Raw genomic sequence first — 144,179 nt, 5'->3', positions numbered from 1 at the left:
CTCTGGGGCAGGTTGTGTTCCATCAGGTGCCTCCACTGTTCATGTGTTATGATGATTTGCTGTTTGTTTTTCAGTTTTGTGGGGCAGTTAAGTTTTGGATGCTGCTCACTGGCTCAGGAAATGAGCTCTGTGATCCCCTACCTGCCCTGCTTCAGGGAGTGGCTTATCACGCACCGGCTCTTGGCCTTCCTGCTTTTCCTGTGTTTGTTTACTGATAGTTTGGCACTGAAATTAGCTCCTTGCTCCTCCCCCTTTCTCCAGTGCACTTTCAGCATTCCTGCCCCTTCTACTGTTGTGCTAGATTACAGTTTGCTGTTTGTTATTCAGTTTTGTTGGGGGGCGGGGCGTCAGTCTGCCCAGGGGCTATACTCATTTATCCTGGGGGTGGCTGGGGGAGTTCTGCATGGTGCACAGTGCTCATCTGTTTGTTCTGTCAAATGACCCACAGGCAGGTTTGGAGCTGGCAGGGCGCGGGCGGCAGTAGTGAGAAATGGCTCTAAATTTTCTCAGTATAATGTGGCATGGGGAAGATTTCCCTGAGCTAGGGGGTTCAGGTTGTTGAAGGTTTGATTCTGGTTGATGCTTTATTTCTACTTGATGGATGAAGGAGAAGAGAAGGAAAGAAAAAAGAAAAAAAAAAAAATCGCCGTGGGCGAGGAAGGTCTCTCCGGGGCTGGACCCGCCTTGCTGGCTGTGCAGTGGGTTGCAGCTGTTAGGTGCAATTAAAGGCTGATTTGTGGGTCTGTCTTTCAATTATTTCCTGCACCTGGTGTGACAGCAGTTATTATTTTGGCTAGAAGCAGTCAGAGTTGCCCAGTTGTGGCTCCGACTTCTCAGGGAGGTTTTGGAGTTACAGAGGTTAGGCTTCCTGCTTCTGTACCCTAGTTGCCATCTTGGATCCCTCTCGTTGTTTCTTATGGCTGAGTAAAACTCCATTCTCTTTATGTATACCACAATTCCTTGATACATTTGTCAGTTGTAGGTCATCTAAGTTGTTTCCATAGCTTGGCTGTTGTGAATAGTGCTGCAATGAACATGGGTGTACAGGTGTCTCTACTATGTTCTGTCTTACATTCTTTTGCGTAGATTCCCAGTGCAGTATCACTGGATCATATGACAGTTCTTATCTTCAGCTTTTTGAGGAATCTCCATACTTCTTTCCATAATGGTTATACTAATTTGCATTTCACCAACAGTGTATTAGGGTTCCTGTTTTGCCACATTCTCACCAGCATTTGTTGTTGTTATTGCCTGTGAATATGGCCATTCTAATTGGGGTGAGATGAAACCTAAATGTTGTTTTGATGTGCATCTGTTTTATAACCAGGGAAATTGAACATTTCTTCATGTATTTACTGGCCATTTGTACCTCTTCCTTTGAGAATTCTCTATTTAATTCATGTGTCCATTTCTTCATTGGAATGTTGATTCTTTGGGGTTGAGTTTTTTGAGCTCCCTGTGGAGTCTGAATATTAGTCTCTTATCAGATGAGTAGCTGGCAAAGATATTTTCCCACTCTTTGGGCTGTCTCTTGAGTCTAGTGACTGTTTCCTTTGCTGTCAGAAGCTCTTTAGTTTGATGCAGTCCTATTTGTTTATTCTTTTTCTTAGATACTAAGCCTTTTGAATTCTATTTAGGAAGTCAATTTCCTATATCTTTTTGTTCCAGTGTATTTTCTACAACTTTTTGGAGTTGTTTCAAAGTTTCAGGCCTTATATTAAGATCTTTGATCCACTTTGAGTTGATTTTGGTACAGGGTGAAAGATGGGGATCTAGTTTCAGCCTTCTATACATGAATATCCAGTTTTCCCAGCAACATTTGTTAAAGAGGCTTTCTTTTCTCCATTGTGTGTTTTGGGCTCCTTTGTTGAAGATCAGTTGGCTATACACATGTGGGTTTATGTCTGAGTCTTCTATTCTGATCTGTTGAGCTTCCTGTTTTTGTGCCTATACCATGTTGTTTTTATTGTTATGGCTCTGTAGTATAGTTTGAAGTTAGGTTTTGTGATTCCTTCAGAATTGAACTTTTGCTCAGAATAGCTTTGGCTATTCAAGGTCTTTTGTGTTTCCATATGTATTGCAGGATTGATTTTTCTATTTCTGTGTAGAATGTCATTGGAATTTTGATAGTGATTGCATTGAACATGTAGTTTGCTTTTGGTAGTGTGGCCATTTTCACAATGTTGATTCTATCAATCTATGAACATGAAAGATCTTTCTACCTTCTGATGTCTTTTTTGATTTCTTTCTCCAGTGGTTTATAGTTTTCAGCAAAAATGTTTTTGGTTTCCTTTATTAAATTTATTCCAAGGCACGTTATTGTTTTTGAGGCTATTGTAAATGGGATTGTTTCCCTGATTTCTTTCTAGCCTGTTCATTTTTGGCATATAAGAAAGCTTCTGATTTCTGTATGCTAATTTTGTATCCTGTTACTTTGCCAAAAGAGTTTATAATTTCTAATAGTTTTTTTTTGGTAGAGTTTTTAGGGTCTTTTAGGTATATGATCATGTCCTCTGCAAACAGGGAGAGTTTGACTTCTTCTTTCCCTATTGGAATCCATTTTATTTCTTGCTCTTGTCTTACTGCTCTGGCTAGGATTTCCAAAACTATATTGAATAGGAAAGGGGAAAATGGGAATTCCTGTCTTGTTTCTGACTTTGGAGGAAATAGTTTCAGTTGCTGTCCATTTAGTATAATGTTGGCTATTTGTTTGTATATATAGCCTTTACTATGTTGAAGAACATTCCTTTTATTCTTATTATCTTCAGAGCTTTTATCATGAAAAGGCATTGAATTTTGTCAAAGGCTTTTTCTGCATCTATTGAGAGGATCATGTGGTTTTTGTCCTTGCTTATATCTATATTACATTTATAGATTTACATATGTTGAACCATCCTTGCATCCCTGGAATGAAACTGACTTGGTCATGTTGTATAATCTTGTTGATGTGTTTTTGAATTCTTTTTTTTTTAATATTAAAAACTACCCATTCATTTACATATTTTATTTGGAAATGTTTATACAGGTATGGTGAAACTGAACTTCAGAAACAATGGATGTCATCAGTTTAGGTATCATTGGTTTATTATAAAAGGGAGACACATGGAAATTATTTTTACATGATGAAAGATTTTAGGAAGTGAGTGGAATGGGCAGCTTCATGTGATGCCATCTCAGTGATTTATTTCAGTCCACGTACTTTCCAAGAATGTCACCATCTCCAAATAAGAAATAATCCTTGTCATCTAGAACTACTTTGGTGCTTCCATATTCTGGAAGGAGAACTCTATCTCCAACTTGTACACTAACAGGTTGGATCTCTCCATCCTTTCCTTTGGAGCCTGATCCCATGGCCCCTACTGTTGTTTGCATCACTTTTCCTTGAGATTTTTCTGGAAGCATAATGCCACTTTTAGTTACCATTTCAGCTTCATTCTTTTCTACCAATTTTTGGTCAAACAACAGAAGAAACTTTCTAAATGCTTTTCCTTTCATGACTCATGCTGCTGCAGCTTGGACTCTGCTCTTGTGCCGCCACCAAAAGGAGAGACCTGCAGTTGGGCCTCAGGACATGTGAAGAGCTGTTGAATTTTATTTGCCAGTACTTTGTTGAGAATCTTGGTGTCTATGTTCATTAAACATATTGGTCTATAATTCTCTTTTATGATTGCATCTTTATTGGGTTTTGGAATAAGTATAATGCTGGCTTCATAGAATGAATTTGGTAGTGTTCCTTCTCTTTCTATTCTCTAGAAAAAATTGAGGAGTATTGGTATCAATTCTTTAAAAATTTGGTAAATTCAGCCATGATCCCATCAGGTCCTGAGCTCTTCTTTGTAGGGAGGATCTTTATTATTGCTTCAATTTCATTGCTTGTAATAAGTCTATAGGTGGTTAATATCTTCTTGGTTCAATTTTGTTTGGCTACATGCATCTAGAAATTTACCCATTTCGTCTAGATTTTCCAGTTTACTCAAATATAAGTTTTCAGAGTACTCTCTAATGACCTATGGATTTTGTTGGCAATTGTGGTTATGTCCTCTTTTTCATCTCTGATTTTATTAATTTGGGTCTTTTCCCTCCTCCATTTTGGTATGTTGGCTAAGTGTTTGTTGATCTTGTTAATCTTTTCAAAGAACCAACTTTTTGTTTCATTGATTCTTTGTATAGTTATTTTGGTCTTGATCTCAGTCTTTATTCTTATTATTTTTCTCCATCTTCTTGTTTTGGGTTTGGTATATTCTTGTTTTTCCATGAGCTTGAAGTGCATGATTAAGTTATTTACTTGAGAAGTCTCTATTATTATTATTATTTTTAATGTAGGGACTTATATCTATAAACTTTCCCCTTGGCATGGCTTTTGTTGGTTCCCACAGATTCTGGTAGGTTGTGTTTTCATTTTCATTAGGTTATAGGAACTTTTTGATTTTTTTCCTTATTCCTTCACTCATCCATTGGTCTTTCAGCAGTGTGTTGTCCAGTGTCCATGTGTTTGAATATTTTCTGGGGTTTCTTTTTTTGTTGAGGTCTACTTTTATTCTGTTGTGAACTGATATGATACAGGGGGTTAATTCAATTTTCTTGAATTTGTTGAGAATTGCTCTCTGTCCTAAAATATGCTCTATTTTGGAGAAAATTGCATGAGGTGCAGAAAAGAATATATATTGCCTTGTTGTTGGGTGAAATACTCTGGAGATATCTATTATGTCCATTTGGTCTGTGTGCAGTAGCTCTGAAATTTCTTTGTTGATCTTTTGACTGGATGACCTATCTGTTGGTGATAGTGGGGTATTCGAGTCTCCTACTTTCACTGTGTTAGGGTCTATCTATGCTTTTAGGTCTATTAGAGTTTTTTTAAATGTAGAGTGCACTTATGTTTGGTGCATATATGTTAATTGATATTTCCTCTTGATGACCCTTTGTTAATATAAGGGACCTTCATTGTCCCTTCTGACTGATTTTAGTCTGAAGTCTACTTTGTTAGATGTAAGTATTGTTACTCCTGCCTGTTTATGGGTTCCATTTGCTTGCAATAGTTTTTTCCACCCTTTGACTCCAAGCCAGTGTTTATTTTTTTTCAGTGAGATGAATCTGTTGTAAGCAACATATGGTTCGGTTATGTTTTGTAACCCAGTTTGCTATTCTATGTCTTTTGATTAGGGCATTGAGGCTGTTTACATTCAGAGTGTTAATATTGAGAAGTGTGTGTTGTTTCCAGTCAGTTTATTCCCCTGTTGTTTACTTTTACTTATTCATTGTTTCCTGGTCTACTTGGACAAAAGTGTTTATTATTTCTTGAATCTTCCTGTCTCATGGTAGTTTCTCCTTCTGTGTGAAAAAGTCCTTTAAGAATATTCTGCAGTGCTGGCCTGGTAGTCATGAATTCCTTTAGTTTTTCCTTGTGGAAGGTTTGAATTTCTCCTGAAATTAGGAAGGATAGTTTTGCTGGATAGACTACTCTGGGTTGACTGTTTTTCAGATAAATAATGTCTTTCCTTGACTTTCTTGCATTTAGAGTTTGTGATGAGAAATATGCTGTTATTCTAATGGGTTTGCCTTAATATGTGACTTGCCTTTTCTCTTTTGCAGCTTTCAATATTCTTTCTTTGTTCTGTATGCTGAGTGTTTTGATTATGGTGTGTCTGGTGGTGTTTCTTTTTTGGTCCTGATGGCTTGGTGTTCTGTAAGCTTCCTGTACCTGGATGACTCTCTCTTTCTCAAGGTTAGGGAAGTTTTCAGCTATTAGTCTATCAAACAAGTTGTTTATGCCTTTAGTTTGTATCTCTTCTCCTTCTATACCCACAGTTAGTATGTTTGGTCTTTTCATGGTCTCCCAGATATCTCATGTGTTCCATTCATATTTTCTTAGCATTTTTTCATGATCTTTTATTGTTTGGTCTAATTCTTCTACTTTGTCTTCTGTTCCTGATACCATATTTTCAACTTGCTCCACTCTGTTTGCCAAGCTTTTGATTGAAATTTTTATTTGAGGTATTGAGTTGTTTATTTCACAGTGATTATTTTTCAGGGTTTCCATACCTTTAGTGATTTCCTCTTTCATATCCTGCACAATCTTCTTAATTTCATTCGTCTGTTTGTATTCTCCTTGAGCTAATTTAATTGTTTATTCACATCCTCTTTGAGATCAGACACTAACTTTTGTGTCTCTTCTTTGAGCTCATTAATCAGCATTTGTATTTTTTCCTTTATGCAGTTGTTTAAATCCTTAGTGGTGGAATTGGCTTTTTAGAGGGAGCAGTTGTTTTGCTAATTCATTCTGCATTGAGAATTACACACCAGGAGTTGTTTTTGGTTTGGGGTTTCAATCCCTTGTACCCCTGTGGTTGGGGTTTTGAACTTTTTCTTCTGGAATTCCAGCATTTTTCCTCAGAGAGAGGCACACTGTAGACCTTACACTGTGCTCTGGGGGCAAGATTCTAGTTGCGGTGTGTGAAACTGCTTTCCTCGGTGGGGGAGCTGGTGTTCCTGCTATCTCATGGTGTTTCTGCAAGAGCTCTCCTGTGGCTGAGGACAGTTGGGGATGCTGGGCTCTGTGCATGTGGGAAATAGGCCTCCTGGTGTTACTCACCACCACTCAGTGGAAGATCTGCGTTCCTGCTCTTTGATGGAGGAGTGGGAGCTCTCCCATGGGCTGACTTGGTGGGGAGTGCTGGGCTTCAGTGCTTTGTGGGGAGCTAGGCCTTTTGGAGATGGCAGAGTGGCCAAGCATGGAGCCTAGGATCCAATTGTGCATATGGCAGCAGGTTCTCAGTGCTGAGTAGCAAGTTGATGGTGCCATGGGGTAGGAAAACTGGTGGGCTTGTGCTTTAATGCACCCACAGGGCAGTGGGGGCCCTGGAGCCTGCTTGTGCCAGGGTGTAGGTTTCTAAGAGTCAAGCAGAGCAGCTGCTGCAGGCACAGGATAACAAATCTAGCTGGTTTGTGCCTTATGGCACCCACAGAGCAGTGGGTCCTGCTTGTGAAGTGGCATGGATTTTCCTGCTGTTTCAGGGCATGGGTTGTGAAGCAGGGGGGAGTATGGAGCTCAGAGTCCCTTTGTGTGGCCAGGAAGTGGAGGAGTGGAACTTCAGGGAGCTTTCAGGGGTGGAGGGATTGGGAGTGCAGCCCTGCAAACTGTTTTTCCCCTGTGGTTGGTTGGTTCCCTGTGGATTCAAAGAGGGCTTTATTTCTCACTGGTTATGAGATCTTGTGAGTGTCTTTTGGGGTGCCCAGTGTTTTCTTTCTTCAGGGTAGTTAGTCACTGCCAGGATTTAGGAATGTCAACAATCTGCCATTTTCTGTTGTGATGATATGTTAGGGGATTCTTATTTGAAAACAGATGATCTCACTCCTCTTGGTAAGCCATGTTCTTTGGCAAAAAGTTGGAATAAACTGATACCTGGCAAAGGATTGCTTTTTTTTTTGTTTTTTTCCTCATGGAATTTTTTCTTAGCAAACATAACCTGATTCCCAAGTTGAAAGTTGGGCTGTCATCAAGGACATATCTCTCAGTTTAGGAAGACAGATTTGAAGACAATATATTTATATATGTATCTCTTCTAACTTTCCCTTTATTGCAGACTTGTAAAGGGGTAAGTTACCAAAGTGCAGGCTTTTTGAATTCTTATACCTTGCCCATTGTTTGATGTCAGTGGGAACCCTAAAAACCCTCCTCCCTTTCTGACTGCTACCTGAGGCTCTTAAAGTAGGAGAGAGTGGGCTGGTTCTATTGTCTGTGCTCAACTAACTCTAAATGACATATAACTGATAAATACTGATTATGAAGTTTGTTTAACTGTCCTTTTTGGTGTTGTCAGTAGTTATTGATTTTTTTATTTCACATTTTTTGTATCTTTGGTTCTTTTATTGGACATTAGGGAATGTTTTAAATGAATGTGTTTGCTCCAACAACCTTCTTGTGAAGAATCTATGATACATTTGAAAGTATGTCAATTAATACTTGTTAAAATTATAAAAAGGTTAAATTAAACATTTTTACTAGAGGAAGATCTTTTTTAGTTCATTTTGCCACACCATAATTTCCTCATTAACAGAGGTGCTGTTTAGCAGTTTTATCTCTAAATAAATTCATTGCTATTCTTGTAAATATCATTTGCAATTCCTATCACACTCAAAGATTTCAAAAATTCTTAAAATTACTATAAATAATTTTCTGATGGTATAAATTAAATGAGTTCAAATAGGGTAAGAACTTGTCCTTATTTCTTATATTTTTATATGAAATTGAATTTTTCCCCTAACTGTTACCCTTAAGTAGGTATGAGTTATGGGAATTACTGGGATCATAATAATTCTTTCCCAACTGTTTTAATTTTCCTATGATTTTGTTTTCATTACTTAGCTATTTTGATTCTATTCTAATTTGTAGCGATTATTTTTATAATTAAGTTTAATTTATTACAAGACTAATGATAATATAAGATACTCAGTATTTGTCATAAGTACCAACTTAAAATATTTTGGAAGGTCATTCTAGTGGTCTATGAAAATTTGAGGAGACCTGAGTTATACATCTACAGGAATTAGTGTTAAAAATGGAAGGAATGTCTGATATAAAATGAACTTTTAATCTATAAATCAACATAAACTGGTATGGACACTTGGTAATTATTTGGGTGGTTTGATTAAGGTGGAGATCCAAGTTGGATAGCTTAGATAAAAAGGGTTCACATTGGGTTGAATCACATTACACATGAAATATCAGGTCAGGAAGACTGAATTCATCTTGTAATTAGGGTAAGGCTGTTATTCATGTATTCCTTTTTCAGATGCTCTTTTCAGATGAAGGAACAAGGATTAAATCATTTGAAAAAGGCCACATGGTGCTATCCCCTGAGCTGGGAGAAGCTCTCATCATTGCATATTGTTTAGCTTACTTTGCTATTCTCTATTCTTTAAAGTTCACTGCCTGGGTATTTCACGAGACAGCAGTTTGACTTTAATGGATCATCCAACAATGGACTAAAATATCCCACCCAGAAAATGTGACTTTTGTGTGTGTAATCAGCTATGTAGCAGAGTTGTCCTTGCTCTAGAAAATGAGTTATCCTTTCTTTTGTTATGAAGATTATATTTTCAAATGGTGTGATACTCAGTTCCATAAGTCCAGTCATTCTTCCCATGTTCTCTCCTTGAGTGACACTGTTGTGCAATCAAGATAAGAAACACAAACTCCTCCAAGACATTTGCCATCTCTCCATTCCATTTATTTACTGCATTATCAATTCTGTTTATTTTCCTTTTGAAATATTTAAAAAATCCATTCACTTTGTTATTATTACTATTAATATTTTTATCTTTACTTCCAACACCTTGGCCACATTTTTTGTCATTTCTTGTGAACAATTGCAATAGCCTTTTTGTTTTTGTTTTGTTTTTCAATAGTGGGGTTTGAACTCAGGGCCTGTACATGCTAAACAAGTGCTCTACCACTTGAGCCATGCTTAATAGCCTCTTACAATAGTCTTCCTACATCTCATGTGGTCTACCTTTGATGTATTTCCTCCATTCTTCATTCAGCAGCTATGGTGATCTTTTCACAATGTGGAGACAATGACCAGCTGCATCATGTTTCCAATTGGCTTTAGGTCAGGCACCAACTGCCATGGTTAGTTCTCATCATTCTTCATTCTCTGTCTCCACACACACTAAACTTCTTGAGAAACATAAATGTACCTGGCTTCTCCAGACAGACAGTCTTCCTAAATATTTTTCCATTTATCTGGAGAGTCATGTATCTTTGGTGACAAATATCTAATTTATTAGTTTATTACAGTGGTCTTCAGAAAGGAGATGCTACCTGAGCAGGAAAATTAAGGATGCATATTGGAAGACCAATAGAATGAGGGGGGTATTGGAAGCATCTCATAACTAGGTAGGGTTTAGTCATGAAGGGCTTAAATTGACATAAACATTGTACATCTTTGTGGGGCACAGTGTGCTTCTTGGTTAATATATACATTGTGTATTGATTAACTTAGGATGTTAAGGTTATCCATCACCTCAAATTTTTATCATTTCTTTGTGATGAGAGCGTTCAAAATCTTCTCTTCTAGCTACTTTGAAATGTATGACAAAATATTGTTAACTATTATTCCCCTTATGTATAATACAATACAAGAACTTATTCCTCCTATCTGGTGTGGTTCTACCATTAATCAATCTCTCTCTCTTCCCTCCCCTCCTTGGCTTTTGGTAACCAGTGTTCTTTGTCCTGAAGATATTGTAGGATCATTTTAGGCATAGCTTATGTACAAGAGTTTGGAAGAGTGAATTCATTTGTGCTAAAACATATTTTTTCAAAAGGTAAAATCATGTACAAATATAAAAATGAATATGCCAAATGTATGACTTAACTTCCTTAACTCAGGGAACCAGTAAGATATCACAGCTAACTCAAAAGAGAATAAAAAAACACAATGCAGATATAAGCAATTAGGAATGGTGAGATGAATTTACAAAGAGATGAAAAACTATTCAATATCCAAAGGACAAAAATGACTACATCTCCCTAGAACACAATTCATTTGCATTGATGTGGGCAAGGAACATTTGCATTCCAATCAATTTTACGTAATTTATAGAGTTGTAAAATAATTCAAGAACAGTGAAAGTTGAAGATAATCTGGAAAACATGTTAGTCAGGATACCCAGTATTCTTTTTCCCTACATCTTTAAAGTTTTCACAATTGTTGCTGACCCATCTTACATACAAAAAGTATAAATAATTTATCCTTGTGAACTATAGCCCATTAGGGGAGGAGTGGAGGTTTTTGGGAGAGCTAGGCCATGAAGGACCTTTTGTGTTATGCTAAATCTTGGATTTCCTTCTGAAGGTAGTGGAGAAGCCATTGAAGGACCTAAGTATAGGGCTTTCTCATGCTTCACTTGAATATTACTATTAATACAGCAATCTATGTTTAGAGAGATACTTCTAGAGGGTATGTTGTGAAGTTCTCTTAGGCAGGTATTTCTATAGAGTGAATGGAGATTAGGTAGCCATCTGCAAGGGTACTGTGTGGAGAGTACATCAATACTAAGGTTTAAGTAGTACCTCCCCTTAAAAGCGAAAAAACTAACAAACAGTCAAACATCTACTTTCTATTAGTTGTCTGTTACTGTGGAACAAATTACCCCAAAATTTACTGGCTTAAAATAGCAATAAATATTTGTTCCCTTGCTTTTTCTGTGGATCAGATATTCAGGAGAGACATAGTTAGGCTCTTGTGGCTTGGTATCTTTGAGGAGATTGTAGAAAGATGTTAATTGGGTCTGCAGTTATCTAAAGTTTGACTGAGGCTGGAGGACATACTTATAAGTAAGGTGCCTGACTCATAATTCTGGCATCTTGATTGGTGGTTGGAGGCTTCAGTTCCCCTACATTGGCTTTTTGCAGAGCTGCTTGGATGTCCTCATGGCATGGCAGCTGACTTCCCTCTGAGTGAGCAATCCAAGATAGAAAGATCCAGGTGGAAGTCATCATTTTTATGACGGAACCTCAGAAGTAACATAGCTTCATATCTACCACATTCTATTTATTAGAAACAAATCAGTTAAGTGTGGCCCATATGCAAGTGATGAAGAATTAGACTCCAACTTTTAAAGGAAGGTATTTCAATGAAATTACTAACATTTTAAGTCTTATGTGCTTTACTTTAACTTACCCTTACCAGTTATTTACATATATATATATATATGTATACCATCTATACATCCCTTAAAAGTTAATTTGCATTTCAGCAGACTACAGGCTGCTATTTTAAAATGACTCCCCTGTGCATGGCCACTATAAGTTGACACAATCACAGGTTCCCTTTGTTCACCATCCCCAGATACAGCAATACCCGTACTGTGTTTATATAGCCCAGTGTCTACAGGATAAACATGCATAAGGACAGGCTACCATCCTAACTTCAAAAGTAATGTGTTTATTCACATCCAACTCAAAATCAGGGTGAATTGTAGGTTTTCAACTGCATTTATTCCAAGAGAATCTATTAAGGCCACAGATTTGTCTTTTTTAATCTCATGCTAAAACTGCCATATAACTTGGGGTATGTATTCATGTAAACAAAAGGAATGTGTTGGATTTAGATATTCAGCTCTAGATTTTGCCTAAGTGGCTCCCATTTTGCTTAAATGTCAGTGTAATTAATACAGTTTCACTTTTGATGTCTTCATGTTTGGATATGAAAGAATTTGGGAAGAAGTTGCATCTGTTTAATAAGCAAGGCTAATAAAGGAAATGCAAATCAAAATTACACAAAGATTCTACCTCACCCATGTTAGAATAGCCATCATTAGCAATACCACCAACAACAGGTGTTGGCGAGGATGTGGGGGAAAAGGAACCCTTGTACACTTCTGGTGGGAATGCAAATTAGTACAACCACTCTGGAAAAAAATTTGGAGGCTTCTTAAAAATTTAAACATAGATCTGCCATATGATCCAGCAATTCCACTCCTGGGGATATATGCAAAGGAATGCGACACAGGTTACTCCAGAGGCACTTGCACACCCATGTTTATTGCAGCACTATTCACAATAGCCAAGTTATGGAAACAGCCAAGATGCCCCACTACTGATGAATGGATTAAGAGAATGTGGTATTTATACACAGTGGAATTCTACTTAGCCATGAAGAATTAAATCTTATCATCCACAAGTAAATGAATGAAAATGGAGAACATCATTCTGAGCAAGGTTAGCCAGGCTCAGAAGACCAAAAATCATATGTTCTCTCTCATATGCAGACTTTAGATGTAGGGTGAATACAGCAATGTGATTGGACTTTGGTCACATGATAAGGTGAGAGCACACATGGGAGGTACTAGGATAGGTAAGAAATCCAAAAAGCATGATAGCATTTGATGTCCTCAATGCAAAGGAAATAATGCAGAAACTTTAAAGTGATAGAGGTCAATAGGAGAAGGGGATCAGGAACCAGTATAAAAATCAGAGATGAATCAACATGAGTTGTAACACATTTGTACATGGAAGTAATGCTAGGAATCTTCCTATATAGCTATCCTTATCTCAACTAGCAAAAATGCTTTGTCTTTCTTATTATTGTTTATCCTCTCTCTTCAACAAAATTAGAGATAAGGGCAGAACAGTTTCTGCCTGTAAGTGAGGGGGTGGGGCAGGTGGAGATGGAGGGGGCAGAGGTAGGGGAGAGAAATGACCCAAACATTGTTGCACATATGAATAAACAAATAAACAGGAACATCATGAGAAGGATGTTATAAGAAAAGAAAAGAAAAAAATACAGGATATGAACTTTAAAAAAAATAAGCAAGGCTATTACAAGAGGGGAGAGGAGATACCATATACTTGCTCTTGGGAGAGTATTGCCAGCCAATATTATCCATTGTCTCATGCCTGTATTGGGGTCCTGATGACAGGTCCCTATGATCTTGTTTACAACAGCTTCCTGCTAAGAAACAACCCCCTGACCATATGTTTATTGTTGGCTGAGAGCATCCCTCCAGCAGTGAGTTCTGCTATGCAAGGGTGTTTCAATTATCTAAAGGGATATGGCAGAATTCTCAAGCTAGTCACTAAAAAATCTATCTTAATTCATCTTTATTAAACTATGTGGACCTTAGTAATTTATTCAGGGGAGAAAGATGATAGATAGGGAGTGGTTGTTCAGAAACTGGTAAAGAGTAGTTCAGTCAACTCTTAAACTTGGCAATTGACCTGAGAGTGAGAGGGACAGAAGTACTCTTAGAAAGTGTTTAGATCTCTGTCCTTGATCGTCTTATCTCTAACCTCCCTTTGTGGAATTTTTGGGAGGTGCTAACTTCCCTAACATGACAAGGAAGGCAGAAGTAGTTCTGCATGGCTCCTTTTAAAAATTGAGCAAGAAAAAAGTTTGCTTAATCTTGGTATGGATCAGGTATAATGTTGATTGATTAAATTCTGCAACACAATGGAAATAACCCTGAAATGTCTTTGAGTTTCTATGTTTAGAAAACAAGAAATTACATGATGGAAGTCAAATCGAACTTCTTGCCTTTGTACTTACAAGCAAACCTGGTTATTGAGACAAAGGCATAATATTAAATGATATTAAATGTTTGATACATAAGTAGTGATGTAGGAATTTGATTTAAAAAGCCAAATTTTGATTTAAAAATATATTTATTACACTTATTTATGACCTCATTTAGTATTAATCTAAGAAGATATAGCCCTGACAATTGATTTTTGTATCTTTCTGTTGTCATTGTTGATGGTATTTAGAGAGAAGGTAATCCCTAACAATATGCTGAATGGAAAATTATTTTCAAGGAGGATTGTGTATTAATGTGTTTGATGCTACTTTCTATTTCATGAGAGGTCCCGAGAACTCCCATGCTCATAATAAAACATGTCTCACTTAATTCTCTCTGAAATCCCCCTAAATAACTTCTCTTTACGGGTCTTCTGTTTTGTCACTGATTAAGGCATTTTGGTAGTCTCATAATGCACTAGAGCTTTTCAATTTATTTGATTAATCCAGGATTGTCAAGGGATTTAAGGAATCAGGATTTGAAACAGATCAACTTGCAGTGTAAAAGAAGAGATTATGAATAGACATCATTGACTTTTTACCTTTAAATGTAGGATGTTAAAATGTGCCAGCCCCACTTTTCCACCCCTCAGTGAGTGAAATACTTTTGGACTTTGTGTTAAGTAGATTAAGAATTATTTCTTTGAGCCAGCATTCTGCCTGGAATCTTCACATTTCAATCTTTGAATTGAGGCACATGGATGGTGCTATTCTAGGTGGTTCAACCCATATAGATTAGGCCACAATAGGCATGAGAATATACCCCATTTTGTTTATCTACTCACCTGTTGTTGGACTTTCCTCTCCCAGTTTTAGGCTCTTATCAATAATGCAATTATGGACATTTGCATAAAAATCCTTCTTGCCTTTTATTTCATTATAAAACTTTATCATAGGAAATTTCAAACATGTACAAAAGTAGGGCTGGCAAAGTGGCTCAAGTGGTAAAGTGCCTACCTAGCAAGCATGAAGCCCTGAGTTCAAACCCAGTACAGCAAAAAAAAAAAAAAAATAAAGTGAAAAGTGACATAACAGCATAGAAAATTCTCATACGCTCATTGTCTAGGTTTAACTAGGTTAACAGTAAGGCAAGTTATGGATTCAGCATTAATCACATTCAATTTAACTCCATTTAACATTATACATGAGATCTAAAATGGTGGCTAAGGTAGGGAATCAGACCTCCTAAGCTCCATGACTCCAGAAACCTACTTGAGACACTGGAGCCACACTTGGGTAATTCTAACTGCTCCTAGCCAAAATAATAACTGCCATCATATTAGGAGCAGACAAAATTCAAAGCAGTCTTTGATCTTTAAATCAGCATTTAATTGCACCTAACAGCCACAAAAATCCCTCCCAGCACAGCCAGCAAGGTGTGTCTGGCCTTTGGCCCTGTAAAAAATGTCCTCTGTTGCTTCTCTCTCTCTCTCTTTTTCTTTCTTCTCCCAACAAGCAGAAGACAGAACATCAATCAGAATCAAACCCTGCAACATCCTGGAACCCTAGCCCGTGGAAAGCCTCCCTATGCCAGGTCGCACTGAAAACAACACACCATTTCTACCCACCAGGTGGCTACAAAGCTGCCTGCATGAGATCGCAGAAGAAACAAGTGAGCATCACCCGCTATACACAGCTCCACTACCCAAAACCCATCCTATCCCACCCTGGAAAATAATCCAGCCCAGCCCCTGGGTAGACTAAGCCCCCCCCCCCAACAAAACTGAAAACCATAAACAGCAAACTTAGAGGTGGGAGTGGAATGCTGATCCTGCCCTGGAGAATGGGTGAGGGGTTGCGTTAGGGGAGCTGATCTCTCACTACTGAACTGTCAGAGTTGGGGCAAGGAACTGAGCTCTCAGTGCATCATAAAGCAGCAAAGGCTGAGAGCAGGGGCAGGTCAACAAGCCAACCACCTAGAGGAGCCAGTAGCACCCAGCAGAGATCAGGAGAGGCATAAAGGCTGAGAGAGGGAGCAGAGCAAAAAACTAACCTCCCAGAAGAGCTGCCAGCACTCAGCAGACATCAGGAGAAGCACAAAGATTGAGAGGGGGTGGGACAACAGGCCAACCCAAAGCAGGGAAGGAGGTGGATCACAGAGTTGACCTCTAGGACAGAGGGCAACATTCAAAACTGATTTGCCCCACCTTGCTGGGGGAGGACCTGACCAAACAGAGATGCAGCTGAAGAACAACACAGCTGCCACCTGCTAAAAACAGCTCTGACCACCCTGCATGAGCTGGCAGTCTGACCTCATGTCAAACTTCAACTATCTTGTGGACAGAAGGTCCAAATATCACTCATAAGCCAGAGACAACATCAGAGTTTCTGCTTGAACACTAATACTAGGAATAGACACCTAAGAAATAACTCCAGAACTTTTATTAATAGACTAACTTTCTGTGGTTCCTGAACCTGGTATTTTTTTATTGTGCCTTTTCCCCCCTCTTTTATTCCTGTATTATTAACTCCATCATCACTATTCTCTTATCCCTATTCTCATCCTCTTCACTCTCCCTCCTTCTTTCATACTACAATCCATTCTTTTCCTTTCCAATTACTCTTTCTGTCCCTTTTCAGCCACACTTTCTCCTGTCTTCACCTCCCCTCCCATCCTCCCCCAACCTGTCACCACACTACCCCTCCCTCCTACAAACTTACCACCTGCTGACTAGCCTACTGTACCAACTGCACACAACCCCAGTCCCCTGCAATCCCTGACACAAACACCCTCCACTACTACAACAGAAATACACCCAAACACACACAAAGACCACAAAGCCCAGCAGCCCCCATACTTCTTAACCCATCCACCACCCTTCCCCGCCTTTTTTAGTGCCACCTTTACCAATTCCCCAAAATCTATAACTAGGCTAATAACCATTATCCACACCCCCAACTTCTACTGTTTATAGATATTATCATCAAGGGGTTTTCTATAGAATATGTTAACAACTGGTCTGGTATTGAACCTGTGAACTTGTTAATGCTAAATTACACCTCAAGACCAGGATCAGACAGAGCACATCAAACTAGCTAACAACCAAGTCAGCCACAACACAAAAATTAAATCAGGGAAAGAATTCAGGCAATCAAATCAAACAACTAGCCAACCAAAAATAGAGTTGCACAGCACCAAATGGAGCAATGGGAAGAAGAAGAAGAGATGGAAACTACTCTCCTCAAAAAAATAATTCAATACAGGATTCATTGGGAAATGAAGAAAATGGATACCCAGTTCCTGACCTCAACAAAACAATGACAAATGTAACTAAGGAACTCAGTGAAGCCCACACACAAAACAAAACAAGACAAAACAAAACCCTCAAAGAAGAAATCTCTGAGAAATTCATGGAGACTTTATTAAACATGGTTAACCAGAATGTACAAGATGCACTCAAGAAATTTCAAGATGCCAAAAATAAAGAACATGAGATGACACAGAAACAAATAAAGGAACTAGAGAGGACCTCAACAAACATCAAAGTGAAGCAGAGGATACTTAAACAGAGAGATTCATGAATTAAAGAGGATAACACAAGTTTTAAAAGAGGAGTTGAACAAACATATGGAATACCTCAGAAGAAAGAATCAAACAGAAATCCTGGAAATAAAAAGTCCCTTTAGTAAACAGAAAACACAGTGGAGGGCCACTCCAACAGACCAGAACAAGTGGAAGACAGAATTTCAGTGCTAAAAGATAAAATAGTAATTAAAGAAAACACAGAAGAAATCTTAGTCAAACAACTCAAGAGCTATGAAAGGAATATGTAAGAACTCAGCAACTCCGTCAAAAGACCAAAACCTGAGAATCACGGGCATTGAAGAAGGAGAAGAGGTGCAAACCAAAGGGATACATAGCATATTCAACAAGATAATAACAGAAAATTTTGCCCATTCAGGTACGAGAAGCCTCCAGGACACTAAACAGATTTGACCAAAACAGAACCTCCCCATGGCATATTATCATTAAAACGACAAGCATACAGAATAGAGAAAGAATATTGAAGGTTGTAAGAGAGAAAAACCAAATAATATAAAAAGGTAAACCAATCAAAATCACAGCAGATTTCTCAACTGAAACCTTAAAAGCAAGAAGGGCATGGAGTGAGGTATTTCGGGCACTGAATGAAAATAACTTCAACCCTAGGATATTCTACCCAGCAAAACTATCATTCAAAATTGATAGGGCAATAAAAATCTTCCATGATAAACAGAAACTAAAACATTATGACCACTGAGGCACCACTACAGAGGATTCTCCAAGGAATTCTGCACACAGAACACGAAAGCAAACAAAATCATGAGAGCACAGGAAACATAAAATCACAGAAGAAGACAAGCAATCAGAGAGTAGCATTGATTTGACTGCATGCAATCAGGCCCTTAAACAACAAAAACAATAAATGGCAGGAATCACCACATACCTATTAATATTAACACAATGTTAATGGACTCAACTCCTCATGAAAAGACACTGTTTAGCAAACTGGATTAAAAAGGAAGATCCAACATTTTGTTGTTTACAAGAAGCCCATCTTATTGACAGAAATAAACACTGGGCTAGGTTGAAAGGCTGGAAGAAGATTTACCAAGCCAATGGCCCCCCAAAACAGGCAGGAGTAGCAATACTTATCTCAGACAAAGTAGACGTCAAACTTACATTGGTCAAACAAGATAAAGAATGACACTTCATACGAATAAAAGGGGCAATACATCAAAAGGATAACAATTATCAACAATATACACACAATTTCATCAAACATACACTAAAGGACATAAAAGCACATATAGACTATCACACAGTGGTAGTGGGAGACTTTAATACCTTCCATCACCAATAGATAGGTCATCCAAACAAAGAAATCCTAGAACTAATTGACATCAAAGATCAAATGGACCTACCTGATTTCTACAGAATATTTCATCCAACTTCTGTACAACATACATTCTTCTCAGCAGCCCATGGAACTTTCTCTAAAATAGATTACATCTTAGGGCAAAAAGCAAGTCTCAGCAAATATAAGAAAATAGAAATAACCCCCTGCATTCTCTCTGATCACAATGCATTAAAACTAGAACTCAACAACAAAAACAACAGCAGAAAATATGCAAATAATTGGAAGCTGAATAACACATTTCTCAACAACCAATGGGTTATAGATGAAAAAAGAGAGGAGATTAAAAGTTTCCTGGAAGCTAATGAAAATGAAAACACAACCTACCAGAACCTCTGGGACACAGTAAAGGCAGTCCTAAGAGGAAACTTTATAACCATAAGTGCATATACTAAAAGGACAGAAAGTCTCAAATGAATGAACTAATGCTACATCTGAAACTCCTAGAAAAACAAGAGCAAGCAAAATCCAAAACAAGCAGAAGGAGAGAAATAATAAAAATAAGGGCCAAAGTTAATGAAATAGAGACTAATAAAACCATACAAAGAATCAATAAGCTGGTTCTTTGAAAAAATAAACAATATTGACAAGCTCCTGGCAAATATGACTAAAATGAGAAGGGAAAAGACTAAATTAGCAAAATCAGAAATGAAAAAGGAGAGCTAACATCAAATACCATGGAAATTTGGGGGATTATCAGAGACTACTTTGAGAACCTATGTTCCAATAAATTGGAAAACCTTGAAGAAATTGAAAAATTTCTAGATACTTATGACCATCCAAAACTGAACCAAGAAGATATTAATCACCTAAACAGATCTATGACACACAATGAAATTGAAGCAGCAACAAAGAGTCTCCCAAAAAATAAAAGTCCAGGACCTGATGGATTCTCAGCTGAATTCTAGCAGACCTTCAACGAAGAATTAACACCAACTCTCCTTAAATTTTTCCATGAAATAGAAAGGAAAGGAACACTGCTTAGCTCATTCTGTGAAGTCAGTATTACACTCCTCCCAAAAGGAGGAAATCCAAGTGGCCAAAAAACATATGAAAAAAGTGTTCACTATCCCTGGCCATAAAGGAAATGCAAATCAAAACCACAGTAAGATTCCACCTCAGTCCTGTTAGAATGGCTAACTTCAAGAACACCACCAACAACAAATGCTGGTGAGGATGTGGGGAAAAGGAACCCTCATACACTGTTGGTGGGAATGTAAGCTAGTACAACCACTTTGGAAAACAATAGGAGGTTCCTTAATAAATGAAACATAGATCTGCTATATGATCCAGAAATGCCACTACTAGGGACATACCCGAAGGAATGCAACTCAACTTATTGCAAAAGCACCTGCACATCCATGTTTATTGCAGCACTATTTACAATTGCCAAGCTATGGAAACAGCCAAGATGCCCCACTACTTATGAATGAATCAAGAAAATGTGGTATTTATACACAACGGATTTTACTCAGCCACAAAGAAGAATGAAATTTTGTCATTCAGAAGAAAATGGATGGAACTGGAGAACATCATCTTTTTTTTAATGTTTTATCTCCTTTATAATACACAAAGAGTACAGAGGGGAGAAAAAGGGAACACGTCTTTACCTATAAGAGCTGACAATTTTGTTTTCACATTTCACAATACAAATGAAAACTGTTGCTTTTTTTGTACCACGTCTCCTCTCCAAAACTATTCTTTTGATAAGAAAGTGGAGAAAGTCTTCCTTGTCATGCTGTTGGAAGACACCCAGAGTCACAGCACCAGGATCTCCTGGTGAAGTAGAACAAGTAATCTAAACTGATAGAAGGAGGCCTCCCCTCAATCCTTATCTGTCTGGTCAAGTCATTCCTGGTCGAGTGGGCACCATCATGGGATAAGCTGGAGGTATCATCATTGGAGGCCCAGGTGTCATTGGCATGTGGCCTCCATGGGCAGTCTCATTCTAGGAGCAGGTCTCACTGGCATCACCCCAGGAGGAGGACCCATCATTGGCACCATGGGAGGGCCTCCTGTGTAGGCTGCTGGCATCATACCTGGGCAAGGAAGACCCAGGAGACTGGGGGGTTGACATCATTGCCCCTGCAGGAGGAGGAGCAGAGAATGAAGTTGGAGGTATCTTCCTTATTGAAATGCAGCTGTTGTTTTGCCAGTCAGGCTCTGAGCCTCCTCTTCCATCCATTTCTGATAGTAGTCTTTCACATTCTCTTTGCATTTCCTACCAATGCAGTGTATCTTTCTCGCAGATGAGGAGTCGTGGGTGAGGTATGTGTCACAGTAGTCACAATAAAACTTGGGCATGTTGCTCTGCAGAGAATATCATCGTAAGTGAATTTAGCCAGGCTCAGAAAGCCAAAAATCGCATGTTCTCCCCCATATGTGGTAATTTATTGGACATGGTCACACACTAAGGGGAGAACATGCACCAGAGAAATAGGGAAAGGCAAGGAAACATAAAACTTGAATGTGATTGATGTGCACCCTGTTGAGGAGTGAATAAAGTTATCTTAAGTTGACAGAGGCCACGATGGGAAGGCGACCAGGCAATAGCAAAGAGTTGTGGTAGAGATGAACCAATGTGGGTTGCAATACACAAGTGCATGGGAGCAGTGCTAGGAATCTCTCTGTATAGCTATCTTTATCTCAAACTGGCAAAAATGATATGTCTTTCTTATTATCTCTTATGTTTTCTCTTCAACAATATCAGAGAAGAAGAATGTGAAACAGGTTCTTCCTGGAAGCAGGAGGGAGGGGAGGCATAGGCGATGGAGGAGGTGGCACCAACAATGTATACATATGTAAGTAAATGTAAAAATGATAAAAGGCAAAAAGAAAAAAAATGAGGACTGTCTCAATTAAAAAAATTAGATACATATATAATCATTTATATTATGAGTCAAATCTTTGACCTTGTCCTTGGCTGAGCTTGCCAAGTGCAACTTAGATGGGTAACATCCCTCCCCTCTAAGGAGTGATGGACCTCTTCTATATCTTGATTGTGGTGGTGGCTGCATTTGTCAAAACTTCCAAGAGTGTACACTGTAAAAAGTAAAATTTCAATATATAAAGTATACCCAAAAGAAAACTATAATTCTATCATCCAAAATAATGCATACTTTTCTTCTCTATTTTGAAATTACTTGCAATGGCTTAATAAAAAATTAAATATTTGAATTTAGAGAAAAATGCCTCAATAACTTTTGGTAGCCTCATGGCTTATAAGCCAAATGCATTTTAAATACACATAATGTGAAAAATTTGAATTAGGTAAAGTTCAGTGATTTCCAAACTATTCTACACATCAGAATAACCTAGGAACTTTTAAAATCCTGAGGCTGTAATTTCTGAGAGTGAGATCCAGGTATCAGTATTTAAAAATTTTCTCTGGCGATTCCAATTGTATAGTCAAAGTTGAGAACCATTGCTATAGGTTCTTTTCTGGTTTCAGCCTTGAGTGCACATTGGACTCACTGGTCTATGTAGTATACCTTTTAAAGCTATGCAGAGCTTGTTCCCCTACCATTTTTATTGTTCTCTAGGCCAATAGCATCAGTGTCTCCTGGAAATGTTTTCTCAAGTCCCAGCCCAGGCTTACTGAATGAGAAACTCAGAGGTGAGGCCCAAAAATCTGTGTGTTTGACACCTTGCAGGTGCTTCTGATACACAGTGCAGTTTGAGAAGCACTGCTCAGGGTGTTTAGGGGGTTATCTCTCAATTATCAGTAGTAGAGTTGGATTCTCTCCCTGAAAACCTGAAGGCAGCTACTCCATGAATGTGACCCTTTTAGCATCGGAAACCTAGGTTAGAGAAACTGGAAAATTATTTTAATATTGTTTTGACAGATATGGCTGCTCTTATGCCCAAGTGGCATTATGAATGGTGTGGGGCTATAAGAATATCTACCCCTTTCAGAGAGTTATTTTAACAACTATAGGAAATGTGAACAATGGTATCTTTCAGATGCACCCAATTACTCTGTATTGCTATTAACATGGCCTAGTTCTTTGAGATTCTGTTTCAGAATCTGAAGATCTTCTTTTGTTGAACCTGCTTTGATTAAAAAAATAAAAAAGGTAAAAACTTGTCTTGAAAGAGAACCACATTTATAATACTAATTCCAGAGACTTCAGTGATTCTTTATCACGATGTCCTCTATTTTAACATTGCTCCAATTTTAGATTTTATTGTGGAAGACTTTAAAATGTTTAAAAAGGCAATTTGCCTCTGTATTTTATCCTGAATTTGAAACATGTGCATCTTAGAAAATAGTACTGTATAAAGAAGTTCTGTTGCGTATGTGGGCAGAATAGGGCATGAATCCAGTCATTTTAAGTTTATGTTCTAGGGTGGTGGTGGAAACAAATAACTGAAATGGAGCTATCTTATGGTTTCTCAAGATATACTCAAAAGAAAAATTGACTGAAGACCCCTATTTAAAAATTTTAAAATTTAACACAAAATTGCACATATTTATGTGGTATCATGTGATGTTTCAATATCTGTATACCTTGTATAAAGTTTAAAGCTGGATAAACATCTATTAATAAGTGAAACCAATTGAAGGTCAAAAATTTGGGTATCTCAAAAAATATGTGATACTTCAATTCTTTCTCCAACAAAAGGAGACCTGCATATTCTAAAACAGACTCATAGTTTAGCTCTTCTCTCCAATGAAAAATTTCAGCATTTCAAATATATAATTAGCAGTATGAAGCAGTAAAATATTTATGAAATGTAGCCTCAGTTACTTTGCTAACTATGTATGTTGATGTTTGAAATGCCCTAAGGTAATCTAATGTATTTTTTGTTTTTGCATTTCATCTCAATTCAATCTGCTAATTGTAGGTCACTAACAATAATTTGGGAATGAAGGATTTGAATAAAAATGAACTGATGATTGCAACAACATTAAGACCAAGTCCTCAGTGGACCTTTCAGGGATATTGACATTTAAGATGGAAACTATGATACAATTAGAATACTTTTGTGAATAATTTTTAGATAGTAACTGAGATTAAGCAATAGAATTGAATATTTTGAAAATCTTTGATGGTAGAATTGAATTTAGTACAGTGCCTATGGATCAGAATGAAAAGTTTGTTGGTACACATTTCTGTTCTATTGTTTCTTAAGTACAGAAAGGAATTTTTCTAAACTAAATTCTGGGCTGTAATTTTACAGAAAGAATAAGCATTTTGTAACAACTTTAGAATATCTTCTCTATAAGTGATGGATTTGCTATGCCAGCTTCAACTCTAGGGTGGCTCAGCATTCTTGTGGGATAGAGATGCGTTTGTGACTGTGTAAATAGCAGGTGCAGGATTAGCTAATCCTACTGGGAGGCGCAGAACTAAGCAGCCATTTCTGTAAACATGGGAACCAGTTTAAAAAGAGCCAAAAGGATGTAGATTCTTTTGAGAGCTAAAATATAGTCTTTGCATTTGGGCATGCAGATTTTTTGCTTAAATTTAACTATATACTGAATTTAGCATGCTGTGACCAAAAATTTGGCATTTCACCCTTCTTTTGTTGAGCTATGGAAATTTATAGTTATTGCAAGCAAGAAAGAGGTTTATGTGTATAAGGGGAAGGTGGAGTGGATATGAATGTGTACCTGCGGAATATGCAGGGTAGGTTTAAGAGTAAAGTATGGAAAATTAAGAGAATAATAGAAGAATTTGAGAATTATAACTTTAATCTCTTAGAACTTAATGTATGTTAAATTTGGCTAAAGAAATACATTTTTATGAAAATTTTTTTCACTTATTTCATGCTACCATATTCCATCCCAGTCCTCAAGTTCTTTAATTTCAACTTTTAATCTCCACCTGTCATAAAGATAATCTCAGTGCTTTGTTTAATTTTTGTCCCTTAAATTTGTGAGATAACATGATGGCATTTGAAACAACTCAGCTACCAAATGCATAGCTCTGCCTGCAGGAAGACAGGAATGTTTGTTGGTTTTCATTCATATCTGTGCTTCAAAAAGCCTTTAGATTGTATCTTTTGAACTCCCTGAAACTAAAAACTGCATTTCTGCCCTGTTTCCTGGTGGGAAAATAAATTATATTTACAAGGTTGGAGTTAGTTCCTTTGAAACACTTCTAACATTTTTAGGTCCTAGTTTTTCATGATCAGTTTGTCTGCTTTTTATTATGCTAGTACTTTTGTTTCAGCAACACATAAACCAAAGCTGAAAATAAAAAAATAATAATGAAAACTATCTGCAAAATAAACTGCTGAAGTGTGTTGGAAAACAAAGGAGACATGTCTTTGCATCATGTTTGAGCCTCTGAAAAACACCTGGTCATCTGATTGTGGCTTTTCAAAAGTGGACTGTTGCATATGTATTAGTTATCTATTGCTACATGGCAAATTGCTCTGAAACTTATCAGTTTAACTCAGTGAACATTTTTTGTCTTACATAGAGAGTGGCTTAGTCAGGTGGTTCTGGCTCAGAGTCTCTGGTGAGGTTGTAAACTGAGCTGCTGAATGCCATTCTGGGACTGAGGGATCTGTTTCCATGTGGAAAATAAATTTGTGCTGTTTTTTAGCAAGACCTCAGTCTTTGTTCTGGGGACTATCCTTAGGGTGAGTAGAGTGCTCCCCACCCCCAATATGAAAGCTCCTTCTTCTAGAGTGGGTGATCCAAGGGAGAGTAAGGTAGAACTCACAGCACTGATGACCTAACTTTGGAAATCATACTCTGTGACTTTCATAATATCCTCTGGTAATAAGGACCACCCCTATTCTATGTGGCAAAGTGTGAATACTATTGGAATTAAAGACCCTCCAGTGCTGAAAACAGACATGCAAGAGACAGAAAATCTTGACAAGGCAATTTCTTTTGATCAAAAGGGTGCAAGCGTGTACTTACTCCTGCTGAGCAGACATGCGAGCACAAAATGGCCAACTGTGGCTCCTCCTTATATCCCTGACGCAATTGTACCTGCCCCAACCCAGGATTTATCCATGCCAAAGTTTCACAATCTCCCTTGATTGGCTAAAAGGCTTGGAGGATGGGTTAGGGCATACAGTTTGGCAGGCAATGGAGTTGTACAAGAATCCAAAGAAGAAGCAAGGACCCTTTAAACATGCAAGTCACCTAAGATGGCGACCTAAGGAATTTTTAAGTATTTTAAGAGGGTAACAAATACTTTGATAGAAAATATTATTTTTCTAACAATTTTCCCCCTCTTTTAATTTAAATTATTTTCTTCAATCTCATTTAGGAGCCATTGGCTCTCATTTTCCTGCATTTCTAATAGAAACAAGTTATTTTGGTAGGGCGGGGTGATTGTTTGGTGAAGGCTGTTTCAGTTAACCACTGTATTAGTCCTCAGACACAAGGAATTATGCAACATCCTAGTAAAATTAAAACTCCAGCCACCATGATCAAGGAGGTTAAGATTGAGGTCACCCAGCCCTTCCATCTCCCAACCCAATTTCCATTAAGTCAGTGAAGGGATCATTTATACCTGAGTTTTTAGCTAGCTTGTTAGATAGGGCAGTTAATCCCTGTAGGGTCTTAGTAATAGTTCCATCAGGGGTTGTATTATTTGGTATATACATACAACACAAAACTCTAATCATTATGCAAGCTCCTCCCTTTTCAGCCAACATCATGTCTAATGCTAGCCTGTTCTCCCAAGCCATCTGGCTAGTTGGTCCCAATTGCTCTGCAATTCTTTTGATGGTATCCCTGGTATAGTTAACAAACCTTTGTTGGTTGTAATAATATAATTAATTCAATTGACATTTTTATTTATAGTGGACCACCAGAAGAGTACTGATTCAAATCCTGCTTCAATTTGATTTCTGGCTTTAAATTCGTTTGGTACCCTCTAGGAACCCCAGTGGCATCAATGTAAGCATGGGGATCAAAGGAGCCTCTGCGGTTGGCTGCAGTGTCTATGTCTGTTTCTCTCCTTTTTCTAGATATGGCCCGGGCTGCGGATCTAAATGCTAGGGTGAAAGGCATTGCTAACTGCACCAAAGCATAGGTGCCTCCCTGGGAGAGTCTCAAATAAAAGTCCTCCACAGTACCACAGACATCACCTCTGCCCATGGAGAGTGTGGACTGGTTTGTGAGGCTGTTGAAGGACTGGGTTTCACTGCATCCCATTAGGTTTCCCACATTTGCCAATAGTTCCCCCTGTCTGGTGAGACATGAGGTATAATTGGCATCTAGGGTGGGTGGCCTAATAGTCCTTGGGGGCTGACCCTCAGGACCTCTGACCTCTGGGAACAGTAGTGGTAGCATCCAGCAGGATTCATTGCCCCAAGCCTTGGCATCCTGAAACACAGCCAACATGCAATGCATTCCATCTGGATCTTAAGACCATCCTAATGAAAATGGGACCACCTGAGACTCTGGTCTCCTAGTAGTACAAACATAGCAATCCCTCTTACTTAATGTCTATCCCTGTACCTGAATTCAATAGCCAGAGTTTGTCTTAGGTCCTTGACTTCTACTATGGTTACTTAAGTTCAACTGTTGTACAAATGTGGAGGTAACACTGGAGCAGAGGTAGATCTGGGTGTCACCTGGGAGGGGTTGGGAGCTAGATGGAGCTAAAAGGCACCTAATGCATCTGTCTCTGAGCCATCTGCCCCAACCCATATCTACGAAATATAGATGGTTCTCATGTCATACTCCAAGGGCTTTCTATTACTAATCTAAGTGGGTTACATTGTTTATCTTTACAAGTAGGAGAGAGATGTGTCTGAAACATCTGTAATTTTGACTGTAGTCTGTTGAAAGACTGTCAATTGTTCTGAATGGTGGAAATTGGAGTCTTACCAGCATCTCGGGGTCTGGTCCAGTTCTTAGGATTGTCATTAAAGGAAGAAGTGTATCCTTTATACCCAGTGTTTTACCCCACATCTGTCCACTCTGGACAGATATCAGGCTTCTCTCTGGGTCCCAGGATGGGGCACATATAAAAGGAATATCCTTGGAGCTGCAGTTGGGACATAAGACCTCCACAAAGAAGGATCTGGCATGCATTGAATTCAACAGTTAAGGAAAAGTACTCTGAGTTACACTAATAATAAGCATACCATTTCCCAGATGAAAGAGAAAGAATAATTTCACTATAGTCTTTTTAAGGTTACTCTGGTGTCTCCTGGATGTGAGAGCATGGTTCATTGTTCCTTCTGGTCAGGTGGGGGCGCCTTGTTAACCCATGTGTGATGAGTCCACTCCTGCTCTGCAGTCTGGATGGCTGTCTCCATGATCAGCAGGACCAGGAAGGATCCTTCCCAATCTGGCCCAAGCTTATTTTCTTTCCAGGTCTTGATCAGCACATGATCACCAGGCTGGTATAGGTGAACAGGAAAGTCAAGTGGAGGAGCCTGTGCTAACAACCACTTTTTCCTAAGAGAAAGTAAGATAGAGGAAAATCCAAGCATATAATTTTTGAGGAAATAATCTTTGGTTTCAAAGGAAGGTATATCAGTAACAGAGCTAAGGTAAGGATGTCCATAAAGCATTTCATAAGGGGAGAGACCAATGTCCTTCTGAGGGGCTGTCTTTATCCTGAGGGGCATCCTTCTCCTGAGTAGTGCTATGGGAAGGCATTTAATCCAAGGCAATTTGGTCTCTAAGGCTAATTTAGTGGACTGATTTTTAAGAGTCTGATTTAGGGTGAACAATTCACAAGTCTGTGTTGACCAATTGTTAGGGAGTCAGCCTGATTCTATTATAGTCAAGGCCTACCCATTATGTCTTTTTCCCTCAATTACCCGAGAGGACCACCCATATAGAAGTGGAACCCAGTCTGGAAAGGAGTTTCCCTGAGGTCTGGCCTTACTTTCTTTTGGTATCCAATAATATCCAAACATTTGTGTGTGTGAGCTCCTCCTTCCTGCTTCCTCTTCCAAGAAAGTGACTGGATTTAGGGCCTTATCAGCAGTTAAAGTCAGGTCATCCTTTTCTAGCAAGATAGCCTTATACTTTAGGATCCTGGAATCTGTCAGCCCTCTACTCACCTTTTGGTTTAAGATAGTTCTAACTTGATGGGGAGTGCTATTAACTAGACTTCCCCAAAGGTGATTTTTCTACCTTCTTTGGTTAGAAGTGCTATAGCCACTATTGCCTGAATGCACTTAGGCCAACCTCAGGTGACAGGATCTAGGAATTAGATAAAAAGGCCATAGGTTGATGTTGACCCCCATGTTTTTGGGTTAGCACCCCAAGGGCAACTCCCTTGTTTACATTTACAAAGAGGTGAAACAGCTGTTCAAGAGAAGGCAAGGCTAGCATTGGGGCTGTGGTAAGGGCTTATTTTAGCTCATCTACTTGTTTTATCTCCTTGTTGGGGGTCCAAAGAAGGGGGTCTGGTCCCTCTTCGGTCAATTTGAGATGTAAAGACTTAGTTTTAAGGGCATATGAGTTTATCCACAACTGGTAGTATCCCACTAAGCCAAGGAACTTTCTTAATTCTTGTTTTGCTCCTGGGAGTGGGAGACCAGTGGTTCCTTCTATTCTTTCTGGACCAATTCTTTGTTGGCCCTTACTGATCAAATGTCCCAGATATCTTACTTCAATCTCAGCAAATTGTTTATTCTTTGAAATACAAAGTCCCTAGCTTTCAAGGAAATTTATAAAGCTAATGGTTGTGTTAATCACCTTCCCCTGATTATCCCCTTATTATTAAATCTGTCCAGTCTCTTATATTTTCTCAGTGCCCTGGGGTGTTGTTATCCTATTGGGGATCTTGATCAGGAGACTTAACATCAGCTGCCAGGACACTTTGTCCCTGGGGATGTTTGCGCTTTCAGATAGCCATTGCCACTCTATAGATCATGGCTCTTTTTTCCCCTAAGAAGAGGATTCCCAAAATAGACATTAACTCAGGCAAAGTATATATCTGTTGTCTCAGAAATTGATCAACCTGTTCTGAGACCCTGAAGGGATCCTCAAGAAGGGGTTATAAATCCTTTTTAAAAATTTGGACCTCAGAGCTGGTAAGAGGGGCATTTACAAACCCAATTTCACCTCCTGTTAGGGGAACCTCCTGAGAGAAAAGAGGGAGAGGGGTTTTTCTTCTTCAGATTAAGGAAAAGGTAGATTCTCAATGTCTTGATGACATTGTTCTAACTACCTTTGAAGTCATGGTAGGGAAGGGTTTCGGGTAGGGAGGGAAGGGGGGTGGAGGTGGAAGGGTTAGGAGGGGGAGGTGGAGAAGTGGAAGCCTAGGGTGGTGGCATGGGGGCCAGCTCTGGCACCTGAGATGGAGAAACAGCAGGGTTATAAGGAGGGGGAAAAGGGAGGAGAGTAAATCCCAGTTAAAAGGGGTTTTGAATTTTTTCTCTTTTTCTTTTTTCTTTTTCTTTAAGTGGAAATAGGACTACAGGACTGTGTCTCCAACAGAGGGCATATTCCATCTCCTCTTGAGTGACTGGGGTCTTGTCGTTTACATACTCAATTAATAGCTGACAGACCTAGTCCTCGTCAGACCCAAATTTTGGAGAAAAAAACCAAAGGCTTTAAGATTGTTTCTTGGGTCCAGATAAAACAACAGTATTTAACCATTCTTTGTTTCTTTTTTCCTTTAGTACGAGGGCTATCATTGCAATATTTTGACATCTTCCCTAGGGGGTTTTCAGAGGGTATTTTATCCTGGGCCTTTGTTTTCTGTCCCTCCTCTTTGCTGCCTTTATTTCCCATTTCTCTCTTCTGGTCGACTGTGCTCTATCAGGGATCAACTCCCCCTTTTTGCCTTGGAGGGTTCTTGCACTCTGATTCTTTTTTGCTTTGTCTGTCTCTGGCCTCATCCCTTTTGGTACCGGTGGGTCAGTATAAACTGCTGACCTGGATTAGATTCAAGAATCTAATTCTGCCTTAAACAGTGTGAGGTTGCCTCAGAACTTTGGATCAGTACTCCACTTTCCCTTCATGTCACCTGACATGTCTCATTCACACATCACACAGCCTCCAGTATCCTGACCACCAAGAAATTACTTCATCACGCCTGTGATGTTTCTTGTCTTGATTTGTGCGCAAAACTTACATGGCCACCACGGACCCTGTCTTCAGAGCCTTTTACCTGCATTGTTAAGAAATTCTGGAGTCTGAGTTCATTTGCAGATCTGGAAAGTTGTCACCATTGGCTGAACCTTGGGGCTGCAGCAACCAGGCAGCAAGATGTGTCTCCCGGGGGAAGGGCTGGGGGCCCCTCTTCCCAGACAGAATGTAAAATCCCAGATCAAACCACCAAATTGTTGGAATTAAAGACCCTCCAGTGCCAAAAACAGACACACAAGGGACAGAAAATCTTGACAAGGCAATTTCTTTTGATCAAAAGGGTGCAAGCACGTACTTACTCCCACTGAGCAGATATGTGAGCACAAAATGGCCAACTGTGGCTTCTCCTTATATTCCTGACACTGTTGTATCCAGGATATGTCCATGCCAAAGGTTCACAATCTCTCTCGTGACTAAAAGGCTTGGGGGATGGGTTAGGGCATACAGTTTGGCAGGCAATGGAGTTGTACAGGAATCCAAAGAAGAAGCAAGGACCCTTTAAACATGCAAGTCACCTAAGATGGTGACCTGAGGAATTTTTAAGTAATTTAAGAGGGTAACAAATACTTTGATAGAAAAGATCATTTTTCTTACAATACTAGGCAGTATAGATCATTGGGGGCCAACATAGGGACTGGTGACCACAACATGGACTTCTACGAGTCATGAAGAAAAATGAGACTAGCACTGTGGTTTTGAAATTTCCTGATAGACCATAAAAATAGACTTTCTCTATTTTAGGAAACTAAAATATGACTTAAAATTTCATATTTACAGTTTTGCCTGCTATCTTGCTTTATAAAAGAAAAGGGACAGGAGGATAGGCCTGTAGCTTATAGGTATAATCACTAAGATCCCAAGGGAATTAACAATCCACTACAGATCAGGCATGTTACTTGAATTCTCTTATTTATGCCTCATAACAACTTTTTTTAAAAAAATTCATATTTGTATACAATGTTTGGGTCATTTGTCTTCCCCCCCATTGTCCCCTCCCTCTCCCCCCACCCTGCTACCCAGCAGAAACTATTTTGCCCTTATCTTTAATTTTGTTGAAGAGAGAGTATAAGCAATAATAGGAAGGACCAAGGGTTTTTGCTAGTTGAGATAAGGATAGCTATACAGGGAGTTGACTCGTGTTGATTTCCTGTGTTCACAACAACTCTTAAAGGTGAGTACTATTGGTCCCATTTGTCAGACTTAAAAATTGTGTTCCAGTTAAGTTTAGTAATTTGCTCATAGCCACAAAGTAGTTGCATCTTTATTCTAATCCAGGTATGTTTTGTGCTAAAGTTATGAGTTTTTTATCATCTCATATAGCAGAGGCCAGTGCACTCTAAAGTGGGCAGATGCCAGTGCCTGCCATCACAGTGGTGAATACAGAGCACCTTGCAGACAACTGACAAATGTTAGACTGAAAAGAGACATGGAAGGATAGGCAGGAAGTGGTTCAATATCAGTACACACTTTATTTGGGAAAGAGAGCCTGCGGAAGTGGGTCTCTAGCAGAAGCTAGAAGAGGCCCACTGCTACTTACAGACTGGGGGTAAATATATGGGGAGCTGGTGGAAAAGTACCAGGAAGGTTGCTGGGTGGAACAATTTTTCTGTGGATTACTAAGGAATGCCATTGCTGGACAACTAAGGAAGATAAGTTGTGGATGGGTTACTCATCTGCTCAACTGTCCTTTGTCTCTGGTGATAATGGCTAAAGGCAAATGTACTTCTTGGGGTGGAGTAGGGGTTTCCAGTAAGCCACCTGCGAGGGGAAAGGGGTCTGGTCCTGACATGGCTGTGCCCTTAGTTAAACCTAACAACAAATACTGGTTGAATAAGTTAATTTATTAATATATATACATATGTATGTATATAGATTGAAGTTAGCACTTAAGAAATGCATTTTGATCTTCAGAGATAGTTCTTTAGATGAATTCAGAACTTCAGGCCTAAGTGAATTATATCTTAGCACATTTAAAAGAAATTCAGTTTATATCTAGATTAAATAGCATATAAACATGTCTGACTTATTTTAGATGCTTCAAAATTGTTTTACTTTCCAATTTATAAATATAGAAATTTTATTCAAATCATTGCATGATGAAGAAAACATGTAAATTAAAAAAAGAGAAAAGAAAACATCCTACTTTTTCAAAAAAGAGAAGAAAAATATGGATTATGAAGTTAACTTTATGAGTTCTGGCAAGATTTTAGAGTAGTTTGAAATATGAGTGGTTCAGGTACTCACAGAAAACTGATCATTTGGTGTACTAGCAAGTCAACCTGGTTCTGGGTTACCTGTTTTTTTCACCATCCCAATTTTCCTGTATTAGTCTTCTCCATCCTTGCCTCTTTGTTTAGCTAGTAATGTGATTTATGGTGGGAGTTTAGGGCCATCTGGTATTAGTTCAGCTTGTAGAAGGGCTGGAGATCAGTGAGGTGGACAGTCAATCCCATCTATATAAACAAGACCTAATAATCTGGACACCGAATCTCAGGGGGAGATTCCCTCATTGGCAATTCTCCATGCACAGTGTCACACATAGTTGCCAAGAGAATTTAGACCTGTTCATGACTCCGCTGTAGAATAGCAACTGAATAGTTCAGGAGCGAAACTCTTCTATAATCTTCCCCATGCCTCTTCTCTTGGCTGAGTTTAATCCTTATCCTTTTACTGTAATAAGCTATAACCTAAGTATAATAGCTTTTAGTAAGCTTAGTAGGTCTTTTTAGTGAATTATTGAATCTGAGGGTAGTCTTGTAGTTGACATAGGACATGAAGCTAGTGTTGGGGACTTCTCTAACTCCTACGATTGACAACCAGTTGTACTTTGAGCAATTCTGAACATCTTACAGATGTCCGAAGCTGAAGCATGTATCTACTTGTCTATACTTATTTTGTACTATTCTGTGCCTCACTCATTCTCTATACCCATAATATTTCTTTTTTGTTTTAAAACATGGCTATAGGGTCTTTGCAAGTTTCATGTTTTTCTGTTGCAGCTCTGGCTCTAGGTATTCATAAGATTGGTGATTTTATTAAGGCCTCAATTTTTAATAAAATATTTTTAACCAAATTTTTTCAATATGCTTATATCCAATCATAGTTGGTAGAGAGTTGAATAAATCTGCTTTCACCTGATGGCATATTAAGATTTTTCTTTTAGCATTTTAACCAATGAATTAATGAAAGATATGTTTATTAATTTTTCAGATAGCACAAAACTTGAGATTAAGACAATTAGAAATTGAAAAAGTCAGAACAGGTAGGAAAAATGAACAGAGACTGTTAAACAAAAAATTGAATTAGGATAAATTTAAACTAATTTATTCAGTTTAAAAAAACAGAGTTAAGATCTTATAAGTCTCCATTCTGTGAGAAATGGCTAAGGAAATTAGTGATATTAAATTTGGAAAACAGAAGATTTAGGGAGATATAATTTTTCTAGTACTTAAAAGCTATCAGGTGGAACAGGAATTAGATTTGTTTTGTGTAATCTTATAGCTATATTTGAAACCAAGATTTGGAACTTTCAAGGAAAGGTAGACTTTGATAAGGAAGAATATTTCAAAAGAATTGTTCACAGTAGGAGGGGCAGCTTGAGAAATGCTGACCTAAGTTAGCATTTAAGTCTGATCTAGGTTGACCATTTGCCAGGTAGATTGATGGGAAGGTGATATTGCATACTTTTAAAAGACCTTCCCAAATCTTTGAGTTTTTATAGTTTAGGAGATGTAGGGACTAGTTTTCAGGACTTAGGGATCCAAGAATCAGATCCTTCCTTAAGGTAAGACAATATGACAAGGTCAATGATAGGTGGTTTCTCAAAGGTTTATCTGTCTATAAATTTGGATGACATTCTCCTCATCAAAACAGAGTCCAGCCTTAGTGGCTTACTTCTAATGGGCAAAAGGCAGCATGCTGCATGGTTGTAAGGTCAGGTTGGAAAAGGTATACAACTTCTACCTAACTCTGTCTTGGGACATTTGCCCTTGGAATCCAGCCTGTGATTAAGTAAATTACTTTGCCGAAGGCATTGTACTGCCTCAAACTGAAGTCACATGGGCTTGTGTTAGGTATACCAGCAACATCTCTAGCTAAGGTCTCAGCTAAAAGCCAATGTCAACTGGAAGACATGTGAGTGAGTAAACAGCTGGTGCTATAGGGAGCAGAGATGAGATGGCTCCATCAAGCCCTGCCAAAGTCACAGGATGGTACAGTGTTTTGAACATTTTGTTTTGGGCAAAGCATGGTGAGGCTAGACACAGACCAAGAGCAGAACCAGAAAGAGTTTAGTAGTTTTGCTAAACTCACAGTATTTCACACATGGCCACTCAGGGGAGGCACTAGAGTCAGCCATAATGCAGACAGACAAAGGGAAACTGTGGACAAATGCTTCAACTGTGGTTTCTGTGGGAAGAAAAGGGTGAGACAGGGCAAGCAGGTTTAAGATTGGCTAATTTGAATAATATTGTGGGTTCTGGGACATAAGGGCTGATCTTGGTTATCTGTTATCAGGCTCTGAGGTGATGAAGATGGGTGTATAGTAGTCCATTGTGTGAGTCAAATGGAGGTGCTTGGGAGTGTTCACAAGTGTTCTTGAGGCTGCTCAAGAAGACGGACTGAGCAGACGCTAACCTGGTCCTCCACACTGGCTCAAGACAGCATTTATAAAACTGTAATTCAATTGTCATTGTTTTAAGACAATGAGTTTTGGTAGCTTATTAGGTAGCAATAGATAATTGATCCAGTCTATTGGTAGTTGCAGAAACCCACAAAATGGAGTCTGTGTGTTCTGAATTCAGAGAATGTAACGCCTATTGACTTTTAGGACCCAGAGGGTCTCTATGTTTTAGAGTTTCATCTGGATCTGGTTTATTTTGTAGGACATGGGCCATAACGCCTGCACCTAAACCATTTGTGTGGCTCTGGTGAAACATGAGGATTTGTTTTCCATAGAACAGCAGTGAAATGGGTCATACTTTCTGGGTTTCAGGGAGAAATATTTATCTTGGTTTTCTCTCAGAATAAAGATATCTGTTTTAGATTGGGTTCCTTTCAATGTAAAGCATGAGAAAAGAATTTGGGTGCTTATAGTTTTTTGGGAATGATCCTTAGAAGCAGGAGTGAGAGTGTGGGGAATGTTAAACAGAGCTGGAGGAACGTGCAATATAAAGGAGTGTTTTCAAGATGGTTGTAAATACAGGGACTCCTGTGATTCTCCTGTGACCTTCTGAGATGTATACCTCTTACAAGTAACTTTCTGAGGGACAAGAGTCAGACATTTATGTACCTCTCTCACTTCCCCTTGGTTGGAGGGCTATTCCTTAGAGCAATCTTCAGACCGTATTTCTACATGGGCTGAGCAGTCTTCTATGGCATCAAAAAAGGCCTTTTTGCAAAAAACAGAAAGATTAGAGATGTGCCCTTGCCATGGGATACTATCAACCTGATGATAGTTTGAGCTTATGTGGGTTTTAGCTCAGGCTAATATTCAATATATCCAAGGTGATATGTTTTGCTACAAAGTCAAGACTGGTAATGCCACTGGAATTAGAGTCAAAGGCTGGGTTCCACTCTGTAATTATACTAACTGTGTAACCGTGGCCAAGGCATTTTACCCTCAGATTTAGTTTTCTTATATGAAAAATGAGAATGATATCAGCAGATAACATTTGTGTAAAAGATACAGAGCTGAGGGCAGTGAGTCCTTCATAGAAGTGAGATGGCTGATTGTCCAGGAGTCCCGGGAAGAAGCAAAGCATTTGCCATGGTAAGTTCTCCCAATCCATGGAAACTAGGGTTTTTTTATGTCCTGTAAGTGGTATCTTCTTTCAAGACATGAATTATAAGCCAAATTCATGAATACTGATCTATAAACCAGCATGAAAATTTATTAATTTGGCATGACAAATATGAAGGTCACTGTGAATGAATAGTAGTATTATTTGGTTAAGGCACATTGTCTTTGAAAAAGCTATTTTGGAAGTTCAACCAAAGTCAGAATGTTGTTAAGTGGGAATAGGATCCAAGTAAAGATAGCTGGTTACACAGGTGAATTTTGGAGCACCAGAGTAAGGGTATCTTGTTTTATTCTTTTCTACTATAGGGATATTCTTTTCTCCTAAAGAGGTAAATGGTACTGTCAGCTTCTCTGACTTGTCCGGTGACCTTTGTTATGAATGACCTAATCATTGACAAATATCTTCAAACCTGCCTTATGCATGTCTGAGAGTCTATTAGCTTTTAAATATCAACTTTGCATATTTTTAATACTATGCATTATATTAATTTTTGAAGAGCAGCTTTCTCTCAAAAGGAAACTTTCTTCTTCTTTTTAAACCAAACTCTTCAGGGCACAACTCATCCATTATGCTGTCTTGAAGTGTTATTGAAGTGTAAGTGACATTGTTAAACTGACAAATACAGTCTGAACGACTCTTGATGTTTCTAGATCAGGGAACCCTGTAGGCAGTCATGGACTCTGACAAGTAGAGAAAAAAGTTTGACAACCAGCAACATAGAGAAGTACTTTAAAAAATTCTGTTCTCATTGAAGAGTTTAAGATCTTTTGTAATCATGAATAGAAGAGCTTGTGTGTGCTATTTTAGTTTTTCATTAGCCCAATGCTGTGTTTAAACAACTGTTGCTCAAATTACCAATTTGTTGCAAGATTATTTGAGGGATTTTAATTAGGAATTATGAAATCTAGTAAAAGTAACAAAACATTTATGTTTGGGCTTACTGAAAAAAAATTTAATTTTAACTTATTGAACATCAAAAGTAATTTTTCGTAACTAAATCTAAAATATATTGATTAAGCTTAGAAATTGAGAGACTAGAGAATTTGCCTTGTTCTGTTGACTAAAAACCTGTCTGAGCTTGGTTAACTATGATTCTGGGATTCATATTTCCTTTCCTCTTTATAAAAAAGAGGACTAGTTTGGTTAATTCTACACTTTAGCTCTAAAACTTTTGATTAAAGTAAGTTGGGATCCTGGAGGGTGGGAGCAATAGGAGTCAGATAACTATTCAAAGTATGAGTATTTTAGAGGCAAGTAGGAAATGGGAAGAGCTTTAGTTGTTGTAAAAGGAAAATTGCTAACCTGTATTACAGAAATTTACAATGTCATTAAAAAAACCAGCAATGTCACATTAAAACCTATAAAACCCACTATTCCCAGGCAGTCTCCCATCCAAAGTATTAACCAGGCCAGACCCTGTAATCAGATGCCATGTTCAGGGTGGTGTGACTGTAGATAGCAGTGCAACATTTTTAGTTCTCAAATATATAGGTTAAAATACTTGAGGGAAAGCCCTTAGGAACTCACCAGTTATTGTCATCAGCCATCCAAGTTTGCCTGGAACTAAGAAGTTTCTTTGAAAGCAGAACTTTCACTGTTAAATTGGGGAAAGTCCTAGAAAAGAAATTTCACAAGTTGGCTTCCTTACTCCCAATATGCAGTTGCATTATTTCAGAATTGGCTCCAAACATCCCCCTTGCTGATGGCAGCCAGGCTGTAGGACTAGTTGCTTCTAAAAATTCTGAGCCCTGCAATTGGGCTTCTAAAAGGCACATAAGGGTTGGAGATGTAGTTTAGTGCTTGCTTAGCATGCACAAGGCCTTGGTTCATTTACAATTAAAAAAAATTGAAAACAAAAAAGACACATGGTATTTAATCAATAAATAGAGTCTTAAGAGTCTAGCTGGGGAATGTGCAGAAAGCAAGGTAGACGAAGAGATAAGAGGTCAGAAATAAGCCTGTCCCAGTGTTTGTATCTAGTTATTTGTTCATTCATGTCATCACTATTCCTGAGTACATCTGTGTGAAGCACAATGCTAGTTTTTGGGAATTAAACATGATTGTTTAATCATGTCTCTCATGAAATTTATTTTAATCTACCTTGTTGTTATTAAACTTTTCTTCCCATCCCTCCTCTAGAACACTGTCTTGTAAGTGCTTTACATATCTTGGTACTGGGTCCAGGGTTTAGTGTTTGATAGGAACTCAATAAATATTTATTGAATTGAATTTCTGTTATCTCTGTTGCTCTTTCTGCCTTTAAACCCCCCCCCCTCTTTTCCTTTCTTTGTTTCAAAGGATTCCAGTAATATTTTTTTCTGTAGGACTCAAAGCACTTGGCAAACATTTTCTTTACAGCCTGTCTCTGAAATGGATAAGAAGTATGATAGAAATTGTACCCATCGCTGGCTATGGTCTCTCTAGGTTCTCTTATATCCTATTACTGATGGTCCATTTGAGCTTCCACAGGAGGTCAAGACACAGTTTAATATTCTCATGGCTCATTTTTGGGCATTTGCAGGGCAGTAATCTCAGGAAATATGTGACTTCAAAGGTGCTTATCAGAGACAAATTCAGATCAAAGCAAATGGCACAGTAAATATGCCAAGTGCATGTCTCATGTTCCATAGCACAGTGCCTATAAAGGTCACCCGAGGACCTGAGCCAGAAAGAACCACCTGGAGTTGTAATTTTCCAGTCCTTGTGGAGATTTAGGCGAGGTCATTGCTGTTGATTCCATTTTGAAGTCTGGCAGAAAGAAGGGATCTTGGGATTTAACTCTGTTCCAGTGTCATGACGCTGAAAATAGGACAAAATAGTAAGACATTTATGACAAGGCTATTTGCTTTTTGCATAATGTCTAGAACTGAAAAGCTAAAAATATTACTGTTAAAAAATCCCTAATTAATTCTTATCACATTCCAGAGAGATACATGAGGGCTATTTTATTATTAGTTTTCTATAGAAAGGACAAATGAATACTTTAGCAATTATTGAGGGTCACACTTCCTTGAATTAACAACAGCAGTATATTCACATAGATGTCTAGTACAACTGACATAAAATACTTCTCGATTTCAGCAGATAGTACACATTTGAAACTACCTAAATCGTGTTTTGTTCAGATTACAGGGCTACAAAACATATAGTAGGTGCACTGTTTTACTTAATATACTTACCATCCATCAGTATAATTTGCTATTTGCTTTGTGAATGGGCCCTTACATTTAGGTCTATCTAAATGATTGCCCCAATTTAAGCTGGCAGTTTATAGATAAATGTGCTTTTCTGCAATTGGGCAAACTCCTGCATATGGGCAGGAAATGTCCTTAAACTTTCAAGTAGCAATTGAACTATCAATTATCTTCTTGTTAACAAAGCAGCTAGTGTGTGTGTGTGTGTGTGTGTGTGTGTGTGTGTGTGTGTGGTGTTACTTACCAGATTTTATCATGGGTCATTAACAACTCTTTAAAAAAACCCAACTGAATTGTTTATAATTCTACAGGGTCTTGATAAAGATGCAAGAAGTAGCAATAATCCTCTCTAGCCACTATTTTGGAGATTTACATGTTTAAGGAAAGAGTCTGTTTATCTATCTATCTATCTATCATTTATCTTTATCAATCATCTATCTGTCTATCATAGAGTTAATCATATAGTCAGATGTTTCAAAAATCAGAAATTATGAAAAAATGTTCATAATTGCAAGTCTCCCTCCTATTCCTTGCTTCCCATCTACCAAAATACTTCAGCTTAATTTTTTTACATATCTAGATTTTTAGAGCTTTAATAAATTTATATCAAAGCTGATTAAAATATGATTTCTTTCCTTCTCCCCTTTACACAAGAGAAGATACATTATGGGTACTCTTCTGTAGCTTATTTTCTTCACTCATCAAAATATCTTTGTGATCTGCTTAACAGCCCAGAGAGAGCACTCTCATTTTCTCCCCAGCTGTATCGTACTTCATTGGTTAGGTTAGCGTTTTTCAAATTTTTGTAGATAGCATAATTACCTAGAGGCCTTATTAAAATTCAGATTGCTGAGCTCTATCCTCAAGTCTTTGATTTTAGAAGTTGGGGGTGGGTCTGAGAATTTGCATTTTTAGTAGGGTTCCAGGAGATGCTGATGCTGTTGTCTGCGGACCATACTTTGGGAGTTGCTAATATGACCATAATATGTTTAGCCTACAGATAGACAGCAGAGATTTTTCCACCCATTGCTATTATAACTATGTAGCAATGACTATACTTATCCACATGGTAGTTCAAACAGGTATAATTATTTCTGAAGTGTGAGTTTCTAAAAGTGAATCTTCTAGTCGAAAAGTATATGTCTTCATAACCTTTATATAGAGTATCAAATTGGTGGTAGTTCCAATTTACCCTTCTACTAACAATCTATGAAATTGCCTCTAACATCATTGCAAGAAAAAGGCTATTATAAAATGCTTTTGTAAGTTTTCTAAGTGAAAAATTTTTTTAATTTGCACTTATCTTTTCAAATGATCAAGGGCCATTTGTATTTCTTGTTTGAAATTTACTTTCTAGAGTAAGTTCCTTAATCATTTCAAACCTGTTTTTATTTGTAAAAGGGTAATTTAGTAATTCTTAGAAATTAGACATCCAAAATGGTTATGGCTTCAAAACTTTATTTTTTAACTTTTTTTTATTGTTATACTGGGGGTACATTGTGGCAATTACAAAAGGTCTTATAAAATATCAAATATATCATGGTTGAATTCACCCCCTCTATCATTCTCCTTTATCTTCTCTCCCCCCATTCCTGGAATAGTTTCAACAGGTCTTATTTTTCCATTTACATACATGTGTACACAGTATTTGTGCCATATTCCCCCTCCTACATTCTTTCCCCACATTCTCCCCTCTCAGACAGGACTTGTTCTACCCTCTTGTTCTCTGATTTTGTGAAAGGAAAAAAATGACATTTTTGTTTGTTTAAAATAGATATACAGGAATTTACTTGTGACATTTCCATGTATATATGTATTACAACCTGAATTGGTTCAACTCCTATATTGTTCTCCTTTCTACCTTAGTCCCCTTGTTATGGTGATTCAATAGAATTAAAAATTCTGTATTCATTCTTATATAGGAAGTACATCAACCATATTCATCTTTTTAAATTCTTTCTTTCCCATATATGACCTCCCCTTAGTGTGATCTGTTTTTCATAATATTGCTTGTAATTATATTTGGTCTATATTACACATATGAGAGAAAACATGTGCCTTTTGGCCTTCTGAATCTGACTAACTTCACTTAAGATGATGTTCTCCAGTTCCATCCATGTACCTGTAAATTACAAAATTTCATTCTTTTTTCTGGTTGAATACAACTCCATTATATGTAAATACTATATTTTCTTAATCCATTCATCAATAGTGGGTCATCTTGGCTGTTTCCATAGCTTAGCTATTGTGAATAGTGCTGCAATAAATGTGGGTATACAGGTGCCTTTCTTGTAGCTTGATTTACATTCCTTCTGATATATCTCTAATTGCTGGATCATATATTTTTAGTTTTTTGAGGCGCCTCCATACTGTTTTCCATAGTGGTTGTACTAATTTATATTCCCATCAACAGTATATGAGTGTTCTTTTTTCTCCTCATCCTCACCAACATTTGTTGTTATTTGTGTTCTTAAATAGTTAAATTCCACCTTATCCCATCACATCATTTAATTATTTTGTTCATTATTTCTTCATGAAATAATTATTCAGCACCTAAAATATGCTAAGTATTGGGAATAAAGAGGGAAAAACCTTACCTTTCAGTAATTTACTATCTGCTAGGGGAGACCAACATGCAAATAGTCATAAGCCAATGAAATGATTACTTTAGTGATGGTCCCTACAAATCCAGGGAAAGGAAAATCCAACTATCCTTTGGGACATCAGAGAAAGTTTCATACAGAAGATAGCTTTGAACTGACAATGAGAGGAGAACTTTGCTAGATGGACAAGTGGAGGCAGGTGACCCAGACACAAGAAAAGACATGGAAAATACTCAGGGAACCATCATCATGTTGATACAGTGTGGGAGGGGAGGAAGGGCCACTCTGTTTTCCAGTTCATGTTTGGGAGAGGGGCAAGGACCTCAATCGTCCCAAATCCTAGACTACACTGTGAATGTTTTCCTCATTTTTTCACTAGCCATTTTTCTATCAGTTCTCTCATCTACTTCTTTTTTGACCATGTCATTTGTGGTTCTGACTTGTCCTTGCATCAAATGAAGGTTTATTTGGGGCCATGCTACATGAGCTTGCCAATTTAATGTTCCATTCTTTACCACATAATTCTTAATGAGAGAGTCATAGGTTAATAGAAAAATAACATAGAGGAAATGTGTCTGGTGCTCTATCTTAAAAGTGTACATTCTCAATGATTATTTTGTAGAAGTGTGGAGATGCTGAGAACATATTTCTGAGGAAAGAAAAGCTGCAGAGTGGCTAATGATATAGCAAGTATTGTTTCTGTCATTTTTCATATATAAGCCTACCATCTGTCAATCCTACTTAATTTGTACCTTTTTAAAGTTATTATATTTTGATATATTTCTATGATTAAAACTCTTCATAGACACTGTCTGTGCCTGTGTTGGCTACCACCTATAGGACCATTGAGTGTATGGACCACAATGTGGTCTCCTATATTTATACATTTTGGTTTGAGAATTTTTTATTCATATAAGCAGTGATAAAAACAATTGAAATTATTCATTATTCATTAAAGGGCAGTAATGAACTGTGTAGCATAGCAAAAAGTTTTTTTTAAAAGGTAAGTAAAAGAAAGTTTTTTTGGCTACAAGTGACAATGATAAATAATATAGTGGTAGTTCTCATCTACTTAGTACTGTGCCTACATTATGGTAAGAGTCTGACTTGTTTTACATTTAGGGCTGCTTAATTTTCAAAAGGTAAGACTATGAAGTCTATGCTATTATCAATCCTTTTTAAGACATATAGATGTTTCAGTAAAAAACTATAGTACACCCTTGTCAGTTAATGGATTCTGACTCTGTTTCTTGTCTTTGAAATATTTCGTGACTCTTTGAAAATTGCAGGAAACTTATAGATGCAAACTCTGTCTTGTCTGTAGAAATTTAATTGAGTTCTCTCACTGTTACATAACTGAGTGTACCTGATCCTGTCATCCTGTATTCATTTTCAACCCTTGAAAATTTTCATTTCTTCTCATTTCCTTTAACATGTTATGGAAACATCCTGACTTGGTACTACCAAGAACTGAGCCCTGACTGCCCAGATCCTTACTGGTTTTGTTAGTGGTGTGGCATTTTCCCCAAGGATCTGGAGAAGTTATGTGAACTAAAGCCTGATGACTTGATATGTTCTGCAAAGGCTCATCACTACAGTAGACCACACATAGACTGGATTTCTTTCTGAAAAACCACTGTCTTGGAAACTTAAGCAAGTCTGCCAAAATGCTCATGTTATATGTGTGCTTATATGAGACTGTGGACAACATAACCCAGAATGTTGAAATTTTAGTGTCAAGAAACTCAAACACAGCTACAAAATCAAAAGATTTTTCCCTTACCAACTGGGCTAGATGCCTTTAGGGTTCAGTTCTTTGTTACAATACATCATTTTATACTAATATTTTTCTTTTTAAGATGCCTACTTTTAAGAAACCTAAAACAACCTCTGCCACCACTTCTCAATAGGTGGTTCACCTGTTTTTGCAGGAACAATTGTAAGAGTTCTCAGGAGTCAATTGCTGAGACATGGCTTCACTCCACTCAGGAGGTTTTTGATTGCCTGAGTTATTCCGTCATGAATGGCATTCATTCATCTCAAACAAAAAGTGGACTGACCTGGCTGAACTTTACTTGAGGCTTGTGCTCCTGGAAAATAGTAAGGGCTAAGAAAATCCCTTGATCTTTTCCTGTATTTTCTACCTGAAATACAGGAAAAGCAAAGTTAGTTGCTTCTACTCTATTCTCACAACATAGAACACCTCTGTGACTCCACATATTTCCCTACCCAAGCAATCAGTTCTACAGGAAGTTTCCAGCAGATACCAGCTGTAATTCAACTCAACTCTGGCACTGTTTACCTGGAGATAGCATCAGATCCTACAGGCTGAGAGCCCAGTCCCATAGTCTGCACTCCACTTCAAACAGTAGTCAAAAGTAGTAGAATATCACCTGTACTTCTGGCCAACTGGGTAAAAATCAGTAGCTCCCATGACTTCCTTTTCTGCTTTCATTAGTTTGCTCACAGATCCTAGGAAAACCCTTTGCTTGTGTTATTACTTACTATAAAGGATATTATAAATGAGGCAGATTAACCTCAGTGTCGAAGCGATATGCAGGGCAAGGTATGTGGGAAATGGTGTGAAGCGTCCATGCCCTTTTGAGATTTGTTGTCCTTCAGGAACCTCCGTGTGCTCAGCTACCAAGAAACTCATCCAAATCCTATATTTTGGGGGGTTTTAGGGAGACTATTTTGTGGGCATGTTTGATTAAATCATCAGTCACCTGTGACTAACTTAATCTCTAAGGCTTTCTCCCCTCTCTGGAGGTTGGAGGTGGGATAAATCCTGCTTCTCCCAACCCCAAGTTTGCATTTTACTGCTCCCATGCTGTCCCTTGCTTTTGTATTGTTAGTGCCAGTCTCCATTTTGAAGTTATGAAGGGAGCCCTAGCCTTGGTTATCTCATTAATCCACAAAACATACTCTTGTCATTCCAGAGATTTCAAGGTTTTAGATGTTGTAAGGAAGCTGCGATAAAGACCAAATACGTATCTCACAGTTATACCTGATATTCTGCATATGACTTAGATTCCAGGATGAAGCCCTGGTTTACCAAGGATAAGGCATACACAAACTCTCTAAACACCCATTTTTTAAAATCACAGCAATATTTTTTTCTTTTTTCCTCCCAGTGCTGGAGATAGAATCAGGGACCTCATGCATTCTAGGCAAGCACTCTACCAATGACTACATTCCTATTCTCCATTCTTTAAGTAATAAACAATTAGCTGAAATATTTGTTACATTGACCAAACTAAAGAAAATGTCCATGAACTTGACTCAATCAAATGTTAGGCAGGATTTTCTCCTTCCGGCAGACCCTGAATTTTGGCCCACATTGGAACAAGGAACAACAGCTTTAATGGATCCTCCTGAGAATCAGCTGAACTCAGGGAAAACTATTCTCTGCTCAACTGTCCAAACAGGCTCTCTACTTGTCCCATGTCTCCACACTCAGTTCTTTCTAACATTACTTACTCCTTTCACAAGAAGTCTTTTTTCTGCCAGACCTTTGAAATGCTTCCAGACTTCATAATCAGACCATTCTCAATATTGCAATATATTCAATAGTCCTCTCAAAATGAATCCTCTCCTTGTTGCAAAATCTTTTGAAATGAAAGTCCCACCTTAACTTGGTCTGGATTTAATTTTTTTTTAAGACACTATTTTTCTAGAACAGGTGTTGGTTTTTGGTGAGATTGAGCAGAAGGTACAGAAATTTCCCATACCTTCTCCTCAAACCCACAGTCTTCCTCTTAACATCTTACACCCAATTGCAACATTTGTTACAACCTATGAGTTTATCATCCAAGTTCATAGTTTAAATTAGGGTTCACCCTTGGTGTTGTACATTCTGTAGATTTGGATGAATGTATAGCAGGCATGTTTTCACAATTATAGTATCATACAGAGTAGTTTCGCTGCTTTAAAAATGATTTGTGCTCTGCTTAGCCATCCCTCCCCTCTCCAACCTCTGGCAATCACTGATCCTTTAACTGTCTCCATAGATTTTCCTTTTCAGAATGTCATAGAGTTGGAATAATACAGAATGTTAATGATATTTATGGCTTCTTTCACTTAGCATTATGTTTTTAAGGTTCTGCTGTGTGTTCTATGACTTGATACCTCATTTCTCTTTAGGTCTGAATAGAATGAAGGACATCTTAATTTTTCACAGGTTTGGGCAAATGTGAATAAAACTGATATAAACACCCATGTGCAGGTTTTTGTATGGGTGTACATTTTCAATTCTTTGGATAAATACTGAGGTGCATGATTGCTGGATCATATCCTAAGAGCATGTTTTAGATTTGTAAGAAACTGCCCAACTCTTCCAAAGTGGATGTGTCATTTTATGTCACTACCACTCATGAATGAGAGTTCCTGTTGCTTCACATTCTTTTCAGCATTTTGTGATGTTTGGGTTTTGACTATTCCTGTAGGTATATAGTGCTATCTTATTGTTTTAATTTATATTTTCCTGATGACATGTGACATGGAGTGTATTTTCATATACTTATTTTCCATCTGCAAATATTTTTTGATGAGGTATCTGTCAAAGTATTTGATCCATTTTTAAATTGAGCTGTTCGTTTTCTTTGTTGAGTTTTAAGAGTTCTTCGTGTATTTTGGACAGAAGTCAATCCTCTATCAGATGTATCTTTTGTAAATATTTTATCTCTGCCTGTGGCTTGTCTTTTAATTTTCTCAATGGATATTTTTACTTGACAGATATTTTCAGCAAAGTATTGTGACTGTGAAATGGTAAAAAAAGAAAAAAATATTCTGTTAGTGTACTTTTCAGGTATCTATATCTGTCTTTGAGTTAGGTTGCAACTCTTTAAGCTTTCAAAAATGAAGTTATGGTTTTCCTACTGAGAAATGTAAGTAGATTGCATATAAAATGTAATTGACTATTGCTATGAGGATAGATAAACTTGTTTATGAAATTCAATTCAGCATTCCCTGTTGCTTAGGTATGTGTGATTCTTTGAATTATTCTTTGAATTAATAGTAATATCTTACTGGCTTCTTCATTAATTAATAAATCAAATAAAAAATTTAATATACATTCATTACATATTCATTTTCATGAGAGTCATGATTTTACCTTACTTAAAAAATATTCTTTAACAAACAGAAAAGTTGGTATAATTTACACTACACAGGCAGTGAAGACTTGTCTCATGCACAGGACTCTCAAACCACAAATTATATGCCCTTATTCATTATGTCCTACGTGGAGGCAAAAAGATAAAATAGAGAAGCAAAAGCATGTTGCTTATTATGATCACTATGCTAATGTTTAAAGCCACTGTTTCATATAAGGCATTTAAATTGAAAAGAAGAACAGAGAAATTCATTTACAAAATGTTGGGTAATCTACATTTCACCTCGAATGGATCTTGCCAAAAAAACCATTATTAGCAATTGGGAATCAGAGCAATTACCAGAGAAATCAGGCTGCTCTGCTGGGCTCAAGGACATTTAAGGACATTTCTCAATCAAAGCTTATTCTGAATATGGAATTCTTAATTAACATTCTGAAAAGGTGGTCATGTGGGGCTCTGTGCCCAGGGTGCTGTAGAAGTTGTTTTGTTTGAGTGAAATCCCTTAGTGTTAACAGCTGGATGTCTGCAGATTAAGTGCAGACAATACTTGGACAGACTATTGAAAAAGTAATTTTTTGATGCTTTCTCCAGCTGCTGCTGACAGATTAGCTGGGATGTTATCCAGGTTTCTCCACTGTAGCTGATAAAACTTTATGAGAGGAGCACATGAGTTTCTACATTATAGTTGATTTAGCTGGGGAAAGACTTTGGAAACCCTATTGTAATTTTATGGGCTATGATCAACTAGTCTAGGTTTTACATGCTGGACATTGTTCTTGTTGGGAAGAGAAACATATTAGTATAGATGGATAATAAACTAAAAGAAAGCTATACAAAGAGGTTATTCTAGTTATGTTCCTGTATTCTATTCTACTTTGTCACACTTTTGAGGCTGCTATAGTCTATGGCTCCTGCATTGGAATGGGAATAGGTAAAGCCCCTCTGGTTGTCCAATTTCCCTTGCCACACAGAGTGGGGATTCCTGACCTGGGCAGGAGGCAATGTGTGATATTCCCTTTGGTAACAGTGATTGTTTAGGGTTGTTCCAATCAGAGTAAAGCTTGGAGTTTGTTCAATTGTGGAAAACTACCATTTTGTTCCTTGAATGTGTTTGAGTAAGAACTGTAGACCCAATTAATTCAAACACTGTTCTTATCCATCAGAAAACTCATCTAGAAAAGAGTACCTAAAGAATCACAGAGAAAGGAAAGTAAAGCCCTAATGAAATTGTATTTAAAGCCCTTTCCATCTCTGGACTACTGAGTAAATTGAACCTGTGAACTCCCCCTTACTGTTTGAGTCAAATTGATTTTGGTTTTGTGTCACTTGCAATGGAGGAAGGGTTCCTACTACCAAATATTGGATCTGTATGTGGTCACAACTGCTTTCTGTTGTTTATATGGTATTAGAGTAAGCATGCAGAGGGGATTTTAAAATGACTCTGGCTTGAGTCTCATCCTTAGGAGAAGAACTGAGATTATGTTCACTAATTCTGTCTGTGAGTCTTAGAATTTATTCGGTCTTGGAAGTTCTTTACCTTTCCCAGCCCTAGCAGTTAGAGATTATGTTAGTCAGATTTCTGTAAGTATAATAAAATAGCCATTATACTTAACTTTAAAAGAGGAAAGGTTTATTTTGGCTTAAAGTTTTGGAGGTTTCAGTACATGCTTGTTTGGTCCCATTGCAGTTGGTCCTGTAGCAAGGCAGTAAGTACATCATCATGAGAGTGTGTAGCAGAGGAAGCTGCTCACCTCAAGATGGTCAAGTTGTGAAAATAGTTACTCACCAGTGATAGACAGGAAGTGAAGAGTGAGAGGGCCTGGAAGCAATGGGGGGAGGGGGGTTAGGGGGGCGGGGAGCAGGGAAGAGAAATGGCCCAAACAATGTATGCACATGTGAATAAATGAATAATAAAAAATTAAAAAAAAAAAGAGTGAGGGGAAGACACAAGAATTCTACAATCCCTCTTGAGGGCATATCCCCAATGGCCCAAAATCTCCTCTTCCATTTCCCTGCCTCCTAAAAGTTTCAACCATATTCCAACAGTGCCAAGCCAAGGATCAAGCCTTTAACACATGGGCCTTTGGGGGACATTCCAATCCAAACTACAGCAGAGGTACAATTGTTGGTTGGCTTTCTGTGATCTTCCAAAGAGTGAAACTTCTGAGGAAAGGATGAGATAGACTTCAATACGAGAAAGCTGAAGAACTCTGGAACTTTCTCTGGGAAACAATTCTACTGATTCATAGAGGATTGGATTCTTATTTATGAGTCTTTAAGCCTAGGGGAGTCTTAAACCCTATCTCTTCTACTAGCACTGTCAATTTCCTAAAGATCAAAAGACATGTTTGTTTTATTTAGAACCACATCCACAGTGCCTAACATAGTGACCCCCAGGTAGTAACATTTAATTATATATTAAATTAGGACAAACAAATGACCAGTATTCAAATATTGTAGAGTTTTGGGTGGGTTTCTTTATATATTTTACCAGTAAGGTTTTCCTTTCAGAACCCATGATTATAATTATAGGGCTCAGAATTTTTCTAATTAAGCTTACTGGAAATATTACCCCTTGTTCCAATTCTTGTTTAACCATTTCATTCCTCTAACTTCAAAAGATAACCCATCACCTAAATTTCTCTAAGAAGGAAGTTGTTAAATTTGTTAACTATTGAATGAGCATTGGGATGATAAGAGCTCTATGTGCCATGGTTAAAGAAATAATATATAGATACCCAAAGAATGAATTCACACGAATTTTGTTTTGTTTTGAGATAGGGTCTCACTATGTAGCCCAGGCTGCCTCCAAACTTGCCATCCTCCCACCTCAGTCTCCCAAGTGACAGCACTACAGGGATATGCCACCATGCCTGGCCTGAGTTTTTAAAACCATGAAAGAACTCCTAGACTCAAGGACCATATTTTTGAGCGGTCTACAGGCTTTCACTATTACTGGTTCAATTGCAAAGAGCTGGAAATAGTAAATACAGAAGAAAGAAAAATTCCACTCTTAACTCCCTTTCTCTGTTATATTGGTTAAAATATTAACTTTTTCCATAGCTAAAGGCACAGAAACCATGAATCCAATTCCATTAACTTCCAAGGAAGACTAGATAAGAACCATTCAATTATAGGTTGCTTATTTATCTAATTCTCTTGGCTGGGTTTGCTTATGGAGAAACGAATCACCTGTTGAAGAAAAAAAAAGCTATTTAAATGATTACAATCTACTTCAACTAATTTCCTCTTTAACCTATTTGTAAGCCAGCAATGGCTGATAATTGTAATGAATAGTTCTTATGGGAAGTTTTAGTTGACACTTGGATCTCATTAGACTTTGAAAAACTTCCACTGTTTTATTATTTTTGGGTTCTTTTGCTGGGATTACAGCTTCAGGGTTTGGAATCCATCTCTGCTATTGTGAGCCCTGTGAACCAGGAAAGTTGTTATTTTTTAAAAATTAAGTTTTTGCAGTCATGAAATGATTGCTATGATGATTAAGTGAGCTAATAAAGGGTGGCTCAGTTTATAGGTTTACAGTGTTCAGAATATGGTGAACATACAATGACAGATAAGGCTCACTATTAAAAATAAACTATGATGTGGATAAGATGACTGGATAAAAGGGATACTACAAAAACAAATATCACCTTCCTTTTTTCGTGGTACTGGGGTTTGAACTCAGGGCCTCATATGTGCTAGCAGTCGATTGCCTTTTTATAGTGAACTTATCAAGTGTCAGAAAATCTAGCATATGTTAAATAGATATCTCCTCTATTATCAATACTAGAAACAGACATCCTTTAAAATATTGTGCCAAACTACTTCTGTGTTAACAGTTTTATACATGCAAAATTTTCTTTAAAATTTTTTATTAGGATGTATTAGTTGTATAAAGCAAGGGTTTCACTGTGATATTTCCACATATGCATATAATGTAGTTTTGATCATACTCATCCCTCCATTACTGTTTATCCTGCTTACCCCCACCTCAACTTTTTTTTTTAAATTTTATTATTCATATGTGCACACAAAGCTTGGGTCATTTCTCCCCCCTGCCCCCACCCCCTCCCTTACCACCCACTCCGCCCCCTCCCTCTCACCCCCACCCCCTCAATACCCAGCAGAAACTATTTTGCCCTTATTTCTAATTTTGTTGTAGAGACAGTATAAGCAATAATAGGAACAAGGGTTTTTTGCTGGTTGAGATAAGGATAGCTATACAGGGCATTGACTCTCATTGATTTCCTGTGCATGGGTGTTACCTTCTAGGTTAATTCTTTTTGATTTCACCTTTTCTCTAGTTCCTGTTCCCCTTTTCCTATTGGCCTCAGTTGCTTTTAAGGTATCTGCTTTAGTTTCTCTGTGTTAAGGGCAACAAATGCTAGCTAATTTTTTAGGTGTCTTACCTATCCTCACCCCTCCCTTGTGTGCTCTCGCTTTTGTCGTGTGCTCATAGTCCAATCCCATTGTTGTGTTTGCCCTTGATCTAATGTCCACATATGAGGGAGAACATACGATTTTTGGTCTTTTGAGCCAGGCTAACCTCACTCAGAATGATGTTCTCCAATTCCATCCATTTACCAGCGAATGATAACATTTCGTTCTTCTTCATGGCTGCATAAAATTCCATTGTGTATAGATACCACATTTTCTTAATCCATTCGTCAGTGGTGGGGCATCTTGGCTCTTTCCATAACTTGGCTATTGTGAATAGTGCTGCAACAAACATGGATGTGCAGGTGCCTCTGGAGTAACCTGTGTCACAGTCTTTTGGGTATATCCCCAAGAGTGGTATTGCTGGATCAAATGGTAGATCAATGTCTAGCTTTTTAAGTAGCCTCCAAATTTTTTTCCAGAGTGGTTGTACTAGTTTACATTCCCACCAACAGTGTAAGAGGGTTCCTTTTTCCCCGCATCCTCGCCAACACCTGTTGTTGGTGGTGTTGCTGATGATGGCTATTCTAACAGGGGTGAGGTGGAATCTTAGTGTGGTTTTAATTTGCGTTTCCTTTATTGCTAGAGATGGTGAGCATTTTTTCATGTACTTTTTGGCCATTTGAATTTCTTCTTTTGAGAAAGTTCTGTTTAGTTCACATGCCCATTTCTTTATTGGTTCATTAGTTTTGGGAGAATTTAGTTTTTTAAGTTCCCTGTATATTCTGGTTATCAGTCCTTTGTCTGATGTATAGCTGGCAAATATTTTCTCCTACTCTGTGGATGTTCTCTTCGTTTAGAGACCATTTCTTTTGATGAACAGAAGCTTTTTAGTTTTATGATGTCCCATTTATCTATGCTATCTCTTAGTTGGTGTGCTGCTGGGGTTTCGTTGAGAAAGTTCTTACCTATACCTACTAATTCCAGAGTATTTCCTACTCTTTCCTGTATCAACTTTAGAGTTTCCCACCTCAACTTTTTAAACTTTCTTCTAGAACTTTTATTTTTGGTTTTTAATACTTTGGTTAGAATATATATTAGTTGTATGGGGGGATTAATTGTGAAATCCACATATGTGTTTACAATGTATCTTTTTTCCTTTTTTTATTATTAGTATATTATAGTTGTACAGGAGGTACATTGTGATACTTACATAAGTGCTTACAATATATCTTAATTAGATTCACCTCATCCATCATTCGCTCTCATCTGCCCTCCCCACCTTCTTAGAACAATTACAACAGGTTTTATTCTATTTTTATACACAGATACAAAGTACATTGACCATATTAACCGTCCTTCATCCTCTCTGTTTAACCTACACCCTCCCACCGGTATCCTCCTACAGACAAGACCTGTTTTCTTCCAAAATTTTTAATGGGTTCTATTATGACCTTTTCATTATGTACTTTGATTATATTTTCTTACTCCTTTCTCCATTAGTTCACACATCAAATAGTCCAATCCCCTTTTTTTTGATCATGTCATTTTGTTTAGATCTAGATTCTGCATTTGAGAGAAAACATGTGGTATTTGTCTTTCTGAGTCTGGTTTATATCACTTAAAATGATGATCTCCAGTTCTATTCAGTTTTCTACAACTAACAAAATTTCATTCTTCTTGACTGAATAAAACTCAATTGTGTACATATACCCCATTTCTTTTATCTGTGCATCATAGGATGGGCATCTAGGCTGTTTCTATAGCTTGGCCGTTGTGAATAGTGCTGCTATAAACACAGGTGTGCAGGTATCTCTATTGTGCGCAGATTAGATATCTGCCCAAATTCATACTGTAGTTCTACTTCTAATTTTTAAAAATTTCCTTTATTCATATGTGCATATAATGATAGGGTCATTACTCCCCCCTTCCCCCAATCTGTTTACCTTCCCCCTACCCCCTCCCTCTTGCAACCACCCCCTCACTTCCAAGCAGATACTGTTTTGCCCTTATCTCTAATTTTCTTGAAGAGAGAGTATAAACAATAATAAGGAGGACCAGGGGTTTTTGCTAGTTGAGGTAAGGATAGCTATATAGGGAGATTCCTAGCATTGCTTCCATATGCATGTGTTACTTTCTAAATTGATTCTTCTCGAACTAACCTTTTCTCTAGTTCCTAGTCCCCTTCTCCTATTGGCCTCTATTGCTTCAAAGTTTCTGCATTAGTTTCTTTGCATTGAAGACATCAAATGCTATCTTTTTTTGGTGATGGGGGGGTTACCTACCTATCCTCATACCTCCTTTGTGTGCACTTGCCTTATCATGTAATCAAAGTCCTGTCCCCTTGTTGCATTTGTCCTTGATCTAAAGTCTGCATATGAGGGAGAACATATGATTTTTGGTCTTCTGGACCTGGCTAATCTTGCTCAGGATGATGTTCTCCAATTCCATCCATTTACCAGTGAATGATAACATTTCGTTCCTATTCATGATTGCATAAAATTCCATTGTGTATAGATACCACATTTTCTTAATCCATTCGTCAGTAGTGGGGCATCTTGGTTGTTTCCATAACTTGGCTATTGTGAATAGTGCTGCAATAAACATGGTGTACAAGTACATCTGGAGTAATCTGTGTCCCATTCCTTTGGGTATATCCCCAAGAGTGGTATTGCTGAATCAAATGGCAGGTCTAAGTTTAGATTTTTAAGAAGCCTTCAAATTTTTTTCCAGAGTGGTTGTAGTAGTTTATATTCCCACCAGCAGTGAATAAGTTTTCCTTTTCTCCACATCTTCACCAACACCTGTTGTTGGTGGTGTTTCTAATGATGGCTATTCTAACAAGGGTGAGGTGGAATCTTAGTGTGGTTTTGATTTGCATTTCCTTTATGGCTAGAGATCGTGAACATTTTTTCATGTGTTTTTTTGCCATTTGAATTTCTTCTTTTGAGAAAGTTCTGTTTAGTTCAGGTGCCCATTTCTTTATTGGCTCATTAATTTTGGGAGAGTTTAGTTTTTTGAGTTCCCTGTATATTCTGGTTATCAGTCCTTTGTCTGATGTGTAGCTGGCAAATATTTTCTCCCACTCTGTGGGTGTTCTCTTCAGTTTAGATACCATTTTTTTTTGGTGAGCAGAAGCTTTTTAGTTTTACAAGGTCCCATTTGTTTATGCTTTCTCTTAGTTGCCGAGCTGCTGGGGTTCCATTGAGAAAGTTCTTGCCTATACTTATTATTTCCAAAGTATTTCCTACTCTTTCCTGTACCAACTTTAGAGTTTGGGGTCTGATATTAAGGTCCTTGATCCATTTTGAGTTAATACTAGTTCAGGGTGATAAACCTGGATCTAGTTTCAGTTTTTTGCTGACTGCTAACCAGTTTTCCCAACAGTTTTTATTGAAGAGGCTGTCTTTCTTCATTGGATATTTTTAGCACCTTTGTCAAAAATAAGTTGGGTATAGTTGTGTGAATTCATATCTGGATCTTCTATTTTGTTCCACTGGTCTTCATGTCTGTTTTTGTGCCAGTACCATGCTGTTTTTATTGCTATTGCTTTGTAATATAGTTTGAAGTCAGGTATTGTGATACCTCCAGCATTGCTCTTTTTGCTAAGTATTGCCTTGTCTATTCACAGTCTCTTGTGTTTCCAAATGAATTTTAGGGTAGATTTTTCAATCTCTTTGATGAATGTCATTGGGATTTTGATGGGAATTGCATTAAACATGTAGATTACTTTTGGTAGCATAGCCATTTTTACTATGCTGATTCTATCAATCCATGAGCATAGGAGATCTCTCCACTTTCTATAGTCTTCCTCAATCTCTTTCTTCAGAAGTTTATAGTTTTCCTTGTAGAGGTCATTCACATCCTTTGTTAAGTTTACACCTAGGTATTTGAGTTTTTTTGAGGCTATTGTAAATGGAATTGTTTTCATATATTCTTTCTCAGTTTGTTCATTATTAGTGTATAGAAATGCTAATGATTTTTCTATGTTGATTTTCATATCCTCTACCTTGCTATAGCTGTTGATGGTGTCTAGGAGCTTTTGAGTAGAGTTTTTTGGGTCTTTAAGGTATAGGATCATATCGTCTGCAAATAGGGATATTTTGACAGTTTCTTTACCTATTTGTATTCCTTTTATTCCTTCTTCTTGCCTAATTGCTCTGGCTAGGAATTCCAAAACTATGTTGAATAGGAGTGGAGATAGTGGGCATCCTTGTCTCATTCCTGATTATAGAGGGAAGGAATTCAGTTTTTCACCATTAAGTATAATGCTGGCTGTAGGTTGCCATATATAGCTTTTATAATGTTGAGGTACTTTCCTTCTATTCCTAGTTATCTTAGAGCTTTTATCATGAAATGGTGTTGGATCTTATCAAAGGCCTTTTCTGCATCTATTGAGATGATCAAGTGGTTTTTGTCTTTGCTTCTGGTAATGTGGTCTATTACATTTATTGATTTTTGTATGTTGAACCACCCCTGTGATGAAGCTTACTTCGTTGTGGTGAATGATCTTTTTGATGTGTTGTTAAATTCAGTTTGCCATTATTTTATTGAGGATTTTTGCATCAATGTTCATTAAGGTGATTGGTCTATAGTTCTCCTTTTTGGAAGTGTCTTTGCCTGGTTTTGGGATAAGTGTAATAGTGGTTTCATAAAATATGTGAGGCAGTTTTCCTTCCCTTTCTATTTCATGGAACAGTTTAAGGAGGGTTAGTATTAGTTCTTCTTTAAATGTCTGATAGAATTCAGCAGAGAATCCATCAGGTCCTGGACTTTTCTTTTTAGGGAGACTCTTGATTGCTGCTTCAATTTCATTTTGTGTTATAGATCTATTCAGGTGATTAATGTCCTCTTGGTTCAGTTTTGGATGGTTGTACGTATCTAGAAATCTATCAATTTCTTCAAGATTTTCACATTTATTAGAATATAGGTTCTGGAAGTAGTCTGACGATTTCCTGGACTTCCATGGTGTTTGTTGTTATCTCCCCTTTTGCATTCCTATTTTACTGATTTGAGTTTTTTCTCTCCTCATTTTAGTCAGGTTTGCCAGGGGTCTGTTGATCCTGTTTATTTTTTCAAAGAACCAACTTTTTGTTTCATTAATTCTTTGTATTTTTTTTGTTTCTATTTCATTGATTTTAGCTCTTGTTTTTATTATTTCTTGCCTTCTGTTTGTTTTGGGATTTGCTTGTTTTTCTAGGAATTTGAGATGTAACATTAGGTCATTGATTTGAGATCTTTCTGTCTTTTTAATATATGCACTCATGGCTATAAACTTTCCTCTCAGGACTGCCTTTGCTGTGTCCCATAGGTTCCAGTAGGTTGTGTTTTCATTTTCATTGACTTCTAGGAACCTTTTAATTTCCTCTTTTATTTCATCAATGACCCATTGGTCACTGAGCAATGTGTTGTTCAGTTTCCAGCTGCTTGCTTGTTTTTTGTTATTATTTTTGTTGTTGAGTTCTAGTTTTAATGCATTATGATCAGATAGAATGCACGGTATTATTTCTATTTTCTTATTTTTGCTGAGGCTTGCTTTGTGCCCTAGGATATGATCAGTTTTGGAGAAGATTCCTTGGCCTGCTGAGAAAAATGTATATTGTGTAGAAGTTGGATGAAATGTTCTGAAGACATCAACTCTACTTCTAATTTTTAATGGCACCTCCATACTTATTTCCATAATGGCTGCTCTAATTTATATTCCCAGTACAATATGTGAAGACTGCTCCTCCCAACCTCAGCCCTGTACCCTTGCCAGTATTTTTTGTTTGTTTTCTTGATGATAGCCATTCTGACTGGAATCAGACAGACTCTCAGTGTCATTTTGATTTGCATTTCCTTTAAGCTAAGGATGTTGAACACTTCTTAGTGTATTTATTGGCCATTTGTATTTCTTCTTTTGAAAACTATTTGCTCATTCATACACTGGATTATTTATCCTTTTGTTTAATTTTTTAGCTCCTTATATATTCTGGGGATTAATCCTTTGTCAGATGGATAGCTGGAAAAGATTTTCTCTCATTCTGTTAGCTTTCTTTTTGTTCTGATAATTGTTTCCTTTACTGTGTAGAAGTTTTTTTTTTAATCCAATGCAATTCTGTTTGTCAATTTTTATTCTTATTTCCTAAGCTATTGGAGTCCTATTCAAAAAGTTATGCATACTTATGTCTTGAAGTGTTTTCCCCTTATAGTTTCAAAGTTTCAGATCTTACATTAAGGTCTTTGATCTATTTTGAATTGATTTTTTTGGTGCAGGATAAGAGATACGGATCTATTTTCAGTCTTTACATAAGGATATCCACTTTTCCCAATAACATTTGTTAAAGAGACTGCGTTTACTCAATGTATGCTTTTGGCATCATTGTTAAGAATCGGATGACTATATGGGCTAATTTCTTGGGTATCTATTTTATTCTACTGGTCTATGGGTCTGTTTTTGTGCCAGTTTCTTTTCTGATCATCTCTATTTGGGTTCTATATGCCTCCTGTGTTTGTATGTCCATATCTTTCCCCACATTTGGGAAATGTTCTATCATTTTCTTGAATAGTTTTATGGATTTAGTTTTATCTCATGAATTCTTATGCTTGGTCTCTGATCATGCCCTAGAGTTTTTGAAATTTGACATCATACTTTTAAAAAATTTTTACTTTATGGCTATATGATACTGTATTTCCTTGATTTTTGTTTTTGATCTTTCTTCTGTTTTAGTCTATTCATGATGCTTTTTACTGTGTTTTAAAATTGGATTTATTGGGTTTTTCATTTCCAACATTTGTTTGGTTTTCTTTCAGAACCAGAATCTCATTATTCTTGCTGAATTTTTCATCCAGATCTTGAATGGACTTCCTTACTTCAGTTTGTTTGAATCCTCTTTGAGATCATTGATCATTTTAAAATGTAGGCTTTTGAATTCTTTGGCAGTCTAGTCTCTGGATTCAGTTATTTGGGATTTGTGAGATTTTGGAGGAGCCATATTGGCTTAATTTTAACACTTCTTGTGCTTCTAGGTTGTGATTTGCTCATTTGCTGGAATGGATAGATCTTCCAGTTTTATTGGGTTATCTTCTTACAGAACAGTCTTCTCTTAAAGGATCAATTTTCAGTACCATCCATAGAGGAATAAAGCAAAACCACCATAACAGCAACAACTATGTCAAGCTTGGTGCTATATGTGAGCTGAGAGCCAAGTTAGTGAATGGTCACTTGTCAGCATCCAGGCTGCATTTACTTTGGAAGCTTCCCTTCTTTGCTGCTGGCCTCCAGTCTTGGTAGCCTGTGGATTGGGCAGCTTCCCTGTCACTCTAAGCAGACTCCTCTCCCAAGTTTGTACACCCTTGAAGATGTAAGAGATTGGGGGAGCAAACAGAGCCTCAAGATCTGACTAAAAGGGGAGAATTAAGGGAACCTAGCATTCTGCCTGTTAGTCTCAGAACTTTCAGATCCTGCCCAGCTAAGTCAATCATCCTGTGGGAGGGAGGAAGCAAAGAAATACAGTGGTCCACTGAACCTCAGATCAGAGCTTTCCTTCCTTCCCAGTAGCAACCACACTCAATAGTGAGCAGATTCAGAAGCTGAGCAGTCTTTTGGCTATGGGCTCAGGCTCAGATCTCTCAATCTTTGTTGTGAAACACAGGTAACAGTGTTCACTGTTTTCCACAGAAGGCAGATCTTCAGCTCCTTGCTCCCCAGTCTTCTCAGCAGGTCTGTCTGACCCTCTTCCTTCCCATGACCACCTCTATTGGTTGTGTACCAACCAAACAGTGCAGGGATGTCTCTAGGCTCCCTGATTTGCAATTCTTTCTTGTTTTTAGCTCATTTGAGTAGCTCAATCTCAGGCCTCCTCTTAGACCTTCTCTCTCTTTTTATTTCTTTTATTCATATGTGCATACAATGTTTGGGTCTTTTCTCCCCCCTTTCCCCTGCCCTCTCTCTTTCTCCCCACCCATTCCATCTCCCTCCACCCCCTCTAGTCCAGGCAGAAACTGTTTTGCCCTTATCTCTAATTTTGTTGAAAAGAGAGTATAAATGTTAATAAGGAGGACCAAGGGGTTTTGCTAGTTGAGATAAGGATAGCTATACAGGGAGATTCCTCACATTGCTTTCCTGCACATATGTGTTACATTCTAAGTTGATTCTTCTCAAACTAACCTTTTCTCTAGTTCCTGGTCCCCTTCTCCTATTGGCCTCTGATGCTTTAAAGTTTCTGCATTAGTTCCTTTGCATTGAAGACATCAAATGCTATCTTGTTTTTTTGGGTTTCTTACCTATCCTCATACCTCCCTTGTGTGCTCTTGCCTTATCATGTGACCAAAGACCAGTCCTCTTGCTGTGTTTGCCCTTGATCTAAAGTCTGCATATGAGGGAGAACATATGATTTTTGGTCTTCTGGGCCTGGCTAACCTTGCTCAGTATTATGTTCTCCACTTCCATCCATTTACTTGTGAATGATAAGATTTCATTCTTCTTCATGGCTGAGTAGAATTTCATTGTATATACATACCACATTTTCTTAATCCATTTGTCAGTAGTGGGGCATCTTGGCTGTTTCCATAACTTGGCTATTGTGAATAGTGTTGCAATAAACATGGGTGTGCAAGTGCCTCTGGAGTAACCTGTGTCACATTCCTTTGGGTATATCCCCAAGAGTGGTATTGCTGGATCATATGGCAGATCTATATTTAGATTTTAAGAAGCCTCCAAATTTTTTCTAGAGTAGTAGTTGTACTAATTTGCATTCCCACCAGCAGTGTATAAAAGTTCCTTTTCATCCACATCCTCACCAACAACTATTGTTGGTGGTGTTTCTAATCATGGCTATTCTAACAGGAGTGAGGTGGAATCTTAGTGTAGTTTTGATTTGCATTTCCTTTATGGCTAGAGATGGTGTGCATTTTTTCATGTGTTTTTGGCCATTTGAATTTCTTCTTTTGAGAAAGTTCTGTTTAGTTCAGGTGCCCATTTCTTTATTGGCTCATTAATTTTGGGAGAGTTTAGTTTTTTGAGTTCCCTGCATATTCTGATTATCAGTCCTTTGTCTGATGTGTAGCTGGCAAATATTTTCTCCCACTCTGTGGGTGTTCTGTTCAGTTTAGAGACCATTTCTTTTGTTGAGCAGAAGCTTTTTAGTTTGATGAAGTCCCATTTGACTATAGTTTCTCTTAGTTGCTGAGTTTCTGGGGTTCTATTGAGGAAGTCCTTGCCTATACCTATTATTTCCAAAGTATTTCCTACTCTTTCCTGTACCATCTTCAGAGTTTGGGGTCTGATATTAAGGTCCTTGATCCATTTTGAGTTAATACTAGTACAGGGTTATAAACCTGGATCTAGTTTCAGTTTTTTGCTGACTGCTAATCAGTTTTCCCAACAGTTTTTATTGAAGAGGCTGTCTTTTCTCCATTGTATATTTTTAGTGCCTTTGTAAAAAATAATTTGGGTATAGTTGTGTGAATTCATATCTGGGTCCTCTATTCTTTTTTTTTTTATTTTATTTTATTTATTTATTTATTTTTTTTCATTTTTCTTTTATTATTCATATGTGCATACAAGGCTTGGTTCATTTCTCCCCCCTGCCCCCACCCCCTCCATTACCACCCACTCCACCCCCTCCCGCTTCCCCCCTCAATACCCAGCAGAAACTATTTTGCCCTTATCTCTAATTTTGTTGTAGAGAGAGTATAAGCAATAATAGGAAGGAACAAGGGGTTTTGCTGGTTGAGATAAGGATAGCTATACAGGGCATTGACTCACATTGATTTCCTGTGCGTGGGTGTTACCTTCTAGGTTAATTGTTTTTGATCTAACCTTTTCTCAAGTTCCTGGTCCCCTTTTCCTATTGGCCTCAGTTGCTTTAAGGTATCTGCTTTAGTTTCTCTGCATTAAGGGCAACAAATGCTAGCTAGTTTTTTAGGTGTCTTACCTATCCTCACCCCTCCCTTGTGTGCTCTCGCTTTTATCATGTGCTCATAGTCCAATCCCCTTGTTGTGTTTGCCCTTGATCTAATGTCCACATATGAGGGAGAACATACGATTTTTGGTCTTTTGAGCCAGGCTAACCTCACTCAGAATGATGTTCTCCAATTCCATCCATTTACCAGCGAATGATAACATTTCGTTCTTCTTCATGGCTGCATAAAATTCCATTGTGTATAGATACCACATTTTCTTAATCCATTCGTCAGTGGTGGGGCATCTTGGCTCTTTCCATAACTTGGCTATTGTGAATAGTGCCGCAATAAACATGGATGTGCAGGTGCCTCTGGAGTAACAGTCTTTTGGGTATATCCCCAAGAGTGGTATTGCTGGATCAAATGGTAGATCGATGTCCATCTTTTTAAGTAGCCTCCAAATTTTTTTCCAGAGTGGTTGTACTAGTCTACATTCCCACCAACAGTGTAAAAGGGTTCCTTTTTCCCCGCATCCTCGCCAACACCTGTTGTTGGTGGTGTGCTGATGATGGCTATTCTAACAGGGGTGAGGTGGAATCTTAGTGTGGTTTTAATTTGCATTTCCTTTATTGCTAGAGATGGTGAGCATTTTTTCATGTGTTTTCTGGCCATTTGAATTTCTTCTTTTGAGAAAGTTCTGTTTAGTTCATGTGCCCATTTCTTTATTGGTTCATTAGTTTTGGGAGAATTTAGTTTTTTAAGTTCCCTGTATATTCTGGTTATCAGTCCTTTGTCTGATGTATAATTGGCAAATATTTTCTCCCACTCTGTGGGTGTTCTCTTCAGTTTAGAGACCATTTCTTTTGATGAACAGAAGCTTTTTAGTTTTATGAGGTCCCATTTATCTATGCTATCTCTTAGTTGCTGTGCTGCTGGGGTTTCATTGAGAAAGTTCTTACCTATTGGGTCCTCTATTCTTTTCCACTGGTTAGATCTTCTCTTAAGATGGCTATAACTCTCTGAGAAATGAGGTATGACCAAATGGATTTTTTTGCCCAATTCTGGCCTGTCACTCAAGAATAGTCATTGCCTCACCAAATCCCTGTACTGGACTTAAGACCTGTAATGACTGTTGTCTTTTCCTGTGGCTAGGACTTCCAGTTTGTTGCTGGGACCTCCTGGGTTACCTTGTGACTGTGGCTTTGGGTCTCTACCTCCTGGATGTTGTGGGCTGTTTCCTACTTCTCTCTGGGTGGCCTTTCTTCTGTTTCTCTGTGGGTTTTCAGTTGTCTCATTGCTTCTTTCATGATTCCTAATGCTCTTCCTCTCTTTGGAATATAGCCTGTCTTTTGTTACACTGACTCTTCTCATTCAGAGTCACAAAAGGAAGATTCTATTCTGCTACTTTCCAGAATTTTTCTAAAGGATATCTCATCTTGGAGGCAAAAATATATAGTACTTCTTGAATAAGAGTGCCTTGGTCTCAGAGAGGAATTAAAATCTGTTAATATGAATGTCAGCTCAACTACTCCTCTTTCTGTTTGTCAAGCCTGCAAAATATAGATGATATTAAGACAAGTGTGAGAGTGAGAAAAGAGAGACATAAAGATTAATAGCTTCTCAATATGTAGGACCCACTGGGTGAAATTAAGTATATCCTTGCTACTTTGTAGGCATGTCATTAACTTTAATTTGTATCTTTTTAGTGGGAGTTGGAGAGTTTAAATACTCTTCTAAGACAAATAACTTCTGATTTTTCTGTACAGAGGAAATGTGGGGGTTGTTAAAACAGTGATTTAGGAATGCAGTAGAAAATTTTAGTGTTGTATATATGTGAAGGGAACTGTTTGGTTTACCACCTCAAGATAGTTTGTTCAATCTTAATATTAGTTCACATTTAAAAAAAACTATTTTAGTCAACTGTTTCTGCCACTGTGGAGATTAAGTTTAATTTAGATAGATTTAAGGTTATGAAAAAATTGATACTTGAATAATCTAATATGCAATAGAGGACATCCATTTTTATTTATTCAACATTTTCCTTTAAGTTGAGGTTTAATCTTGTGTTTATTGTGGAAGCTTAAGGATTTTTTCCCTCGTCTAGAAATGGTTTAGCCTAGAGATAAAAATAGTGTCATGTTGAATAGTTTGGTACCTCTACTCTTACTTTAAAAACATTCCCTAATTTCCTAAAAATGTGCTAATTAGACATAACAGAAGCCTGTGCTAGAAAACGAGGACATATCTGACCAGAAATAAAACTTGAAGCAGTCAAGAGAGCAGTTGACAGCTCAGAAGCTGACCTATTTGTATTTCTCTTACTTTATGATTTCTTATAATACATCAACATGCATTTTAAGCTATTATTTCTGTCTTGATGACTAATCTTGTCTTTATCAACTTTTCTTTATTCTAATTCCATCAGGACTACTTCCTGGAATGGCTTCCTGAATACCATCTTTCTCTTCTGAAGGGAATGTTGGAATAAGAACAAGAGAAATATAAAGACTTTATTGACCTTTGTTAAGCTAAAATTACAATAGGCTTTTAAAAACTTCTGGGACACTATTTATCCACAAAATCTGAATTTCTGGATCTCTGATCTATTTAAATAGATGCGCTTCTGCTTGAGGAAGTGTTCCTTCAGAATATCCTCCTTCTAGGATAGAAAGTCCTTTAGGTCCTGCTAAGTCTATATTATAAAGGAACTTACAAAGTGGGAGTTATTTTTATCTTTGTGTTTGTGCTAAATGTATTCCATTGCAAGGTCTTAGGAAGGCTGGGGAGAAAGTGAGATGCAAAGGATTAGTTGGTGTCTGCAATTTTCGTAAATATCTGGGGCTTTGGGTACAAACTCTTTGAATTGTACATCTGAAAGTAGCATCTGGCTTAATGGGAACAACAGAGCTCCAGACACCATTGAGAAGGTAAAGTAGGAGAATCTGTCAGATTTCTTGTAGTTGTGATGCCAGACCTTACGAGCAGAATTATCAAGATGAGAGTTGCTCTAGGATCTCAGGAAACAGTCAACAGTACTTTAGCCTGAGAGAAGAGCAGATAGATTGTTATCAAAGAGGTAAGAGTTCAGAGATTACCCTAAATTAGCTCAACTGCAATGTTTGCCAAGGTGTGGTCCCTGGACCACTAGCATCACATCATCTGGGAAATTGTGAGAACTGCAATTTTTTGATCTTTACCTCAGAATTAGAAAATTTGGCTATAGAGCCCAGGAATGTGTGTTTTAAGTACTTCAGGTAGTTCTGATGCATATTTAAAATTGAGAAAAACCATTTTAGGGCATGGGGTCTACTTTTCTATATTGAGCTACCTTGATGAAGAGGTGACCTCATTTTCTGTCCACTGCTGTTCCAGGTCTGTGAATGTGTGTAGATGTGGCAAGGAGATTTAAAAAGTCATAAAGAACATAGAAAGGCTTTGTTTTTAGGTTTCATTATTCTAAGACATGAAGTTATCCCTTTCTTGGGTACTCCTTTCTTCTCTGCCTCTGTCCCCTGACTCTTGGAAGATGAAACTATTTGTTATATCACAGTAGACTGTGCTATCCAAAATGGTAGTCACTACTCACATCTATCTATTGTCTATGGCTATCTATTAAAATTAATATTAAATAAAATTTGAATTTTATTTCTTCAGTCACACTAGCCACATCTCCACTGTTCATGTAGCTTCATTTATAGGTAGTGTCTACTATATTGGATAGTGCAGATATAAAACTTCTACCATTGCAGAAAGTTCTATTGACAGAACTGCTGTAGAATTCCTCTCTTCCTTCTGATGCTAATCTTGTAAAACTAATTTGTAGTGTTTTCCAATGTTTGTGGTGTAAATACTCCTCACCATGACAAATTTCAGGTGACTGATTTGATGCCACTGAACATGGATTTGGAAAAAGGTGAATACAATCCAACTCTTGAGAGCAAATGCAAACTGATTTTATGGGAGAAACTCTTCCTTAATGGCAGAAAGTGCCCTGTTCTTTACATTCTAATTTCATTTTATAATGGGACTGGCTTTCCAAAAATGATATTAACAGCCTATTAAAAGTGACCAATAATTCAATCAACTTAATTTTATTTGGGGGTAACACAATATACAATTTAACTTAAAAAGCCTTTCCTATGTCAATGGAAAAACTGCTCAAGTGAATTTGGGCTAGCATCTTACACTGCCTACATACAGGAAACTAAACCATGAAAGATGCTAAGATGCATGTGTTCCAGTCTAAAATCCTATATTGAGTCAACAGTGGTGCTGCAGTGATTATTTCTGTAAGTAGAGGTGGTTATAATCTGTACATGGTTGTAGATAGTAAGCTGGTATATGTCTTGGCCACTAGCTGAAAATGGAAAAGTTGGCTTTTTTTTTCTGGAATCATAAATGACTTGCAAATATGCTGTCAAAATGGGAAATGTGCTTTGTGTTGAAAATATTTGCCATTTTAAAAGTGCTTTGAAATCCTTTTTGAAAGATAGAAAATCTTCTTTTGATTGTAAGCTAAATAAAACTCAATTTATATTCAGCCAGAACTAGCTTTTTAGAATCACAATCAGACTTGGCAGACTTTGTTTCACTTTCAACAGGGCATTATGGGTTTTTTTTTTTGTGGTTATGGTGGTATTTTATGGTCATGAATAAAAATCCATTCATCACTAAGCTAACACCTCATCTATTTGACAAAAATAGTTCATGGATTTTATAATTAAAACACTTGGAAATAAGAAAGTTAAATGATTTTTATTTCTTTTGTTGAAAAGGAAAACCCTAACTCTGAATGCTTCTATTGCTAAGACCGTTTGTTAATTGTGGTAATCATAACTGATGCAATAGACCAATGACCTAGTTGAGCCTATCTCTTTCTGCAGAATGATTATACATATTTGGGTCAAACTGGATCATTTTCAGGACCTTGGGAGTCTGTCATTTCAATGTCAGTCCAGTTAAAACTGGGTGTCCTTTAATGACAACTGCTAAAAATTCAATCAATAAGTGGTGTCCAAATGTCAGACAGAGTAGCACAAAGTGGAGACAGCTTGAGACAGTCTGTATGGTTTGATTCTTGCTAATCAGAGTTTAAATTTTACTTGGGAAAGAAATAAGTCAGCATCGTTAATCCCAAACATTGCACACAATCTAGTTGGTGGACTTATTAAAGGTCAAGCAATCAATATGGTTGGCATCAGCAGAGATAGGTTACAGGAGGTGGTTTGATTTCTTGAAATTATTTTTTACATTCCAACATATGAAAAGTTAGGCAGACTGTCAAGTGAAGTAAAGAACATGTACTTCAGGGAAATGAGCTGGTCATTCATCACAGGGCTACATTAAGAGATTCAGTGGATGTGGGAAGAAATGGGAGAGCTCCAAATTTCTTCCACATTTGGAATATATATGTTGGTGGCACTGAGGTTTGAACTCAGGGCTTTGTGCTTAATGAAGGAGGTGCTTTACTGTTTGAGTCCTGCCTCAATTGCATTTATCTTTTGGAGGAAAATAATCAATCCAGGAAGATCAAGATATCAAGAAAAACATATCTTGGTTCATTATAGTGTTGCTTCTAGCTTAGACTAGGGGGAAAATATAAGAAGAAAGAAATTGAACAAGATTAAGTTTTTGCCTTGTTCTTTGCAAAATCACTTGGGTAGTCGTAGAGATAATTACTGAAAATATTAGGTTCTCCCATTAAATTACATTTATAGGTGACAAACTGAGGAATGGAGGTCTTATAATGTTTTCCAGTTGTGTATTATATCTAGAGAAGCAAAAGAACAATTATGGACTGGAAGAAGATGGAAAAAGTGTAATAAGGAAGAAAATAATGATGTGGTTAAAACCTCATCATTTGAGAACTATTGAGTCACGATACAAAGATAGTCAAGAGAATTCAGCATGGACATTCATAAGCTAAAAATAATAATAAAATACAAAGAATTTCTTAGAGCCTTTTTACAATTAAAAACATTTCCAGATAGTATATGTGTTTCAGATTTTACCCAGAAATATTGCTATTGCCATTGATCAATAAATTAACTTGTGCTTACTTCAGTTTTTAGATTCCATTTCATTGTACATTATTATAATTACAAAATATATAGATGAATATGTAATTATAGATCAAATGTGATATTATAGGAGAAAAATTAGGAAAAATCTTCCCCTTTTTCTTAAACTCTGGACTGCTCCCAAATGGAGTTTGGATAAGGAAGCTATGTGAAATTAATGGCAGCTCATATCACATACAAAGGCCTGGAATCACATCTTCAGTTAGATGGGGTACTCCTGGTTACATAGGGACAAAAGTTATCCTTAAGATGTAAGCATTTCCTTTTTTCATAAATCTTACCAGGGCAAATTACAGGGACCAGTTTGTAGATCATACATTGAGAGGAGTTGAGAAGAGTATGTGTAAAGTTTGGGAATGTTGAGTTACCAAGTGGATTCTTTTATTATTATTATCATATTATTGTTGTACTAGGGCACATTGTGACAATTACAAACATTCTTATTCACTCCCCCTCTCCCCCCGCATAATTCTCCTTTACCCCCCCCATTCCTGGAATAGTTTTATCAGGTCTCATTTTTTGATTTTCATACATGAGTACATATTTCCACCATATTCACCCTCCTACCTAGTACATTCTTCTGATTGTCTGGATCTAAAGTAGATCCCAGTTGTGGCCACAATATTTTTTTAAAAAATATTCTTTATCTATACCCCTTGTCCCATAACTGAATTTTCTCTTAGTGAAAAGACAAGAGTCTATTTCTCCTTGAATCTGAGCTTGTCTTGAGCATTGCTTTGACCAGGAGAATGCAGCAGAAACGATAAGATGATATTTCTGAGCCTGCCTCTAAGAAAGCATTATATGTTTTAGTTTTTCTTTTTCTGAGAGCACTGATACAGACTACTAGTGGTAAAGTTTGCTCAATGATAAGATACAGTCTTACTAGCCCCAGACATGTGAGAGAGCCCACCTGCTGACAACCCCAGAAATGGGTACAATAAATGTGAAATGCTATATGCCTGTGATGTTTTGTGGCTGTTCATTATACAGGACTATTGTGGCAATAGATAACTGATACAGGAGAATAGTTTTAAGATTGACTAAAGGTATAGATTTCTTATTAATTCTTCATGGATCTCTTGATGTTTTATTAAAATAAGCAAGAAGTCTTTGAAAGGACAGTCTTGTTTGGCCCAAGTAACTCCCACAAGACATTTATTTCCTGAGTTGATTTGACCTGAGGGGGGCAAAGATTTCAGTCCTCTGCCTGTTAGTGGTTGTATGCAAATATATTTGTGCCTCTCTCAGTCTGACAGACAGACAAGTGTCTAGAAGTTAACAAGTTGATATTCACATAGGACCTTCTTGCATCTGCATTCTCAAAACCCCAGAAATGAGTTCACTTCCTTGGAAGTTAGAAATGGCTTAAATTTGCCATCAGGCAGAAAAGCAAAATTACCAAAAGTATATATTTTAGGGGAATTTAAACACATTTTCTGTTTTGCCAAGCCCATTTCTGGTGCATGTACAATAATTCAAAGTGCCATCATTTTCAGATCCATTCCATTGTCTTCCAGCTTTATTTTACCTCCACTTCTCCCCCTTGCTAAAGAAAAGAGGGAATACTGCAGAAGCCCAAAGGGCTTCTGAGCCTCATAGACAGGCTGTGCCTCCTAGGGACAGGCTTTATCTGTGAAGAAAAGAGGAATTTTGATTGAAAAATAGAGATTTCTGACTTATTTGGAGGAATTTTTCCTCCTGGTCATCTTGCCTAGTGATTTGATCTTATACGACTCTTCTGAGCCTACTGTGAGATGACTTTGCTTCAGCCACATTGGATCTTTTTCAAATATTTTTCAAGGACAAACATCTTCCCTACAGTTTTCCTCAGCTGCAGTGATTGTCTTGTCTGGGGATTGTATTCTGATTAATTCAACTTTAGCTTCCTCACTGCTTCAGTGGATTCCACATTTGTCATGGTTAAAAACATTCTCCTGGGAAGTTTCATCAAAGATGTTGGTGAGAGCAAGGCTTAGAATTCAGTCTGTGGAGCAAACTTTAGAATGTGCTGGGGGACTGTGGTGCACAGAGAACAAGAATGCAAGGAATGTCAAGCTCTTCCTTATGCATACACATCAGCCAGGCATAATTCAGGGGTTTTGCAGAAATTTCAGTGATCATTGGTCTGCATGGAGATTCTCCACCCAGAACACCCCTCTTCCCCTTGCCCAACCAGTTGAGTGGAGAGCAGCCAAAAGGATGCAGTAAGTGGATGAAGCCAGCAGAGGGCGAGCACGCTACAGCAGCAAGTTGCAATCTCTGTACTGTGGTTACTTGGGCCAGTTGCACACTGTTCTCCAAATCAACTTGTTGCTTTCACCAAGTTCCTTCTGCTAACAGACTGGTTAACAGAATAAATCTGTATGGATTTAAATCCCGGCTTCCTCATGTTCTGTTTTCACCACTGTTTGCTGCCTCAAGTTTTCTTATCAAAAAATAGGAAAAATACAGTTGTGAGGCTGATGCATTTAGAACAATTCCTGCCACTTAGTAAGTATTTGATCAATACTACCTACTAATATTATATCTTATGCCTTTCCTTTCTACTTTCCATCCTCCCAAGTCTGAATATAAAAGTAAATTTATATGGCAATATGTTATGCAGGCTGACTTCTTCATTCTTCAAAACTTATCTCAAAGAACACAACATCACCTCTTTGGTCTTCTGCAAAAAAAAAAAAATGAGTATGCTAAACTTAATCATGAGAAAATATCAGACAAATCCCAAATAATGGACATTTTATCAAACAATTGAGCAATTCACTTCAAGAATGACATGGTCCTGAAAGATAGGCTCTGGAGCTATTCCAGACTGTAGGGTGCTGAGATATGTGACAACTGAATGCAACACATGAGTTAGGAGTTTCTTTTTCTATAGAGTATCCATTGGCACAGTTGGTGAAATTTGAATAAGGTCTGTAGATAAGGTAATAGTACCATATCAGTATTATTTTCCTGATTTTGTTGCTTGTGGACTATAGAAGAGAATGTCCTTGCTTTTAGAAAGTATCTTGGAGTATGTAAAAGTAAAGTGAGAGTCATCATCATTTCAAATTACTCTAGAATATATATGTATATTTTTGTGAGTGTGTCCATATATGTGAACATATTTGTATAACAATATTGGTACACCTGGATTAAGGGTGTATGAGAATTCTTTGTACTGTTATTGCAACATTTTTGTAAACCTGAAGTCACTGTAAGATGCAAAGTTAAAAAATAAAAACCACAAATAAACAATAAGATGTCTGCTTCTCCAACAAGTTGTTCTTAATGTCCCTTGCACCGCCCCCACCCCTTTTAGGTGGGTTAGGTGCTCTGCTCTTAGCCTGCTTGCAGTTTCCCTCTCTGCATAGCACCTATTATAGTGTATTGTGATTACCTGTTTATTTTGTTAAACTATGAACCCAGGTAAAGGAGGACCTGTTATAAATTTTGGGCATGCTTTGCAGTCTTTGTAGCAAAATGTAACATAGGATTGAGACTCAGCATACCTAGTCTGAAAGTAAGCTCTGTCACAGCATGCATGAGGTATGAGGGAGAGTCTCTTCAGTTTATTTATACCTTAGTGCTGTGATTCTCTAGCTTAGAGACAACTGTCAGCTCTATGAAAGAAAGGCAAATATACAGTGGACTCCCTCTACATAGGGATTTGACCTGAGGGAATTCCACTGTATGTGCTCAGTGATGAGTGTGTCTACTACTAAAAGAAATGTGTTTTTATTACAGTATAGCCCCTGAGTGCAAACTATGATTTTTTCCTGTGTGCAATTGGAGAAACAGCAATCTAAACTGAAGTTGGAAACTGAACTGACTGTAAGAACATTAGTGAGACACAGTGCATGAGAGTTACCTAATGGTACATTTTTAAAAAATGGGTGATGTTACAGATTTTCCAAGAGCAAGATTATGTCTATGCAATAAATTGATGTTGGAATGTAATTCCATGAAGACAGTAACTAACACCCTTGCTTATGATCTCCATGTCAATTTACTCTTATAAGAGAGTATACATTTTGGCCACTACTCCACCACTATTTGTATCTAATACTAACTTCCAAGTTAGACATTTTGCTCCTTGATAAAGATAATAATGTAAGAATCAATAAGCCATAAAAGCCTATCCAGAAAAGTTTCAAATGTAAGCACATGGTTCCAGAGAGGGAATTCAACCACAGATTGTTAGAAATGTAAGCCCAAGCCAGTTTTCCTGATGAAGTTCTTTACTTATAAGCTGGTGACCTGGGGTTATCGCAAGCATTGGCTTTAGTTCATAAGAGAAATTGAAGGTAGGGGATCTGTACATTTACTAAAAGAATAGACAAGGAAAAAATGTAACTCTATGCACCTCAAAAATAACTTCCTCATACATCCCAACAATCAATGTTATTTCCATTTGAAATAACAGATGCTTATAAAAGTGTGTATCAAAGTTAAGCCTCCTACTTCTACTACAGTGTGAACTGGTTTAATCAGGCATTTTGATTGCTCTTCTTCTAATACCTAGCTTACATGATAACAGTGGTCTTGTTTGGAAGAAATTAGAGGAGGAGGAAGAAAGGTTAATTTTATTTTTTTATTTATTTTTAAAATTTTTATTTTATTCATATGTGCATACAATGTTTGGGTCATTCCCTTCCCCCCCCCACCGCTACCCGGCAGAAACTATTTTGCCCTTATCTCTAATTTTGTTGAAGAGAGAGTATAAGCAATAATAGGAAGGAACAAGGGTTTTTGCTAGTTGAAATAAGGATAGCTATACAGGGAGTTGACTAATATTGCCTTTCTGTGCATGTGTGTTACCTTCTAAGTTAATTCTTCTCAAACTAACCTTTTTAGACTAAGGAACATTTTGCAAAAGGTGCCGACCAGGGAAAAATGGTCGTTTACAACAGGTGTAAATAGTCTCTTAGTTCTTCAAAGTTGGGGGACAGGTGTAGCAAGAGGGGCAGAAGTGATCAAAGCTCTATAAAGGGAAGGATGAAGTGGCCAAAACATACATTGACCACTCAACTATTATTTTGGGAATCCTGTTTGGCATACCAACAAATAACATAAGAGTAGTACTTTTGTAATTGTCTGGCTTGAAGAAATTCCTGGGTTGTTTTTCTTAAAGACTAGAATCTGTTGAACGTCATTGTCTATCTTTGAATAGCGTTACCTGATTTAATTAAGCATATGTGCTTCTGCCACATTTTCCATATATGCTGATACTTGTATAAGACCTTTCCTCCCTGGAAGTTGATTTTCCCCCAAGGTTTACAAAGTTATCAGAACAAATTAATTTTTTCTGAACTTTAAAAATAAAATGAACAAATTCCAGAACATCCAGAAGAATTCTGGTTATATGAATCATTACTATTAAATGACTCATTTACCTCAATGCTATTCAATTTCATTATGGGCATTCAAGAATCTTAAGATAAAATTCTCCAAACCCTAAAAAATTCCATAGGCCAGGGGCATCAGGCCAGCAAACTTTCATTCTTGTCAAAATCAATTTTGACTTTGGTACATTACAATGGCTGTGTGTCAATGTCACATTCTTGTCCACTCAGATGGATGTGTTTGTTCATTCAACCATTATTCTAGAACTAGGACCCTTTATAATACAAAACAAAAATTTGGAGAACAGTAAAGGTCAGAGCTCAAAATTAGGAAGAAAGAAGCCAAGAAATGTCTAAGAGGAAGTTAGTACAGACACAGAAACTGACCATGCTGTGGGAGCTATGAGGAGAGGTGACAGTCTCTAGGGAATGAGTAATAGGTCACAGCAGGAAACTTTATAAAAAATATATATCTACTAGTTACTTTTCATCTGCTCTCAAATTTTCTCTAATGAACTCTTATGATAACTTCTTAGAATAAAAATACATTTTGGGTAAAAATAAGAGTTTAAACCGGGCTGGTGAATTCATTTATGAATCAGTCTAATTCACCCTCAATTTTATTCAGGTCTGTATCTTTTCTCCTTTGGACAGCCACAATCATCTTGTAACTGCTGACCCTGCTGTGGCTCTGTAGCAATTGCTTCCCTCCAGGCCTTCAAAGTCATCTGCTATGCTACTTCAGGGTAATTTTTCTAAAATGCAAATAGTATTGTTTGACAGCCCTGCTAAAATGTGTTCAGTGACTTTCTATTTTCTGTGGAATAAACCTCAAAGTTTATAGCATTAAGAACCTTCACATTCTACTTCCTCAACCTTATCTTCTGTGACTTCTTTTTATTCATTTCAGCTTCATACAGTTGTTCTAATTTATATCTCCAGTTCTTTATACATGCCTCAAAACAGCTATTCCACCTTGTAGAGCTTAAGAAGGTCCATACCTCCACCTTTTGTGACTCTAAGAAATCAAAGTGATTATATTCATTTCACTGAATTCAGTACACATCTAACTATGCCTTTTTAAAAACAACTGATTATGGTTGTTTATACATGTATGTCTTCACAACATTTGGTTTTGTTCAAGGTTGATAATTTATGTATTTTTGTAAATCCAGCATTTAGCACATAAGTGCTGAATAGGCTTACTGGATAAATACATGAAGTTTCACTCTCAAGTCCCAGGATTTAGTATGTGTCTCTGTAAAGAAAACTTTTGACTCTTCACTCAGAGTCAGCCCTCTGCCTAGCACTGGGCAATTTGTACTGTGGGAGTTGAAAAATGAAACACTGGTTGAGAAAGGGTTTGGGCCAGTGCAAATATAGATTCTTTCTCAGGAGAAAATAAATTTATTTATTTATTTTTGTGATCACATTATTGTGCTGGGGGTACATTGTGATATTTACAAAAGTTCTTATAATATATTGTCATTTAATCCACCCTTCTATCATTCTCCTTTATTCCCCTTCCCTATTACTAGAATAGTTTCTACAGGTCTCATTTTCTGTTTTCATAAATGAGTACATAATATTTCCATCATATTCACCCTCCTAAACTTTTTCCTTATATCCTCCCCTCTTGCACTGGTACCAACTCCCAGACAGGACTTGTTTCACCTTCCTGTTCTCCATTTTTGAAAAAAGACATTTTTGTTTGTTTAGGAAGCTATGCAGGAAGTTTCATTATGACATTTCCACATATATATTTATTATAAAGGAGAAAATAAATTTAGAAAGACAAACAACAGGTAGTGGATTAGTAGTTATTACTGAATAGGAGAGATTTTGACAGTATTATGGAAAACTATTGTTAGGTTAAGTAATATGGATGGGAAACAAACCTTGTTAGAGTTGGTCATTTATGTGTGTGGGTAGGAGTGGAATGTACTGAAATAGCAGAAGTAGGTGAGCATGAATTGGTTAGCAAGCAAATGAATGTTGTGGTCAATAAGTCACTTGAAGCTCTAGGCATGAAAAAGGAATAAGAGCTCTGAGGTTTTGATATTCTGCCAACTACACCAAGAAGAAGAGGGAGATGGGAGTGTAATCTGGGAGCAGTCTGTTCAGAGAGCCAAGATTGCAGTCACATTATTCACTACACCCCGTTTTGCCTCCTCCCAGTGTGAGGAAATCTCCCTAGTCCACACAGCAATGGCCCAGTGGGAACAGACCATAAAGGTTCATGCATTTTCTATTCACTGGTGCTGTGGCAGTGGTTGCCACAGTTAGAAGCTCACAGCTTGGTACTTCAACTGAGCACAACTTTCTGACCCAGCATGTAGTTGTTTTAAAAAAAATATTTTATAACAAGAGTTCTCAGATATACAAAATAGAGAGATTCTACCCATGTATTCATGACCTAGCTTTAACGAATATCAATATTTTGTGATATTTTTTCTTATGTATTTTAAAGCAAATTCTAGACTCATTTTATTTCCTATACCAATGCATCAGGAAGAATCTCTCACTGATATGGATATTAAAAATAATATAACCACTATGATGTTATCACATCCAGAGTTGCTTCTCTTCCTCCTTTTCCTTCCTTCCCTTGATCAGGCCATATTTTTGACCAGTTGTGCCAAAGCCATTGTGTTTCTAAGTGAAGAACCAGCCATTACACCAATTCTCCTCATGCTAACAATGTTTTATTTGCAACATGCCATCTGTGAAAAATGGAGCTTTCTGGCTTTATACCTGATATCTTAATTAGCAGAAAGATATATTAAATTGTAAACTAATCTAGTGCTGTTTCAAGACATATCCCTTCATGCCATGTCAAAAGAGGTCATTTCAAAAGTCTGTTTGAGAGTTCTTGAAGAATTTCAAGCAGTATAAATATTGCCAGTAGTTTTAGATGTGCAATTGCCTGTCCTACCTGTCAGTTGGGGAGAATAAATTCATTGTGCTAGTGGCCTTCTGAGTAACATCATGCTAGTGACTATGGCAACTGGTTGTTGATTTTGCCCCCTCTTTGTTACCAGAAAAGGTCAAACCCACCTGTATGGACTGGAATAAATTAACAGAAAGGATACAAAGGATTCTTTTTTTAAAATTCGTTTATTCATATGTGCATACATTGTTTGGGCCATTCCTCCCACCTACCCTCTGCACCCTTCCTCTCCCCTGAAACCTCCCTAACTTCCAGGCAGAATCTGTTCTGCCCTTATCTCTAATTTTGTTGAAGAAAGAGTATAAACAATAATAAGAAAGACAAAGCATTTTTTTTCATTTTTCTTTTATTATTCATATGTGCATACAAGGCTTGGTTCATTTCTCCCCCCTGCCCCCACCCCCTCCCTTACCACCCACTCCGCCCCCTCCCTCTCTCCCCCCTCAATACCCAGCAGAAACTATTTTGCCCTTATTTCTAATTTTGTTGTAGAGAGAGTATAAGCAATAATAGGAAGGAACAGGATTTTTGCTGGTTGAGATAAGGATAGCTATACAGGGCATTGACTCACATTGATTTCCTGTGCGTGGGTGTTACCTTCTAGGTTAATTCTTTTTGATCTAACCTTTTCTCTAGTACCTGTTCCCCTTTTCCTATTGGCCTCAGTTGCTTTAAGGTATCTGCTTTAGTTTCTCTGCGTTAAGGGCAACAAATGCTAGCTAATTTTTTAGGTGTCTTACCTATCCTCACCCCTTCCTTGTGTGCCCTCGCTTTTATCATGTGCTCATAGTCCAATCCCCTTGTTGTGTTTGCCCTTGATCTAATGTCCACATGTGAGGGAGAACATACGATTTTTGGTCTTTTGGGCCAGGCTAACCTCACTCAGAATGATGTTCTCCAATTCCATCCATTTACCAGTGAATGATAACATTTTGTTCTTCTTCATGGCTGCATAAAATTCCATTGTGTATAGATACCACATTTTCTTAATCCATTCGTCAGTGGTGGGGCATCTTGGCTCTTTCCATAACTTGGCTATTGTGAATAGTGCTGCAATAAACATGGATGTGCAGGTGCCTCTGGAGTAACAGTCTTTTGGGTATATCCCCAGAGTGGTATTGCTGGATCAAATGGTAGATCAATGTCTAGCTTTTTAAGTAGCCTCCAAATTTTTTTCCAGAGTGGTTGTACTAGTCTACATTCCCACCAACAGTGTAAGAGGGTTCCTTTTTCCCCGCATCCTTGCCAACACCTGTTGTTGGTGGTGTTGCTGATGATGGCTATTCTAACAGGGGTGAGGTGGAATCTTTTTTTTTTTTTTTAGGAGAAAGCAAGGATTTATTAGGACAACATTAAGAGAGAAGAGACAAATGGTAGACAGCTATGCAAAGGAACTTACCACACAGAGGCAGGGCTTAGAGTAAGTTTTATGCCTCAGGTTAAGCCACTTTTGATAAGCTGTCTCCATTTTTGTGGACTGTAACAATTGGTTGTGTCTTCCTGGGCACATGGTTTGAATTTCTGGTGCACAGGAATATCTCTGTTTCATCTGGGCCCCCCAGGGGGTTGGATCCATTTCCCATTCCTTGGTATTTCTTGGTCTGCCATGTTTCCTTAAAAGAGGGGCCTCCTCCATAGAATCCTGATTATGTTAATGCAATTGGGATCTACCTAGGACTTTTTCAGCTCCCCCATCATACCCACAGCTGTGGAGGATGATGCATCTGAATGCTCACAGCCTCTACTGAATGTTATCTTCTGCCACCGGAAATTTTGTCTTCTCCCAGGGTGTGTCTCACAACCAATGATTTGCTGATAAGGAGAATCAAAAGCCTTGCCTTTCTTAAATTCGAAATGACCCTGAAAGAGTCATTCCAGCTCTTAAGCTCAGAAGACCTTGCATTTGCAAATGTGATAGTTATAGCATGGTTTTAATTTGCATTTCCTTTATTGCTAGAGAAGGTGAGCATTTTTTCATGTGTTTTCTGGCCATTTGAATTTCTTCTTTTGAGAAAGTTCTGTTTAGTTCATGTGCCCATTTCTTTATTGGTTCATTAGTTTTGGGAGAATTTAGTTTTTTAAGTTCCCTGTATATTCTGGTTATCAGTCCTTTGTCTGATGTATAGTTGGCAAATATTTTCTCCCACTCTGTGGGTGTTCTCTTCAGTTTAGAGACCATTTCTTTTGATGAACAGAAGCTTTTTAGTTTTATGAGGTCCCATTTATCTATGCTATCTCTTAGTTGCTGTGCTGCTGGGGTTTCGTTGAGAAAGTTCTTACCTATACCTACTAACTCCAGAGTATTTCCTACTATTTCCTGTATCAACTTTAGAGTTTGGGGTCTGATATTAAGATCCTTGATCCATTTTGAGTTAATCTTGGTATAGGGTGATATACATGGATCTAGTTTCAGTTTTTTGCAGACTGCTAACCAGTTTTCCCAGCAGTTTTTGTTGAAGAGGCTGCTATTTCTCCATCGTATATTTTTAGCTCCTTTGTCAAAGATAAGTTGCTTATAGTTGTGTGGCTTCATATCTGGGTCCTCTATTCTGTTCCACTGGTCTTCATGTCTGTTTTTGTGCCAGTACCATGCTGTTTTTAATGTTATTGCTTTGTAATGTAGTTTGAAGTCAGGTATTGTGATACCTCCTGCATTGTTCTTTTGACTGAGTATTGCCTTGGCTATTCGTGGCCTCTTGTGTTTCCATATAAATTTCACGGTAGATTTTTCAATCTCTTTAATGAATGTCATTGGAATTTTGATGGGAATTGCATTAAACATGTTAGATTACTTTTGGGAGTATCGACATTTTTACTATGTTGATTCTACCAATCCATGAGCATGGGAGATCTCTTCACTTTCTATAGTCTTCCTCAGTCTCTTTCTTCAGAAGTGTATAGTTTTCCTTGTAGAGGTCTTTCACTTCTTTTGTTAGGTTTACACCTAGGTATTTGATTTTTTTTGAGGCTATTGTAAATGGAATTGTTTTCATACATTCTTTTTCAGTTTGCTCATTGTTAGTGTATAAAAATGCTAATGATTTTTCTATGTTGATTTTATATCCTGCTACCTTGCTATAGCTATTAATGATGTCTAGAAGCTTCTGAGTAGAGTTTTTTTGGGTCTTTGAGGTATAGGATCATGTCGTCTGCAAATAGGGATATTTTGACAGTTTCTTTACCTATTTGTATTCCTTTTATTCCTTCTTCTTGCCTAATTGCTCTGGATAGGAATTCCAGTACTATGTTGAATAGAAGTGGAGATTAGTGGGCATCCTTGTCTGGTTCCTGATTTTAGAGGTAATGGTTTTAGTTTTTCTCCGTTAAGTATAATGCTGGCTGTAGGTTTGTCATATATAGCTTTTATAATGTTGAGGAACTTTCCTTCTATTCCTAGTTTTCTTAGAGCTTTTATCATGAAATGATGTTGGATCTTATCAAAGGCTTTTTCTGCATCTATTGAGATGATCAAGTGGTTTTTGTCTTTGCTTCTGTTAATGTGGTTTATTACGTTTATTGATTTTCGTATGTTGAACCACCCCTGCATCCCTGGGATGAAGCCTACTTGGTTGTGGTGAATAATCTTTTTGATGTGTTGCTGAATTCGATTTGCTATTATTTAGACAAAGCATTTTTGCTAGTTGAGATAAGGATAGCTATACAGAGAGAATCCTAGCATTGCTTCCATGTATAAATGTGTTACATCCCAAGTTGATTCATCTCTAACTGAGATGAATCTCTAGTTCCTAATCCCTTTCTCACATTGACTTCTGTCACTTTAAAGTTTCTGTATATTAGTTCCTCTGCAGTGAGGATATCAAATACTATCATGTTTTGGGTTTCTAAGCTATCTCCATACCTCCCGTGTGTGCTTTCCCCTTATCATGTGATCCAAGTCCAACCACATTGCAGGATACAAAGGATTCTATTCCTCAAGTATTTAGGATCTATTTGGCAAGGCAGAACATGTCTGTCAAGATGTAACTGTCCTTAAGGCCTTGAAGTTAAGGGTCGTTCTTTGGTATTAGGAAGAGTGGAAGCTACTTTCAACTGAAAACTGACCCAGGTGTTTTGAAGGAAGTGACATTTCTTCTGAATTTTGCTGGTCATAATATCACAAGTAGGGATGAAGGATAGGGTGTTTGGGAGTGCAGCAGATGGTGGGAAGAAAACAAGACAAGCAAAGAGTTAACAGGTGAAAACACAAGCCAGGTGGAAGGTGACATGTTTCGTTCCATGTGGCAGTCTTTCTTGGTGGCCTGTATCACATATCTCCCCCTTCTGATATGATTTAGGGTCAAATGGACTTGACAGTTCCACCTACATTGACAGTGTCCCACCTCAAGTGAATACTGTGATGTTGCTGGGCTGTTGGCTTCAGAGCTTTTTTGAGGCCTAGAGAGGCAGCAGAGACACTGCAAGTATGGAGGAGTCAATGTCTCTGGAGGGGACCTTCAAACGATGGAAGTGGAAGGCAGTGGGAAAAATTCCATAATCATGAAAGAGACAATTCTGAGATGCATTCTGTATGGTTTCTCAGACAACTCCCAATAGAACTGAGGCTCAGTTGCCCATTGGGGTTACCAGCTTAACCTCATTGGGTTTTCCTCTCTGCTTCACTTCCTCTCCCCATGCTCCTGCTCCCTGAACATTTGCCTCCAAAATAAACTTAATCCCTTATTTTTGACTCCGAAATGGGAAAACCTGACTGGTAGAAATGAAACAATATATTAGGGAAATAGTGAGAAGTAAATCCAGGATGATGGGTTGATAAAGGCCTATTACATTTTCTTATTGATTAAAAATTATTCCTACTTTTCTACTTGCTTTTTTCTTGACATTATTTAGAAAAAGTGAAAATAGAAACAATGCTACTAGATGACAACTTACCTAGAACTAGACATGGCCTATAATTTCCAGCCCTGGTGGATTCTGAGTTCAAGGATTCTATCTCACTGTGTCTTTTCATTGCAGTAAATGGTAATGCATTCTTCCTATTCAAGCAAACATGTTGGGGTCATCTCTGAATCTTTAGTTTTTCTCACAACCTGCCTGTAATCTGTTAGAACATCCTGTTGGCTCTACCTTCACACAATAATGCAGAACCTGACTGTTTCTCAGCACTCTGTGACTGCTGTGCTGCAGTCATACATCTTGCCTTACTAGATTGCTGAAAGAGCATTCTAGCTGGTCTCACTGCTTCTGCCCTTAACTCCTTATTCTCATCAAAACAATGATTTTGTTAAAATATTACAGATCATATCTTTCCAATTTCATCACCCTCCTGTGGTTTTCTATCCTACTTTGGATAAAAGCTAAGGTTTTTCTAGTGACTCAGTAAAAGCTAAAGTTTTTCTTTGATATTTGTTCACTCCTTTATTTATTGCATTGCAGCCTATTGGCCTCACTGCTGCAACTCAAATAGGTCAACAGACTCCCATTCAAGGTCTTTGCACTTATGTAATGTCACACTGAAAAGCTTTCTCCCAGATAGCCACACAGCTCACTCTTTCCACTCACCCGTCTTCTTCCCAATCAGTCTTTTCCTGGCTTTGAATCTAAAATTGCAACCCCACATGTACACATCTTTTCCCCTTCCCTGCTCTATTTTTCCCTTTAATAATTTTTACTACCTAATAAGTATTCTAGTCATTTAATTTTTTTAACCTTTTCCCCTTCTTCTTTCAGGAAGTAAGCTCCACTAGGGAAGGTATTTTCTGTTTCTTTGGGTAGAAGTTGGTAGATATGAGGGAGGAGGTGCTCTCTTTTAGTTTGTTTGTTTTTTGAGATAGATTTCACGTCTTTCGCAGACTGATTTCACACTTCCAGGCTCAAGTGATCCTCCTGTGTCACTTTCCTGAGTAGCTCCCTGAGGTGTGTGCCCCTGGGCCTGGATGTGGAGGTATACTCGTACTTAATGTGCTCTTTCCAGCCTAGATCAGTAAACATATACAGTTAATTTTAGGTGTTGACTACACTGGGATAAAGGGTACCTTGACAGTTGGTAAAACACTAGTTCTAGATGTATCTGTGAGGATAATTCTGAAGAGATTGGCATTTGAATTAGTAGAGCACAGAAAGACGATCACTATCACCAATATGGGTGGACAGTATTCAATCTGTTGAGGACCTGAATAAAAAAGTAAGACACAGGAAGGACAGATTTGCTTCTGCTTGATCTGGGATATCTGTCTTCTTTTGCCCTCAGATATTGGTGCTCTTTGTTCTTATGCCTTAGATTTGGACTGAATTACACCGTATGACATTTCTGGTCTCTAATTGGCCTTCCTAATTGTGTGAGACATTTCCTACAATTAGTCAATCTAAATATCTTTCTCTCTGTTCTGTTTCTTTGCAGAATCCTAACACACATACACACACACACACACACACACACACACACACACACACACACACTGATTTATAGTGGATGCCTAATAAATATGTATAAACATGGATACTCACTACATAAATATGTAAAAATGAAACAATGTGACCTTATTTAGTAGATTTGAGGCTGTTTTTTTCACCTGAAAATGGGGATCCAATAACTAACTCATGGGAACAAATCAGATAATATAAAGGTTTTAAGAGCAAAAGTCTAAGGAAGATTGTTGGAATTATTATTTATCGGAACTTTTGCTTTGATTTCTGATTTAAAAACCGCGTCTTAAGATTTTCATCTTAAGACATGGGGGAATCCTTTTAGAAGCTTTATAATTGATGTCTTAGATCATAAAAGTCACTTCTTTTGCAATTCATTTTTCTCAGAAAAACATGCTAATCCCTTGGCATCTTTGACTTGGAGACAGTTTAGTGTAGAAGGTCCTGCCTAGACCATAGCTCCAAAAGAGCTTGTCTTGCACACTGCAGTTTTCATAGTGGCTGTACTAGTGGTGTGTGGTCGGCTCTCAATAAATACATGTTGAGTGAACAAATAGAGGTAATGTACAGTTTTTCCTCCGTTAAAGCATCCCATAAATCAGGCTGAGATTTCACAAGATCTCTGAATTGTTTCTTTGCCCCCAGCAAGAGGCCACAGATGTTAACTGCATCTAGCATCCTGACTCACCCCTTCCATCATCTTTGGTTTGGATCATGTCCCTTTTTAGCAGCTTTTTGGTATGCTGCTGCCATCCATTCTCAGCACATGGCTGACGCAGCATCTGCTCTTCCCTTACTGAACGCTGTGCTGGGGGGAAAGGAAGGAAATTTACTGTTTTCACTTTATCACAGGCTTACCTTTGGGGAGTGATCATGTGGGTATCAAGAGGAGGATAGGGAATGAATTGGGTGGAGGTTTTGAGTTGTTTGTATAAAAGATTGAACAGACCAAATAGTGACTGCCAATGGGAGTGATGGTTAGCACCACAGTGTCCCCCTGAGTTTTTAAGATGAGAGGGCATTGTCTACTATAATATCAAAAAATGACGTGTTCCTCCCATGAGGGCTTTAATACTTTTTAGAGAATAATTGCTCTCATTCATGGGTAACATGTAGTGTGGAAATTATTAAGTCTGTAGCTTAAATGATTGGATCTGGATTAGTTTCTTTTGCACTCCTAGGATGTAGTGTTTGTTAGAGAAACCAACAGGAAGTTTGGTTTGACCATCTGCCAATTCAGATCATTTGGATTTTTTTCCTGGGTTATGTGGAAGGTGGTTGGATGGTGAGAGGGGTGAGAGCAGTGTTTAAAATGGCACTTTTAACTATGAACTTTGAAAAAAATTATGACTGTTGTTTTATGATTAAAATATAGCTCCAGGTAAGGGGCAAAAAGAAAAAAAAAGAGAAAATATGTGACTTCCAGATATGGCTTTTTATCTTTTTGCGGACCCTGATCTTCACTAATTATAGTTATTGGTTTAATGATAATACAAGTTTGATAACTAGGGCATGCTGATTGCTGTTACAAATGGAACTCAGACATATAATGGTTCAAACATAATAGAAGCTTATTTCTTGTTCATGTAATAGTCATGGAAATATGAGAAAGTCAGCAGACAGTCATGTAGACAGCTAGCATAGAGGCTTTGCCACATGTAAATTTCCAAAGTGGCCCTGGTTTTTCCTTTTTGACAGTTTATAGGAGAAAGAACAGAGTTGAGTATGCAGAGAAGTTTTTATGTGCCAAGTTTGGAAGTGTATGTATAATTTCTAATCATAGTCCATTGATTAGAAATTAGTTGCTTGACCATATCTAAATTGAAGGGAGCTTAGATAGTGTAGTTGTTTAAGTTGGGTTCTCTAGAAAACAGAATCTGAGGCAAGGACTAAGTGGCAGTGCTTGCCATTTGAGAGATTTAAGTTCAGGCTAGCAACAGTGACAGAAGAGGGAGGTGAGGCAGAAAAGGATGGTAAGCAATGCAAGGCAGCAAACTTGTTATTACTTCATAACAAGCTAAAAGAGACAGCATGTTTCTTAGCAGGTCAAACCACTTGGACAGGCTATATGGCAAAATAATGATTCAGAACATTCCACTGGAGTGAGGAAGGATGCTATGGTGTGAATTTCCTCTCCCCTGCCCAATTCATGTGTTAAAACTTAATCGACAGTGACAGTACTAAGAGTTGGGGCCTTTAGGGGACCAATTATGAAGGCTTTGCCCTCATGAGTGGATTACTACTCTTATAAGAGAGCTTGAGGTTACTAGCTAGTCCACTTTTGCCCTCTATTTCCCAATGTGAGGACACAGCCTTTGTTCCCCCAACCCAGAGGATGCAGTGTTAAAGACGTGTATTGTTTTGGGGTTCAGACATGGTGGAGGATGCCTATAACCCCAGCTACTTGGGAGCAGAAGTAGGAGGACTGGGCTTCAGGGCTGGCTCTGGACCAAAGTGTGAGATCCTATCTGAAAAACATATTAAAGCAAAAATGGCTTAGCTCAAGTGGTAGAGTGCTTACCTATTATGCACAAGGACCTGAGTTCAAGCACTAGCTCCAAAAAGAAATATTGTCTTGAGAGCAGAGCCATCACCAGACACTAAAACTGCTGGCACCTTGGTCTTGGATTTCTCTACTTCCATAACTGTGAAAAATGAAATTTTCTAATTTATAAATTACCCAATCTCAAGTATTTTGTTGTAGTAGCATGAACCAACATAGACAAAGGGAACAGAATTTATCTCCCTCTCTGTTATCTCTTGTCTTTCACTGGTCAGTTTGTCTATAAGCAGTAACTCCTCAATACTACGAGTTTGTATTATCCAACATGTACTGTGTCTTCTCAAAAGCCAAAACCAATGTGCTATGTTGTGGTATTTCATATGAATCTGAGTCAGAAAGTGTCAGAAAACAGAGACTACAGAGACTGTGGAGTGTAACTGACTGGCCTCATACAGCAGAAACTCATGAGACTACACTGTCTAGGACAGTTGTGGTGGAAGCCATCCAGAAAACAAGAAAAGACAATACAATTGGAAAATTTGCAAAAATTTCACCCCTTGCATCAATCAAATCCATTTGTGCTCACCAAGTATATCTTGCTCACAAATGAAGATATGGTAACAACCTTTGTGTTTTAGTAGTACTGGGGTTTGAACTCATGGCTTTCATTTGTCAAGAAGGAGTGCTCCCACTTGAGTCATGCCCACAGCCTTTGTTTGCTCTGGTTATTTTTCAATAGGGTCTTACATTTTTTCTAGGACCAACCTGTACCCTATTATTTATGCTGCTTGTATAGCTGGAATGGCAGGAGCATACCACCATGTCCACTTTGTTGGTTGAGATGGGGGTCTTGCTAACTTTTTGCCTGGGCTGGTTTTGAACTATGATCCTTCTGAGCTCTACCTCCTGAGTAACTGGGATTACAGGAATGACCCGCCATGCTAGATTTATTTATTTATTTATTTAAATAACAGGTCATATCACAACATCCTGGGAAGAGGTCATACAAGTCCAGTTAATCATAGGGCCATCTGAAAGCTGAATTTTCCTAGAATAGCTAAGGCAAGCTCTTGTGAAAAGCAACCAGTTCCTGTTGCTACATCAGGTCCTAAGGCTATAATTGATGCTTACCATCTCTGTCAGTACTTCCACTTGTATGCTTGCTAGTGGAGCAATCCAGGCCTTCATTCTGAAGATCGTAAGCTCTTTATTGCACTCTGTTGTTGGGTTGTAGCAATGGCAGTAACTACTGGACATGGAACAACTAAGAGATGCTTTATTGAATTTCCTGAATTCATATACATGTTCTTCCCTGCCCCTATTGTGTGGACACTGTCTTGACTTCTCATGGTAATCAAAGTTCCTTATCCTAGATAGTACAGTAACTCTTTTCTTTGATAATACCTGTCACAAAGAGTCCAAATTAGCTATATGGTAAATGCAGCTTTTAGTTCAGAGGAGCTACCACTATGTCCCTGGCAAAACCATTCTTTTTTTCTTAAACTACCTTGATTTTTAATTTCTTTTTTAGTTACATACTTTTAAACAGGGATGTCTTTCATTACTCAGACATTCAGACAATGTTGATTTCATTAGAGTTGACAGAAAAGCATAAAAATGCAAAAAACATTGCTGACTTAACCTGAACATACCTGCATTAACTATTATTGATCAGGTTTGACAAAACCATTCTTTCTCTGGAATCAGGACCAAAACAGCAGAACATGTTGGGAAGTGGAGACCTTACAAGTGGATTATTGAGTATAATAATGAGAGGGGGAACTGTATTTTTACCTTCTTGTTTGTAGACTTTTGTTTTCAATTACTGGAAACAGGGTAGCTATCTCATTCCAGTCACACTGCTATAACAAAGGACCATAAACTAGATAACTTGTAAACAACAGAATTTTATTTCTCAACAGTTCTGGAGGCTGGAAATCAAAGATCAAGATAGTGGCAGGTTCAGTGTCTAGGGAGAGTCTTCTTCCTTATAGATGGAAACTTCCTTCTGTGTTGTCACCTAGTAGAAGGGATGCAGGACTTTTTTTTTCTTTCTTTCTTTTTTTTTTTTAAATAAGTCATTCACTGGTAAATGGATGGAATTGGAGAACATGATTCTGAGTGAGGTTAGCCTGGTCCAAAAGACCAAAAATCATATGTTCTTCCTCATATGTGGACATTAGATCAAGGGCAAACACAACAAGGGGATTGAACTATGAGCACATGATAAAAGCGAGAGCACACAAGGGAGGGGTGAGGATAGGTAAGACACCTAAAAAATTAGCTAGCATTTGTTGCCCTTAACGCAGAGAAACTAAAGCAGATACCTTAAAAGCAACTGAGGCCTATAGGAGAAGGAGACCAGTATCTAGAGAAAAGGTTAGATCAAGAAGCATTAACTTAGAAGGTAACACACACACACAGGAAATCAATGTGAGTCAATGCCCTGTATAGCTATCCTTATCTCAACCAGCAAAAACCCTTGTTCCTTCCTATTATTGCTTATACTCTCTCTTCAACAAAATTAGAAATAAGGGCAAAATAGTTTCTGCTGGGTATTGAGGGGGTGGGGAGGAGGGGGGTGCGGAGTGGGTGGTAAGGGAGGGGTTGGAGGCAGGGGGGAGAAATGACCCAAGCCTTGTATGCACATATGAATAATAAAACAATAAAAAAAAAGCACACTTATCCTATTCACGAGTGTTCCATCCTCATGACCTTCACCTCCTAAAGGTCCCACCTCCCAATACCACTATTTTTGGGGTAAGACTTGTTTTCTTTTTTCCTTTTTTTTTTTTTGGGCTACCAGGCTATTGAACTTCCTATATTGTCCGTGTTGGCCTTGAAGTTGTGATCCTTTTGCTTCAGTCTTTTGAGTGCTGACATTACAGGTATGTGTCAACATGCCTGGTTTTGGGTCAGGATTTCAACACATAAATTTGGGTGAGATAAAACATTCATACCATAGCAGTGCTGTATGTCAAATCTTGCTTTAGTTCCTTAGCAGAGTTTTCCCATTCACTCCACTTACCTTTTAGGTTGACCACTCTGAGTGACAAATTTGTTTGTTAAAAAGGCATGGATTATCTTTAAAAATGTGCTTCTTTAATCAATAATAAAATGAGAACATGAAATAGGTGCATCAGTAATTATATGTCTTGAGATTTATCCCTGCCCCCGTAGCCTTCCTAGTCACTTTAAGATATGATTCTACCTCCGCCTTCTATTTTTTTCTCCTGCTCTTGCTGCTCTTTCTATTCCTCCTGTTCTTTTGTTTTTGTTTTTTTTTTTTTTTGTGTTGGATATTTTATTTTATTTATTTATTTATTTATTTCATTTTTCTTTTATTATTCATATGTGCATACAAGGCTTGGTTTATTTCTCCCCCCTGCCCCCTCCCCCTCCCTTACCACCCACTCCACCCCCTCCCGTTCCCCCCCTCAATACCCAGCAGAAACTATTTTGCCCTTATCTCTAATTTTGTTGTAGAGAGAGTATAAGCAATAATAGGAAGGAACAAGGGGTTTTGCTGGTTGAGATAAGGATAGCTATACAGGGCATTGACTCACATTGATTTCCTGTGCGTGGGTGTTACCTTCTAGGTTAATTCTTTTTAATCTAACCTTTTCTCTAGTTCCTGGTCCCCTTTTCCTATTGGCCTCAGTTGCTTTAAGGTATCTGCTTTAGTTTCTCTGCATTAAGGGCAACAAATGCTAGCTAGTTTTTTAGGTGTCTTACCTATCCTCACCCCTCCCTTGTGTGCTCTCGCTTTTATCATGTGCTCATAGTCCAATCCCCTTGTTGTGTTTGTTTTTGAAACAGAGTCTTGTTATGTATCCCAGGCTAGCATTGAATTTGTGACCCTCCTGCCTTAGTGGCAGTGATGTACAACTACACCCAGATATACGCTCTTCTTTGAGGCAAATGTTTTTTAGCTTCCACATATGAGTGTGAACATGCTGTATTTGTCTTTCTGTGCCTGGATTATTGCACTCAACACAATGTACTCTAATTCCATCCATTTGGCTTCACATGACAGGATTTCACACCTTTTATTGACTGGAGGGTAAGTATTTCATGAAATATATATCACCTTCTCTTCATACATCCACCTGATGATGGACACCTCAGTTGTTTCCATATATTGGCTATTCTGAATAGTGTGGCACCAAACACATTCAGGTAGCTCTTTGATTTAATGATTTCATTTCCTTGCTCAAGTCACATATCTATTACTTTGGAAAAGCTAGGCCTTAGAGCCAGGCATTTCTGAATCCAGTCTTTGTGCCCTTCCTGTCCCTCTTGTGAGTGCCAAAACACATTTAACTGTGTAGGGAGCATCTATCTCCCAGAGATTGTTTCATGGGCATTTCATATTCAACACTCTCAAAACTTACCTCATCAGATCCTTCTTGAATTTGCTCTCTCCTAGGGCATACAATCTTTAGAAATGAGGCCACCAACTCTAGTTTCCCAAGCTAGAGAAGTAGAAGTTGTGTTTCTTTATTCTTCTCTATTCTCACCTACTTGGTCAACTACCATACCTGTGGCTTCCCTTATCCATCCATTTCTCTTCATTTTCACTGCTGCTACCCTATCCAAGTTGCTATCATTTCTCTTTCAGTAAATTCAGTTACCTTCTAATTGAGCTATATAATTGCCTAATGAGGCACAGAATATGGCTTTTACCTGGATTCCTTTTAAAGTGTGCTTTATCTTCATTAGAAGAATGATTGGGATAGAAGCTTACCTATCATCAACACCTGTGTCACATTGTAGTTAAGGATATGAGGTAAGACTAAGGCTTCAGAGCAAGGGGAAAATTATTATATTTTTATGAGCACAGAGGAAATAATTTTGTGTTTAAATGCCCAGTACAAGAGAAAGAGAAGAAAGAGGAAAAAGAAGGGAGGAGGTGCAAGGATGAAGAACCAGAAGATGACAAGAAGATTGGAGCCAGTAAAAATTCATAAGGTAGAGAGCCAATAAATATTTTAAAGAATGCTATAGCTTAATTGTGACTACTGTTTTGAAGTAAGTCCTTTCCTTTTCCCTCTTCAAAATCTTTTAAGAACTTTGTGAGAGTACACCATTTTGGGGGAACTGAACAGTAGTAACTTTTATATCTATGTTAATGTACTATGTTACAGAGGAATTATGATTTCAAATGGCAGAAGAGGCCATGAGAAACAGGCCTGTGGGGATTTGCAAAAATTTTAGGGTAGAGCTTTGGTGTTCTACTAGGCCACTGTACTATTGTAAGACGTTTGTTCCTACATCTCTGAAGATAAGAGAGGTCCCCAGCTGACATCTGATTCACACTTGGTTGTACACAAAGTCAGTATATCCTATATGACAAAATGATATTGCAAGAGAGTATGTAATGCTAGAGTTTCTTTTCTTTTCTTTCATTTTTTTTGGTGGGCCTGGGGTTTAAATTCAGAGCTTTGTGCTTGCAAACCAAGTACTCTATCACTCTAGTCACACCACAGCCCATTTTGCTCTGGTTATTTTGGAGATGGGGTCTAAGGAACAATGTGCTCAGACTGACCTCAAACCATGATCCTCCTGATCTTAGCCTTATACGTAACTAGGATTATAGGTATGAGCCACTGGCACCTGGCTTAGAGTTTCTCTTTGACCTCATCTTCTTTACCAGTAAAGTGAGGGATTCAGTTCATCCTTTGTTTCCTAAAGCTTGATCCATTTGTTAGCAGTTGTGGGAATTTCCATATTTCTATCCACTTCGAAAGGAAACAAGTTCAAGTTCATCTGAGGTAGTCCCAATTTATATCTGATTTCTGGTATAATTATCAGCAGTACCTATTTTACATTAAAAATGTCCAGGTTTGGATAATAACATTTATAGTAACCTTATGAATAGGAGTTCCTTGAATAGAGACAATGGAAAGATACAGTGATAGAACCTAATTCTGTCTCACAACAGTTTATGATCTGATCCATGAATAGGGTAAATGGCTATGAGGATTAAGATAGTAGGTAGAGTCACAGTATCTTCAAGGTCACATCCCAGCTTTTAATATTCTACCATGACACTATGTAATTTGAGGCCAAGATAAGTCCAAATCTCAAATGAGTGTATAATCTATAAGCACTATGTCAAATGGAGTTTTTTTTTAAATTACACTCACTACTGAATGGATTTGATAACTCTTTCATAGTATTCATATAATGATCCAGAGAAGCAGTATTTTCATGACCAAATTTACCAATTTATTTTAACACTTAGAGTTTTAATAGTGCTCAGAAGGAGCACACAGGAAATAATTTTGTGTTTAAATGCCCAGTGCATGGGGGAGAGAAGATAGAAAGAGGAAAAGAAGGGAGGAGGAATAGGAATGAAGAAGATGGTAAAATGATGGGATTCAGTTAAATTCATAGGATAGAAAGTCAACAAACACTTTTAAGAATGCTATAGCTTAGTTGTGACTCTTATTTGCATTGTTATGAAGTAAGTCCTGCTCTTTTCCCTCTTCAAAATCTTTTAAGAAATTTTTGAGAGTACATCTGTTTTAGGAGGACTTGCACAGTAGCAGTTTTTGGTAGTGCTATTTCTAAAATGATATAAGAAACAGTACTTTATGAAAGGAACTTGTGAATGAAGACAATGATTAGGAAGTTACCCAAAGATTAATTTTTGATAGAATTGTTGTGGTTGACACTGGTAGTAAGCATTTGGTAATACACAATAATTTATTCACATATTATTTAATTTATTCCTATAATACCAGATTGTGTTAGTATTCCCCATTTACAAAGGAAGAAACAGAAGTCAGAGAAGATGAATAACTTATCAAAGTTTTTATAGCAGATTAATTTGCTAAAGAAGATGCAACCCAGGCAATTTTTCTCCAGATCCTGCAGCCTTCTTCACCAATAAAGGCAAATATGTGAGGGCTGATTGTGGACATGTCTCCCCACTCAGAGTTCAGTGACCTCATATGGGTAGCCTGAAACCATTCATACCACAGAAATCAGTGAAATCTTCAAATCAGAGCTCCCCTCACCCTTCAGAGCTGACTTTTAAAGAATTACCACTACACTACTGGTTACAGACACATTTGGAAAGCTATTTGAGGATTGCGAGATATTCTTTTGGGAAATTTTGGTACTATTTTATATTGTCTTGACATTTTTCATCAGATAAGAATATACAAATTTGAATTCATATGACCATTAAATTACTGCTTCTGAGAGTCTTTTTCAGAAAATTAAGTATTCTACTCAGGTACAATGTTTGATTTTAAGAAATTTTGGAAGAGGTATCCCCCACCACAAATTGTTTAGCTCATGCTTCTTCCTAATTTCTGAATACAATTGTCTGAGTTTTTCTCATGAAAATCACACTGAGTTCGTATTCATTATCTCCCTCTTATGCTACAAGAACCATGTTAGAATCCATATCAGGTTGGTTCTACTGTCCCCAGGTTGGTTCTACAGTTCCAAAGAGCATTTCCCAAAGTACTTGACTTAGTGTTGACTAGCTGAATAACTGATTTTTTTTTTTCCTGTGTCAAAAACTACTTGATTTAGGTAGAACCATGAAGGAAACAATTTAGGAAATTATTTATTCTGAATCACAAAGATTTTCATAATACAGATAATCTATCGATCTACTGAAATCATGGAGGAATTTTTGATGCTTACTATGCTACACTTGAAGATATACTTAATTTATAATTTCATTTTCCTTGCTTTAAGTAGGTCTGCTAGATTAACTTTTGGGTAGAAGGGGGTTATTTGGGTACTAAATCACCTATTGGTTTGTATTTGTACACTTAGCTTAAGACTTATATTTTTGACTGTTTCCTCATACCAACTCTAAGAAGCATTTTGCAAACCATTGTTTTTTTTCCTTAGGAAAATTGCCCTTTTAATTTTAGATTACAGATTCTATTTTGAGAATTTTTATGTTTTGAAAGTTTAGATTTATTATTTTTAATACTTAAAATAGTATTTTATTTTGCTTAAAATTTTTCCTTTGATAATTGAATATATTTTGGATTTTGTTTATAATTTGACATATTTTAGAATTGGTGAGGGGGCAGATTTCTTCTTTTACCCTTGTTAATAGTGCATCAGCTTTGGACCAGTAACCTCAGTATAACCTGGGAGCTGATAGAAAAGCAGTGTCTTGGGCCCCAGCCCAGACCAACTACTTGAATCAGAATCTGTATTTTTAAAACTTCCCAGGAGATTTGTATGCACATTAACATTTGAGAAAAGCCAATCAATTGGGCCTTTTCCTGAAATATACCCTGCTGCAAAACAGATGAGTATAATGTATTCTTCAATGTGATCCTCAGTTTGGAATTTTGATTTATTTGATGGCTTAATGTTTATTGACTGCACCTGGTGTGCTAGGTGTTGTAAGGAAAGCACAAACCAATCAGCCATTGTCTGCAGTTACTTTACTTCAAAACAAGACACAATGTGCTGTTTTTCTTTTTCTTTTTACTTTAAAAACTTATACGTACACACTGAAAGAAGACAGAATTGGGTGGGAGAGAGTGCTTTGAATTACACTCCAGAGGCATGTGGTTCGTTGTTAAAGTAAGAGTAGAGTTTTGAAAGATACATGTTGATGATCAGAATGTTTTATACAGTCCATTCTGGAACAAAAACATGTGCAAATATATGTCATATGTATGTTTATATTTACATAGTAAAAACACATGTCTGTGAGGCTATATACTAAATGGTTCACAGAGATTACCTTTTGGGAAGTGAGATTACATTTTCTGTTCTATCTATATTTCATATCTATTTTGTCTGTTTTGGAACTTTTACCATGACCATGTCTGATTTTTAAAATTAAAAACCATAAACACTATTATAATAGTATATGCTTCTAGTAAAATTTTATATGGAAGAACTTAAATTAAAAAGTGTAAGCCTGCTGATTTCTCATTCTTCCATAGCTTTCTAGAAATTTTCTGTGCCTATGCAATTATCTATAGGTCCATCAGTGTGTGCATGTTACCTTTGTAATGTATACATATTTTATCTATTTATTTTTCTTTTCTCACTTGGCATAGTTTATTACAATTAGTATCCACATGAAACCATGTAAACTCCAAAAATTAAATGGTCTTCCATAATAACCACAGTCGGCCATGACCTTCTAGCACTCTTGCTATTTTAATACATATATGTAATGTATACATATTTTAATTTAATGGTTTTTGAATATTCTAAAATAATAAGAGCAGATGAGACATGTTCACATCCACAGATAGAAGTGGAAGGAATTCCATAAATTATCTAGATGTTTGGTCTGGGAAAGACCAAAGACATCTAGAGAGCTGAATTTTGTGTAGTCAAAGTATGGACAACTGCTTGAATTTTCTACTTCCCTCCAGATGTTTCAACATTGTCTTATATAGCTTAAGCCCATTGCTCTCAGACGTTTCATGAATGTTTAGCAGAAAAAAATCCTGAAAGCATTGATTTCATGTCTACATTCCATCCTTCATGAAAACAATAGTCTTTTCAATCTAGCATTTGGTCAAGTTTTTCTCCTTTGTGATAAATTATCCTTTTATATAAGCAATATAGCAGACATTTTTGTTCATCATTAAAATGTGATAAAATGAAAGTAAAGATATTAAAGAGGTCCAGAATATGTCACCCTAAAACATGCCACTTTGGCATGGGAATTATTATTATTATTATTATTTTGTGGTGCTGGGTTTAAACTCAGGGCCTTGAACTGGCTAAGCAGGTGCTCTACCACTTGAGCCCTGTAGAAGGATTATTTTGAGTTGAAGATAACCAAGAGCTAATGAATGCAGGAAGAGTTCTCCACTCCCTCTCCTTATCCACCTGAAAACAGGGCATAAGTTTCCCTTGGTGAATGTGCTCCCCACTCCCCAAGCCAGTAAGAGAAGAACAACTCTCTTTTTTTAACCATAGACTGAGTTGGCACCAGGATGACTTTGCATAAATAAACCTTGCTACAATGAGCCTTATATTTCACTAGTTCCCCTGGATATTTTAAGTTATTTTCTCACAATTTATCATTCCTCATGGCCCAAATCTACTTTCATTTATTAAAATATTGTTTAAACCCCCAAGTATAACCTTTTCTTTGAGTTTCACTTCTTTTCTGTGAACTCCCCTGCATGTAAAATATCAATAAATTTAGTGTTAGGTATTTGGCTCAGTGGTAGAGCTCCTGCCTAGCAAGCATGAAGCCCTGAGTTCAAACACCAGTATTTCACCCCCCCAAAAAAATTACAGACAAAAACATTAAAAAATTTGTATTCCTTTCCTTCCATTAATATGTCTTTTGTCAGTTAAATTTGCAGGGTCTCACACATTGGTCCCAAGAAGATAGAGGAAAAAAATTTCAACCCCCAAAATTGAACTCTACTAAAATTTCCTTTAAAAAATTTTAGTATGTTATGTTAAAATAGGAAAGGAAGAATTGAAAAAGAAAGGAAGAAAAGATAAGAATATAGATATGAAGTCTATAGAAATCTTAAGCATCAACTGAAAAAAATGGGAGTTTTCAGAAATTAGCTATTTAGTCATCTGTTTCATCTAATCATTACTCACTGTCCATGAGTGCAGGCGCTCTGGATAGGGAAATTATTATTGTCACACTCTAAGCCTGCGGTGAGGCCAGGAGTTTGGATCAATAACAACTCTGCTCCGTCAGATAACGAATCTAAATGAGAATTGCCACTGTTAATCAGGTATCTTGAAATCCTTGAGCAGGGCACTGTGATAAATGACTGCTGACTATTGTTCTCCCTTTAACCTCAGTGGATTTTGATCACCCATATTTTTAATTAACTAATTTAGTTCAGAACATCTAAAATGCTCAAACCTTTCAAAATTCTCCCCTGGGAGGTTATTCCTGGGGTAGACAACAGAACGAATGTCCTTTCTTTCTTTGTAGAGATATACTTGGTATGGTTTTACTTTTCCTCACAGGAGCATGTTTCCAAGGAAGACTTTGGTTTCACATTTCACTTGCTACTTACTTCTTTACCTCACAGAATAGTAGCATTTTAATTTTCAGTAAAAATATACAATGGTTCTTTACAGACTGTTAAACAAAAGTCAAAGCTTAGGAAAATTACAACCTTCAGTGCCAAAGGAGATAGCTTCTGCTTTTTCAAAAGTTAATTAACGATGAAAAATCTTTTAGGAAAAAAAGGCTGAGTTGAACTGAGGTTATGAGGTTATTTAATAAATAAAAATATTTTAATTTTTAAATGTATTAAAAAGACTAATCTTTGGCAGTTGTTAATAATTATTTTTTATGTTTTTTTCTTTTAACGTGTATTAAGATCTCAAATTTAAAAACTTTTGCATCTTCTCTACAACATTAAGAAAATGCCACAATCTTATTTCTGTTAGGTGATTTCATAAAGCTAGGATTGGTGTGATAGCAAACAGATGTGAAACCCTTCCCTTGCATCTTCACTTTCTGATTCATCTGTCTCATACCTAGAGAATGGGACTGTGACCAAGATAAGCCAGTCAACAACAGATGAATGATTGCTTTGTCTCTTTGTCTTTTATTTATTTATTTATTTTCGAGCGACCAGGTCTTGCTATGTAGCCTAGATTCTCCTGTTTTAGCCTTCCACATGCTACCATGTCAGGCTTTTGGTATTTCTGAATTGACTAGCAAGTTACAAAATGTAGTTAAAATACTATGTGTGAAGTCTGGTGTGGTGGTGCACAGCTGTAATTCTAGCATTTGGGAGGTTGAGGTAGGAAGTTCAAGAAGTTTGAGGCTAGATTGGGCAACATAGTGAGACCTTGTCTCAAAGAAACAGAGTAACACAAAACCCCAAACTGAAAACCAAGACACTATGTGTGCATTCTGGAGAATATGGGGGAGAAATGAGTAGTCCTAGTGTCTCATCGAAAACTTTTCTGGGTACTGAGCTTTGGTTCTATCTCTAGAAACCTTCCTGTCCATGTAAACTCTGAATAGCTTCCAGCATGAACAAACGTGTTAATCTCTTTGGCTCTCTAAATGTTACATATTTTTATTGTTATCATTTATGGAATTTTGGAGCCAACATTTCTTTATTTGCTACAGCAAAACAAAGCACCCCAAAATGTAGTCATGTAAACTAACAGCTGTGGGTCAGGAATTCCTATAGGGCACAATAGGGATGGTATATTTCTGCTGTGAGAAGTCGAGAGCCTCAACTGGTAAGACTTAAATGGCTGAGAAGTAGCTGAAATGAATGGGGGCTAGGATTATTTGGAGACTCTTCACTCACACGTATGGAATGTAGGCTCAAATGATCCAAAGGCTGGGTTCCATGGAACTGTTGATAGGAACATGTACTCATGGCCCCTCCACATGGAGCAGGCTTTGTATAGGATGGTAGCTGAGTTCTGAATGTAAGTGGCTTCTGATTGAGTATCCAGACATAAGAGTTCAAGAATGCTGGATGGAACTGTATGGGTTTTTGTGATCCAGCCTCTGGAACCAGAGAATGTCACTTTTGTCCTATTTTGTTGATCAAAGCAGGCAGAGGCCTACCCATATTCAGAGGGAGATGATATAGATCTCATCTTTTGATGGAAGTAGTAGAAAAGAATTTGTGATCATTTTTTGAACCACCACAACACGCAACATACAATTTAGTGTTTTCTAAGATTTTTTTTCCTTACCAAATATCTTATAAAGAAAAAAAAGAGTTATTTAGTACTTTATAAGGGGAAATTAGAGGTAGGTCTTATGTTTAATTATAAAATCAACAGTAGAAATCTTAGCAAATACCTTTGTTTCCCCCAGTATTACCCAGTTCATCCATGCACATGGGTTACCGAAAAAGGCTAAGAGAAAAATTAATTGCTAGAGGTGTTTCACATGAGTTAAGTTTCTTCCAAGGCTCCTTGCAGTCTGTCAGATGGTTACATTAGTACTCTCTATGATGTACTGGTCATTAACTACAACTCTATTAACTGTTCATTTGCAGCATAAAACCGACCCAAATACAGAGGACTGCTTTTGAACTGAGCCATTGTTTCATGAATATTAGAACACAAATCAATGCATATTGACCGAGTTTGTGTAGATAAGCATGAAAGCATTGCCCTCAACAAAATATGGTTCATTTCTTCAAAATGATGTGTGAGGCTTAGAACAAAAATAAGAAGCACTTAAGTTTTTCAAGGTTGGGCTCTGAGCTAATAAGTTCATTTCTTCAAATACTTGAAGCTGTATGAACAGATACTATACCTTCTAAAGTACTTGCTTCAGCATGGTGGATAAGAGACCAGAGAATGATAAGAAAAGGTAACATTCCCATGACACTTTAGTGAACATTTCTCATCTCCATTTATGCTTAAAACAAACTTGTGAAATAGGCATTGTTGTCCTAAATTTATAGGTAAGCAAACTGATGTCAGAGGTTTTCTGAAGCATACCCAAGGTCATCACTTTGTTAACTTAGAAAGGAGATTTTAAATCCCTCATGTATAACTACTTCTGAAGAGTCAGACCTGACTCTCCTCAGCCAAATTAGAACAGTTCTTCTCTGTGCTCTCAAAATGTACCTTGATATCTATCCATGTTCTCTCTTTGTGTTATAATAGCTTCTTTTGTGTTTATTTCTCCCCTCTTGACTGGAAAGATGTCTCATACATCTGTACTTATTAAGGATTTGACCTGAGTAGCCAAAAAATGTTTGTAGAATAAATGAATGAATGATTAAAGGTCCTTTGACTTTTTTACATTTATTTTTTATTATCATACTATTGTGCTGGGGGTACATTGTGATATTTACAAAAATTCTTTTAAAAAATTTATTTATTTATTTTCTTTTATTCATAAGCGCAGACAATATTTGGGTCATTTCTGCCCCCTTCGCCACACCTCCTCCTTTACCTCCCACCCCTTCCCTCTCCCTCTCATCCCCTCGCTACCAGGCAGAAACTACTTTGCCCTTAACTCTAACACAAAAATTCTTATATCATAGTTGAACTTACCTCTCCATCATTCTCCTTTATCTCCCTTCCTCCCATTCTTAGAATAGTTTCAACATGGCTCATTTTTCCATGTACATACATGAGAACATAATATTTATATCACAATTACCCTCCTACACCCTTTTCTTATATCCTCCTCAATCCCACTGGTACCAAACCCAAGACAGGACTTGTTTTACCTTCCTGTTCTCTGTTTTTGAAAAAAAGACGTTTTTGTTTAAGACAGTGGGAGTTTCATTGTTACATTTTCATGTGTATGTGTATTATAATCTGAATTGTTTCATCCCCTCCATTTTACTCCTTTCTATGGTGATTTCAACACGTTTAAGAATTCTATATTCATTCTTGTACAGGAAGTACATTAACCATATTTACCTTCTTAATTTCTTTCTTTTATCCTCCCTCTCCTATTAGTGACATCTCCTTACTGTAATCTATTTTTCATAATATTGTTTGTATTTGTTTTGTGTTTACCTCCCACAGATGAGAGAATAAAGGTCATTTAATTGAGAGAATAAAGATCTTTTAACTTTAAACTTCTTTTGAGGAATCCATGGTGCATTTCACAAAAGAAGCACTGTGTTAGAATAGGGTGAAGAAAAGGTGGTACTTGTGGTTAGGACACTGGGAGCCTGGGTGGAGGGATTAAGCACTATTCCTGATACTGTGTGATTACCAAGTTCTGTTACTTCTAATTCCTCTGAGTGGTTCTTTCCTCAGTCTGGATAGTTTCATCCTCAATATGTAGATTTAGTTCTCAGCTACAAGTGGAGGAAGAAACCTCTGAGCTCTCCCAAGTTCTGTCTCTGTGTGTATTTCTCCTCTATGGTGTTTTGTCCTATAACTCTAGCTAGGTTGGTCTTCTGGACGCTTGGCTTCATTTCAATTCAGGAGATAACTGCTCTTTGCCAAGAGTGCCCCACCCAGCACCTGGCCTGGAAAATAACTGCAGGCAGTAAACTGGGCTATTGTGGGACATCTTTCAGGGGTCACTCTGCTTTGATGCCTGATGCCACAGCCCTGAAAATTACTGCTTCATATATTTTATATTTTGTTGTTGTTGCTGCTGCTTCAGGCAGGAGAATAAATGGACTCCTCATACTCCATCTTGGCCATATCGGAAGTCAAAGTGAATTTGTTACAATTCAGCTCTTTTTGATGTTGGAAGACTATATATGCATAGTATGGATTATCTGATCAGATGATATGACATAAAGCAGGATTGGGAGAGAAGGGGACTTGGAAAGAGTAATTTTGGAGCAGAGTGGTGTATGTAGTATGAATTTGACATTGTCAATCCCTGCACCATTAGGTCAGCCTGAGGAAAACCATCTATTTTTAGTTCTTTAATCATTTGAAAAAAATGAAATTATTATTGTAGCAAATGATGTTGTTTATCTTAAGATGTCTATTACCTTTTATTTGCTTATTATAAATCTAGGAAAAGATGGATAGTTTATTTTTTTGTATTTATTTGATTTCCAAGTAACTTTTTGCAGTGTGGTGAAGAGAAATCACTGCACTTATAGTCAATATAATGTCTTTATGATCTATGTTCATCTGTAAGAAGTGATTCTTATTAAATAGAATGAATGAAGGCTTTAAGAGAGTAAGACAAAGGAGGCTGGGTCTTCAGAGCTATAATCTCAATATTCTAATGGAAAAATAATTGTTGCAAGTAAAAGTATCACAAATTTATGTGATGTGTTTCTAATGAATTCTTTCCATTGGGATAAAGGGCCCCTTTCCTTTTATTTAAGAAGATCTGATCGTTTATAAATTCAAATAAAGAATTGACATTTTCTTTGTAGGCCCCACTCATGGGATTATCAAATGTGCACTTTCTTCTTGCTTTTCTGTTCAGAACTGTTTAACAACTGGATGCTCTACTCATATGTTAAATATCTTAAGTGGGATTTGGGAACTGTACCTTCCCTCTGTGTTATAATGAGCTTTTGAAAGGAGCATGAGAGAAGAAAACAGAAACTAGGAGACTAAATCAAGTATGCCAACAATTTTATTGATGTACTGAAAAAGCAAGTTAAAAGTAAAAGTAAAAATGTAAAGTTAAAAATTTAGGGAGGTGGATCTCTAGCTATAAAGGAAATGCAAATTAAAACCACACTAAGATTCCACCTCACCCCTGTTAGAGTAGCCATCATTAGAAACACTACTAACAACAGGTGTTGGCTAGGATATGGAGTAAAAGGAACCCTGGTCCACTGCTGGTGGGAATGCAAGCTAGTGCAACCACTCTGGAAAACAATATGAGGCTTCTTAAAAATCTAAACATATGATTCAGCAATACCACTCCTGGGGATAAACCCAAAGGAATGTGACTCAGGTTACTCCAGGGGCACCTGCACACCAATGTTTATTGGAGTGCTATTCACAATAGCCAAGTGGAAACAGCCAAGATGCCCCAATACTGATGAATGGATCAAGAAAATGTGATACTTATATACAATGGAGTTTTACTCAGCCATAAAGAAGAATGAAATCTTATCATCCTCAAGTAAATGGATGGAACTGGAGAACATCATTCTGAGCAAGGTTAGCCAAGCTCAGAAGACCAGAAATCATATGTTCTCCCTCATATGCAGACTTTAGATCTAAGGCAAATACAACAATGTTGTTGGACTTGGGTCACATGACAAGGGGAGAGCATATACGGGATGTATGGGGATAGGTAGGAAACCCAAAACATGAAAGTGTTTGATGTCCCCATAGCAGAGGAGCTAATACAAAAACCTTAAAGAAACAGAGATCAATATGGGAAAGTGATCAGGAACTAGTGAAAAGGTCAGGTAGAGATGAATCAATTTGGGTTGTAACACACTTGTTCATGGAAGCAATACTAGGAATCTCTCTGTATAGCTATCCTTATCTCAACTAGCAAAAACACTTTGTCTTTCTTATTATTGCTTATGTCTTCTCTTCAACAAATTTGGAGAAAAGGGCAGAAGAGGTTCTGCCTGGAAGCGAGAGGGGGTTGGGTGGGAGAGCGAGGGGGCGGGGGCGGGGGGAATGGCCCAAACCATGTATGCATATATGAATAAATGAATTTAAAAAATTAGGGAGGTGGGATTAGTTTTCCAGCTCATGGCTGCCTTCTTGATGACCAGGAAGCATTTGGGCCAAACAGGTTGTCACACTGAAAGTAGATTGAACTGGGGGTGTCATTCAGTGACACAAACTCTTCCTCAGAAGTGTGAATCACATCAAAGTATGCATAGCTTTGGATGAAGCTGGACACTTACTTTAAATCTGGAGGTACAGTAGCCAGCGATCCTGGAAAAGGCACTACTCTGTAAAAGACCTGTGGGGAGTTTTCCAGTGCAAAGGTGTCCAGGTCTATAGAGGGGTCTTCCTCATCTATGCCTACAGCCAGCTCTTGTATTCTACCCATGTTGGCAGAGCCACATCTGTATTAATACATACCATATGAGGCAGAATTCTGTGGAACAAGATGCTAGGTTTGAACATTATAAAATTCAGGCACTTTATCAGTTGTTGACTTGCAAAGACGTTTTTTATTTCATCATCATAAGGATGGTTAAAATCTCCAGCACGAGGTCTTTATTAAGGACTTGGGTTCTCAGTGGACCTGATGGATTGATATTATTATACTAGCACAGGCAGTGGCCACATTGGTATAAAGCCGAAGTCTGTATATTCGATACAGAGTAAGGACATAATTTGTATGGAACGAAATGTAGTCATGACAAGTTGAAGAATGCTGGCGTAAGCAACATGATTAATGGTGTTTTCCTCTGCAAGTGTATCAAATGTGCCTAGTGACAACTCTACAATAGTAAAATATTTTATTTTTAATAAATGCTTATGCAAGTTCTGTAAGACGTAAGAGTTCAGTCTTAGAGAGACCTTAAATGTCTAATGATTCTGAAAAATTGCCCAGGATACACATTTGATAGCATATCACACTTGCACCCACTCTATCTATCTATCTATCTATCTATCTATCTATCTATCTATCTATCTTCATTTTGTCACTCACTCAGCAATTATTTATTGAGCTTTTTTACATTATGCTAGATATTGGGAATAAAAAGATGAATAAGACACTTCTTATCTTTAAGGTTCCTATGTCTAATAAAATGTGACTGGAGTAGCAATTTTGATTTGTTATATGGATTTTGAAATTACATTAGCTGCATCGATCAGAGTCATATAAAAGATAAGTAGAGAGTGTGAATTGTGTGGTGAGTTTCAGTTTGTCTTTGCAGAACCAATTCTAAAGTAGATCTGAGGAAGCAAAAGGTTGGAAGTCATCTGTTTTATTAAGAAATTGAGTTCTGACTTACTCTTTGCCTTCAGGGGCACAAGCAATTTGCTTTGCAGAATCAGGAACATAACCACCTTCCACTCTCCTGAATTTTTTCCAGGCAGTTTAGATCATTTTTAGGTTAGGACTAATGCACAGTGCGTCTCCATGTTCCTGATGTCCTCTGGCATTTACACCTTCCCTGTGAGTGACGCTAGGCAAACTTAGTGGTTTTATTTCTAAATTACAGACTGACATCCAAATACAATTAGCCATGCTTCCAAGGTCACACAGCTACCAAGTATCAGCAAGGAAATGGTTACCATTTGTATCCAAATCCAACTAACCACACTAACCAAACTAAAGTTTTCTTGTATAGACAGCTTCCAGTGCTGCCCTCAACAATTTTAAGAGCAGCAAAGAAAAGAAGTGCTCTTCCCATAATATTTCACTGATTTCTTTTTTACAGTGGACCGAAGGTGAGCAGAATGGGCAATAGGAAGCAGTTAGGACCTTCCCCGTATTCTCTTCTCACCTAGAAACTTTGGTTTTGAATGGGGGAAATATTTCTTGGGCTGCTGTTATCATAGAAGTAAATCTCTGTCTCCCAGCTGGAGATATGGCTCAAGTGATAGAGCACCAGCCTAGAAATAACCCCTCCATTATCTCACAACAAAATGGTTGACATAATTTTCTCCATTTACAACTGAGGATTGAAATAATTTTTTTATAGGCACACAGCTTGTAATTGGTCATGTTTATTTGGGTTATATCAGCCTTTAATCTTAAGTATTCTTTGTTCTCTGACACACTCAACCCTTGAGCAGGAGTGCAGGAGAAAAATGGAAATGATAGCTAGGTTGTAAAAATAAGGGAGAAGAGGTAGGTAAATGGGTATTCAGTGACACAGTCTGAGGCTGGTATAGGTAGAGGAGGGAGAAAAGGTAGTATATGTAGACTGTCTTTGACATGTGTAAGAATTTCACATTCTCTGCCTTCTCCCCCAGGCGGAACAATACTCTCTTTATGTCCTTTCTTTACCTCAGAAATTATATAATTCTATCTGTATTCTTTTCATAAGTATAAGTAGAGGAAATTTCTTAAACTTGTACTTTAATACAAGAAAAATTACTTTAACTTGTATGTTTATATATCATATTTTATCATAGCGATTAAGTCCTAAAATTAAAATTCCAATGAGGGCTTTTTATTCACAATTATATCATGGCTTTTTGCATGTTGGATATTGCTTCTAATGGGTTGGACCCACACAGTACCTTTTTAATAGGGAACTCAAATTATTCCAGTGGGTGGCTGCTTAGCAGCATAGAGGTTGGAACAGACACACATGGCTTTTGAATTCTGGCTCTTGCATAGCTGTGTGACCTTGGCAAGGCTCTTAACTTCTTTTAACTTATATACTTATCTACAAAGTTGGGGTAATTTCTGCCACACTGAGAAGTTGTGGGGTTAAATGACACATGTAATACGGAGTTTAATATGGGGTCCCATGTTAAATAAGAGGTCAGAAATTGTTAGTTTTCTTATACTTTCTTCCCCACAGGATCAAGGATTGGCTTCAATCTTATTGCCTCAGTTTGCAGATGGAGAAATAGAAGCAAAAAAGAGAAGGATTTTCAAATTTCCCTTCAGAATCTTGTCCTATTAACTCCCAATTTGCTGTTCTAGCTAGTGACTCTGTTAAATTTACCTCTACAGGCAGCTCTGTAGGAGGGAGTAATTCTATTGGGGTCTTTTTTTAAATTGTTTTATTATTCATGTGTGCATACAATGCTTGGGTCATTTCTCCCCCCTTCCCCCACCCCCTCCCTTAACACCCACTCTGCCCCCTCCCAATACCCCCCAACCCCTCAATACCGGGCAGAAACTATTTTGCCCTTATCTCTTAATTTTGTTGTAGAGAGAGTATAAGCAATAATAGGAAGGAACAAGGGGTTTAGCTGGTTGAGATAAGGATAGCTATACAGAGAGTTGACTCACATTGATTTCCTGTGCGTGTTTGTTACCTTCTAGGTTAATTCTTTTTGATCTCACCTTTTCTCTAGTTCCTGGTCCCCTTCTCCTATAGGCCTCAGTTGCTTTAAGGTATCTGCTTTAGTTTCTCTGTGTTAAGGGCAACAAATGCTAGCTAATTTTTTAGGTGTCTTACCTATCCTCACCCCTCCCTTGTGTGCTATCGCTTTTATCTTGTGCTCAAAGTCCAATCCCATTGTTGTGTTTGCCCTTGATCTAATGTCCACATATGAGGGAGAACATACGATTTTTGGTCTTTTGGGCCAGGCTAACCTCACTCAGAATGATGTTCTCCAATTCCATCCATTTACCAGTGAATGATAACATTTTGTTCTTCATGGCTGCATAAAATTCCATTGTGTATAAATACCACATTTTCTTGATCCATTCGTCAGTAGTGGGGCATCTTGGCTGTTTCCATAACTTGGCTATTGTGAATAGTGCCGCAACAAACATGGGTGTGCAGGTGCCTCTGGAGTAACCTGTGTCACATTCTTTTGGGTATATCCCCAGAGTGGTATTGCTGGATCAAATGGTAGATCAATGTTTAGCTTTTTAAGTAGCCTCCAAATTTTTTTCCAGAGTAGTTGTACTAGTTTACACTCCCACCAACAGTGAAGAGGGTTCCTTTTTCCCCACATCCTCACCAACACCTGTTGGTGGTGGTGTTGCTAATGATGGCTATTCTAACAGGGGTGAGGTGGAATCTTAGTGTGGTTTTGATTTGCATTTCCTTTATTGCTAGAGATGGTGAGCATTTTTTCATGTTTTTTTTTGGCCATTTGAATTTCTTCTTTTGAGAAAGTTCTGTTTAGTTCACTTGCCCATTTCTTTATTGGTTCATTAGTTTTGGGAGAATTTAGTTTTTTAAGTTCCCTATATATTCTGGTTATCAATCCTTTGTCTGATGTATAGCTGGCAAATATTTTCTCCCACTCTGTGGGTGTTCTCTTCAGTTTAGAGACCATTTCTTTTGATGAACAGAAGCTTTTTAGCTTTATGAGGTCCCATTTATCTATGCTATCTCTTAGTTGCTGTGCTGCTGGGGTTCCGTTGAGAAAGTTCTTACCTATACCTACTAACTCCAGAGTATTTCCTACTATTTCCTGTATCAACTTTAGAGTTTGTGGTCTGTTATTAAGATCCTTGATCCATTTTGAGTTAATCTTGGTATAGGGTGTTATACATGGATCTAGTTTCAGTTTTTTGCAGACTGCTAACCAGTTTTCCCAGCAGTTTTTGTTGAAGAGGCTGCTATTTCTCCATCGTATATTTTTAGCTCCTTTGTCAAAGACAAGTTGGTTATAGTTGTGTGGCTTCATATCTGGCTCCTCTATTCTGTTCCACTGGTCTTCATGGCTGTTTTTGTGCCAGTACCATGCTATTTTTATTGTTATTGCTTTGTAATGTATTTTGAAGTCAGGTATTGTGATACCTCCTGCATTGTTCTTTTGACTGAGTATTGCCTTGGCTACTCGTGGCCTCTTGTGTTTCCATATAAATTTCACGGTAGCTTTTTCAATCTCTTTAATGAATGTCATTGGAATTTTGATGGGAATTGCATTAAACATGTAGATTACTTTTGGGAGTATAGACATTTTTACTATGTTGATTCTACCAATCCATGAGCATGGGAGATCTCTCCACTTTCTATAGTCTTCCTCAATCTCTTTCTTCAGAAGTGTATAGTTTTCCTTGTAGAGGTCTTTCACATCTTTTGTTAGGTTTACACCTAGGTATTTGATTTTTTTTGAGGCTATTGTAAATGGAATTGTTTTCATACATTCTTTTTCAGTTTGTTCATTATTAGTGTATAGAAATGCTAATGATTTTTCTATGTTGATTTTATATCCTGCTACGTTGCTGTAGCTATTGATGATGTCTAGAAGCTTCTGAGTAGAGTTTTCTTGGGTCTTTAAGGTATAGGATCATGTCATCTGCAAATAGGGATATTTTGACAGTTTTTTTACCTATTTGTATTCCTTTTATTCCCTCTTCTTGCCTAATTGCTCTGGCTAGGAATTCCAGTACTATGTTGAATAGGAGTGGAGATGGTGGGCATCCTTGTCTCGTTCCTGATTTTAGAGGGAATTGTTTTAATTTTTCTCCGTTAAGTATAATGCTGGCTGTAGGTTTGTCATATATAGCTTTTACAATGTTGAGGTACTTTCCTTCTATTCCTAGTTTTCTTAGAGCTTTTATCATGAAATGGTATTGGATCTTATCAAAGGCTTTTTGTGCATCTATTGAGATGATCAAGTTTACCTTAAGCTTTTCTAGCCTCCACACTGGAGCTATCCATATCACCTTTCAGATCTTTTGATTTATTTTTTGCTATTTGTCCAGATGTCCTTCTTTTGCATTTCAAGATCACATTTCTTACTTTTCTATTCATATCTGGAAAGGAACAGCCTCATGTCTAGGATAAACCTTGTTTCTGTTCAAGGCTCAACTTGCACAATCCAATTCTGAAGGAAAAACATCCTCTCTGTTTCCTCTAACAGGTAGGAATTTTTTGCAACATGTTTCTCTGGCTTGACATTTCACTTCATATTATTGATGTGATCATTCATTTCAGTGGTATAAGTTCTAGATGGGTACAACTCTATAAAGAGACCAAGACTTATGTGTCTTGCTGTCATAGATCTCCTGGATTTCTCCCATTTTTTTTCTTTCTTCTCCATTTGCAAAGTAGATCTTATATCCCTGATAGTTTCTTGAAATGTTAGAAAATTCACCGCATCTGTATTTGTCAAAAAATGTGACAGTGACTAAGTAATGATGTTATTTGGGTGGTTTTGTTCAAATAATTGGAGCCCACTGTCTCCAAATAATTCACTCTTCCCTCACAGGATGCATATTACATTTTTAAAGATTCATGACCGAAATCTTTAGAAAGTCACTACTGAGTTAAAACCAAGAGGAGGGGAAGCAATAATTAAGATATGAAGCATTGGAGCATGGTACATAATATTTATGTTTTTATGTTTCTACAAATAACCTTGTTTGGATTACTTGATTTAACATTGTAATCTAGACATATTTTATGCTGTTATGTAGAATTTCATAAGGATAACTTTTAAGGAGTGTGTCTAATATTCCATTCATTAGAATATAACATGGTTGATTTAACTATTCCTTTTATTATTTTCATTGTTATGCTGGGTAGGGTACATTGTGGCATTTACAAAGGTTCTTAGAATATATCAAACACATCATACTTGAATTCACCCCCTCCACCATTCTCATTTATCCTCTGTCATCCCTGGAATAGTTTCAATAGTATCTTTTTCCCATTTAGATTCACATGTACACAGTATCTACATCATGTTCACCCTCCTACACCTTTTCCCTACCTCCTCCCCCTCCCATTGGTATCAGCCCCCCTACCCCAGCCCTGGGCAGGATGTGTTCCACCTTCCTGTTCTCTGTTTTTGCAAAAGAGAGGAAAAAGAAATGACATTTTGCTTGTTTAAGATGGCTACACAGGGAGTTTTCTTGTGGCACTTCCATGAATATTTGTATTATAGTCATATTTGGTTCATCTTCTTTATTTTTCTTCTTTCTGCTTTAGTCCCTTTCTTAGAGTTGTCACAACCAGTTTAAAAATTTTGTATTCATTTTTGTATAGAGAGTACATCAATCATATTCACTTTCTTAACTTCTTTCTTTTACCCTTCCCTTCTTGAATATGACCTCCCCTTAGTTTGACCTGTTTTTCATAATATTGCTGCATTTGTATTAGGTCTATATTCCACATAAGAGAGAAAACATAGCTTTTGGCCTTCTAAACCTGGCTAAGATTTATTCTCCTGGCTAAGATGATATTCTCCAGATCCATCCATTTACCTGCAAACAACAATGGGCTGGTGGAGTGGCTCAAGTGATAGAGTTTCTGTCTGGCAAGTGTAAAGCCCTGAGTTCAAACCCCAGTACTGCCAAAAACAAAACAAACAAAGAAAAACAAACAACAAAATTTCATTCTTCTTTGTGGCTGAATAAAATTCCGTTGTATGTAAGTACCATGTTTTTTTAATCCACTCATCAATAGTGGGGCATATTGGCTGTTTCCATAGTTTAGCTATTGTGAATAATACTGCAATAAACATGGGTGTGCAGGTGCCTTTGTTGTATCCTGACTTACATTCTTTTCTGGTATATCCTTAAGGTTGGAATTGCTGACCTTGGAGAGGGGAAAGCTTGTAACAGCAGCTGTCATGTGGAAAGCTCCACTGGAGTGGGGGGAGGGACACTCATTCATGTGAACTGTAAATAAACAAACCAGCCAGAGAAGGTGGATATGGCACCACCTCCCTGAGTGTGCTTGGAGAGGGGAAGGCTTGTAACAGAGGCTAAAGTGTGGCACACTCCACGGGAGAGTGGGGGAGGGGCTCATCCCCACACGAACTCTAAATTAAAAAAAGACTGCAATTGTCGGTAGGGCTGTAAAACTGGAGAAAACAAAAGGGGCATGTGTCCAGGAGAACTCTAAATAAACAAAGCATGTGGGGCTAGGTGAGTGTAAAGGTCATTCCTGAGATCTGCAATAAATAAAGCCTGCAACAGAAGCTGGCTGACAGTAGGTGGCAGGTGAGCCACAGCCTCAGATAGACATTCACAAAGCTGTCTCCAGACATTTTTTTTTTCCTCTCTTCCTTTGATAAGACAATGACAGAACTAGGACTGGATGCTATAGACTAACTGAAACTGTATTGCACTTGAACTAGGGATGTTTTTGTTTGTTTGTTTATTTGTTTTTTCTGTTTTTATTTTTTGCTTTTGATGAGACAATGACAGAACTACATCACAGGCACCAAACTAGGCCTGGAGGATGAAGGACAAACACCAAAATTATTAAGAATGAAACTTCATTGCATTTGAACTTGGGAATATTTTTCTTAATCTCTCTCTGTCTCTCTAATGCCTGTTTTGTTTTTTTTTCCCTTTTTCTTTCCCTTCTTTGCTTTCCTTCTCCTCTCACCCTTCCACTCTAGATATCACCATTGTTATTAATTTGCAAGCAAGACAATAGTGAATTACACACAGTACAGGGACAGTAATAATAGCAAGGACAATGATGGGAAGATGGAAAAAAGAGGGAAACCATTTTCCCCCCAATAATAAATTGGTAGAGAACCAGAGAGAAATGAAGAAAACAGATACCCAGATCCAGACTCCAACAAAACAAAGATAAACTATGCCAAAGAACAAAATGAAGCCCACAAGAACACTCTGAAAGAAGAAATCCTGCAAGTAATCAATGAGAATTTTATAGAGATGATACTGGATATGGTCAACTGAAATGTACAGGAGATACTCAAGAAATTCCAAGACAACAAAAATAGAGAATTTGAGAGAGGACAAAAACAAATAAAAGAAACTATAGAAGCACTGTATAAACAGGACAAAAATAGACAATGTTAAAGAGGAAGAAACTCAGGATATGGAAAACCTCAGAAAAAAGAATGAAACAGAAATGCAAAACAAAATGGAAGGCCAATCCAGCAGACTAGAACAAGCAGAAGACAGAATCTCAGAGTTGAAGATGAAATGGAAATTAAAGGAAAAACTGAAGAACTATTAGTTAAACAACTCAAGACCTGTGAAAAGAAAATGCAAGAACTTACTGACTCCATCAAAAGACCAAACCTGAGAATCATGGCCATTGAAGAAGGAGAAGAGGTGCAAGCAAAAGGAATGCGTAATATATTCAACAAAATAATAACAGAAAAATTTCCAAATCTAGAGAAAAATATGCCAATACAGGTACAGTAAGCCTCCAGAACAACAAACAGACCTGGCCAAAATAGAACTAACCCATGATATATTATCATTAAAACAACAAGCACAGAGAATAGAGAATGAATATTGAAGGGTGTAAGAGAGAAAAACAAATAACATACAAAGGTAAACCCATCAAAATCGCAGCAGACTTCTCAACAGAAACATTAAAAGCAATAAGAGCTTGGAGTGAGGTCTTCTGGGTACTGAATGAAAATAACTTCAATCCTATGATACTCTGCACAGCAAAACTATCATTCAAAATAGATAGAGTAATAAAAGTCTTCCATGATAAGCAGAAACTAAAACCACAAATCCACCACTAGAAAAGATTCTTCAAGGGATTCTGCACACAGAAAGTGAAACCCAACATAGCCATGAAAGGGCAGGCAGTACCAAACCACAGGAGAAGAAAAGGCAAGAAAGTAGAGAGTAACATCGATTCAGCTATACACAATGAAACCCTCAAAGACAACTAATTGACAGGAATCACAACATACCTATCAATACTAACAATGTTAACGGACTTAATTCCCCCATCAAAAGGCACTGCTTGACAAACTGGATTAAAAAGGAAGATCCAATAATTTGTTGCTTACAGGAGACCCATTTCATCAATAGAAATAAGCATAGGCTTAGGATGAAAGGCTGGAAGAAGATTTACCAAGCCAATGGCCCCTGAAAACAGGCAAGAGTAGCAATACTTATCTTGGACACCATGGAAGTCCAGGAAATCATCAGAGACTACTTTGAGAATGAATCTATATTCAAATACATTTGAAAATCTTGAAGAAATGGACAGATTTGTAGATACTTATGATCATCCAAAACTGAACCAAGAGGAAATTAATCACCTGAATAGATCTATAACACAAAATGAAATTGAAGCAGCGATCAAGAGTCTCCCAAAAAAGAAAAGTCCAGGACCTGATGGATTCTCTGCTGAAGTCTATCAGACATTTAAAGAAGAACTAATACCAATGCTCCTTAAACTGTTCCATGAAATGGAAAGGGAAGGAAAACTGCCTAACACATTTTATGAAGCCAATATTACACTTATCCCAAAACCAGGCAAAGAAACCTCCAAAAAAGAGAACTATAGCCCAATTTCTTTAATGAACATTGATGCAAAAATCCTCAATAAAATAATGGCAAACTGAATTCAACAACACATCAAAAAGATCATTCACCAGACCAAGTAGGCTTCATCCCAGGAACTCAGGGGTGGTTCAAATGAAGATTAATAAATGTAATACTCCACATTACCAGAAGCAAAGACAAAAACCACTTGATCATCTCAATAGATGCAGAAAAAGCCTTTGATAAGATCCAACACCACTTCATGATAAAAGCTCTAAGAAAACTAGGAATAGAAGGAATGTGCCTCAACATTATAAAAGCTATATATGACAAACCTACAGCCAGCATTATACTTAACAGTGAAAAACTGAAACCATTTCCTTTAAAATCAAGAACGAGACAAGGATGCCCACTATCTCCACTCCTTTTCAACATAGTACTGGAATTCCTAGCCAGAGCAATTATGCAAGAAGAAGGAATAAAAGGAATACAAATAGGTAAAAAAACTGTCAAAATATCCCTATTTGCAGATGACATGATCCTATACCCTAAAGACCAAAAAACTCTACTCAAAAGCTCCTAGACACCATCAACAGCTCTAGCAAGATAGCAGGATATAAAATCAACATAGAAAAATCATTAGCATTTCTACACACTAACATCGCACAAACTGAGAAAGAATATATGAAAACAATTCCATTTACAATAGCCTCAGAAAAATCAAATACCTAGGTATAAACTTAACAAAAGATGTGAATGACCTCTACAAGGAAAACTATAAAGCTCTGAAGAAAGAGATTGAGGAAGACTATAGAAAGGGGAGAGATCTCCCATGCTTATGGATTGGTAGAATCAACATAGTAAAAATGGCTATACTCCCAAAAGCAATCTACATGTTTAGTGCAATTTCCATCAAAATCCCAATGACATTCATCAAAGAGATTGAAAAATCTACCATGAAATTTATATGGAAATACAAGAGGCCATGAATAGCCAAGGCAATACTCAGACAAAAGAATAATGCTAGAGGTATCACGATACCCGACTTAAACTATATTACAAAACAATAGCAACAAAAACAGCCAAGATGCCCCACTACCAACGAATAGATTAAGAAAATGTGGTATTTATACACAATGGAATTTTATGCATCCATGAAGAAGAATGATATCCTATCATTCTCAAGTAAATGGATGGAACTGGAGAACATCATTCTGAGTGAGGTTAGCCTGGCCCCAAAGACCAAAAATCGTATGTTCTCCCTCATATGAGGACATTAGATCAAGGGTAAACACAACACTGGTACAGGACTCTGATCACACGATAAAGCAAGAACACAGAAGGGAGATATGAGGATAGGTAAGACATCCAAAAAACTAGATAACATTTGTTGCTCTCAATGCAGAGAAACTAATGCAGATACTTTAAAGCAACAGAGGCCAATAGGAGAAGGGGACCAGGAACTAGAGAAAAGGTTACATCAGGAAGAATTAATTTAGAAGGTAACACACATGCACGGGAAATTAATGTGAGTCAGTTCCCTGTATAGCTATCCTTATCTCAACTAGCAAAAACCCTTGGTCCTTCCTATTATTGCTTATACTGTCTCTTCAACAAAATCAGAGATAAGGGCAACATAGTTTCTGCCTGGTAGTGAGAGGAGTAGGGAGGGATAGGGAGGGGGTGGGTTGAAGGGGGAGAAATGACCCAAACATTGCATGCACATATAAATAAAAAAAATTTGGAATTGCTGGATCATATGGCAGTTCTATGTTTAGTTTTTTTTTTTTTTTTTTGAGGAGCTTCCAAAATGTTTTCCATTGTGGTTGCATTAATTTACATTACCATCAGCAGTGTATGAGGATTCTATTTTCCCTACATCCTTGCCAACATTTGTTGTTGTTGGTGTTCTTGATATTCTAATAGGTGTGAGGTGGAATCTTAATGTGGTTTTGATTTGCATTTCCTTTATGGCCAGGAATTGTGAACATGTTTTCATGTGGTCTTTAGCCATTTGTACTTTTTTGAAAAAGCTGTGTTCACGTCATTTGCCCATTTCTTCATTGGGTCATTGATTTTTTTGGGAGTTAGTATATTATGATTATCAGTCCCTTGTCAGATGTATAGGTGGCAAAGAGTTTCTCCCATTCTGTGTGTGGCCTCTTCAATTTAAAGACCGTCTCTTATGTTGTGCAGAAGCTTTTTAATTTCATGTAGTCCTATTTGTCAATCCTTTCTCTTAGTTGCTGAGCCATTTGAGTTGTACTGAGGAAGTCATTGCCTATATCTATTAATTACAGTATGTTCTCTGCTCTTTACTGCACTAGCTTCAAAGTTTCAGGTTTTATATTATGGTCCTTAATACACTTTGAGTGTTGATTTTTCAATCTCTATGATGAATGTTATTGGAATTTTGATTGGAATTGCATTAACATGTAATTTCCTTGGTGTTTGTTGTTATTTCTAGTTTTTCATTTTTAATTTTATTCATTTTGGTCTTTTCCCTCCTCATTTTAGTCAGATTTCCCAAGGATTTGTTGATTTTTTTTGTCTTTTCAAAGAATCAGCTTTTTGTTTCATTGATTCTTTGTATGATTTTTCCATCTTTGTTTTATTGATTCCTGCCCTTCTTTTTATTATTTCTCTCCTTCTGTTAGTTTTGGGTTTAGCTTGTTCTTAATTTTCTAGGAGTTTGAGATACAACATTTGGTCATTTATTTGAGATCTTTCTATGCTTTTAATGTATGCATTCATGTGTATAAACTTTCCCCTTAGGACTGACTTTGCTGTGTCATATAGGTTCTGATAGGTTGTGTTTTCATTCTCATTAAGTTCCAGGACCTTTTCAATTTCTTTCCTTATTTCCTCAATGACCCCCCTCATCATGGAACATTGTGTTGTTCAGCCTCCAGTTGTCTGATTATTTTCTGCTGTTTCTTTTGTTGGTGAGCCCTAGTTTTACTGCATTATGATCAGACAGTATGCAGGGGGTTATTTCTATTTTCTTGTATTTGTTAAGGTTTGCTTTGTGACCTAAAATATGGTCAGTTTTGGAGAAGGTTCCATGGGCTTCTGAGAAGAATGTATATTGTTCTGTTGCAGGATGGGATACTCTGTAGACGTCAGTTAGGTCCATTAGATCAATGGTATCATTCAATTCTAGAATTTCTTTGTTGATTTTTCTGTCTGGATGACCTACCTATTGGTGACAGAGGAGTAGTGAAGTCTCTCACCACCACTGTGTTGGGGTCTGTCTGTGTTTAAGCCCAGTAGTGTATGTTTAATGAAGTTGGGTGTACTGACGATGGACACATATAAGTTAATAAATGTTATTTCCTCTTGAATTGCTCCTTTTATTAGTGTGAAGTGACCTTCTTTGTCTCTTCTGACTGATTTAGGTTTGAAGTCTACTTTATCTGAATAAGTGTTGCTATTCCTGCCTGTTTTTTGGGTCCATTAGCTTGGTAAATCTTCTACTACCCATCACTCTAAGTCAATGTTTATTTCTGTCTGCAAAGTAGGTTTTTTGTAAACAACAGATTTTTGGGTCTTCCTTTTTAATCGAGATTGTCAATCAGTGTCTTATGATGGGGGGGAAGGAGGCCACCAACATTCAGTGTTAATATTGTGAGGGATGTGGTGATTCTGCCATTTAGTTGTTTTGTTGTATAAGGGTTTGTGTGTGTGTGCAACTAATTCTACCCTACTCTCTGATTATTTGTATGGTCTTCTCTTGAGGTTTAATATTTCCCATCTTTTCATGGCTATGGTTGTTTTCATCATCTATGTGTAGGATTCCCAGGGATCTTCTGTAGTGATGGCTTAGTGGTCATGTATTGTTTAGTTTCCATTTACCATAGAAGAGTTTTATGCTCCTTCAATTTTGAATGATAGCTCTGCTGGGTAGAGTATCCTAGGGCTGAAATTGTTTTCTTTCAGTTCTTGAAATGTTTCACTTCATGCCCTTCCTGCTTTTAATGTTTCTGTTGAAAATTGTGCCATTATTTTGACTGACTTATTTACCTTTATATGTTATAAAGGTAAACAGCCTTCAAAATTCTTTCTTGTTCTCTGTGGTGATTGTTTTAACTCTACCATGCCATGGAGAGGTTCAACTTGGTAATGTCTGTTTGGAGTCCTGGAGGCTTTCTGTACCTGAATAGGCATGAGGTTATTTTGCTGAATATATTGTGTATACCAATATATTCAATGCCCATTATTCTCAGGTTTGGTCTTTTGATGGAGTCACAGAGTTCTTGCATATTCCTTTCACAGCTCTTGTGGGTTTTTTTTGCCTAAGAATTCTGTTTTTTTTCAAATATATCTGTTTTGTCTTTGAGCCATTCAACTGTATTTTTTAGTTGATTTAAGGGGCTTTTTATTTCTAGGATTTCTGTTTGATGCTGTTCCTGAGACTTTCTATATCTTTGTTATATTCCTCTTTCATATCTTGTGTTGTCTTCTTTATTTCATGCACCTCTTTTTTTATAGTCTCCTTAGTTTCATTTTGGAGCTTGTTGAAATCCTCTCTGAGTTCATTATTTGTTTCTTTGTCTTCTTGAATTTTTTCCTTGTTTTCTAGATATTCATTAAATAGTTTTTTGCATGTTTTCATTAAGCTCCTCTCCAATCTCATTGAACAGTTGTATCATTATTCTTCTGAGGTCAGCAACTGGGATCCATTCCCTTCCCTTTTCATCAAATCTATTGTGTTATTGTTGGCCTTTTGAGGAGTTGTATTCCCTTGCTTTCTTTTTCTCTCCATGTTTTTATTTTGAGCTTTGCACATGTTCTGCTGATTAGTTGGGGGTTTTAATCACCTGTTTTCTTTCCCTTACTTGTTTTCTATGTTCTGACTAGCTTAATTATTAGCTAGGTTATAACATTTCTATTGTAATATTTCTGTTTCCTGACATGGAGGTATAACTAGGCAATAACAAATTCACAAATTCAATGCCAAACCAGTTATTTACATAATATATAAGAAACCCCCTGTTGATATTGTCTATCAACAGCAGGTATTGGGAAGATAACAGTTATTTGGATAGAGATAGATACTTCGGTAGTTGAAGAGATTGTGTTAGAAGATGGGGCAGGGAGGAGGGATGGGATGAGGAGCAGAAGAGGTGTGAAGTGTAGAGGCTGTAGTGTAATGAGGCCTTAATGTGTGGGAAGGTGTGGTTCAGTTGTTGGGGGGGAAGGTGCTATCGTCTGAGATTTCAGGGAGATATGTATGATGGGGTAATATGTAAAGTCAGTATAGTAGACTACTCAGTGAGTGCTGAGTGTGGAGGAGGAAGGGTTGGGGGGGAAGGTAAGGGGAGGAGAGGAAGGAAAGAAGAAAAGAGAAGAATAAAATTGGGGGAGAGAAAGGAAAGGAGGGCAAGAGAGGGCTAAGCAAATTGATATTTGGACAGAATGGAAGAGGGAGATAGGTAACAATGGATTGTAACAATAGAGGGAAAAAATGAAGAGAGTAAAAATAAAGAGAAAAAATAGTAAAAATAAAAATCCTAAATTAAAAAAAATATCAGTTCACTGAATATTTGGGACTTTTCCTTCTGATTTGAAATCCAGGTACTGATGCTTTTGACAGGGGCTTTCTCAGTATCTCTGTCCCTTCTTAAGGCTGGTATGCTGGGCTGTGTGGCAATGGATGTTTCGGACAGCTCTGGAGGGAATTGGCTCAGGGTATTGAGCCCAGGCTTTCCTTGGTGGGATGAGCTGTCAGGTGTAGACTTGTTCTTAGATGTGGTTCTGCCAGGAGCTAGTTTGTGAGCAGTCACCTGTCCTTTCTGCCCACAGGGCAAGCTAGATTTAAGCTTTTTGGTCAATTGCTTTTCAGCTAGGTACCAGTTTCTTCAGAGTGGTCAGATGTGGTGCTGTTTTCACCGGACTGCAGCAGTGTTGCTTTGCCCACACTCTGGCTATGTCAGCTCAGTCTCCCACCGACCCCCACAGGCGAGGTCAGCTCAGCATTCTGCTCCCCCCCACCAGGCAGAGGTGACTTGTTCCCTCCATTTGCTTGGCCACCAGTTTTGTCTGGGGGGCGGTTTCAATCTGCCCACCAGCCACGTTGGACTATGTGGTTTCCTCGGGGGCAGGTGATGTGTCCCACTCACCTGTTGGGGTTGCAGACTCACTTGGGTGGAATTGGGTCAGCTCTGGTGAGGCATGGGTAAGCAGGAGTCTGATATTCTGTGCTCATACTTAATATTGTGGGTCTAGGAATTCTCAGATGTTTGCTCAACTCATTCTGCAGTTCTCTGAATTGTATCTTTGCTTTTCTCAGTTGGGAGAAAAAGAAAAAGAAAAAAAAAGGGAAAATGGCTTTCCAGTGGGCAAACCAGCAGCTGTGGTGGTACCAGCCCATGCTGAGCCTTTCCTGGCTATTGTGTGTGATAAGCTGTTTTCGGGTCAGTTGTTAAACTTTATGTGTACCCTATGTATCAGTGATAACTTAGTTGGCAAAAAAAATCAGGTTTATCTGATCTTTGCTACCACAACCCTGAAGGATTTTTCTTTTTTTTTTTTTTTGCCTTTTCAAGTTTTTATTTTTATACATTTTTTTGTATTAAAAAGAAAAGCATAATTACCACAAATTACAAAGGACTAAAGCAGGACTAGAATAATGAATGAATCACTTCAGCCTGGAAAGCAGATATTCTCAATAATATTAATGTTATAATACAAGCTCATTCAAGTATTTTACATTTTTTTTGTCCTTTTAAATGTGATATCTTAGAACATGGTATAGATAATGTACTACAAGCATACGGTGGAACCTTCTCTGCAAAGCCAGATGACAAGTTTTCCTCCAGCAAGAAAACAGGTTATAAATTCTTATCTTCTCTGCCTCTGCCATCAACATGGCTGGAGGCAAGGGTGGGGTTGGGGGAAATCCAAGGACCCTTCTACACAAGATGTACTTTGGGGTTCCCATTCAGCAGAGTGCCAGATGATCCAGCCACCCTGCCCAGGCCTTTGGCAACCCTCTCCCACCTTCCCTAAATGTCTTCTTGTTCCTCCTTCCCCACTTCCAGGGCCTCCTGAGCAGCTAGCTTTCTTTTGTAAATCAATCATCAGAAAGGAGGGGAAAAGAGCTACAGTGGAACAAAACAAAAACACTGAACTTGACATGTGGGCTCAGCACCTCCATCTGAGCTCCAGGGATCCAGGCTGGCACAGGGCCAGGCAGCCTTCTCTACAGGTAGTGCATTTGCTCCCTGGTTTAGGAGAGTTAAGAGAAATCTGCCCCTTACCAGAGCTGAGGCATGTGGACCTTCTGTTTGCTGCCCAAAGGTCATTTTGCAAGGACCAACCCTGGAAAGCTATAAGATGAGTAGAGGGGTTTGGGCAGGTTGTTGCCTTGTGTCTCAAGTCTTCCATACCCGTGGGAAGATGGTGGATGGGAAGTGGCTAGCCTGATGGCCTCTGCCACTCCTGCCATGCTTGTCACAGATACATCGGTCCTAAATTCAAGTGTCTTCAGAAAGTGAAGATGTAAACTACTCTTTGCAACATTAACTCCTAACATGTTACAAAAAAAAAAAAAGCTCCCCACTTCCTCCTCAGCCTATGAGATGAAATCCCCCACCTTCCCACCCCAAAGGGTCTTCCTCCTTAAGGGTGCCTATGAGAGGGGTTAGGAGAGCATGGTAGCCCTGGCCTGGGTGAAGTCTGGATAAGGACAGCCTTTTCCTCACCTTGGGTCTCCTTGTGTCCCCAAACCCAGCAGAGACCAAACCCTGTGGTTTTGTAGTGCTGGGTATAGTGGGGCTGAGTGACCAAAGGAAAAAAGAAAAACAAAACGGGAAATGAAGGGAAGGAGAATGGGGTCCAGGAGCCCAGTGTCTGGTACAATGTGGGACAGGCACCAGTCTGGTCAGGGAAAGGCCTCAGAACTCACTGACATAGCAGACACTGATGTTCATGCTTGGTCAAGATGACTGGGTCCTAGAAACTGGAGATGGACTCACCACACACTAAGCATGGGGAGAGCACAGGCTAACAGCAACAAGGTACCCAAAGACAGAGGGCAAGCCCTTGTCAGCTTGGAACACTGTCTCTCCTATCTACTCCCAACCTTTGGGCCAACTCAAGAACCTGGTGACAAGGAGGGCCACAGAAGTTTTAGTAACTGAGCAACAAGACCACAAACTTCTCATGTTGCCCAGGTCCCGCTGTAGGTGAGCACACAGCCAGGCCTGTACTGACACACATTCCAGTCTGCTGAAGGATTTTTCTGAAATCACGGGGCTCAGGTTCTCTGGGTCCTTCAGCTACCTGCCATCTTCAGCCATTCCTGCAAAAAATTTTTTTCCCTTTATTTATTTTCCTTTATTTATTTAAAAAAAAATTATATTATGGTCACTATAAAAGTGATAAATATTAATTTCAAAATGAGTAAGCCACATTGAGGAGTAAAAATATCCATCTCAAATTTCCCCATGACAGTGCAATTATTAATATTTGGTGAATAGTCTATGCAATTATTAATATTTGGTGAATAGTATACCAGTTATCTTTCTAGGCCAATTTAGAAATTAATGGAGTTCTGTTGTATAAATATTAAGTGTCTAGTTACCTTTTTTTTTTTTTTGGCAGTACTGGGGTTTGAACTCAGGGCCTTGCTCTCCCTCTTGAGCTGTACCCCAGCCCTTTTTTGCTTTACTTGTTTTTTGAATAAGGTCTCACATTGTTGCCTGGGGATAGCTTCAGACCACGATCCTTCAACCTGTGCCTCCCACATAGCTGGGAGTACAACAGGTGTTCACACCATGCTTGGCTTATTGGTTAAGATATAGTCTTGCTAACTTTTTGCCCATTCTGGCCTCAAACTGTGATTCTCCTGATCTCTGCCTCCTATGTAACCTGGATTAGAGGCAAGATCCACCATGCCCAACCTTTCAGGTTTGGGTTTCAATGCTGATATTTCTTTTAAAAAAATCTATTATTATGACATAATAGGTTTGAAATCTAGGTAGCACTGAGAGAAGAATTTTATATGATGTCAAAATATAGGACTATTGGACTTGATTATTCAACTACATTATAGGGAGAGAAACAGTGGCTAAATTTGTAATCCCTGATATGACTTTTTGAAACTGGATCTTAGCATGAAGGAATGTCTTCAGAAACATCCTAAGAACAAGATTGAATGGGACACTTGCTTATAAAAATCAGGGGAATTCTCAGCCTCTGTGAGAACCTTAGCCTTCAGCCCAGGGTTACTTGCAGCAAGGCTGGGAGCAACGGGACAGAGATGATGGGAGAAGACCATCTGATGTGTCTGGATAGAGCTCCTGTACCCCATGTTTCATGGTGGAAAGCATAAGACCAGGAATATTCCTGAAAGTATGAGAGGGGTTTGCAGTAGGACAAGAGAGCTAAAGGATTTCCAGGGGGAAGAGACTGTGGGACCAGAGGTACACAGTCACAACCATGGCCTCCTTCCAAAGCTGGATGCCTGAGTATTAGCCTCTCCTCTATCCAAAGACTAGTGTCATGTTTGCTCAGTGGTCACAGTCCAGGGAAAGGCCTAGACCTGCACTTTAGAGCTGAGAGTCTTCTGATAAGAATCTTGCTTTTCTTTACTCACACTGCCTCAAGTTTGTAGAAGCCATACTCTTACTATATCCATACACTGTCTTGGAGAAAAGAAAGGGAGGAGAATACAACCTTAAATATGTGAGCATTTACCTGGATTGCCTGAACAGGAACTGAGTGGAGCAGAACTCTTTTCACTGTTGAACACAGTGGTCTGGATTTTGACAGTGGGACTATAGAAGACACCTGCTACCCACCCATAGGCTGGGGATCTCTGTTCCTATGGGAAGTATTTATTCTGTCATGTAGTAAGCAGTTTTAACCATCATCAAGATGACTTCCAGGATTACTACAGTACATGTAAAGGTCAAAAGCTTTATAAATTATATATTATAACTATTTCCTTCAGCAATCTATATCTTTTTATTCATGATTATTTTTAAACATTTGAGATTAAAATATTCACCAGAGCTGAGAGCAGTTGACATTGTAGGCATCTGACCTTTATTTGAGAAGCCACGATTTTCTTTTAAAAAACTTTCTTTATGCCTATATCTGCCACTTTGAGGTCCAAATTTTAATGTGTTAATGATTTTAAAAATCATCAACCATAACTACCAAAATACATTAGCTTTTTTGTCTAAGTGGCATCCTTGTTTTATTATAACAACCACTGCAAACAAGGATTATTATCTGAACTACCTTGGGAAGTTTCAAAGATTTAAGGAGATTGGACTTTGGAGAACCCTTTTCTCTTCTTAATCCTGAACTGGTTGCAAACATCTATGGGCCACATGGCTGTTTCTTAATACTGTCCAGTGGATCAATATGATGCCTTGATGCACTTCAGATTTGAAACTTCTAACTTTAAATCCCCTACCATATACTTTAGGATTAGAGCTGAAGTTTAATGTGCAGCCCGTGGCCACCCAGTGCTGGGTCACACTTCACAGGTCACATCAGTGATTACTCAGGTGCAATAGGAATCTGGCAACTTCAGAGGGTAGACGACAGGCCCTCTCCATCATCTCAGGGTCATCTCCCTCCCTCCCTCACACATCAGTGCAATGCACAATGGTAGATGAAAGGCTGTCAGGTGGGCATTAAATTTAAACCTCCTGGGAGGATGGAGGGAACAGAGCAGTGTAGTGCCAACAAAAGCTGTAATGCTGTTTTCTTGCAGGTCTGCTTTGTTGAAAAGTATCCAGGGTGGCCACATATGAATCAACCTATCCAGTGCAGAATAAACACACTGTGGCAGTGTGAGCTGTGGCTATTCCTATTGTTATGGCCTTTCATCTATCCAAGAACATTTTATGATAAAGTTCAAATCAGTTCGGTTAATGACTCTGCAGAGTGCAAAAGGGGAGTAATTTGTCAACACATTCATCAGGCAAGGGACCAGAAGGAAGATCTTCTAGACTCTGAGATGACAATGTATTACTGATCATAAGATCTGTAAAATTGGACCCAGGGTTATTGTTGCTTTGTTTTATTGCAATAAGGTTTAGAACTTTCTGGGCACATATTTTCTTCTGAGTTGTTAAAAACTCAAGTCACAAAAAGATATTATATGGAAGTAATAAAATAACAAATTATAATAGTAACAGTAATAAAAGACTTTATTTACATACATAGATATAGTATGGTTGGTGTTTGAACAGGTGGAGGATACAAGACACAGAGTTAATATAGTCATGAGTCTCATAAATAACATACTGTGTTACCACCTAGACTTAATTTATTTGCCAATATTTTCTATTCTGATTTTTTTTGTGCTGAGTGTCACTCAAGCTGGATAATACAAATTTCTTTCTATATTAGTAATCTAGATGTGGTATATTATACTTTCCAAAAATGCCTATGTAAATGTATAACAAATATTAGGAATGTATTAATTACATAATATACATATTGAGAGTATGTGTATATATGCATGTATATATGTCACACCCACATGTTCTTCCTGTAGTTTGACTAATACTGCTTTCATCATGATGGAAGAGAGAGCTTGTGATTGCTCTGACAAATAATGTATGTCAGAAGTGAAGCTTTGTGACTTCCAAAGTTAGGTAATAAAAAGAATATAGTGTCTGCCTGGCTTTCTCTGATGAGACATTTGCCTTTGGAACCCTACTACTATGTTGTGAGGAAGTCCAAACTAACTCATGCAGAGACAGAGCTCATAGATAAGAGCTATTACCCCCAGGGACAGCCAGCATCAACTGCCACACTTGAGTGAACGATTCCAGCCTTGGCTTTTAAGTTTTCTAACTGAGATCCCAGATAGATATCATGGAACAAATACAAGCCTTCTTCCTGTCTTTTCCAAGTTCTCAACCCATAGAAACCATGAGAGAGAACAAATGATTACCATTATTTTAAGGACAATTGGTTATGTACCATAGTAAGGGGAGCACCAGAGCTTTTCTGAAGCCTTTTTGATATGCTGCTGTTGCAGAGAGGAGGATCAGAAGAAAAACAGACTAGGCCAGAGTCTTGATAAAGCAGCAGAAAGGCATAACAGAGAGATAAAACCTGAGGGATTTGAACATGAAGGTCATGTAACACTGGAAATAAAAAATTCACATGGTATTAGGGTAAAAGCAGCCTATAGAAGTGAATATAACCATATATGGATTAGACCTTGCCTTTTGCTTCTGTAACCTGCTTGCAAGGGTGTATAAGGTGAGACCCCTTTGTTCTCAGGGCTCAGCCTTTGGACATGAGTCTGCTGGGCCTGTGCTGGCACAATAAAATGTTGCTTCCTGCTAATTGCCTCAGTGTTTCATATCTTGGCTAACAGCTTCCTGCAACATTTCTTGGGGGTTCATTGTCTGGGATTGTGGAGATGGTGAATTATCACCTCCCTCGTCACCAAGATGTGTCCCCCCCCAGGCCGCCAGGAGAAGATCCCACCAGGTACCAATAGACAGGTTGATCCAGAGGGGGATTCCTCCTCCTGGGGAGTTGGGGTGAGGGCCTCAGATGCACAATGGAACCCAGTGAAGCAAGGAACCAGCGAGGGGAGGGGAGCACCTCTCATCAGACTGGTAAGAACCTGATTTGAAGTTCAGGCTTGCCCCAGGAGGCAGAAGGGGAGACTGATCACCTCCCAGAGACCACTAGTAATCACCCTTTTGGGGTGAAACCATGTCTCTCAGGTTCAGGGAGCAGGGTGGAAGTACTGTGTCAGAGTGTGTGAAAGTGTGAGCCTAAGACGCAGCCCAGCTGTGAAGTGAGTGAGGAGTTGCAATACTCAGTTCCATGGCAAACTCATAAGATCAAGGGTGAGCCCCAATGGGTCTCTGTTCTGGGGCTTTTATGTACTCACTAAGGTCAAAGAGTCACCTAAGCCCCCACGAGAGAGTGGCAGGAGACAGACTAAGTGAGTGCTTTTCCAAAATCCCTCCCCCAGTGTCTGTCTGGCAGTCTCGTAATGGGAGGAGATGGGTGGAAATCAGAGTAAGAACACTTCCTTGAATTGTATGATTAATAACTTTAAAAAGGAATTTAGTGGAGACTATGGAGTTAACTCCTGATAGGCTAAAGGTTCTTTGTGAGGTGGATTGGCCTGCTTTTGGTATAGTATGGCCCCAGAAAGGTCACTAGAAAAAACTGTGGTTAATGAAGTTTACGTAATAATTGTAGAAAAACCCAGACACCCAGACCAGTTTCCCTATATTGATTGCTGGCAAGATGCTGTTCTTAGTCAGCCTGCATGGCTAAGGTCTTACCTAGAAGAGGCCTGTAGAATTATGGTAGCTAGGGTGGCTGCAGCTTCCAAGTGTAGAGAAAAAGCAAAGGAGCCTATACTGGCTGAGGAACCTATGTGCCCCTTAGTCCACCTCTGCCACCAGTGCCCAGTTCTGAACCCCTGCCTCTGGCCCAGGATGGTGAAGCTGGAGGGACAGTTGCACATATAAAATCTGGCTCAGAAGCTTCTGGGGCTTCAACTCCCCTGGCCACCTTGAATCCTATGGACTCTATACATACTCCAAGTCCACCAGTGCTCACCCACATTTCCCACTTGATCAAGAGCATCTGACTGATCACTGTGAGGACCCTTCCTCTCCTCAGACTCCAGCTGCCCTGCAGATGCCCCTGAGGGAAACCCAGAGCCCCATATATTATGATCAGGAAGGTCAAATCCAAGGAGGAAGACAGGTACTTGTTTATCAGCCCTTTACTACCACAGACCTCCTCAACTGGAAGCATCATACTCCCTCTTTCATAGAAAAACCTCAGACTCTGATTGATTTGATGCAGTCTATCATCCAGACTCACCAACCCACCTGGACAGACTGTCGACAGCTTCTCCTGACTCTCTTTAATACTGAAGAGCCATGCCATATAACACAAGCAGCTCTAAAGTGGCTAGAAGATCAAGCCCCTGAGGGCACCCTGAATGCTCAAGCAGATGTTCAGGCCTATTTTCCCAAACAAGACCCATGTTGGGACCCCAGTAATAGCCAAGATTGCCAACGACTTGAATGGTATCAGGAGGCATTACTGGGAGGCATCAAGGAAGGAGGAAGAAAGGTCACGAACATGAGCAAAACATCAGAGGTCCTCCAAGCACCAGATGAGAGCCCCAGCCAATTCTATGAGTGCTTGTGTGAGACCTTCTGATTATACACCCTCTTTGACCCAAAAGCCACTGAAAACGAGACGATGATAAATGCTGCTTTTGTTGGCCAGGCCCAGGGAGACATAAGGTGAAAATTACAGAAGTTGGAGGGATTTGCTGGCAAAACAAAGCACTAAGATGTGCAATGCCATCTATCAGAACCGCTTGGCTTTAGACTATTTGCTTGCTTCTGAGGGAGGAGTTTGCGGAAAATTTAACCTAAGCAACTGCTACTTACAGATTGATGATGAAGGAAAGGTTATAGAAGAGATCACAGATAGAATGAGAAAGCTTGCCCATGTCCCCATCCAGACTTGGAGAGGATGGGATCCCAGAGACTTGTTTAGGTCTGTTTTTGCCTTAGGTGGATTTAAAACCCTGATAGGAGCAATAGGCCTAGGATTATGCTTAATATTGTCCTGCCTGGTTCCTCTGGTGCTGCAGTCTACTAAGAATATTTTGTAGGCCATTATAGAAAGAAAAATGCCACACATGTAATGATGCTGTGGAAATATAAACCCCTAGATCAGGATGATGCTCTTTGACCCTAGGAGGGTCCAAGCATCAAAGGGGGAAATAATGTAGAAGAGAGGAGGACCAGAAGAAAACAGACTAGGCCAGAGTCCTGAGAAAGCAGTAGAAAGGCGTAACAGAGAGATAAAAAGGCTTCCTGCAACACTAGCTTGGACCCATAGGTTACTCATGACCTCTGGTTTGTATAAATGTCCCTCTTTATATGAAGTATGTTGATAAGTCCTCTGTCACCCGACCTATGAAAGAGGTGTAAAAGGCAAGTTCCTTTTCATTCTTCACAGATAGGGCCTTTATGAAGAAACTTTCCCTGAAACTCCTGGGTCAGGTTAGGTGCCATTTTTTTCTGGACTCTCATAACAGATCTGTTAACAAGGATCACAGTGCCCTGTGATTGTTGATACACTTGCCTTTTCTTCCTACTAGATTCTCAGTCACGTAGAGCAGGGGCCTTACACCTCATATTTTTAAGGGTTAATATATTTCTGGTACATGACAGATGTGTAATAAATTTTTACTGTAGATTAGAACTTAATTTACACAGGCCTTGACTCAGAGAATAATGGAAGAGAGGTGAAAGGATTCTTAAAAGTAGGGTTTGAAATAGTATCTCCAAGTGTAATCTAGACAGAAGATTTTAATAATGTCCTGAAAAGAAGTATTCTGTTTTAGAAAGTGTATAAGACCCTAGATGGCTCTAGAGAATATGAAAGACTTATTATTATGAGTTGGATTAAACACGACATTTCAACCATAGGTGAATTTCTTCAGACACCTGGGTGTCTTATGAGACAGCAGAGCTTGTTGCTAGAAACAGGATGGCTTAGAGAGATGATCTTCCTTATCGTTTTTGCCTTCATAAAGCTGTGACCAAATGGAAGAGAAGCCTTAGTCTTCAGTTCTTTATTTCATAGTTAATAAAGGTAGTTTACCTCAGATGTAGCTGGAGATCTTGTCATGAATGCAGAGCTATAGTCCCTAGATTCAGAATTCTGAAGCATTGGATCTCGGACAAACATGCAATGTGCATTTTTAATAAGTTCTTTTGCTGACTCAGGTACAAGAAAACCCAAGAGAAATTCTTGGAATCAAAACAAATTTAAAATAAAACATGCCAAACTGAAGAATAAAATTTCTGTCCAGGTTACTTGTGGAAATTGGAGGCCAAAAATTCTGGTAAGTAGTTGAATATGTTACAGAAATTGTACACAGAAATTGATTCCTGAATTCTGAGACCAGAGTATGCTAAAGATTATTTGAATCTAGAATTTAAATCTAGTTTCAGTTGGATATGCACTTTTGCTGATGTGTAACCTGTTGAGAGCGGAAGATGGTTCTATGTATATTTTCTCTCTCAAATGCGGAGTATCTATCTCTCAGGATCCTTTGTGTCTCCCCTACTCTTGTGTGATTATTTCCTCATGCAGCATACCCTCTCGCCCATGCTGCCCTTCATCTGTGTCTTGTATTTCCCCTTAATCTTAGGATTGCTTTAGGTATTAAGTTAACTTGGCCATTTTCAAGGGAAATTTGTCCCCAGAAAGGTTTACAGAATTTTGAACTCATTCCAGGGGACATAAATACATTTTTGCACTAACAGAATGTGATCTTTATAGCATAGCTGCTAGCTACTTTTTATAAATTTGGGCTTTTAATTACAATCATTGAAAATACAATGAAAAATAGTCATGCAAATTCACTGTAATTAAAGATCATACTTTAGCTCTGCTTTGTAACTAGCCTTCTGCTTTGGTGGTCAAAGCACTCAAGTGTTACAAGATCCAAGCAGCTGCATTCCCTTAATATGGTTTCTTGTTTTTATTTAACATAAGGAATGTCTTTTTTTTCCTCTCAGGCTCATCTGAGACATGTTGGAAGCAGCACTTGATGCATCTGTCTGTCTGGTTCTACTACTCTGACTTCCTTGACCAGAGTTGACCTGGAGACTATCCTGTTATATCCAAAGAGAAGTGGGACCATTGTAACCTTCAGTGCAATACATACCTAGGATTGTTGTACATGAGAGATGCAAGGGTTAGTTTTCCTGTAAAGAGATGGACATGCTAAAATTTTGCCATTGAGGGCTGGCCGAGTGGCTCAAGCAGAAAGAGTGCCTGCCTAGCAAGCTGAGTTCAAAACCCAGGAAGAAAAATTGCAATTGAAGTTCCTATGAAGAATGAAATGCTGAAGTTGTTTTTTAAAAAAGCAGAACAGAATAGAAGTTGGTCACGGTGTCATGTACTTGTAATTCCAGTTACGTAGGAGGTTGAGACAGGAGGATTGTTTTAGCCTAGGAGTTTGAGGTCAACATGGACAACATAGTAAAATTCAGTCTCACCACTGCTACCCACCCTGCCCCACCAACCACCACCACCAAGAAGATCAACATCTCCCCCCGCCCTCAGAATAGTCTAAGGAAAACTAGGTATACAGAGATAGTGAAGAAAGGTTGTTTTTTTCTTAGGTGGGGAGAAGCTGGTGCTTAATGACCTGATGAATGGAAAAAGCTGGGGAAGAAATAACAAATAGGGCATCAGAGATTGTGCAAGATTAACCAGCAGATTGTGCAGTTTGTCTTTGCACTCATGCCAAAATATCTGTTTTAGGGTGGGTAACATAATATAACAGAAAATGTAACTTTATTTTTGCTTTAGGTGGGTTTCTGGAGAAGTAGAGTCTGTATTGAGAACTCTTGTGCAAATGACATATTGAGAAGGTATCTTTAGTAGAAGGTGAGTAGAGGAAACAAGAAAGGGCAGGAGAAGAAAACTAAGAAATGGTCTCAACTGAAGTCTAACTGCACTTTTGTCCTAGGGGAATCTCTGTTTCCCAAATTGCAGCAAAAGCGGTCTTACATTTTGTTCCTACCTTTTGTCCTCAGAATCAGTTACTGGCTACTGTCTGCTTGGGAGGAGGTGTGGACAGTTATGCAATTTGCATGAAGTGTCTTCTATTGTGGAGAAGGAGGCCTCTGTAACCTGGGGAGAACCAATACTCACAGTATAGTCACAAATGCAGTGCCCTGCTAGAGGGGATTTGGGTGGGGCACTAATAACACCACTACATCTATTTTCCATTTAAATTTTATTTAGTGTGAATTTTTTTCCCTTGTCACTATGGTCCATAGCTTTTATGTTCACTTATGGACAACAGATAGTCTCTTTGAATGGAAAGAGCATTTTGATGAAGTTAGAGTGTTCAGTGCTCATTTATTCACATATGTTTTATCTCCCCTCTTTTCCTACCACTCATGCCTACATGGTATGATATGGCATAGTAAGGGCAGTTATGTACCTTCAAGAGTAAAATGATGAGATAGTTTATTACTTGCTCAGCATCTCCCATGAGAGAACAGTTATTATTGAATTTAGGGTATTATAGTTGGTGGAAAATAAAGGAAAAGTTGGCAGATAGTCTTTTCTGAGCAGTATAAGAGGCCTTTGCAACATCTGAGCATGCACATGGTAACTTAATGGGCTCTTATGAGGGGTTTTCAGAGGCTCTCTTGCTGGATCCTTGTGACTGTAACTATCCTGTTGTTCATGACTTCTGTTCCTCTAGCTTTTTCCTTCCCTATGATACCCTTGGGAAGGAATTAATAGCAACCTTTTCTCTACTGTCAAAGCATCTTCCTGTCCTGTCTTTCTGATCCTCTATAATTTTTCAGACCAGAAGAAAGTACCAATCTACTGTCCTTGTCTAATTCCAGAAGAATGATATCATGATATCAAGCTCTAGAGATAGTCCTGTTGAAGACACTGCCTTATTTTTCCTTTCTACTTTATCATAATGATTTTGAAACATGCAATGGATTTGAAAAAAATTCTTTTGAACATCAGTATGCCTACCACCTACAATCACCTCTTATTGTACACATTCTATTAGACATATATCCAATTATTTATTTGTTTAACACACTACCAATCCATCTTATTTCTGGTATATTTCAAAATCAATTAGCTGGGTGCTGGTGGCTCATGACTGTAATCCTGGACATTCAGGAGGCAGAGATCAGGAGGATCACAGCTCCAAGCCAGCCAAGGCAAAAAGATTGTGGGACCCTATTTTAAAAAAACCTTTCACAGAAAAGGGCTGGTGGATTGGTTCAAGGTGAAGGCCCTGAGTTCAAATCCCAATGCCACCAAAAAGTTTTGCTGATCTGCATATGTCTCTGTGAACATCTTTACATGCGGATAATCAACTAGCATTTGATTTAGGCTTTTTAAAATTTTTCATTTTTGGCAGTACTGGATTTTAAACTCAGGGCCTCAGACTTGTTAGGCAGGCACTCTATCACTTGAACCAGGTCTCCAGCTTTATTTTTTTAGATGTGAAATTTACATATAGTGAAATGTATACATCAGGTGTGCATTTATTGAGTTTTGAGAAATGTATACACCTGGGTAATCCAAAGTCCTACCTTCCTCCAAGTTAATTCCCTTTCCCACCAGAAGCAACCTTTCTTTTTTAAATTTTTCACTATTGTGGATCAAATTTGTCTGTTCTAAAACTTTGTAAAAATGAAATAATCTAGTATATATTCCTTTGAATGCAGTTTCTGTGACTTAGCATTTTGGTTTGTGAGACTCATCTATATGGTTGTATGTGTCAGTAGTTGCCTTTATTGCTCAGTAGTGTTCTCTTATGATAAGAGCATGGATTTTTTATTCATTATCCTATTTGCAGGCACCTGAACTATTTTCAGTTGTGGGCTCATGTAATGATGGAGAGAAGCTCATCCTACACTTGCCTCTTGGAGATGAGTGAGGTGGAGCTTGAGAATTGCAGTAAGGGATCTGGGGATGCAGCTAGGTAGTAGATTGCTTACCTAGTCCTGGATTCAATCCCCACTACTGTTAGACAGAGAGAGAAAGAGAGAGAGAGAGAGAGAGAGAGAGAGAGAGAGAGAGAGAGAGAGAGAGAGAGAAAGAGGGAGGGAGAGAGAGAGAGAGAGAGAAAGAGGGAGGGAGAGAGAGAGAGAGAAAGAGGGAGGGAGAGAGAGAGAGAGAGAGAGAGAGAGAGAGAGAGAGAGAGAGAGAGAGAGAGAGAGAGAAATATCAAACAGTAGAGCTGCAGTAAGGAAACAGTTCTTTCCAAGGAAAATTCTTCAATAATTCTTTCTCTACGTAATCAAACTTCCTTGGTCCTTTTACATCTTCATTGAAGAACAGTTATGAAATGGATTCTTTGTTGTCTACATTGAACATTAGTATTTGATTCTGTTTGGTAGCACACTTTGGTATCCAATATCTGTGGTGTCTTTATGCATCAGTTGAAAAACTGGTATTCATCTTTGAATCTCAGTAGAAAGGAGCTGCTCTGGATGAGAGGGACTAATGAGATTGTGTAGATTGGACCCTTGAGAAAAGGCAAGGAGGGGGAATTTTCTCACAAATAGCTTTGGCTTTCAAGTAGTGCTCCAGGCACTCACACAATGTCAAATAGCAAAACCAACTGCCAGGCTGCTCTTTTTCTCAGTGGTTCGATGAAAGAAGCTCTTGAATTCCTGGCACCATGAGTTTTTTTTTTTTTTGAATGATGGCCATTGTCACTGCTGCTGAATATAACCATGAACAATGAGGTAATGGATTTCATGACCAGTTTTGGCCCTGTGACAGACATAGGGTGGCCAGGCAGCAATTTGTATTGTTATTGGCTACATTACTACCAAGGAAATGAAGACTTGTGCAGGCACAAAAGGAGGCATTTTAAACAATGATCCTTGTGGATATAACCATGAGAAGCAGGTACTTCTAAGAGAAATGGTAGTTCTTAATGTGATTGTCTTATTCTAAGTAAGAAAAAGCAGTAAATTAATGAGATAATCTTGAAGTAAAATTGATTCTATTTCATCTTAATGTGAAAGCATGCAAAGAATCTCAATTAATCTTGCAAAGTCATTTAACCTCAAACTATTGGAATGGTTAGCATAAGCACATTGGATACGAAGAAATGCATTCATTACTTAGAATAATACAATAACTTTAAAGCATTTAGATTTAGAAGTTCATTAAAATGAAAAGTAGAGATGAAGAAAGTGAAAGACAGCTTATATGATTACACCTCTTCTGATAGGATAAAGAAAATGGATTCCCAGATTCTCAAGAATCTGGGAAGAGACTTAACTATCACTCAATGCATGTTTGTCACCAATGAAGAATACGGTTCTTTTTAGAGGATAGTTAGTATCAATGAAAAACCTCAGTAATTTTCTCCTTAACTTGGTCCCAATTCAAAATTGAGATTTTGTCAGAGCTTGAGTTTTTCTCTAAAATATTCCCTCAGCAATTGTGGAATAAGATTTCATTTAATTTGTTTTTTACAAATTATTATTAATTTATCCCAGCACTCAGGAAACCAAGGCAGGAAGATTTTGAGTTTGAGGCCAGCCTACAGTACATAGTGAGAGCCTGTCTAAAAATAAAATTAAAAAATTATTGTTTAATTATATAAATAAATACATTATTAAATAATAATTTGCTTAATTTATTAGAAAAGTAATGGCTGTTGCTGGTTTTTGTTTCTTTTAAGGAGAAAAAATGTTCTAACATTTCCAGTGTTGCCTCCTTTATGATCTTGAGAATCCTTGGAGAGTTATTTTTAAATTATCATTTTATTGTTGTACTAGGGGTACATTGTGACATTTGCAAAAGTGCTTATAATATAACTTAACTAAATTCACCCACTCCATAATTCTCTTTCATCCACCCTTCCTCCATTCTTAGACTAGTTTCAACAGGTCTCATTTTTCCATTTTCATACTTAGAGAGCTTCTTATTTATTCTCAAGACTCATGGATGTTTGCTAGGACTTACATTGAATGTCCCAGTGAAGGCATTTGGATCAAGGGATTAAGGCATAGAAAAGTTGTCATGGCACCTGAAAAAAGGCTATGTAAACAGTGAATATTTAGCCAAGTGAATTATTTATAGCTATAATCCTTCTGAAAAGGGATTGACACAATACTATATAATGAATGAAAATAACTCATCAAGGAAAACAAAATAATGACAAAATAAAGGTTTAAAATACAGTAAACATAGGAGAAAATTAAAATCCAGAAAGTATACTGAAAAATCCTGAGGGAATGGTGCCAGTCTTTACCTCTGAACTTTCTGGCAATCAATAAAATAGAGAAGCCATGCCCAGTAACAGAAAGAAGGAAATGAGACATACGATTCAGATATCTATAAGACTAAACAAGCCAGTTACTCAAAGAAAGCATTCTGTTATTAATTGTTGGGAGTAATTTTACCTATAGCTTCTCCTGAGTTGGACAGAAAGTGATGTCATGAATGATGTTGTGAGCAATACCATCACAGAAGATTCTTCCATTTTTACAAATGGTGTCAATACCAGCATTATTCAGTAAAATAAGTTTTTAAATTATTTTTAGCGGAAAGAGGGTACAGAGACAAAGATGCCTGTATATATATGCCTTTGTTGTAGTGGGGTTGGTTCAAATGGAATTGTTTTGAATGTAGATGAGTGACAAACTACTTATCCTTCAGGCAGTTTTTCCAGAAATATTATTTCCCTTGACCAAAATTTTGACAAGTCCTTAGTGTCAGTGATTTTGAGGTTATACTCCCTGACAAGTACTTGGCTTGGATATATTCTTATGCTTATTATAGCTTTCATGTTCTGCTGCTCTGAGAATAATATTGATATCCTCTCATGAAGTTTGAGAAACTGGAGAGGAGAAAATCCTATCTCCTCATGAAGGTGAGGTAAGATGATTCCCAAGGTAAGTGAAATCTATCCCAACACATGTACAAAGAGTTATTTGGGATGGCTTACCTCATGCCACAGAGGATGGCCATTCCAATTTTCATCTGGAAAACATTCCCACTTTAACACAAAGAAGTCTTAACAAAATCCCCCCTTTTTTTAGGTGGGGTCTTGCTATGTAGCCCAGGCTGACTTGACTCATGATCCTCCTGCCTCTTGTGTGCTGGGATTACAGGCATGCACCATCATGCCTCAATAAGATTTAACTTTTTATAGTGAATTTTTCATTTGAATTATTCAGACAGAGCAGTTCGCAAAATGTATCTGTTAGTAACCTAGTAACCAAATGGGCTGATTTGTTGTATACCGTCACTGCTTTTTTAGTGTTGGAGAAGATTACTTTTATCCTTCAGCTTTGGAGAAGTTGGATATATCTTTCTTTCTGAAAGCTATTATAACCAGGCACATATGTATATGGAAGTCATACCTAGATTATAGTAACAGGAAAAGATTATATCAGATGAGGACTTGACTATTTGATAAAAGTGTGCAAAACTTTTCCAAGAAAGCTTTATATCCTCTCAGACTTAGCAAGAATAGTAGATAAGGTATATTTATTCTACAGATGGATCTATTTACATAATATTTCTAAAATGTATCTTTCCCTTGGATACACATAATAATAGAGCCAAGTTTAGAACATATGTTTGTGACTGGTCTCAATCTTTCCACAAGACTGAAGAAACTCATAGTAATCACTTAGCTAAATAGTCAACTAACTAATCCTGTGTATCTTAGTGTGTTTTTTGAGTGTTTTTCATATTTCATAGACAAGAAAATCCTGCTATAATTAAGAAAGAAATTAAAAACATATCTGTACATATTTTTTCCTCTCTTTACTTGACAACTCTATGATTTTATATTTCTTATTATTTTTTGAACTTTAATCTTAATGTATGTTAGACAAATGCTCTACCACTGAGCTATATCCCAAGCCCAGCTATTTTTGATGTTAATTAGTGAAGAATTAATTATTAATGACCAAGTATTGGCAGTAGAGAAAAATCAGAATGGTTTCCATTTTCCTGCTCATCCTATGAGTGACTCACACTTTAGTTCTGGTTCTTTTTAGTCACAAATGGGCCAAATTTTAGACTAGTAAAAATTTAGGAACATTTCACTGAAAGTGTTGGTTGGTCAAGGTGTTACATTGAAACACATTTCAATGTAAAATTTATCTATCTATCTATCTATCATCTATTTATTTTTTCCACTTTATACCAAAGGAAAACTGCTACATGGTATTGGTATTAAAAAGTATGATTTAGCTAAAGGATCAACTTACATTTACAATTATGAAGATGTCAGTCTCTCTTACAAGTATGCTGATCTGGTCTGGCTCTTTCTACTATTCCTGAAGGCCTTTTCATCTCTCTAATTCCTGCATTCAGTCTCCTCGTCCTCTACTTCCTCCCACCTTCTCCTTCCTTTTGAAGACAGGGTCTTGCTATGTAGCCATGGCTGACCTTAAATTTAAGGTCATCCTTCCTCACCCTCCTGAGCACTAGAATTACAGGACTGTACAATCACTCTCAGTCCCTGTAGTCAGTCTCACTTGATTTGGATGCAGGACTGGCCTAATAGATGTATTCTTCTGTCCTTTTAGCAGCCTGTCCACTGCTTTCATTTGACAATGCACACCCTCAACTTGTACTTCCCTCAAATGGGAAGATCCAATGTCATGGGTTTCTCACACTATACTTCAAACATAGAAAGGGCATGCATGTATATGTGCATAGATATGGGTATATATTTTAACAAAAGTAAGATACAGAAAAAACGATAGTTGGAGCAATATGGATCAGTGGTGATTGGCAGATAATTTTCTTGTGAAAAATAAGATGTATTCTGGTTTTAGAAAATAAAAAGTCAAAGATAAACCAGTCAATAGGCAAACTGTACCCTAGAACTGAATGTCATTCAGCGACTTCTGTCCCTGCATGTTGGTGTGAAATCCATCTATGTGCCTCTCCCAGGAACAGAGAAAAAGGTAGGAAAAATTATCTAGGACATTAAAGCCCCACAGAGGTCTGAAAATTTTCTATAACTCTGAGGAATACCAGGCTCTGTTAACTGTTGGGGAAAGGGTTAGCAATTGGGAAAAACTGGAGAAATGGAGACTTTGGAGGAAGATTGGAGACAGGATAATAGAAGCTCCCTGTTAAAGAACCAGAGCTGGAGGAGAGAGGGCAACTCTGTGGAACATTTTCCTGTGGCCTAAGGAATTTCTGGCTAGGCAAAACAATGTTATGCAGTAAGACCTCAAGCTTTTCTACAGGGACCAAGTGCCACCAGTTAGTAATGCTAACCAACTTTTCACTTGTAGCTTTCTCTACTTGGAATTGTCTTGCATGGATCTATCTAGGGAGAGAACTCAGCAAGGGAATCAAATAGGTTTATTCTGTGTACTTCCTTCTCCTTTTCTCCCCAAACAAAAGAAAATCCCTACACCCCTAACAGCCCTCAAAAGAAAAGGCCCAGGTTACTTAAAAATTGAATCAGAGAAGGAATCACCATTATTCATTATTCTGCTGTGGACATTCCCAATCGATGATTGCCCTTAACCTAGTTTCCCACTCCCCTGGTGCTGATTTATGAAGTTGGGTAAACTTTTCTAGATAATCTCTGAATTACCAGTCACTCTGCATTAATAGGACTTGAATTACCCAGGCATTTCTGTGCATTCTGTCTTTTATCTACTTGCACCATCTGTCACTGTGATACCTATGTCACTGAGATTTCAACTATAATCTTTATAGTTCATCAGCTTCCAAATGATTCTATGATCTGTCAGCAGTGATCAGAACAATGAAATGAGACAAGACAAGGAGTTCCCAAGTAATTTTCTAGGGAGGCATAGGGAGGAAAAAAATGAAGACTGGGGACATCTGAAGTCATTCCACCTTGATTTGCTGAAATGGGATTATTTTATATTATTGCACCCCACAGAAAAAGTTCATATACCTGATATTAATTTGACATAATAAACCCTAGTACATATATATCTATCCAACCAGCAGACTGTCTGTGGGTGGGACAAAGCAAGAGAAGGGTTAGGATAAGGGACAGAGTTTATGGTGAGAATGGGGATGGATGTGTGGTGTCTGCATATTCGTGTATGTGAGAAATGGTAAGGAACTTGAGAGGTGGTTAAGCTTGAATGACAAAAATCCTCAGAGATGTGGGTGAAGGAAGGTCACTAACATTTACTTATTTAGAATCTGCTGTTTTCCAGGTGTTAGGCAAATTCTGCATTTGCATTATGCTGCTCAACCCTTAAGAGAACTCTCTGAGATTAGGTAGAAATAGAATAAGTATCAGAGCTCCTATTTATTAATAGATCAAGACATAAGCATTTTTTATAGGCAAAAAGAGTAGACCTTGGTCAAGATCATATATACAATCACTGAACCAGAAATATGACCTTGAACAACCTAGGGTACATCAGATTCTATACTATCTGTATGCTATTTTCCATAATACATTAGGGTATGGATATTAATATTTTAAAGCTATCCCTTTGTTCCCCACATCCCCCAGAAAGGTTTTGGTATGGCTCTCATTCTCAGAAACTATTATCTAAATCTGTCTAGCAAGATATTTTCCAGCCTTATTTCCTACCATTTGAAAAACATTTATTCTTTCTTTATCACTGTGGCAGTCTGCCTGGAAAAAGGTGCAATGTATCATTTTCCACAATAATGGAAGGTAGGCTAGGAATTACCTATAATTTGTTTCTCCATCCAGGCATTCAAACTAAGTTATGATGAAAGTTAGAACAGTAACCTTGATCACCTACCATTTCATAGCTGATGCAATTGTTTTTATGAAACCTATAATGTTTTTAACACTATAGCTGCAATGATCTTGATTCTTGTCTCAGCAGAATAATGTTGTAAGATCTGAGTCAATTCTGATTGCAGAGAACAAGAGAATGACTTGATAGTGATAGGGTTTGAGAAAAAAATCACATAAAACCACTTCTACTGCTCCCCACAAACTGACCACATAGACAACTTTGGCCAGAATTACACTACCTTCATGAATTATTCAGTTTTGTGTTTGGCAAGAGAGACATATGTTGCAACCAAATCATTCTCAGATAACTAGAAATTTAAGATGAAATTCCTTCTCAATGATTATATTTAAAGAGAAAATGATATTTCTTTTATTGACCTTTTATATTTAAAGGGTCAAGGATACTAGTGGAACAAGACTCAAGGTTTGAGAGGATTTTTCAGCAAGATACTTTAGTTGTTTTTCCTTTGGCAAAACTTTGTAGTAGAAGGAAAAGACATATGGGGAAGCATGGACTAGGAACAGCATCCCAGTCATGGTCTTTGGTATCTAATTTTATTGAACAAATATTTGTAGAATGTATTCACTATTATCTATACTTGTACTAGGTTTCATAGAGAAAATAAAGCTGAGATACCATACCAGCAAAGTTTAGGGACAGGGACTATTAAAAACTTTAATACATCTTGGTGAGTGCCATAGTACTGTGAAAAAGTGATAAAATTTCTAGAATTGGTTAGGAAAGACTACAGACAAGTGGTATTATTTGAGCTTATCCACAGAAATCGAATAACAGAGTTCACAAGGCAAAAATGAGAAGGTTACTCTAGTTTTTATGTTAGATATCAATAAGCACAGAGTTAAGACACGAGGTAACAAGGATATATGGCAGATACTTATGGGAGTGATGTGTTTGAAAATTAAGCTGTAACAATTTTTTGGAGGGCTTAGAATGTCATAATAAAGAGTTTAGACTCAATATTGTTAGGTCATAAGTTATACACTCAATTGTCTACAGGGGCCAGAAAAGTTATATAAATGAGTGACACTGATCGAATAGTGACTGGTCGCTTGAGTGGTGAGGTCACTTTTAAGAAAGGGAGGTAGGACTCCATTCCCACAAGTGGTGGTTTTCCTAGTGTATGAACTCAAGGAATCCCAATTTTCCAAAAGAAGCCTGAAATTTCACTTTTTATGTGAACTGTCATGGTAATTAAATGCTGGCAACAAATAAAAAAATTTTTTGAAACAGAGCCAATTCTAAGATTCAGCCTGTCCATATGCCAGTAGTTTGTAAACTACAGCTGGAGACAGATAGACCCACAGTATTTATACTCCACGACCCAACTCAATCCCATGTGGTTTTGGACAGTCAGTTCTTTTTTTTTTTATTATTCATATGTGCATACAAGGCTTGGGTCATTTCTCCCTCCTGCCCCCACCCCCTCCCTTACCACCCACTCTGCCCCCTCCCTCTCCCCCCCACCCCCTCAATACCCAGCAGAAACTATTTTGCCCTTATTTCTAATTTTGTTGTCGAGAGAGTATAAACAATAATAAGGAACGAGGGTTTTTGCTGGTTGAGATAAGGATAGCTATACAGGGAGTTGACTCACATTGATTTCCTGTGCGTGGGTGTTACCTTCTAGGTTAATTCTTTTTGATCTCACCTTTTCTCTAGTTCCTGGTCCTCTTTTCCTATTGGCCTCAGATTCTTTTAAGGTATCTGCTTTAGTTTCTCTGCGTTGAGGGCAACAAATGCTAGCTAATTTTTTAGGTGTCTTACCTATCCTCACCCCTCCCTTGTGTGCTCTCGCTTTTATCATGTGCTCATAGTCCAATCCCATTGTTGTGCTTGCCCTTGATCTAATGTCCACATATGAAGGAGAACATACGATTTTTGGTCTTTTGGGCCAGGCTAACCTCACTCAGAATGATGTTCTCCAATTCCATCCATTTACCAGCGAATGATAACATTTCGTTCTTCTTCATGGCTGCATAAAATTCAGTTGTGTATAGATACCACATTTTCTTAATCCATTTATTGGTGGCGGGGCATCTTCGCTGTTTCCATAACTTGGCTATTGTGAATAGTGCTGCAATAAACATGGGTGTGCAGGTGCCTCTGGAGTAACCTGTGTCACAGTCTTTTGGGTATATCCCCAAGAGTGGTATTGCTGGATCAAATGGTAGATCAATGTTTAGCTTTTTAAGTAGCCTCCAAATTTTTTTCCAGAGTGGTTGTACTAGTCTACATCCCCACCAACAGTGTAAGAGGGTTCCTTTTTCCCCGCATCCTTGCCAACACCTGTTGGTAGTGGTGTTGCTAACGATGGCTTTCCTAACAGGGTTGAGGTGGAAACTTAGTATGGTTTTAATTTGCATTTCCTTTATTGCTAGAGATGGTGAGCATTTTTTCATGTGTTTTATGGCCATTTGAGTTTCTTCTTTTGAGAAAGTTCTGTTTAGTTCACTTGCCCATTTCTTTATTGGTTCATTAGTTTTAGGAGAATTTAGTTTTTTAAGTTCCCTGTATATTCTGGTTATCAGTCCTTTGTCTGATGTGTAGCTGGTAAATATTTTCTCCCATTCTGAAGGTGTTTTCTTCTTTTTAGAGACAATTTCTTTTGATGATCAGAAGTTTTTTAGTTTTATGAAGTCCCATTTATCTATGCTGTCTCTTAGTCGCTGTGCTGCTGGGGTTTCATTGAGAAAGTTCTTACCTATACCTACTAACTCCAGAGTATTTCCTACTCTTTCCTGTATCAACTTTAGAGTTTGTGGTCTGTTATTAAGATCCTTGATCAATTTTGAGTTAATATTGGTATAGGGTGATATACATGGATCTAGTTTCAGTTTTTTGCAGACTGCTAACCAGTTTTCCCAGCAGTTTTTGTTGAAGAGGGGACAGCCAGTTCTGAGAGCAGATCAGGAGAAGAAAGATACCATTTGAGGCAAGGAGACAATTGGATGGCTGTAAGCAGAGAGATGATGGTAGGCTGGACCTCAGGCAGTTGTGGGAGGATAGAAAAGAGGGAGTGGAGCTGAGAGCCCCAAGCACCTGGGACCACCGAGGTGTGCGTAAGGATGTGGATGCCATCATAGATGACTCCAGGGAGGTTGTGAAACTGTTAATTCTGGGAGGAAAATTAAAGGAGCTACTTGTCATATGCCTACTGGGTAATGGTTTCATTTTTATTTTTACCTATTCCTTGCTTTTTACTTGTATTCTACAATCTCTAATTCTGGAAAATATTATTTGGAGTAAAGAGTATAGATTTTTTTCTTAAGCTAAACAAGTTATCCTTTTCCTTTATTCCCATTCATACTCCAAGGTGAACATGGGCATTAGCTGCTAAATTTCATACTCTTTCCCTGTGTAGCATCAAACATGTTGATCTGGTTGAAGCAATGAGCTAAACGTATTTTAATCGTTGATGGATAGCAGCAGAGGAAGAATTTATGAGTCCAATTCTTTTCAAGTTGAAAGATAATGATTTCTGCCTTTTCTGCGTCTCCCTTTTGCTCCAGCATTTTACATTTTGTGACAGTGAGTCAGACACACTATTATTTTATTCAGGAACATTGACATTAATAGCAAATTTGCCTGCACTAAGAAAGGGATGCTTCTATCTTATGGTCTTCATTTTAAGTGGTATTTTACTGCAGTGCAGATTTTAGGTGTTTTTTTTCCATTAAAACTTCTAATTTTGTAGGGGCCAATTTGCTTATAGGAACATTGGAAAAGAAGAGAGCCATGTTTCTTGGATGGTGGAGTTGTGACATGGAATGGTTAATGAATTAATTGAACCATGTTCAGGGTACCTATGGAAAAGCCAAATATACAGTGGGATCCCACTCAGCATGCAGGATTTACCAGAGCATTCCCCAAATGTCTATTATGCAGAACGTCTTTTGGTTTTCCATCTGTAAACAATTATGATGCATGGTTTTGTTTGACAAATTGTCAAAGGTCAGGACTTTTCCTTTCTATTGCTACACACTCAGGCTTTTATTTCTGCACCATATAAATCAGGTAAATTCTCATTCAGTTGAGCAAATTCTCATCATATTAGGTTGCAGTGAACTCAATTGGGATTTAATGTAATTTACAGCACTAAAAGGATGCAGATACTTCAGTCATCTTCACATGTACCCAGATAGTCACCATGAGTCAAGCGTCCTACCCCATTCTTGATTACTCTGAAATGATAGAACAGGGATCTCTGAGATAGGAAGGAATCTACATACAATGCCTAGAATTATCTTCCTTGGCTTTAGCAGGAAATAAACACACACACACACACACACACACACACACACGCACACACGCACACACCTGGAAAGATCATCAGGTGATAGACATCTTTGGGGTTTTTATGAAGAGTCACTGGAAGTTTGGCAGACATCTGTAAGGATTGTATGTTTTTTCCTTTTAATTGCATGTTTCCTTAACAGCCTTTCACTTTTTTATTTTAAAATATTTATTTTTAATTTTATTCATATGTGCATACAATGTTTGGGTCATTTCTCTCCCTTCTCACCACTCCCTTCCTTCCTTCCCCTTCCCCCTCGCTACCAGGCAGAAACTATTTATTTATTTATTGTTTTATTATTCATATGTGCATACAATGCTTGGGTCGTTTCTCCTCCCTGCCCCCACCCCCTCCCTTACCACCCAACCCACCCCTTCCCACTCCCCCACACCCCCTTGATACCCAGCAGAAACTATTTTGCCCTTATCTCTAATTTTGTTGAAGAGAGAGTATAAGCAATAATAGGAAGGAACAAGGGCTTTTGCTGGTTGAGATAAGGATAGCTATACAGGGAGTTGACTCACATTAACTTCCTGTGCATGTGTGTTACCTTCTAGGTTAATTCTTCTTGATCTAACCTTTTCTCTGGTTCCTGGTCCCTTTCTCCTATTGGCTTCAGTTGCTTTTAAGGTATCTGCTTTAGTTTCTCTACGTTGAGGGCAACAAATGCTAGCTAATTTTTTAGGTGACTTACCTATCCTCACCCCTCCCTTGTGTGCTCTCGCTTTTATCATGTGCTCCAAGTCCAATCCCATTGTTGTGCTTGCCCTTGATCTAATGTCCACATATGAAGGAGAACATACGATTTTTGGTCTTTTGGGCCAGGCTAACCTCACTCAGAATGATGTTCTCCAATTCCATCCATTTACCAGCAAATGATAACATTTCGTTCTTCTTCATGGCTGCATAAAATTCAGTTGTGTATAGATACCACATTTTCTTAATCCATTCATCAGTGGCGGGGCATCTTCGCTGTTTCCATAACTTGGCTATTGTGAATAGTGCCGCAATAAACATGGGTGTGCAGGTGCCTCTGGAGTAACCTGTGTCACAGTCTTTTGGGTATATCCCCAAGAGTGGTATAACTGGATCAAATGGTAGATCAATGTTTAGCTTTTTAAGTAGCCTCCAAATTTTTTTCCAGAGTGGTTGTACTAGTCTACA

General features: G+C 37.9%; 3 pseudogenes; all 3 read right to left on the bottom strand.

Annotated features, from left to right (window-relative positions):
• Positions 1 to 3,069: 3,069 nt before the first annotated feature.
• LOC141411335 (10 kDa heat shock protein, mitochondrial pseudogene) lies at positions 3,070 to 3,495 on the bottom strand (annotated as a pseudogene).
• Positions 3,496 to 20,807: 17,312 nt separating this feature from the next.
• LOC109677583 (U1 small nuclear ribonucleoprotein C-like) lies at positions 20,808 to 21,280 on the bottom strand (annotated as a pseudogene).
• Positions 21,281 to 26,240: 4,960 nt separating this feature from the next.
• LOC109677584 (uncharacterized) lies at positions 26,241 to 102,629 on the bottom strand (annotated as a pseudogene).
• Positions 102,630 to 144,179: the final 41,550 nt, after the last annotated feature.

Source organism: Castor canadensis, chromosome 10 (assembly GCF_047511655.1).
Source record: "Castor canadensis chromosome 10, mCasCan1.hap1v2, whole genome shotgun sequence".
Lineage (NCBI taxonomy): Eukaryota > Metazoa > Chordata > Mammalia > Rodentia > Castoridae > Castor > Castor canadensis.
The sequence above is the reverse complement of the archived record's forward strand: the minus strand, read 5'-3'. Positions and strand labels throughout refer to the sequence as shown.